The sequence below is a fragment of the Salvelinus namaycush genome, chromosome 4, assembly GCF_016432855.1.
Source record: "Salvelinus namaycush isolate Seneca chromosome 4, SaNama_1.0, whole genome shotgun sequence".
Lineage (NCBI taxonomy): Eukaryota > Metazoa > Chordata > Actinopteri > Salmoniformes > Salmonidae > Salvelinus > Salvelinus namaycush.
Genome location: NC_052310.1, coordinates 19,047,297 through 19,171,569, shown reverse-complemented (window position 1 = coordinate 19,171,569; position 124,273 = coordinate 19,047,297). Strand labels below are relative to the sequence as shown.

The 124,273-nt window shown below is 43.8% G+C and overlaps 3 protein-coding genes and 1 long non-coding RNA gene across 5 annotated transcripts; 2 read left to right on the top strand and 2 right to left on the bottom strand.

Annotated features, from left to right (window-relative positions):
- Positions 1-4,372: 4,372 nt before the first annotated feature.
- On the bottom strand, positions 4,373-108,975 carry si:ch73-103b11.2 (centrosome-associated protein CEP250). Of its 2 annotated transcripts, XM_038991357.1 has the most exons (24): positions 107,962-108,975; positions 99,388-99,465; positions 96,164-96,229; positions 47,329-47,480; positions 42,165-42,249; positions 38,278-38,494; positions 36,333-36,855; positions 34,807-34,954; positions 32,903-33,013; positions 29,758-29,814; positions 29,555-29,623; positions 29,354-29,443; positions 27,136-27,248; positions 24,665-25,472; positions 24,461-24,577; positions 19,471-23,343; positions 18,390-18,537; positions 18,174-18,279; positions 13,075-13,234; positions 8,653-8,760; positions 8,476-8,562; positions 8,058-8,220; positions 7,818-7,903; positions 4,373-5,811 (listed from the first exon to the last, which is right to left on the bottom strand). In XM_038991357.1, exons 1-24 carry the CDS (start codon positions 108,079-108,081, stop codon positions 5,740-5,742), a joined length of 7,557 nt encoding a protein of 2,518 aa, XP_038847285.1. In that variant the 5' UTR covers positions 108,082-108,975; the 3' UTR covers positions 4,373-5,739. The 2 variants fall into 2 exon arrangements, with proteins under 2 accessions (XP_038847285.1, XP_038847286.1); XM_038991358.1 differs by lacking the exon at positions 29,758-29,814.
- On the top strand, positions 46,252-50,026 carry LOC120046276. Its single transcript, XR_005476785.1, has 4 exons — positions 46,252-46,414; positions 47,874-48,031; positions 49,382-49,451; positions 49,688-50,026. It is a non-coding gene; the product is annotated as an uncharacterized LOC120046276 (long non-coding RNA).
- Positions 108,976-112,273: 3,298 nt separating the features above from the next.
- Positions 112,274-118,489, bottom strand: mfsd1l (major facilitator superfamily domain containing 1-like). Its single transcript, XM_038991356.1, has 13 exons — positions 118,296-118,489; positions 117,684-117,784; positions 117,351-117,460; positions 117,215-117,270; positions 116,889-117,032; positions 116,506-116,664; positions 115,989-116,104; positions 115,659-115,759; positions 115,243-115,354; positions 114,777-114,914; positions 113,910-114,049; positions 113,670-113,781; positions 112,274-113,337 (listed from the first exon to the last, which is right to left on the bottom strand). The coding sequence occupies exons 1-13, from the start codon at positions 118,315-118,317 to the stop codon at positions 113,200-113,202; spliced, it is 1,449 nt and encodes a 482-aa protein (XP_038847284.1). The 5' UTR covers positions 118,318-118,489; the 3' UTR covers positions 112,274-113,199.
- Positions 118,490-120,179: 1,690 nt separating this feature from the next.
- LOC120045505 (probable crossover junction endonuclease EME2) lies at positions 120,180-123,777 on the top strand. Its single transcript, XM_038990402.1, has 8 exons — positions 120,180-120,829; positions 121,146-121,267; positions 121,387-121,479; positions 121,564-121,688; positions 121,789-121,861; positions 122,063-122,178; positions 122,579-122,768; positions 123,185-123,777. Exons 1-8 carry the CDS (start codon positions 120,355-120,357, stop codon positions 123,338-123,340), a joined length of 1,350 nt encoding a protein of 449 aa, XP_038846330.1. The 5' UTR covers positions 120,180-120,354; the 3' UTR covers positions 123,341-123,777.
- The last annotated feature ends 496 nt before the right edge of the window (positions 123,778-124,273 follow it).

Genomic DNA, 124,273 nt, shown 5'->3' with positions numbered 1-124,273 from the left:
AATCCTCAACAGTTGCACTTGGAGTATTGTTATATTCTCCTAAAAGAAGAATAGCACCTTTGGGGATAGCTCTAACAACAATTTGATACTCCTCAGGAGTGAATGTAACATTGTGTGTTCTCATAAATTCTGGATAATCATATAGTTGTTCATCATTATTCAATAATTGTTTAACCCAAATAATGTTGTCATACCAGTTCTGGAAAAATAAAGACCTATTATTCCAGATTGTATACCTATGTGGGGAAGAATTGTGTTTGTACATCAGGTTCCAAGTTAGAAGTACTTGTTTATGAAAGTTTGAAAGCTTAATAGGGAATTTACCCATATCAAAGTTGCATTTGAGTAAGAATTCTAGGCTACCAATCTGTTGGAATATTAAATCAGGGATGATATTCCAAATGCGATCCTTATTTCTTAAATAGTTTTGTATCCATTTAATCTTAAATATTATATTAGAGGTTTTAAAATCCAGAGCATTCAACCCTCCCTCACCTTGGGTGCTACATATTACCGCTTTTCTTAAATAATGAGGTTTATTCCTCCATATGACATTAAATAATTTAGTATCAACCATTTTAGTTACTGACAGAGGAACATCCAAGGCAAGGGAGGTATAAACTAATCGGGAAAGACCTTCAGATTTTGATAAAAGTACACGTCCAGATAAAGAAAGATCTCTTAATAACCAGGAGTTAAATCTCTTTCCAATTTTCTCTACAATAAGAGAGACATTTAAGTTGGCCCTTTCTTTCTGATCTTTGCTAACTTTAATACCAAGATATGTGATCATATCTTTTACAGGGATATTACATACTGAGTTTAAGTCACATCTTTTCAACGCAAATATTCACATTTCCTAACATTCAGAGATAAACCTGATACATGTGAGAAGTCATTAATACACTCAATAGCTTTCCTGACTTCATTATCATCTTTCAAAACAACAGTGGTGTCGTCAGCCAATTGTAAACATTTTATCTCTTTGTCTTGTATCTGAATACCCCTAAAACTATCCTTATTTATATGAAGTGCCATAACTTGTGTGACCAATAAAAAATAAGAAAGGAGAAATTGGGCATCCTTGTTTAATTCCACGTCTAATGTCGAATCTCTGTGAAGTACCATGGGATAATTTAACAGAGATGTTACTATTATTGTAAAGTTTCTTAATTACACTTTAAAGAGTCACAAAAAGAAAATAGTGTTCAACTGTATCAAATGCCTTGTAAAAGTCTACAAATAAAATAAAGCTATCTTCCATAATGTGCTCATTGTAGTCTCTCAAGTCCAATACTAGTCGAATATTATTACATATATGTCTGCCCTTCATAAAACCAGACTGGGTATCGTCAATGATTTGGTCAATACCTTTTTTAAGTCTTTCTGCAAAGATAGGTGCAAGTAGCTTTCCATCATTGTTTATTAATGTGATTGGTCTCCAATTTTCTAACATCATAGAATCTTTGTTTGGTTTGGGTATTACAGAAATGAGGCCTTGGGTCATAGAAACAGGCAGGACCCGTAAATCAATTGCCTCCTTAAAAATATGAAATATAAATTCAATAATATCATTGTCACGCCCTGACCTTAGAGCCTTTTTATGTCTCTAGTTGGTTTGGTCAGGGTGTGATTTGGGGTGGGCATTCTATGTTTTGTTTTCTATGTTTCTATGTTTTGGCAGGGTATGGTTCTCAATCAGGGACAGCTGTCTATCGTTGTCTCTGATTGGGAATCAGACTTAGGTAGCCCTTTTTCCTTCCTTTCAGTGTGGGTAGTTATCTTTGTTAGTGGCACTATAGCCCTGTAAGCGTCACGGTTGTGTTTTGTTGGCGACATTTAAAAAAAAAAAAGAGAAATGTACGCTCACCACGCTGCACTTTGGTCTTCTTCCAGCATCGGCCGTGATAATCATCCTGAAAATATTTATAGAATTCCCTAATAATGCCATCATTCCCTGGAGATTTCTTCTCTTTTAACTTGCTGATACATTGTTTTTATTTCAATTATAGAAATAATTTCATCACAAGACTTTTGGAAGTCTTTATCTATGAATTTTGCATAGTCTTTGACAGAGTCTAGAAAGGCAGATATGTCACTAGTAGGACAGGCATTACTGGTATAAAGGTTACCATAGAATTCTGAAACATATTTTGAAATATCTTTGGGGTTTTCATTTTCTTTGCCATCTACAGTGGGGAGAACAAGTATTTGATAACCTGCAAAATCGGCAGTGTTTCCTACTTACAAAGCATGTAGAGGTCTGTAATTTTTATCATAGGTACACTTCAACTGTGAGAGACGGAATCTAAAACAAAAATCCAGAAAATCACATTGTATGATTTTTAAGTAATTAATTTGCATTTTATTTGTATTAAAATGACAGACCTCTACATGCTTTGTAAGTAGGAAAACCTGCAAAATCGGCAGTGTATCAAATACTTGTTCTCCCCACTGTATATTAAGCTGATGAATAGATGTAAATTCAGAATTTTTTCTTTCTAAATTGTAAAAGTATTTTGTATTTTTTTCACCTTCCTCCAACCATCTCCTTCTTGATATTACAAATGCCCCTTTTGCTCTCTCTTCATACATTCGATCCATTTCTAGTTGTAAAGAGAATAACTGACACTTTCCTTCATCAAGGTCCTCCATAGAGATTAGAGAAAGTATTTCCTTAACAAGTTTATCTTCCCTCAATCTTTTAAGTTCAGCCATTTCTTTACCTCTCTTCATGGCTGTTTGTCTAATTTCATACTTCATTAATTTCCAATATTTCCCATAAGACTCCAATTGTCTTGTATAATATATTTGGCATCCATCTTGAAATGATCATCTTCCAACAGTCTACTATTGAGTTTCCAATAACTCAGATACGGTTTAACTTCAGATCCATTACCATTTAAAGATAAGAATATAACTTTATGATCAGTAAGAATTGATGGTTCAATTGATACCTTGACTACAGAATTATCTAATGAACCAGAATGTCTGGACATGTCCTTGTTACTCCAAGTGAAGTCCTTTTTATCAGGATATTTAGATGTCCAAATATCGACTAATCCAAGACCAAGACATAGGTTATTAAACCCAGGATTAACAATGCTGGATCTGTTAGGACTACATGGACTCATATCAAAGTACTTCTTCAGGGATAATCTCAATTGCATACTCCTAGCTTCGTCTCTCCTTCTCAAAACCCATTGAATGAGAAAGATAGAGGTCCAGCCCCTCTGACCCTCACCTCCAATGGGCTTTGAGGCGGCGAGGACTTGACTTCCTACATGCAGGTTTGCTCCATACACCGTGTGAAGATTTCAAACATGGTGGCAAAAAAAAAGGTCAAGACCTCTTACTCCAATGGCTCTGGAGCATCCAAGTGTGGCTTCCCATTCCGTTAATACCTACTCCTGGACTAAAGAACATATTCAATTGTGACTGGATCACCTGCCTTGCTATGTTGTCTTAGGTCTCTTGTGGTGATGTGTTTTGTCCTATATTATTATTTGTTAAATCCCAGCCCCTGTCCCCGCAGGACGCCTTTTGCCTTTTGGTAGGCCGTCATTGTAAATAAGAATTTGTTCTTAACTGACTTGCCTAGTTAAAGGTTAAATAAAATAATGTTATTTACCATTTGGCCAACAGATTTGCCACCAATGCTCCTTATAGGACACATCCCTGATACATACTGCAGCCCTCATCCTCCACATACAACACCCGTTCTGCCAGTCAAATTCTGTTAAAGTTCCCCAAAGCACACACATCCCTGGGTCGCTCGTCTTTTCAGTTCGCTGCAGCTAGAGACTTGAAAGACTCCAACTGGACAGTTTTATCTCAATCTCTTCATTCAAAGACTCAATCATGGACACTCTTACTGACAGTTGTGGCTGCTTTGCGTGATGTATTGTGGCCTCTACCTTCTTGCCTTTGTGCTGTCGTCTGTGCCCAATAATGTCTGTTTTGTGTTGCTACTATGTTTTTGTCGTCATGTGGTGTTGCTACCATGCGGTGTTGTCATGTGTTGCTGCCATGCTGTGTTGTCTTAGGTCTCTATGTAGTGTTGTGGGGTCTCTTGTTGTGATGTGTTTTGTCCCATATTTTTAATCCCAGCCCCCGTCCCTGCAGGTGGCCTTTTGCCTTTCGGTAGGCCATCATTGTAAATAAGAATTTGTTCTTAACCGACTTGCCGAGTTAAATAAAAGTACATAAGAAAATATGGATGTACCTCACCAGATGAGGAACCCCTTGGTTATGCAGTTATACTTCAAAGACATCTGTGGAGAACCTTTACCCTGCAACAGTAAAAAGCATCAAACAAAATGGCAGACATTTGGTGTCAATGGAGTCTAAATGTAATTCAAGAACAATCACACAAGGTTCAGAAACGGTTAATTTATTTGACGTTTTACATTCAAACGAAAATAAAAAATATTCATATATATATTTTCATATGTAAGCATATGTTGCTAGTAAGCAAGGTACAGATTTAAAACGTAACACAAAAAACTTCTGTGTGGCATACAGTATATTTACAAGGCGTGCTTTGAATACTATACAGTGTTTCCATAGCTGCACAGGTTTTGTGAATGTGTTTATCTTTTAACTCAAACGAGCCAGAAAGACAAAGGGGTTTTAAGAGGTCAGGGCATTGGACCAAGTGAAAGGCATGTTCAGTTAAACATTTCACCTCCCAGCGTCAAAATAAAAAAAAGACAGAGCGGTGAAGCAAAGCAAAAGCTTACGGAGGAGAGGTCTGCTCAAACTGAACAATCACTAAAACACAAAAGGAAAAATGATGGGAATTGATAAATTCACCAATTCAAATTAACAGTCATGCAAAGCTCTACAATAGGTCAACTTTCTGGGCTGAAAACCTCACACGAAAGCCAAAACAACCATCGACAACTCCAGTTCCTTGTAGCTGCAAAGAGAAAAGGCGTATGTTATCAGTAGCGAGTTAGGTTATTTGACAGTAGCCTAGCCGTGAAGTTTGGTTGCACGGTATATAGTTGGCTTGAAACCACTACACCAACATTTTAGAAAAAACTAAATCAGTTTCCTCAAGTAAATCAAGTAGTCACCAGATGCCACCACAATCCCTGGTCAACCCTACTCTTACATATCTCTTCCAGTAGTTATTTACAACAAGTGGAACAGCCACTTATTTAAAACACGTACAACATCATAATTAGAAATAGCAATTGTTGTTTGTGGTAACAAAACACTACAGCAGATATTCCAACGGATTCCTATTGGGACAGATTATTATACTGAACCAAACCCCTCTGTTTTGGCATTTCAGTGGATTACGAAACTGAGAAGCCAAAAACAAAATGGAAGATAAATGCTATCCCTAATAAGCCCTCTCGTAACTGCAATGCAGCCCAAAACATATTTAAATTCCCAGGAGAGTGGATATACTTATCACTGTATTACATTTCTAACACGTCAAGGCCATGATTGACAGCTGCAAGAATCGTGAAGCATATTCACAGAATTAAACAGTGTAAATGAGAAATCATAGCATATTAAAAAGCTTTCAAAGAATCAAAACAGGCAACAAAAAAACTTGAATTAAGTCAGAGCACTTTCTATTCCGAACGGGGTGCAGTTAGTCCAGGATCACGGTAGAGAGTTGTACGTGTATGTTAATCTTCCTGGTGGGGGTGTGCTCTTTGCAGTCTGATCGCCATTTTAATTTGAGTGAAGTGTGCAAAAGAAACACAGAATCCACAATATTCAGATCTTTCTGGAATCTTTCGCTTCGAACAGCTTCATGCGCTCCTGCACGGTCAGTCCCTCTTTGAGGCTCTGAGAGAAAGAAAATGTGTCAATTAAATTTAAACCAATATATTGTCTGGCTTCAAGGCCAGAACACTATTCATGTTAAGCATTATTCATATAAATAACCACAAGTGTAACTTTTCGGCCTGGCAAGAGCCCAGGATTCACCGTTAGAGAATATTATCTTATTTAGGGGTGTTATGTTGGTGAATCACAGTAAAGAAACCAGGAGTAGGGTTTAAAGTTAACATCAACTTGGCTGACATGTCATCTAAATGGTGACATTCTGACAGACATTTTAAAAATGGGGACTCGATTACGACCACTCAAGGTGTGTTGGTGACGTTTGGGATGCTAAATGACAAAGTCATGCAAGTCAGACAAAACACACATACCAGACAAAACAAACATACAAGACAACACAAAACCATACCAGACACAACACAAAAACAACCATTGTGACATGTTTATGTGCCGTACAGACAAAATAAAAACAGAAATGTTCACAGACAAAAGTTATTCAACAGAACACCACAGTTAATGTAAGTTCCTTGACTGACCAGGTAAGGGAGAGAAGTTTCCTGGGCTCATTGTGGTACAAACATTAGTTATTTCATGGGTACCTCCTTTGTACTGTACTTCAAAGACATCCAAACCACTGCCCCCATCTCCAGCCCAAACTGCACACCCAAGCAGTGGTTTGACCAAGGGGGATCACCAAGTTGATAACGTTCAAGGATTTAAAAGAAAAATGGCATTCCAGCTTATACTGGGATCATTACATATACTGGGCTACTCTAGTATTCTCCACAGCTACTGCAGGTGACTAGTAATTCCTAGTCCACGCAACACACACACATATATTTGCTGTGCCCCAATAGGCTTACTGTAGTAAGCTTCCTTTCCTCGTTCCCTTTCCTTCATGACCACTGATCTTACAGGACATGACAGGTGAGTCAATATGGACGCTCCTATCCAGCCCTTTCATAAACCAGTGGTGACGAGGGAGAGAAGATGTGGTCAGAAAGACATTTGAGAGTACTGGGAGCAAAGTGTAATAATAATAATTTGGTGGGTGCTTATTTGTCCTATTTCACATGTACAAGTGTGTATTATACGCATGTGTGAATTGGAAATGTGTGTTCGGCATATCCCAAGTTAGGTAGCCTAGTGGTTAGAGCGTGGGCCAGTAACCGAAAAGTTGCTGGATCGAATCCCAGAGCTGACAAGGTAGAAATCTGTCGTTCTGCCCCCGAACAAGGCAGTTAACCCCAGTATGCCGTTATTGTAAATAAGAATTTGTTCTTAACCGACTTGTCTAGTTAAATAAAGGTAAAAAAAAAAGCCTCAAGGTAAAAACTATCATGTTGATCTCATGGATGGTCAGTCCTTGCATCCATAGCCCTGTCTATGAATTTGAAAGTGGTTACATTTCTCCAGCCCCATCCCTCAAGCTTTTTACCAAAACAGTGATGGGGTAGTTGCTGTGTTTTCTGTTTCAACTCATTCTAGGCACTGAAGAACCCATGCTCCTGCAAGGCAGACCTTACCACTCTGTAAGACCTGCATGTCTTACCTTCTGCTGTACTAAATCAAGTGAAAGTTCATTGCACCAGTTTTATTGGGCCCTCATCGATGGAGGGGGCATAGAGGAGGGGCAAGGGTAATAGAGCGCAACATGCTGTGTGGTTGGGGTGGGACATGCTCACTCAAGGACATGCTATACCTACATCTTGGGGTAAGGGGGAGAATCACCCCTCAAGGGGGGTGTCAGCTATCCCAGATGACCTGTTCAGTGACGGACTGATGTGGGAAGACAGGAGGACAAGCTTACCACATATAAAACATGACTGACGGACTGACCCGTAAGCAAACACACACTAACAGCAGTAATCTATATGTGCACACCTACACTCGTTCACATGTGTACACACTCACACGATTCTAAAATGGTGAACAAATATGTTGAATGACAACATTTACAACAAAACCCAGGGGGGATGTCTGCATCAGGAATGTCCACATTAGCGTACCTTTGATCTGACACCTCTTATTTGCTTGGAGAGAGTCGATCGTTCCTTTTTCAAAAAATCTGGATTACTTTTCGATTTCATGATATCTGCAAAAACAAAATTAGGTGAAAAAAAGGCGTGTGGACATAAATTAATCATTGTCATAGCGTTTTTCCCCCCTATCAAGCTGACCCATTTTTAGACATTGCAAGTAACTCTAAAATTAATAGGGGTCCAAGAGGGTTATGGTTTCCCACTAACCATATCCAGGGGTATCCGACCCATCCACGTTCCTCTCCCCCAGTGCTTCCGTGGCGACCAGTAGCTTCTCCGTCAGCTTGGTGATGTCACAGTCAGCCTTGGCCTTCACGATGCTGAGCTCTGTGTAGATGTCCTTGTACTTGTCTGTGGCATATTTCTTATCCTGTTAAAAAAAAGAGGATAAAAAACCCCCGCTGATTTAGCCATCGACTTCAAACTTGGTGTTTTTTTGGTAGCCTGGGATCCAAACTGATTTTCTACGGTTCAGTGAAACACTGAGGAAGCGGAGCATCATATTTTGGATTCCAGGTTATATTGTTGGTGGACATCGAAAGGTTAGTCCTCAAAGAACAGTGTTTAGAATAACTGACATGGTCTTGATAGAAGAGATTGAGGATAAGAGCGTGTTTTTCCATACCCTTAATGCAGACTGAAGTTCATCCTTCAGCGAATGGATTTCCTGTTTGAGATACTGGATTTCGGACTCCTTGATACGCAATAAGACCTAAAATTGAGATGTACAGTAAATAAAGTTAGATATCAAATACAGAACACCAGTGTGGCCAATGTGTGTGTGAGACAGAGAGTACAGTACCTCCAGTTCATAGAGGTCCTTGCCCTGGGTGAAGGGTGACAGGGCCGTTTCTCCGCTGTAGCAGGAGCGCATGCGTGTGATCTCCACGGTCAGACGGTTATTCAGCTCCTATAGGTCGGTCACACAGAGGTCAGAGTTCACATTATTCAACTGGGGCATCCGGACTGTTTCAAGGCCAACAGGATCACACAGCGTATGTGTCAGGGCTTCTGTTAGGCGCCGGACAACATGACTGGGAAGATTGGAATTTTCCGGACCCATCTGCATTTGGGTGCATAACCTATTAGGGCGTCTGCCCACGGTGCTCAGAATTACAGAAATCACGGTAATGTGTCTTAACAGCACATGCAACTCATGTAATGAAGCAGCCAATAAAACGTGATTTTCAAACATTTGCCAAAATGTAATTTGCGGGAAAAAAACATTCTAAACAGTGCACCTGATAGCAGTTCCATACGTGGCAGAGGGGGAATCTAAATACGCAACAACTAGGATGGTGCCTTTGGCTTCTGGACAACGAAAGGAAGTCGATATGAAAACCAATTGAACAGGAAAGAAAATGGCACAGCGGTGCATCCAATAGGGAAGTAAATGGAAATACATGTGCTAACATTATATAAATACTCCTGTATATACAGAAATAAATACAATCATTTAACATACTTCACCAGAAAGCATGACGTAGCCACAGAGGAATCGAGGATCATTAGCTTCTTTAAGAAAAATAGCTGAGGATTGTTTCAAATCACAAGCTCGTAGGCCTATGCCTTTGGGAAGCCTGCAATTTGGGCAGTGCGCGTGGCAATAGGCCTAGCTGATATTTGAGTTGCGGCTGTCAGTGAAAAGCATCTAAAATATGTGCGAGTATAATTTAAAATGTTGAGACAAGAAGGGGATGGGTGTGAGGCGAAGATATAGGCGAGTTTCTCTCCAGCATGGCTCAGCTGTCTCCCGCCAATTCTTGCACATTCATTGTGTGAATTGTTTAGCCTTTCGATTACTGTATTTTTTTACATTCTCCATTACTATTTACCAGTAGTAAATGTACCATTAATCCCCGTCATTTGGTTACATTAATTTCTGTTAATCCTTAAATCTATTGATGAACCCGTGCATAACAAGTAACAAGCACACAATCCTCATCAAAACCCGTCAGTTTAAACTAGAGATCTGATATTTGCATCCGGCTATGTCGGCCTTCCACATCTGCGGTGGAAGGTGACCGAGTCACAGCAGTGTTTGGAAGACCATGAGACATCCCAAAAATCCGTCTTTTCATGAAAACGTCTGCAGCGTCTGAACGATTTTGGCCTACAAACAATGTTCCCTCAAAAAAATGTTTTTGTCACTGAGCAAATTTCAGGTCTGCTAAGCGCAAACTTGAACATTGTGAAAATTCTGCGTAACTCATCTGTGAACACTGAGGCTGTACCCGCTTTAAGTTACAGTTACAGTGGCCAAGTAGGCTACTGTGGCTATTTGATCATAATGTAGGCCATCCAGAGTGGCCTACCATCAAAAACAAATGGAGAAAATGCATCCCATAACATTTTAGCATGGAAATAGCTGTTCTATCATTCAGCCTACAGAAGCAGCAAATGTGTGGTGTTTAATGTAGGCCTACATTCCATTAAACCTGTTTATCCACTTGTCCTTGAGATAAGGTGGCGACTGAACATGTTGCACTGTTTGATGCAAGAAATCACATTACAAAATAAAATGCATTATCATTCCCATGTCATTATTACAGCGAATCAGACAAATCATGCTACACTCTATTGGCTACTTAGCGTAATCAAGAGTCTCAAAATACAACACCACCTCTTTAAGACATAAAAAAACTCACTAACTAGCACTAAATATGAACAAATGTGCACAGGTGGCGACATGCAGCTCTTGCTTTGACCTCAAAACAAGTACATTTACTCGTGACCGCTCATATTATAAACACAGTCCAGTTCAAAGTGAATGGCACAAATCCATATATGGCAATGGATATTTGCATATAGGCCTACTGCAGCTCTGATTGGTTATGGCTCACCTGTCTGTGTAAAGTACGGGCCTGAGTTGTGCATATCAATGCAACAGAATCCTACTCCAATGCGCTCTGCCTTCAAAGAAAATCTCTTGCACAGTTAGTTTTGCATACTAAGTCTTGCATAGTTCATTTTCTTTCGGTATGTTACATTGAAAGTGGCTTATATTGCATTGATTCGAGCACAATTCCCACAGTACACGAAACGTGGATGACGTTGTAAACTAAAAGGTAAACTCTAGAAAGCTGAGTGAAGTTCAATCTCGTGCTTCTCTGCGCGGCAGTCCGAAGGGAACGTAGCCTACATACCAATGAACAGATGACTCACAAACACGAATGTGTTCTCCGTTTTGCTCTACAACCCCCACAGGACTCGTCTGAAGTCGGTACTGCCGATGTGCCAACTTCTGTCTGTAGCGTCCGAACTGCTTAGGCTAAAAACTAACACCACGGTGTTCTCCGATTTGGTCTACAACCCCCACAAGTGTCACGGGACTCGTCTGAATGTAAATGGTACCGGTTTTAAAAAATGAATGGAAGTATGGATGTAGTTTTGTGGCAAAATAAGATTTCTTATATCTCCTAGATACAGGAAAGACACTTCAAAACCTCATCCCTTATGATTTAGTTTTTGACTCTCTGTTTTGCCACTTATTAACGTTTTATTCAATGCGTTTCATGGACTACAGTATAGTAGTAAATGCCAAATTCATTATTTTATCAAGCAACAATAAAAAAATAAACTGATACCTACAGGGGTCCCAAACCCCCCAACAAAACGATACCAACAAGGGTCCTAAAATTCAAAATCAAATAGCTAAATTATCATATTTTTTTACAGTTATACTACACAAAATATAAACGCAACATGTTTCATGAGCTGAAATAAGACCCCAGAAATTTTCCATATACACAAAATGCTTATTTCTCTCAAATCTTGGGCACAAATTTGTTTACATTCCTGTTAGTGACCATTTCTCTGCCAAGATAATCCAGCCACCTTACAGGTGGCCCATATCAAGAGGCTGATTAAACAGCATGCTCATTACACAGGTGCACCTTGTGCTGGGGATATTAAAAGGTCATTCTAAAATGTGCAGTTTTGTCACACAAGACAATGCCACAGATGTCTTAAGTTGAGGGAGTGTGCAATTGGCATGCTGACTGCAGGAATGTTTACCAGAGCTGATGCCAGAGAATTTAATGTTTATTTCTCTACCATAAGCCTCCAACGTTGGCAGTACATCCAACCGGCCTCACAACTGCAGACCATGTGTAACGATGCCAGCCCAGGACCTCTAAATCTGACTTCTTCACCAGCGGGATCGTCTGAGACCAGCCACCAAGACAGCTGATGAAACTATGGGTTGGCACAACCAAATAATTTCTACACAAATTGTCAGAAACCGTCTCAGGGAAGCTCATCTGCGTGCTCTTCATCCTCACCAGGGTCTTGACCTTACTGCAGTTCGGCCTCACTGCAACCGACTTCAGTGGGCAAACGCTCACTTTCGATAGCCACTGGAACGCTGGAGAAGTGTGCTCTTCGCGTATGGATCCCAGTTTCAACTGCACCGGGCAGATGACAGACAGCGTGTATGGAGTTGTGTAGGTGAGCGGTTTGCTGATGTCAACGTTGTGAACAGAGTGCCCCATGGTGGCGGTGGGGATATGGTATGGGCAGGTATAAGCTGCGGACAACAAACAACTTCATTTTATCAATGGCAATTTGAAAGCACAGAGATACCGTGACGAGATCCTGAGGCCCATTGTCGTGTCATTCATCCGCCGCCATCACCTGTTTCAGCATGATAATGCACGGTCCCAGGTCACAAGGATCTGTACACAATTCCTGAAAGCTGAAAATGTCCCAGTTCTTCCATGGCCAACATACTCACCAGACATGTCACCCATTGAGCAGATTTGGGATGCTCTGGATTGACGTGTACGACAGCGTGTTCCAGTTCCCGCAATTATCCAGCAACTTCGCACACAGCCATTGAAGAGGAGTGGGACAACATTTCACAAGCCACAATCAACAGCCTGAGCAACTCTATGTGAAGGAGATGTCGCTCTGCATGAAGCAAATGGTGGTCATACCAGATACGGACTGGTTTTCTGATCCACGTCCCTACCTTTTAAAAAATATATATCTGTGGACCAACTGATGCATATCTGTATTCCCAGTCATGTGAAAATCAATAGATTAGGGCCTAATGAATTTAATTAAATGGACTGATTTCCTTATATGAACTGTAACTCAGTAAAATCTTTACATGACTCATATTTCCATCAATGAAAAAAACATTTTTTCTTTTCTTTTTTCTTCCAGTCATTTTTGGCCGGTTAACAATTGCCGGCTAATGGAAACCGTGTTATGTGTGTACCTGGTTGTGTGCGTTGAGCTCCTGGTTCTCCCTCTGACACTGTCTGAGGGCCTGTCTCTCAGCCTCTAGGGCCTGGGCCAGGTGGGCGTTCTCCAGACACTTCTGAGAGTACTGCTCCGACAACACCTCCAGCTCCCTCTGGATCGACTGCAGCTCCTCCCTGAGACACAGTCACGTGTACATACAGTGCCTTCAGAAAGTATTCATACCCCTTGACTTATTCCACATTTTGCTGTGTTACAACCTGAATTAAAAATGTATTAAAAAATCTACAAACAATATCCCATAATGACAAAGTGAAAACATGTTTAGATATTTTTTAGCAACATAAAAAAATATATATATAGAAAATTAAATACAGACATCAAATTTACATAAGTATTCACACCACTGAGTCAATACATGTTAGAGTTAAATAAAGGTTAAATAAAATAAAATAATAACCTTAGGCAGTGATTACAGCTGGGAGTCTTTCTGGGTAAGTCTCTAAGAGCTTTGCACACCCGTATTGTGCAATATTTGCCCATTATTCTTTTCAAAGTTCTTTAAGCTCTGTCAAGATCGTTGCTAGACAACCATTTTCAAGTCTTGCCATCAATTTTCAAGCAGATTTAAGTCAAAACTGTAACTAGGCAACTCAGGAACATTCATTGTCTTCTTGGTAAGCAACTCGTGTAGATTTGGCCTTGTATTTTAGGATATTGTGCTGCTGCTGAAAGGTGAATTAATCTCCCAGTGTCTGGTGGAAAGCAGACAACCAGGTTTTCCTCTAGGATTTTGCCTGTGCATAGCTCAATTGAGTTTTTTTTTATCCTGAAAAACTCCACAGTCCCTAACAATTACAAGCATTCCCATAACATGATGCAGCCAGCACTATGCTTATATGGAAAGTGGAATATGGAAAGTGGTACCCCGTAATGTTTTGTATTGGATTTGCCCCAAACAATTAAAATCTTATTGGTGACATACACATATTTAGCAGATGTTATTGCGGGTGTAGCGAAATGTTTGTGTTCCTAACGCCAACATTACAGTAGTATATAACAATTCACAACACACACAAAAGTAAAATAATGGAATTAAGAAATATATAAATATTTGGATGAGCTATGTCGGAGTAGCAATGACTAAAATACAGTAGAATAGAATACAGTATATACACATATGAAATGTGTAAAGTAGTATTCAAACATTATTAAAACAGACTAGCGTGCCATTATTAAAGTGACCAGTGACTCCATGTCTATGTACAGTACCAGTCAACTACTACTCATTTTTCTTTATTTTTTTTTATTACTATTTTCTACATTGTAGAACAATAGTGAAGACATCAACACTATGAAATAACACACATGGAATCATATATTTTATATTTGAGATTCTTCAAAGTAGCCACCCTATGCCTTGATGACAGCTTTGCACACTCTTAGGGGCCAAGCACGAGTCTTAGTCAATGAACTTCGGTAGCGTTCTCCTCAAATTTGCTTTGTTAAAACCTCCAGCTACAATAAATGCAGCCTCAGGATATGAGGTTTACAGTTTGCACAAAGTCCAGTGTAGTTCCTTGAGGGTCGTAGTGGTATCGGCTTGAGGGGGAATATACAAGGCTGTGACTATAACCAAAGAGAATTCTCTTGGGAGGTAATGCGGTCAGCATTTGATTGTGAGGTATTCTAGGTCGGGTTTCTGTACGTTATCAAAATCACATCACCGCCTTTCTTCTTCCCGGAGAGTTCTTTATTCCTGTCTGTGCGATGTACTGAGAACCCAGCTGGCTGTATGGACGAGGACAGTATATCCGGAGAGAGCCATGATTCCGTGAAACAGAGTAGGTTACAGTCCCTGATGTCTCTCAGGAAGGAGATCCTCGCCCTGAGCTCATCTACTTTATTGTCCGCATACTGAAGCGAATAACATACCAGGAAGCGGTAGATGGTGTGCACGCATCCTGAGTCTGACTAGAAGTCCACTCCGAATACTTCTTCTCCACCGGCGGCATCTTGGAGCAGCCTCTGGGATCGGTTCAATTGCCCTGGGGGGTACGAAGAAAGGATCTAATTCGGGAAAGTCGTATTCCTGGTCTTAATGCTGGTGAGTTACCGCCGCTCTGATATCCGAAAGTTCTTTCCGGCTCTATGTAATAACACAAAAAACATTCTGGGCTAATAATGTAAGAAATAACACACAAATAAAAACTAAATACTCCAAAGTTGCTTAGGAGCTAGAAGCAGAACTGCCATGTCTGTCGGCACCATCTTTTTGTTCTGAACACAAAGTGTTAATTGCTTTGCCACATTTTTTGCAGTATTACTTTAGTGTCTTTGTTGTACAGGCTTCTTTCTTCTCACACTGTCAACTGGGTTAGTATTCTGGAGTAATTACAATGTTGTTGATGCAGCCACCACCATGCTTGAAAATATGAAGAGTACTCTGTGATGTGTTGTTTTGAATTCGCCCCAAACATAACACTTTGTATTTTTTATTCTGTAAAGGCTTCTTCCTTTTCACTCTGTCATTTAGGTTAGTATTGTGGAGTAACTACAATGTTGTTGATCCATCCTCAGTTTTCTCCTAGTGCAGCCATTAACCACTATAACTGTTTTAAAGTCACCGTTGGCCTCATGGTGAAATCCCTGAGCAGTTTCCTTCCTCTCTCTCCTGTCAACTGAGTTAGGAAGGACGCCTGTATCTTTGTAGTGACTGGGTGTATTGATACACCATCCAAAGTGTTATTAATAACTTCCCCATGCTCAAAGGGATATTCAATGTCTGCTTTAAAACTTATTTTTTTTATCAATCTACCAATAGGTGCCCTATTTTCTGAGGCTACTTTCTGAGGCCGTACTCCCTGGTCTTCGTGGTTGAATCTGAGTTAGAAATTCACTGCTCGACTGAGGGACCTTACAGATAATTGTATGTGGGGTACAGAGATGAGGTGGTCATTCAAAAATCATGTTAAACACTATTATTGCACAAAAAGTGAGTCCAAGCAACTTATTATGTGACTTGTTTAGCAAATGTTTTACTCCTGAACTTATTTAGGTTTGCCATAACAATGGGATTGAATACGTATTGACTCAAGACATTTCAGCTTTTCATTTTTAACACGTTTGTAAAATTTAAAAAAACGTAAATCCACTTTGACATTATTGTGTGTAGACCAGTGACAAACAATTTATATTTATATATTTTTATATATATTTAAATTCAGGCTGTAACACAACACAATGTGGAAAAGGTCAAGGGGGGTGAATACTTTGAAGGCATACACAAAGCATAACAACCCTCTTCCCCGAAGAGACTTCGGGGAGTCTTTTTTACTAGTTGCCACTGTCACCTTGTGGCAAATGCATCAGTAAAAAGGTCTAGCTATACAAGTCAGTTTTGATTGATTGGCTACCTATGGGCCCATATACACTAAACACCACATGTATTTGGAAAGTGAAGCTAACATTTTTTATTTGTCTCTATACAAATGTTTCATGAGTCGACAGTACAGAATGTCACCTTTTATTTGAGGGTATTCTGTTTTACCGTTTATAAAAGAAAGCACTATGCATCTATTCCTTCCATTTGAAGAAGTCATAAGAATTTGGACAAATTCACTTGTAGTGTATTGAAGTGGTTCAAAGTTTCGTATTTGGTCCCATATTCCTAGCACGCAATGACTACATCAAGCTTGTGACTCTACAAACTCATTGAATGCATTTGCTGTTTGTTTTGCGTTATGTTTTGCCCAATAGGAACTGAATGGAGAAAGATGACTGGAGTAATTATAACAAACAATTCAATTCTAAAAGCCATAACGAGAGCAAGGTACAGGTAACTGCCAAAATAAAGGACGTATATGAGGGACACAAAGTATATTGACAGCAGGTGGTTCCACACAAGTGTGGTTCCTGAGTTAATTAAGCAATTAAATCATCCCATCATGCTTTGGGCCATGTATAAAAAATGCCTTCGTTGCCCAGCATTTTGGCTACCATGGCTAGAAGAGATCTTAGTGACTTTGAAAGAGGGGTCTCAAAGGAGCGTAGAGGGTTTAAAGGGTTTGTTTGCACGCGCGTGTGTGTGTGTGTGTGTACGTGTGTGTGTCACCAGATCTCAACCAATCTGAACACTAACGGGAGATTCTGGAGCGGTGCCTGAGACGGCGTTTTCCACCATCATCAACAAAACACCAAATTATGGAATTTCATGTGGAAGAATGGTGTCGAATCCCTCCAATAGAGTTCCGGACATTTGTAGAATCTATGGCAAGGTGCACTGAAGCGGTTCTGGCGGTTCTGGTGGTCCAACGCTTTATATCAGCGTTTCCTTAATTTGAGCAGTTACCTGTATTTTGTTTAATTTGAAAAGAGCATAACATTTTCCAATTATTAATATTTCCAAGAGCTAAGATGTTTTGGAACACTTCTAACGCAATGATGAAGAAAAATCATGAATAAACAATGAATAATGATGAGTGAGAAAAGTACAGAGGTTACAACAAAACATTCTAACCGCTCACCGTTACCAACAACAGGGTGGTCTGATCTGTGTGCGTCTAACTTTCTCACTCATCATTATTCACGATTCATTCATTATTATCCATAATCATGGTAGCATCCACAATAGAAAACATCTTCAGAATCAGAAACATCTTCTATTCAAATCACAGAACATTATTCACCCTTCAGTTCCTATTAGGCAAAACATAATCAGAAACACAACCAAAACATATTGCAAATGCATCCAACACGTTTGTAAAGTCAGTCATTGTGTGCAACGATGTAGTCAATGTCTGTAAGGATATGGGACCAAATACTAAAACAGTTTACTACTTTAATATACGATAAGTGAATTTGACCAAAAAACGTATGACTTCTTCAAATGTAGGGACTAGATATATAAAGTACCTTCATTTCTAAAAGGCAAAACAGATACCGTATGTATGAAAATACCCTCAAATAAAAGGCAACATTCCGCCTCATATGACACATTTGTCCAAATACATATGGTGTTGAGTGTCTCTCTATATGGAGCTCACTACGGTCATTCAAATCTCTGCCATCGTCTGCTACGTACCAGTTGTGTTCCCAACCAAAATAGGGACTTACTGATACTGCTCGTGCAGCTCGTCGATGTCGGTGCTCAGTCCGCTGATTTGGGAGCGCTGGTTCTTCTCCATTTCCTCTCGGTGTGCGTTCTTCATAGCCTCAATAGCTGGAACACAGAAAGCTAGCGGTCAGAGTCATTACAATTGTAGGCGGCAAAAAGAATCGACCAAATCTGGCAAACACTAGGGATTGGCCAATGCAGGTGCTAATCTTTACCAGCGATGGTGGCGGCCGTCTCTTCAGCCAGTAGCCTCTCCCTCTCCTCCAGTAGTTTGGAGACCTCCCTCTGGTGCTGCCTCTGGAGGTCCTCGACGACCTTGTGGTGGGTCTCCTCCATGGCTGTGAAGCCTCGCTCACATGTAGCCTGGGGGAGAAGGGGTTAATATTGTTGGCATTGTTAAAGCTCCCCATGGCGTAGTAGTATGCTATTAAGGGCTTAAATAATTGAGTAAAGAATGCTTCCTTATCCTTACCAGATTTATGATGAAATTTAGTATGCTCAAGCGATCGGAGTAATCTAACTTGGGACGGTCTGTGAGACGTCAGTCCCATTTGTGTTATGTGCTCTTGACTAGTCTTCATGGTGCATTATTTACCAGTGCAAGCAGAATTACATCTGAGAAAGTCATGCAAGCATTTTTTGATCAGAAGCCAAGCAATGTTAGTATGAGGGAGTGTGTTAAAGGCAGCCAATTTTATCAGGGCAAAGAAGAGGACATCGAATAAGATTTTAATCTGTCTTTCTAGAAACATGTGTATCAACATTTCTGCAATTGGTTTCAGATACTAAAACAGCATATATTCATAGTTCAGCGTTTAGTATATTTCTAAACATAATGTTGCTTGTTACAGAGACTGGGCATTGTTGTCTGTGTGGGGGTAATATATTATGGTTAGAGAGTAACCGGGAGAAAGGTATGGTATAGAAGGCATTTGTATTGTATGCTACTATGTGGATAACAATTATGTTGTAGATCAAACTAATATTTAATAGGATAATTCCATATGAAATCATCAAATCATCCTTACCACATTCTACAAAAGTATCCATGAATGTTTGGCCATGGGAGAAATGGATGTAGTGCCATTTCTGGACCAGAGTGCCCCCCCAATCCGGAGATTTTTCAGTTGATTTCATATGTAATGACCCAAGAATATGGCAAATTATTCTAATAATAATGTTTGCAATTCCCATAGTTTGACTGATTGTAACAACCAACTATTCAGTCATGCTCTACTACTGGGCTTACCACATGAAGACTACAATTTACGACGTTAAGAAAGGAAGAACAAAAACCTTTAGACTTTCAAAGTCTCTCTGGTATTTCTCTCTCAGGCTGGCCACATCTCCCTCCAGATGCTTGGTCTCCAGTTCGTCCCTCATGGTGTCCATCTGGGTCTCCAGCTCCTGGATCCTGTCCTTCAGGACTACCATGGGGTCCGTCGCCACCCTAGCCCGACCCTCCTCCCCCTTACCCTGCTCCTCTTCCTCCATGGGCCAAGCCTGCTCAGTGGATGGGGTGACCTCCTCGGGTAGTGGAGACTGAGAGTGGCCCGACTCAGGGCTACTATCGCCCTTGCTTCCGCTATCCTCTTGGTCTTGGATGGAGCGGATGGTCTCAGTGTAGTGGGCGTGCAGCCTCTGGATCTCCTCCTGGTGGACCTGCTGCAGCTCTCGGATCTGCCCCTGGAACTGCTCCTCCAGTCTCCTTAGGTGGCCTTCGTGGCGCTCCTCTATGGTGTCCATGTCCACCAGCAGGACTTCCAGCTTCCGCTGGCTGTCGGCCGTGGTCTCCATCAGGGCCAGCTCGGTGGAGGCCCGGCCCTGCTCCGCCTGACTCAGCTCCAGTTGGTGCCTCTGCCTCAGCTCCTCAGTCTCCCTGTGGAAGCGCTCCTCCAGGAGGGCCAGCCGCTCCTGCTGCTGGGAGAGCTGTTCCACTCGCTGGCCCATTTCCCCTCTCAGGGCCTGGTTCTCATCCTGAAGGGAGGCCATTGTACAGGTGAAGCTCTGGCGCTCCTCCTGTAGGGAGGCCTCGTAGCGCTCCCGAATGGCACCAACAGTGCAGGCGTGCTCCTGGACAAGTACGTCCATGCTATGGCCAGCTTGCCGATATCGGACCAAGTCCCGCTCGTGGTCGGCTCTTAGCCTACAGGCTACGTAGGCCACCTGGGCCTGGATAAGCGCCTCACGCATGCAAAGGGAGCCACCCGTGAGGTTGAGGGTGGATTGGTAACTTGAGTTTGCTTGGATAATATTGGCTAAGCCAGGATGGCTGCCGCTCTCAATCGCTTGGGAAAATCTGTGGAGGATAGCTGCCTGTCTCTCTAGCTCAGCGGCCAAGTTGTCTCGCCCAACTTGCAGAGATTCAACAGAGTCAACGCTACAAGATGGCACGTCTCCCACTAAGTGTCTATCCACTACTTCCTCAGCCAAATCCTGTGCCTCCTCCATTTCAATCTGCTCCATATAGGGAGCCAGTTCACTTATGTCAGCCAAACTCTGCTCCTCACTAAAGCCAAACTCATTACTGCCGTCTTGAAGGACTTTTCTCAAATCAAGTCTTTTGGGAGCTTGGATAATCTCTTTCAAAGCAGATTCCCTTTGTTGTAAGCTCCCATGGGCTTGGGCCAATTCCCTTTTGAGCATTTTGAACTTCTCCTCATAAAAGCTCTTAAGACTCTGAAGAGAGTGCGATAATTCAGCTTTGACACAGGTGTTATAGATAACAGTAACATTAGCCTCAAGGGACATACTAGCCACTGTTGACTTAACATCTGAGCTTTCTCCCTGCATCAATTCACAATGGGATTCCATTTTCTCCACCTCGGCCCAGAAGGCACTCTCTAACATTAGCTTCCTGGTCAAGACGTCTGCATAAACAATTGCCACACAATCGCCATCACTTCTTTTGATGGTCTCAGTCTCTCTACATATGTCGATAAGACGTTGCAAAAGGTCCGAGTCTGGATTCTGTATCAAAAAAGCCATCTTATTCAAAACCATTGCCTCAAAAGACAGTGTTTTGGCAAAGAGTCGTATCGTTTCCTCCTCCGATGCTTTGGTCTTGTGAATCTCTTGGGCTTGACTTTGTGTGACCTCTGACGGGTGCTCATTCCATGTCATCCCGCCCTCTCTAATGTACAACGTTGCACTAACTAATTCATTCTCGATCTCAGACAAAGTGTGGAGCTGCAGCCCTGTATTTCCCTGGCAATGACTACTTAGAATACCCCTGACTTTCTCCCTACTGGACTCTACACAGACTAGGGCCTTGGCATATTGGTGCTTAGCAGCTGTAATCTGACTAACTGGCCCAGAGAGGGCACTGCTGGGTGCCTCTTCTTGTTGGAGTCTAGCATTGAGCTCCTGGAGCTCTGAATCAGTCCCTGCCCAGGAGCCTTGTCCCTCCATCAGACCCTCTGGCTGGTCCACCCGCTGCTCCTCAAGCTTCTGGGTGAGGTCTCTAAGCTTCTCCTCCGTGGCCAGAAGCTTGATCTCCAGGGCAGTTATGATGGAAATAAACTTCTCTGGGTCGCTGCAGTACTGGAATGTAATATCGGAAGAGTTGGTCTCCATGGACGGTTGGAAGTCTTGGCTAATCTCTTCGCTTATGTCTGAGGAAGTGTTGTCTGCATTACTGGTCTCCAGGTCCTCTGATTGGATGTATTTTTGGCACTGAATGCTGGAGAACCGTATCCTCTGCCTTTTCGCTTGAGACTCATCACCGTCTGAGGAGCTCTTCACCTTGGAACCCAAGTCAAAGGTCAGGGAGGAGTCTGTGTTCGTTGGCAAGGAGTTGGAGAACGACTGGCCCCTTTCCTTGGTTGTTTCCCGAGCATGGAGAGCCCCCTCTTGGGCTCGTTGGCGTTCCATCCGAAGGTCAGCATAGCCCAGCTGCAGGGCATTGAGGTGCTGCTCCAGCTCTGCAATGCGGTCCTCTGCCACCACCAGCTTGGTCTGCAGGTCTGTCTCCGCACTGCAGGCTTCGCTCTGGCCCCTTAGGCCCTCGCCCATCTGGCAGAGCAGCGCTTCCCTGGCCTGAAGCCTCTGCTCAGTCTCCTCCAGGCTGCTACCCAGGGCGGCCATCTTGATGAGGGCCTCGTTCAGGTCCTCCTCCTTGCGCTCCACTAGTCTCTCGTACATCTCCTTGGTCTGCCGTATCTCCTCCTCCTTCTCCTGGAGCACACGGCTGATCTTCTGGAACTCCTCCGACGCCCTCTCATAGGAGTGCTCCAGTGTATAGTAGTCGGCCTCCTCTGTTTCCAGCCGGCTACGGAGTTTGGTCACCTCCCGGTCTGCCTCAGAGATCTGGTTGAGGAGCTCCTGGCAGCGGCAGGTCAGCCGGCCCTTCTCCTCCTCCAGCCTGCGGACGCTCTCCCTCAGCGTCTCCGCCACATCCGTTGTCTGGGCCAAATCCTCCTGCAGCCGCATCACTTCCTCCCTGACCTCGTCTCCATCCGAGGCGCGCATCCCCCTCAGAAGAGCCTCCACCTGCTGCTCCGCCTCCAGCAGCCTCTCCTCCAGCTCTGCCCGCCCAGACTCGGCCTCAGCCAGCCTCCGGGCTAGGCTCTGCCTCTCCCTCTCGTGGCTCTCCTGCAGGGAGCGCTGCTCCGTCCTCAGGCGCTCCTCCTTCAGGGCCTGGCCCTGCTCGGTGGCGCTCAGCCGGCCTGTCACCTCCGCCAGCCTCTCCTGGAGCCTGTGCACCTCCCTTAGGTGGTCCCTCTGCAGGGCCTGCTGGCGCTCCAGATGCCTGAGGGCCTGGCTCCTTTCCAGAAGGCTGGCCTCCACCTCCCGGAGCCTGTCCTCGCTGTCCCTTAGCTGGACCCGCAAAGTGGCGTCGCTGCGCACCCACTCCTCCTCCTGCTCCCGGGAGCGCTCCTGCTCCAGCTTGAGTTCGTTTCTCATGCGGGCCACGGCCTGCTCGCTGGCCAGGATCTCAGCCATGGCAGAGCTGAGCTTGGCCTGCAGGGCCTGGATGTCAGCCTCGTGGCGTCCAATGGCGTCCTGGGCCTCGGTGTAGCTCCTCCTCAGAGTCTGCACCTGGTGCTGGGCCAGGTCCTGTTTGCGTCGCTGGGCCTCCAGATCATTCTGCAGGTCTTGGTTGACCTTATGCAGACGTTGCCATGGCGCTCTGTGTGGTGAGGAGGAGGAGGGGGGCGAGGTGCCGCTCTTTAAAAGATTGATGAGACAGTTTGATTAGTGACATCATCTTTTATTTACCCCCACAGTTACGGTGAACCACATCTCTGGGGCTATGAGGAAAAACCCAGGAATTTCATTCCCATCTCAATAGTGATTTGATATATTTTGATATCTTTTGAAAAGCTTTGTCCCAAGCTTCCCACTGTGCTTTTTCAGGGTGACCTCAAGGGTGACCTCAAGGGTGAAAATGGAAAATAACTAAATATAATGAATGGGGAAAAAAATCCAAACTGGTGAATATAAAGTGACTGAACAAGACACATATTCAACTGTGAATAGATGGTGAAACTAAAATGAGTAAAATGGTCTCTATCGCCCCTGATATTTCAACTCACACATAATTATAATACATGTTGAAGGAAAGAAAGGGCGAATGTGATGAGGAAACGATCAAATGTCCAACGTGCCAGTACAGTGTGGCATCACTACACGTGCGAACGTGGGAACATGAACTGTAAATGAATAAAGAAAATGAACGCAACCATGCATACTCCCAAACACCAAAAAGTCATGCACAAAAACAGGCTGAGAGGACAGGATGGCGCGAACGACAAGAAAGAAAAAGCACAGCGGCAAAGCTCCTCTAGGTTCTTACCTTCGGCATCAAACCAATCATTCCCCCCCCCCCCCAGTAGATGTGAGACTCCGTAAAAACAGTTCACGGAAAAACCATGCCGAGAGCACCACAACCATGCACATCCGTTTTTAAGACTAAGACCCCACACCTGTTAGTAGAATCACACACGCACAAGTCAGAGACGCCACACACGCGACATCCTCAACCTCACGCTATCAGTTTGTATTACGATAAGTGCGAACATGGCCTTCGATTGTAAATACCGGATCGCACGCTAAGACGTTCAGTAATGTAATACACAAACTGAATACGAAACCCTGCTGCGAAAACGAGCCAGAATATCAAACGATAAAACCCCTCCAAACATGAAGTCACAGTAAAGCGCATATCATTTAAAATGATTTAAAGCGACATGATTGGTAATCTCTCAAGCTGTAATAATAGCCAACTAACTGGAACTAATATCCTACTAATTAGAAGTGATCAGCTACTGTTGGCGTGTGGTACCTGTAGCACGTAGCCCTCCCTGGCACTGTGCTCTCTGCCCCTGGCATCTTCGAGCTGCTCCTGCAGCATGTTGTTCTGCTCCTGCAGTCTTGCCAGCTCCTTCTGGGTCTGCCCCAGCTGCATCATACACATGCATTAGAATATAGTATGGTTCCTCATAAGTGACACACAGTAGAATATTGAAGCTTTGGCCGAAAAGCCTACCTCTTTGTCCAGCAGGGCAGCTAGCTCCTGTGGGGGCAGTCTCTCAGTGAGGCAGGCGTCAGTGGTGCTGATGGGCACCTGCTTCTCCTCTCGGAGCGGCGTGGTCTCCACCTGATGCCACCGCTGCTCGATCTCCACCTGCACGTCGGGGGCTCTGCCGTCGCTCTCCGCGCTCCCCTCCGCACCAGGCTCAGGGTGGTCGACCTCCATCCTCCCCTGGTCCTGGGACTCCCCGGGGACCCTCGGTTCGGCCCCCACTGCATTTACAGTGGCGGTCATTGTGGTGGTGACCGTGCTGGGTGCGTGGGTGTTCTGCATAAAGCGCTGCTGTCTTTCATCCCGTCGCCGTCCCCGCTCCTGCTCTGCCTCCTCCCTGGTTGCCACGGCGGAGCCCCGGCCGGGTGGAGGGGCCGAAATAGAGGAGGAAGTTGGCGGGGAAGAGGTGGTGGAGACGGGGGAGGACGCCAGGGAAGAAGTGGAGGAGGACGAAGAGGAGGTGGAAGAGGAAGAAGCAGAGCTGAGGTCAACAGTATCTGGTGCTTTGTCCCTCTTGGGGTCCTCCGTCTGTCCGGGCTGGAATTCGGACCAGTCGTAAGTTTTGGAGCGGCCTTCTCGCCTACGCTCTCGGACCCGGCTCTTGCGTGGCTCCGAGGCGGGGGCGGCGACTGTGGCAGGAGCGTGGTCTACAGACCTCTGTGTTTTGACCACCCGGACCTCCACCCGGGGGCTCTCGGGGCTGGGGTCAGGGCCTGGCTGGGGAGACGGATGCATCACCACCCGCCCTCTGGCCTTCTCCTCAGGGAGGGAGCTGAGGACATGGGAGGAGTGAGAGAGAAGGAAATGAATGGAGAGGAAGAGAGAGAAAGAGGCTGGTCAGTGATGGCTTAAGACTCTCAGTACTGGTGTTAAGACAAAACAGCATGTTCGAGAGGATCGGCCTGAGCAAGGATGACCGTGCAGAATCCCTGACCTACAATCATCTTGCGCCCCCAGATAACAACTAATGATGTGACCAACGCCGATACCCTCAAAATGCGCTGAAGAAGCCCATGCAAACTCAGCTACACACACACTGCTACAGAACATCAACTATTCACTTACAACAAAACATATCTGTGCTCACAAAGTAAGCTTTAACCACAACAGCAAATGAGAGGAATACATTGGGACATTTTAGCACGAAAGCAGTCTGGGAGAATTGGGCCAAACTGCAGTGAGTGCATGATGGGCCTCAGGTCAGATTTGGCCCCTCTCTTTCGTAAGACATGTCTGTAATCCGAGACTTGAGCCGAGCGCACTGCAGTTTCTCAACTTTAGCCGTTTGTACAGTAGACGAGCGGGGTATGTGGTCACAGTCATCTGCACACTGCTTGGCATTCACTGAAACCGTGATGGGGAGTGCGCACCTAAAAAAAGTGGGCTGACGGTAAAGTCTATTTCCGGGGGGGGGGGGGGGGGGGGGGGTCAGAGGAATGGGAGAGGGGTACAATCCAAGAGAAGAGATGTCCGCGAGGTGTCTACGCAGGAACGCCAAAAATATCCCACATTCCTGTTTCGAGGGAGTCGCCTCCGAGTCGGACAGCAGCACAGCCATACGTGAGTTCAGTAAACAGGGGTAAAACCCTATACACTAAACCCCCCTATCTTCATCAACTGGAAGTCTATGGGAACAGCTAGGATGTCAATGCGCCAACTCCCCCTCCCCCACTACCGTTGCCACCACTGCTGAAGAAAATCCTAGGGAAAACACTGAACCCAATACAGAGTCCATAGGCATCTGAAGAGCCAAAGTGAAAGACAAGACCTCTGGCCAGAAACACTAGCACAGGGGGCTAAATGATCCGACAACAAAATAGGAATACTTCTGTTGCCGCGATACACATAGGACAGTGGTTGCACTGACACGCGTCTCTCCTCGTGCTCCAACTGCCTTTTCATGGTTCATCAAAGCAAAACACATACTGTAAGTGTTACCATATAAACTATAGGCCTACGTCTCGTTATTTTGTCTCTTCTTCATTATCTCTATACATCATCTTTTATCAATCTACAATAGTTTTCTACGCTGATCGAGCCAGGTAAGGTAGATGATTATTTCAATTGACGGATGGTGCGCGTACTGCAGCAGGCTTCCTGAGCAGTACTACTTGGAGACATTACTCAATGTTCAGGACACAGGGCGGGACGACAAACACGCAGGCAGGCATTACTGAACCATTACATCACGGGGAGGGGGGGGGGACGTGGATCAACACACAAGCGCTCCAACCTGGGCTTCAGAACCGACAGTTTCAGAGAGATGTTTTTCCTGGAAGCAGAGAGGTTGGAAATACCAGAGAAGGAGGAGGAAGAGGAGGATGAGGAGGAGGAGAGAGATTAGTGAGAGTAAATAAAAGTGAGGAAATTGTTATGTCTGTCAGTGGCGGGTTGTGTCGACACACTCCCTCTCACGCTCTGTGTGTTCGTCTTACCGGGTGACATCGGGAGGAGCGATGGTGGGTCGCACGTTCTTCATGATGGCCTGAATCCAGTTGCGGCGGATTCCCGAGGTCATGGCCGACAGGGTGCACGCCCCCTCCTTACTCTGGACAAAGGGAGGGCAGGAGAGAAGGGCATGAGGGGACGACAGGGCAGGAGGGGCACAGTGTTAGAATGGCTAGCGGATGGTGACGACCAGTACTATTTAAGATGCACTCCCATCGACCAGTAGTAGCTAACTAATAAATAAATGTCAGTAACCAAAATGTTAGGGAGCAACCAAAACGCACCCCCACTGACTCCTGGCCCAAATCTTGTGTTCATTCCCCATCTCTAATGCATTCACACCATAACAGGAAACTTCTCCCAATGACAGTACAGTGAATACAATGAATTAATATAATGACTGTACTCTTCAGATGAGATTGTTCATAATTCATACGATGAATTAGGGCTGGGCGATATGACGATACATATCGTGTGACGATAGAAAATCGTTTATCTCGTTGTGTCGCAAATCACTCTTTACGGCAATATTTTTAGTCAATTGGATGACGCTTTGCGTTCTTCCACAAAATTTCCAACACAAACAAACATGGAGGAGAGTGAATGTGACACAGAGCACGGATACACGGAGTTCGTACCTAAGAGGGGCAACTTCGGTCGCATGGACGTGGTTTGGGTATGAAAAGTCTGACACGGACCAGAAAACCGTCCTCCGCAAAATAAGCCGCAGGCCGGTCCCGAAAACAGGCTCAAACACCACTAACCTCTTTTACCACCTACGCAAAAATCATGTGAAACAGTACGGAGAGTCTACGGATGAGACAGTCGAGTGCTCAAAACAAACCCCTGACTTAGACTTTGCAATAATATATTTATTTTAGGCCTATATTTAAGTTGTCCATTTACCTTTTTAGATTTTATACATTCATATTTTATATTTTGTTACATGCTTAATTGAAAATGTGCACAAAAATTCTAAATAAAAGGAGAAATAATCAAATATGAGTAAGTACCTTTTATTTGTTGAGTATAATTCAAAAGGTAATAAGAAATAGGCCTTTACATGTGGTCATTTTATATAAACTATTTATTCATTGAATTTACAGAAAATGTGCTATAACGTGATATGCATCATTAATAGGGATATGAAATTACCTATATCGGGATATGAGATTTTGGCCATATCGCCCAGCCCTACGATGAATGAACAAAAACGAGTGCACTCTCCATCCAGGGCTTCTACTGGATGTTACATTCATTTACATCATTCTGTTTTGGTGGTTCCCCCACTGGGTCAAGCCCCATTCCTGGCCTCTATCCCGGTCTGCCCATGATGCAGAGCGCTAAAAGGTGTTATAAATACTGGAGTTATTCATTTCTTGTCACTAAACCGGTGTTGTTCTCAGCCAAAGAGAGAATGATCTGCTCCCACTGCTCTATTTCTGATCCCCCGAACAGAAAATAACCAGGGAAGCGCCAGGAGAGAGGGCTCCAGCTCTAAGCCAATGTAAACACAACACCCACCCCACAGCAGAAGCGACATGGATGTCTATGGATGTCAAGTGTCCATGGGGCCTCATACTAACTTCAGATCTGGGCATGTCTCCCGCATTGACATCGATGCTTAGAGAAGAACGTTTCGGATGTGGCCCATCGCCAAGGGATCAAGCGTTTGGCCTATAGTCAAGGGAAACGATGCATCGCGAGGTAATCATCCTCACCTTGCTCCTCCTATGGAAGGTCGTCTCACATTCTATCCTGTGTGCCATTAAAGCTTATGGCGAAAGCCTTCAAAACTATTTTTAGAAAAATTGGTTTTCCAAAACACGCAGGCGCCAACATTGAGTAAGCGCCGACGTAAGACCAGGCTGGTCTTTTGAATGAGCGAGGTTAGACAAACATGTTATTCAGGGCCTCCGGGTGTTGGTGGGGGGTGGCAACGTCTGTGGCAGACTTAGATCCAATGATGTCACTCTCTCACAGAGGGATGACAGGTCAAGTGACATCTCTCACGATGGGACAAATAAATGTTTCGGAAGAGAAATGACCAAACCCAATGCCGACGGCAATACCACGTGTTGTCAATGCTGTTTTTAGAGTGCAGGGTCACAGCTGAACAACAATTTGTTAGCGATGTGAAAGGTATGGACCATTTTAGGTTTGATCGATGGTATAGATGAGCAAAGTATAACCACAAACACTCACAAGGATTTGGAAGCCATAGTTCCTCTGTACTGGGAACTCTGTGACATCATAACAGGTGGACAGGTCAATCTCGCCGTCCATATCAGCAGCCTGGAATAAAACAACAAAAAGATTTAAAAAAATGTCAAGGGCGATATTAACATTACACTGCATACATAGTTTTGTTTTGGGGGGGTATAGAAGTAATTCAGTGAGTCTTACCTCCTCAGCTATTGAGTCCCTGTAGTATCGTAGACTCTGGTCTGTGAGAACAAACCAGTGTTTCTTCCACTAGAGGTAAAAAATTATAAGATTTACTAGTTTTGTTAAAGCATACTCTCCTACTTAAATCCATGAGAGATGGCATAAGGCACAGCTAATAATTTAGAAACACAACAATGATTTCGGCTAATAAAGTATATTACCATCCCATCCTCGTATAGCTTGGTCATCCATCCTTTCTTGAAATTCAACAAATCCGGCTACATTGAAAACAAAAATCAACAACAGCTTCAATTCATGACACGCTATTTACAACTAGCTTATGCTCATGGCTATCATTATCAGTGTTCGCTGCTTTATCGGTAGTCATTTACGCATAATACGTAATAGCTCTCAGCTAACAAAGTAGCGAACAGATTTTTGTCCAGAGCCAGACAGCTCACTGCAATGCTCCCAATAAACAGCCAACAGCTCAGCAGCTAACAGCTTTTCAGTCCACGTTGCCACCCAGATTCGACTAACGGGAAGAGTGGCCCACCCAACCGCGACCTTTCATTGAACCCTGAAATACAGTAATCTTGCAAATGCATAAAAACTTTTTTTTTGCTATTACAACAGAACTTTTCAGATGTCCAAAATATCTATAGTGCTATATTTATATTAGACTTAGATTCATTCAACTAAGATAGCAATCACAGTGCAGACAGAGAACCCCTTCTATGGTTTCATCCACATAAAGACTCAATAAATGAGCACTCGATCCACAACAAGTGAGCCCTTCTTCGCCAAACTCTCACTGCTCGACTAAGCAAACCAAGACCGTCTGCTGTTCGACCACCAGAACTAAACCGTCCATTTTGTCAACAAACAGGAAGTGCGCTACGTCCAACCCCTACCTTGTTTCTGTTGACCCTCATCAGGTGTGGCACGGCCACGGTCTGGTGGAGACTCATTAACACACACTCTCTCTTCCACTTGACTCCCTCTCTCCCTCGCTCTCTGTGTGTCTTTGCACAAAGAGCTGGCGCTTTAACACCCTTCACTCCAGCTATTTATAACAGGGGGGGTTTGTGGGGGGGGCTATTTTGGCAGCTGCAGCTCGGCCATACCATCCACACGTTGACAGGAGGACCACTAACACCACCCCGGGACAGTTCCCAGATCAGATCTAAGTAACACTGAGATCCATGCATGTAATCTGTTAGTAAAGTAACCTAGGGTAAGGTTAAGTAACCTAGGGTAAAGTAACATAACCTAGTACAGGCCTGAGCAAAGGCCGGGCCGGGGGCCGTATGCGGCCCGCGACCTGATTCAATACGGCCCGCGGAATCATGCTCAGATCAAAGAATTTGCGATAGTAAAGTTTTGGAAAACGCATTTGTTATTCAGATTAGAAGCCCAATGAATACTCGCCTTTGTGTAATGATTGAACTCCCACCGCTTGTGGGACATTTATTTGAAGGCACGTATAAATAACAACTGCACGAGGACAGACAGTGACTGACAGGCTGACACACACGTCACAGTTACAAATAGTAGCTAGCTAGAAATTGTGCAAAAAAAGAGTTTTTCAAAGAAAAGGAAAGTAGACAATGAATGTAGGGTGTTCCAGCAAGAGTGGACAGCAAAATATTTCTTTATTGAGGTATCAGGGAAAGCTGTGTGCTTAGTGTGCAAAGAGAGCATCGCCGTCTTGAAAGACTACAACTTGCCCCGACACTTCCAGACGAAGCACGCAGAGAAATATAGGAACACGTTTTCTGAGCAGAGGGTAAAGTGCATCGAAAGAGTTGCTTTCTCAGTTGCAAAAGCAGCAAGGACTTTTCACAAAACTGCATTCAGCAAACGACGGAATTGCGAGCGCTAGCTATGTACTGTCCCACAAAATTGCTAAACATAGCAAGCCATTTGCTGAGGGCGAATTCATTAAAGAATGTTTAATTGACTCTGCAGCAACTTTGCCCCGACAAGAAATAGCTGTTTGAAAATGTTTCCCTTGTCAAGACAAACAGTGACAGGACGTGTTGAGGACATCGCAGAGAATATGGAACAACAGTTGAAAGACAAGGTAAAGGATTTCAACTATTTCTCCTTGGCCCTGGATGAGATCAGTGATGCAGTTGTTGATATTCTTACAAGGCATAACCCCAAGACTTTGAAAGTATAGAGGAGCTTGTTTCAGTGCAGTCAATGAAGAGCACAACCACAGGGAAAGATTTATTGGAGGAGGTTAATAAGTGTATGGCAAAGCTAGGAACCGAGTTCTGAAAATTTTTCCAGTGTGCCCACTGATGGGCGCCCAAACATGACAGGAAAAAACATTGGCCCTTTGAAAAGGATACAAGATCAAGTAGCTGAGCTGAACCCAGATCAGAAAATTATTATCCTGCATTGCATTATTCATCAGGAGGTGCTCTGTAAATGTGTTCTGAAAATGAGCCATGTTGTGGATACAGTCACTAAAGTGGTAAACTTCATAAGAGCAAAATCTTTAAACCACATGCAGTTTGTCTCACTGTTGGAAGAGACAGAGTCGGGTCATGCAGATCTCCCCTACCACACAAACGTGAGATGTCTGAGTTTGGGGAAGGTGCTTAAAAAGTGTGTGGGACTTGAAGTCTGAGATTTCTGAGTTTTTGCAAATGAAAGGAAAGTATGTGGATTTCCCTCAACTGCAAACTGCAAGATAAAGAACGGTTGGCTGATTTTGCCTTCACCGTGGACATCATGGCCCTCATGAATGAACTGAATTCCAAACTACAAGGGAAGGGCCTTTTTGCACATCAGATGTACAGCCTTGTCAAAGCCTTCAAGGGAAAATTACTCCTCCTGACCCGCCAAATAGAAGCCGACAATCTCACCCAACTTCCGACACTACTAGTCTGTTCCCTATCAGATGACCAGCGGGAGAAGTATACATCGCTGCTGTGTGCTTTGAACTGTGAGTTTTCTTGTCGCTTTGAGGATTTCAAAGTGTTGGAAAATTACATGGTGTTGGTTTCCTCTCCTTTCACCTTCAATGTGGATAACGCACCCACTGATCTGCAACTTGAGCTTATTGAGCGATGGCAAAAATATATTCTAATGTGGCCCTCCATGGAAAATAATTGCCCAGGCCTGGCCTAGTATAAACTAAAGTGACCTAGTGTTAAGTGAAGTAACCTAGCGCAAAGTAACAAACTAGCACAAAATAAAGTGACCTAATGTAAAGTAACCTAGCATAAAGTAAAGTGGAGTAACCTAGCATAAAGTAAAGTGGAGTAACCTAGCATAAAGTAAAGTGGAGTAACCTAGCATAAAGTAAAGTGGAGTAACCTAGCATAAAGTAAAGCACTGCCCAGCACTCACAGTCATGGAGGACTCGGTCACTCGGCGGTCCAGGGACTTTGCCCTCCGAAAGTTGAAAGAGCAGGACACATCAGGAACGCAACGCTCCTTCTCAGCATCCAATGACATCTCCTGAAAATGCCCAACATATAGGGTCGACATGACATGAATCCATTGGCTATGAAATATTACTTAAACACTCACTACAGCTCATATACAGTGCATTCGGAAAGTATTCAGACCCCTTCACTATCTACATTTTGTCGCTTTATAACCTTATTCCCCTCATCAATCTACACACGATACCCCATAATGACAAAGCGAAAACAGGTTTTTAGAAACGTTTGCAAATTTGAAAAAAATAAAACAAATAACTTATTTACATAAGTATTCAAACCCTTTGCTATGAGACTCAAAATTGAGCTCAGGTGCTTCCTGTTTCCATTAATCATCCTTGAGATGCTTCTACAACTTGATTGGAGTCCACCTGTGGTAAATTGAATTGATTGGACATGATTTGTAAAGGCACACACCTGTCTATATAAAGGTCCCACAGTTGACAGTGCATGTCAGAGCAAAAACCAAGCCATGAGGCCGAAGGGATTGTCCGTAGAGATCCAAGACAGGATTGTGTCGAGGCACAGATCTGGGGAAGAGTTACAAAAAATGTCTGCACCACTGAAGGTGCACAAGAACACAGTGGCCTCCATCATTCTTAAATGGAAGAAGTTTGGAACCACCAAGACTCTTTGTAGGGCTGGCTGCCCGGCCAAACTGAGCAATCAGGGGAGAAGGGCCTTGATCAGGGAGTTGACCAAAAACCCAATGGTCACTCTAACAGAGCTCCAGAGTTCCTCTGTGAAGAAGGGAGAACCTTCCAGAAGGACAACCATCTCTGCAGCACTCTACCACTCATCATTAAAAGGCACATGACAGCCTGCTTGGAGTTTGCCAAAAGGCACCTAAAGGACCGTCAGTGAGAATGAGAAACAACATCCCCTGGCCAATACCATCCCTACGGTGAATCATGGTGGTGGCAGCATCATGCTGTGGAGATGTTTTTCAGTGGCAGGGACTGGGAGACTAGTCAGGATCGAGGCACAGATGAACGGAGCACAGTACAGAGAGATCCTTGATGAAAACCTGCTCCAGACCGCTCTGGACCTCCGACTACGGCAAAGGTTCACCCTCCAACAGGACAATGACCCTAAGCACACAGCCAAGACAACGCAGGAGTGGCTTCAGGACAAGTCTCTGAACGTCCTTGAGTGGCCCAGCCAGAGCCCAGACTTGAACCCGATCTAACATCTCTGGAGACCTGAAAATAGCTGTGCAGCAACACTTTCCATCCAACCTGACAAAGCTTGAGAGGACCTGCAGAGAAGAATTGGAGAAACTCCCCAAATACAGGTGTGCCAAGCTTGTAGCATCATACCCAAGAAGACTTGACGCTGTAATAGCTGCCAAAGGTGCTTCAACAAAGTACTGAGTAAAGGGTCTGAATACTTGTGTAAATGTGATAAAATATATATATACATTTGCAAACATTTCTAAAAACCTGTTTTTGTTTTGTCATTAAGGGGTATTGTGTGTAGATTGATGAGGGGGAAAAAACAATTGAATCCATTCTAGAATAAGGCTGTAAAGTAACGAAACGTGGAAAAAGTCTAGGGGTCTGAATACTTTCCGAATGCACTGTAAACTACTGTACTGTATGTATTCACGTAAATTGTAACACGGTTATCTTCATATTGACGTCAACTGCAACATTAATGAAAGGTTTATGATGAACGAGAGTTCTCCGTAAATTGGATTGTAGGTTTACTAATGTTAACGACAGCTAATGTTAGGTGCCATGTGTGGTTTATGACCCCTAACGAGAGCCTTGTGTCACATTGTGTTAGGGGGGGAGGGGACGACATTACCTGTTTGCAGGCGAGGGAGCGTCTCTCGCTACGCCCCTGCCTCTGGACAGACACGGTATTGGAGGGGGGCTCCGAAGGAGAGGTGGTGTCCATGTGTTCCACGCCCTCCCCTTCCCCTGACTCAAACTTCCCTATCACCTGAGAACGCCTGTGGAAAACATACACATACGCCGTCAGCATCACACACACACACACACACACACACACACACACACACACACACACACACACACACACACACACACACACACACACACACACACACACACACACACACACACACGTTATCATGAACAGTATCACATGAACAGCATGACATAGGGTCTTTGAAACTTCAGCTATGCGTCATCATCTCTTGCTGTACTTAAGTGGCAGCATTTTGTTTCCAATAACTGAAGAGTAACATGACTTCATAAGAAGGCTGCCGACGGTTTTCCAGTAAAACACGAGGCTCTAACCCACTCAAACTGCTGCGACTAAATCCGTCTGCAGCCTTTCCTCTTATAAAGTCGTGTTACTCTTCAGTCGGCCATGCTTCAGGATATAACACACAATCAAATGAGCTACAAAAACAACAACAAAAGAGAAAATCCTCTCAAGGTCCTAGCGTCAATGTGCGTTAACTAAAAGAGCAGAGCAGGACTATGGAGGCTGCTTTGTGCCAAAAATCTATAAATCTATAGTATCAGTCTGGTTTGAATGTAAGAACATTTTGATCAATGACTACATTTGGTTAATCATTTTGGCACAACCACATATTCCATAGAGAGAATGTGTAAGTGCAACTAGAAAAGGAAAATGGTCCACAAAAGACTGATAGAGTATGATGAGTATAGAGTGTTATGTGAAGAGATCAAACTTCAGATGGAGAGGAAGAAGGATCATTGTAGGATTAAGGACCATGTTCCCAGGAGCAGCAGCAATGGCAGCATCAGCAGCGTTAGCCAAGGAGACTGGACCAGGTGTGAGTGAATGTGTGTGCGTGTGCGTGTGCGCGCGCGTGTGTGTGTGTGTGTGTGTGTGTGTATATGTGTGTGTGTGGTGGAATGAGAGAAAGCAGGAGTCAGCGGTAACCAGCAGGGCGCAGCAGGACGGAGGCGGAAGGTTTGGGAGGGCAAATTTTCAGAAGCTCCTGGAAGAGACAAAACAAAAAAACAAAAACAAAATAGCAAAGTAGACAGAGCTGGACAGAGGGGGAAATGTGCATGCAATAAACATACGCTGGTTTTAAATTTGGCTCCAAGAGAGCAATTCAATTATGAAAGAGGCAGAAGAGGATCTCGAGGACTGCTGCCACTAGGTGGTGCCAGATGACCAATAGAGCTCATGAAGATCATAGTAATTGAATTTAGTGGAGGGTAGACGAAACCAAAACACTGAAGATCGCATGCGTGATTACATTCAATATAGTCGGTGGGCTTACAAAGCAATGCTGTGTGTAGTGTGGGTTTGACTGTTTCTAAGTGCCTTTGTGCATAAGTTAAATACATGTGCGTGTGTGTGGTGGGTCATCTCAATATCCTCACCTGCGCTCCAGCCCAAACAGCCTGGCCACCTCCTCCCGTCCGGGGCTGCGTGTGCGCGCTCTCAGCTCCACCCTCTTCTTGTCCGAGCGGAAGGCCTCGCGGTGGCTCAGCCGGCGCGCCCGCGGCACGTTCGACAGCACCACGTAGTCCTTGCCTGGTCGTCCCACTCTTCCCCCACCACCACCTCCAACATTCCCACCTGCCCCGACTCGGCTATCCCAGTTCAGGGCATTGCTGCTGGGCTCCGAGTCAAGGGAGCTCTGGGAGGAGCTGACGGTGGAGTAGCTAGGGGAGAGGAGGGCGCCTGGGGAGGGGAGGGGGTCTGAGGGGTAGTTCAGGGAGGTGTTGGGGTACGAGGGGGAGTCACAGGGGCTGTACCTGTGGTGGAGGACGCCGAGGGAGGTAGAGGTGGTCAGGGGCTGGTGCTGGGGAGGCTGGGGGGGCTCCGGCGACTTTGTCTTCTCCAGGGAGAAGTAGCCACTCTCCACTCGTACCTTGCGTCCGCCGCTCAGGGAGCTACCGTCTTGAACCACACAGAGCAAGCAAAAGATTACAAAAATGTTTGGCAGAAATTAATACATAAGCACGTACACTACGTGGTCAAAAGGATGTGGACACCTTCTCGTCATCTCATTTCAAAATCATGGGTATTAATATGGAGTTGGGTCCACCCTTTGCTGCTATAATAGCCTCCACTCTTCTGGGAAGGCTTTCCACTAATGTTGGAACATTGCTGCGGGGACTTGCTTCCATTCAGCCCCAAGAGCATTAGTGAGGTCGGGCACTGATGTTGGTCCATTAGGCCTGGCATTCCAATTCATCTCAAAGGTGTTTGATTGGGTTGAGGTCAGGGCTCTGTGCAGGCCAGTCAAGATATTCCACACCGATCTCGACAAACCATTTCTGTATGGACCTCACTTTGTGCACAGGGGCATTTGCATGCTGAAACAGGAAAGGGCCTTCCCCAAACTGTTGCCACAAAGTCAGAAGCACAGAATCGTCTAGAATGTCATTGTATGTTGTAGCATTAAGATTTCCCTTCATTGGAACCAATGGGCCTAGCCCGAACCATGAAAAACAGTCCCAGACCATTATTCCTCCTCCACCAAACTTTACAGTTTGCTCTATGCATTCGGGCAGGTAGCGTTCTCCTGGCATCCGCCAAACCCAGATTCGACCATCGGACTGCCAGATGGTGAAGCGTAGTTCATCACTCCAGAAAATGCGTTTCCACTGCTCCAATGGTGGCGAGCTTTGTACCGCTCCAGCCAATGCTTGGCATTGCGCATGGTGATCTTAGGCTTGTGTGCGGCTGCTCGGCCATGGAAACCCATTTCATGAAGCTCCCGATGAACAGTTCTTGTGCTGACTTTGCTTCCAGAGGCAGTTTAGAACTCGATACTGAGTTTAGCATCCAAGGACAGACACATTTTGTTACGCGCTAAGCGCTTCAGCACTCGGCGTTCCCGTTCTATGTTCTTGTGTGGCCTACCACTTCGCGGCTGAGCCGTTGTTGCTCCTAGACGTTTCCATTTCACAATAACAGCACTTACAGTTGACCAGGGCAGCTCTAGCAGGATAGAAATATGACGAGCTGACTTGTTGCAAAGGTGGCATCCTATGACAGTGCCACATTGAAAGTCACTGAGCTCTTCAGTACGGGCAATTCTACTGCCAATGTTTGTCAATGGAGATTGCATAGCGTTGTGTTTGAGTTTATACACTTGTCAGCAACGGATGTGAAATAGCCGAATCCACTAATTTGAATGGTTGTCCACATACTTTTGGCCAGATAGTGTACATGAACACAGAGCGAGGATATCAACATTGGCGTTCAATAACTGCCTTGGATGTTGATTACAAACCAAAATGACTGCTATGCTGACACCCAAAAATGTATTGGCTCAGGTGCTTTGGTGAAAGTGCGTCTCCAGTCTTTCCTCACCCTCTCTGGTGACGCTTGACCCCGGGTGGCTCTGGGTCAGCTGGCTGAGACAGGAGGCGCTGCGGCTGCAGGGGATGGTGGATGCTCTGCTCCACCTCTCCTCCTGCCACAGGGTGGAGCGGCTGGCCGGCACCCGCTCTGCACTGGCTATACTGCTGGGCAGGCAGGGGATACTGCCCCCGCTACTGGTCACTGTCACCTTGGCTGGGCCGGGCTCCTGGGGGTAGAAGTGGGGGGTGGGAGAGGGGGAACGAGAACGGTAAAAGGGAGAGAGAGGGAAAGACAAAAGTGCAAGAGGGTTCAGTGGAGGAGGAAAGAGACAAATGCAATCGTTACACATGTCAACAATGAAGACGAATCATGACCATCTATTGAGTCCATGTGTTTCAGCATCTCTTTCTTTGGGGAGCTTTTTCATGTATTCCGATGACTAAGAGTTCCTTTAGCATTTTCAATAAAAATGTTGCGAAGAGACAGTAGGTACAAAGAGTATTGTTTCATTACAGAACAGCACAGATTGACAGACTTAAGAGGGATGGAGGGAGGGGCAAAGGGAAAGAAAGAGAGGCAGACAGACAGCTCAACAAAGAACAAAGAGCTCCTTCATGGCAGTCACACCTGTTGTTGTTGTAGAGGACAGAACAGACAAGGGAAACATTCTGTGGGATAGAGATGTGACGACTTATGCCTGACTTCATACTTAATGTCTTCAAATGCTTGTTAATAACAAGGCAGTATATTTACTGTAAAGTCCCTGCTCATTTATGGTTTTTACAAATACCTGCATTCAGTACATATAGTACACATACACACAAAACAAATCCGTTTTGGCATGTAATCATGGATAATAAAAAGGTAGACAGCGAGTACATTTCATGACTCTTAGTATTTTGCGATACTGATAATTCTTACTTCCGTCAGCACCGCTCTTTCCTCCTTTCCCTGCGACTATATTCTTGGGATATGTTTTTTTTCTTCCCGGGGGGGTACTTTTTTTTACCCTTTTTCATGATTTCCAATTGGTAGTTACAGTCTTGTCCGTACAGGAGTTGCAGCGATGGGGCTCGGGAGAGGCGAAGGTCGAGAGCCATGCGTCCTCCGAAACGTGACCCCGCCAAGCCGCACTGCTTCTTGACACACTGCTCGCTTAACCCGGAAGCCAGCCGCACCAATGTGTCGGAGGAAACGCCATACAGGCAAGCGTGCATGCGCCCGGCCCACCACTAGAGCGCGATGGGACAAGGACATCCTGGCCAGCCAGAACCTCCCGTAACCTGGACAACGCTGGGCCAATTGTGCACCGCCTCATGGGTCTCCCGGTCGTGGTACAGTGCCTTAGACCGCTGCACCACAAGGGAGGCCCTGGGATATGTTTACGTGTGGCCGGAGATAATGAAATCTGAATAGAACCTTGCCATCTCCGGCCAATCCCCACTCAAACAGCACATATGGAGGCATGCCACTAAACCCTGAACTACTGCCTTTGAAACAAGAAAGATGTATAAGAGTATCCACTTTGATCCCCTTCCACCTAGATTGATTGGAATTGGGATTAAGGTTTGAGATTGGGATTGTGTAGCCATTCAGGATTGAAGTACATCCAGTTTGGCTCAACTCAAAGCATGTCCGTTCATGTCTCTGGTGGGAAAATGACAGCTCGGACTTCGTACACCCTGCAAATCACACAGAGCCTTTGCAGTTAGGGGGTGGATCTATTGGGCGGCAGGTAGCCTAGTGGTTAGAGGGTTGGGGTCAGTAACCGAAAGGTCACTGGTTCTAATACCCGAGCGGACAAAGTGAACAATCTGTTGGTGTGCCCTTGAGCAAGGCCCTTAACCCTACTTTGTTCCAGTACCCTGTAAAACAACACATTTCACTGCACCTATCCACTGTATGTGACAATAACACATTTTTTCCTTAGCAGTAACAGTGAGTCTTCACAGTCAGGTGGGCCTGACAACAGAACCTTATGGGGGTCCATTCCAGAGGTTGGTCTTCTCAACAGGGTTGAAGATTCAAGAAGCCTGGAACAGGACATGGAGCCACTAATGCCCTGCCGGTGGCCCCTTGCCATGGCGGAGCAGATTGTCTTCCCTCTTGCCTCAAAGTCCCTGCTACTCAAGACCATATAGCCAGGAGCAAGGATTTGGAGGAGCAAACATCGCATTTCTGTCCCAAGGGTTTTTTTTCAACTCGAGAGGATCATAGAAAGACCGTTTCTGGCCACTCTCACAAAAAGCCAGCAACACCAGAATGGCCTGTCAAGATACAATGGACTTAACCTCTCCTTGTCAGGTGCTGTTTGCCTTGGAACCACTTCCCAGAAAGCAAACAGATGTTTCTCTGTGCCTACGTATTTACAGAGCAGACAGGAATCTCTGGTGAGACACGTGTAAGTGGGTGGAGAGGTTTCAGGTGGAAATGGCTTCTTAGCACTGTTTTTAGTAAATGGGGAAGTGGAGAAACATTCAGTGTTACATTGAATATGCACCTATGTGACAACCTCTTTCCTATAACTACGCTCTGGTACAGAGATCAATCAAACAGCACTGGTCAGACCTGGATGCGACGATGACGGAAACCGATCTGGAACCTGCAATGAAAGCGACGTCACTCTCTCAAGTAAACAACCTTAATTACATGGCTTGGCCTTGACTCATTGTACCGTATATCTGCAAGTGGATTCCGCCAGAATGTCAATGAGTGTCATTGACTCGACACATACCATACTTGTACGTACATATAAAAGAGAAGTACAGAAAGTCAGGCAGACAGTGTTTTGTAGGAACGAGCAATAACTCTGGCCCCCACTGGCGTTTTTCCTGATCCAGAGCACTGTCAACCCAGTTTTGGCCCCTGCATTTGTTCTGTGGTTTCTGTGCAGAATGCTGCCAGCCAGCACCAGTAATTACTGCTACCGAGTGGGTAAAGGGAGGGCACAGGGAGAGGGGGCAGACAGACAAGCCAATTAGACATAGCAAGACAGACAGACAGACAGACAGACAGAAAGCAGCTACACTCACTGCTGTGCAGAGCAGACTTCAGGAACACAGGACTTGGGAGGCCAACATGGCATAAAAGTGAGGTTCACTCCTCTGTCTGTGTTTTCCCTTAAGCAAATGAGGCTGTTAGTGTCGACTAGACTCAGAGTGTGCAGGGGGGTGGGGGGTAGGGGGGTTGGTCTGTTTCGGTCCACTGCCATTAGAAGACCCAGACAAAGAGCTTCGGAGCCAGTCTCTGCGCCCGCCACAAATCTGGCATCACATCAAAATGAAAGGAAGAAAGGAAAATAACAAACCGCACCGCAAAGTGTGTGGTCTGTAGAGGAGGATATTCAATACCATTACTTCATCTAGTCATTAAAACCTCTTACCTTTACGTTACCCTCGTTTTTTTTTATGCATCTAACTCTCTAACAGAGAGAACCTCTGTAGTGTAAGCATGTACTGACATGGACATTTCATTTAAATTCCCCTCAGGGCAAAAGTGTCTGTCATGTTATCATACAGGCCTCTTAAATTCAATACAATAACATGACTTCATACCAAACCAGTCCATTATACCTAATCGTTATGATTCATCTTAAGCTAGTGTACTGGTTCTATATCCACCATACACCCTGTTACAATAAGACTATTCAGTTTGTTGGAGTACATTATACAATAGGGCAGCGGTTCCCAAACTCGGTCCTGATTCAAATGATCAAAGCTCGATGATTAGTTGATCATTTGAATCAGCTGTGTAGCGCTAGGGCAAAAACACAAATGTGTACCCTTTGGGGTCCCGAGGACCGAGTTTGGGAAACCCTGCAATAGGGAGACCACATATCCAATACATTGTACAGTATACAGTACTTAATTAGAATCTCAGAGTGGAGGGCATGGTACCTGAGGAGTAGGTGGCTCCACTTTGCGCTTCTTCTTCTGGTTCTGCTTGTTGGTCCGGGGATAGACCGTCAGGGCCTCCTGCCATCTGCAGAGACGATCAAAGGGACAAAAATCACTCATTAGTGACAAACATAAAAACAAGACAAAACTCCAGGCTGATGGTTCCCAAACGTTTTTTTTGTGAATTAAGACCCATCAATAGGTTTTGGAGATTTCCCATGAGCCACTGAATTAAAAAAAGCACCGTTCCTAGACGTGACCCAGTCACAACCCGAAAACAAACAGGCTGTGACCTGCCAGCTGGTCCTACCACTTGGAAAACACTGGTTCTGGTCTGTGAAATACAGTACATGTGTGTCTCAGACACTCATTTACCAATTGCCTCAGACCACTCGTAGAACAGCTAAGTCCATCGTTAGATGCTTTTTTGCCCCCCCCCCCCCCGTGTCACTTCATACACAGAAGATCTCTGATAAATATAGAATCTATATATGTTTATCTGTCACCTCTGTGACCACCGCTACAAACAAAAGGTGTCAATGTCTATGCAAAAAAAAAGGCTAAGGATAAAAAGATGATTCAAATGAAAACCGAGATGACCGCTTTAAAATACAAATACAGTAGGCTATACAGCCTAGGCCTATATGAACTCAGCAAAAAAATAAACGTCCCCTTTTCAGGACCCTGTCTTTCAAAGATCATTCTTCACAGATCTTCTTTGTAAAGGGTTTAAACACTGTTTCCCATGCTTGTTCAATGACCTATAAACAATTAATGAACATGCACCTGTGGAACGGTCCATAAGACGCTAACAGCTTACAGACGGTAGGCAATTAAGGTCACAGTTATGAAAACTTAGGACACTAAAGAGGCCTTTCTACTGACTGAAAAACACCAAAAGAAAGATGCCCAGGGTCCCTGCTCATCTGCGTGAACGTGCATTAGGCATGCTGCAAGGAGGCATGAGGACTGCAGATGTGGCCAGGGCAATAAATTGCAATGTCTGTACTGTGACACACCTAAGACAGCGGACAGCTGATCGTCCTTGAAGTGGCAGACCACGTGTAACAACAACTGCACAGGATCGGTACATCCAAACATCACACCTGCGGGACAGGATGGCAACAACTACCCGAGTTACACCAGGAACGCACAATCCCTCCATCAGTGCTCAGACTGTCCGCAATAGGCTGAGAGAGGCTGGACTGAGGGCTTGCAGGCCTGTTGTAAGGCAGGTCCTCACCAGACATCACCGGCAACAACGTCACCTATGGGCACAAAACCCACCGTCGCTGGACCAGACAGGACTGGCAAAAAGTTCTCTTCACTGACGAGTCACGGTTTTGTCTCACCAGGGGTGATGGTCGGATTCGCGTTTATCTTTAAAGGAATGAGCGTTACACCGAGGCCTGTACTCTGAAGCGGGATCGATTTGGAGGTGGAGGGTTCGTCATGGTCTGGGGCGGTGTGTCACAGCATCATCGGACTGAGCTTGTTGTCATTGCAGGCAATCTCAACGTTGTGTGTTACAGGGAAGACATCCTCTTCTCTCATGTGGTACCCTTCCTGCAGGCTCATCCTGACATGACCCTCCAGCATGACAATGCCACCAGCCATACTGCTCGTTCTGTGCGTGAGTTCCTGCAAGACAGGAATGTCAGTGTTCTGCCATGGCCAGCGAAGAGCCTGGATCTCAATCCCATTGAGCACATCTGGGACCTGTTGGATTGGAGAGTGAGGGCTAGGGCCATCCCCCACAGAAATGTCCGGGAACTTGTAGGTGCCTTGGTGGAAGAGTGTGGTAACATCTCACAGCAAGAACTGGCAAATCTGGTGCAGTCCATGAGGAGGAGATGCACTGCAGTACTTAATGCAGCTGGTGGCCACACCAGATACTGACTGTTACTTTTGATTATTCCATTTCTGTTAGTCACATGTCTGTGGAACTTGTTCAGTTTATGGTCTCAGTTGTTGAATCTTGTTATGTTCATACAAATATTTACACATGTTAAGTTTGCTGAAAATAAACGCAGTTGACAGTAAGGACGTTTCTTTGTTTGCTGAGTTTATTTCAATCATATTGAAATACATTTCATCTTCTATTAAATATGTTATATTTTGCTAATTGTAGGCTGTCAAATTTTTGCCTCAATATATTTCATAATGTGTGACAATATGTGCGCAATGATGTGCCAAATCATTGTACTATTAAAGGGTAAGCATTAGAATAAGCCACCTCAATATTTACAGCCATATAGGTCTCTAGGAGCTGATCTGACGTCAGTATTGTGGAATAATTATAATGTTAGCTCAGATTTGAAGGGAGATAGCTAATCCGAAAGTAGCGCTGCCTTTCCTTCGATCCTATCTGCACTTGGTGAATGTTCTCTCTAGGTGTTATTTTGGGAAACACGTGTGACATCTTCGTCAGTTATAGGAACGATGTATGGTTAAACGCCTGTGAATTTAAGTTCCGTCGCTAATCGGGAAACCGTGCCCATGTAAGTACTGTATTTGGGAGACTTAACACCTAGTCCTACACCTTTGATTTGATTTTTATTTAACCTTTATTTAACTGGGCAAGTCTGTAAATAAGAATTTGTTCTTAACTATGACGGACTAGGAACAGTGGGTTAACTGCCTTGTTCAGGGGCAGAACGACAGATTTTTTACCTTGTCAGCTCGTGGATTCGATCTAGCAACCTTTGGGTTACTGGCCCGACGCTCTAACCACTAGGCTACCTGCCACACCTACTGTACTTCTTCTGTCATGGCATTCTCTGATATCCTCAGATATACTGAATTACACATCCACTAATTGGCGGTGAGAATCCCCGCAGTGGACTACTCAAACAAGTCTCATTTACAACCTTTCAAGCCCCCCCCCAAAAAAGACTTCCCACAACAACCAAATACAATAGTCTGTCTGGATACAGAAGAGGGTGTCCAGTGTTTGTCAATATTTGTTCCCCATAAGTCACACACCAATCCAGCTAATGTGCTTCAAGTCGTGACCCGACCAGTCTGTAGGAGTGGGAGTCCACAATACGTCAGTGGGGAAGTATCAATGAATGAATGAATATCTTCATAGGAGTTCAGGTTCAACTTGTGAGGATGCAAACCTATTTGTAGAAATGTGATAACTATTTAACCGTTCAATCACATGAACTATCCCATAAATGAATGAATAACGCTCATAAAAACGGTAGTGGTTGCGATGGCCTAAACAATGCCAGGGTTGTGTTGTGACTAATTAAAGCACTAAGTCCATCACCATGGCACAGAACACAAAGACATATCAATTCCCCCATTGTCCGACCCTCTTGTGAGTGTGAAAGCCTATTCAACGGTTCTGCTCTGTGATATTAAAACACTGTGGCCTGATGAAAGTACTACAGGAACATGGCTGGCTTTTGTCAAGACAACCTTGGTGGGTGGCATTTCAACACCAATCCAACAACAAATTGAATAGCAGAGATCTAATTTCAGTGTACTACTGGCATTCGTCTTTGCCCACTAGTAAAGCACCTCCTAAGCAGCATAGATCTTAGTTTGTGGGACAAGTGAATGTTTTTAGCATGTTAGCGTACAGATTAAATTTGAGAAAATTGTTGAGGAAGTCATTGAGTGTGCCAAGATTGAAATTGACTGAAATTGTAAAATGTTTACGATTAGATTTTTAATTATACTTTTTTTTTACAGCTGTTGTACAGTACAGTATATAATCTGGTAGTTTGAGATTGAAAGTGAGTTTTCGTGCTGTCCCCATTCTGTATGTGTCAGGCCTAATCCCCCTCTATGGAAGACTGGGTAGCGGGGTGGGGGGAAAGCCAGAGGCTTATTCAGACCATGAGAAAAACAGAGATCCTCTTAATCTGGGTGTTTGTCATTGGCCCAGCCCCCCCCCCCCCCCCCAAATCAGATGGCAATAACACTGCCCGGGCCAATATGTTTCCAGGATGGCAGAGAGCCAGGTACAGGGGGTGGGACGGGTCACTGCGAAGTGTGTCAAGAGGTGGGACGTGAAGGACTTTGCAGGGGAGGGCAGTAAGGTTAGTGTATTATAAAATGGGGGGGTTGACGGAGAAAGAGGCATGCGGACTAGGGTGGTTTGTTAACAGTGAGGACAGTGTGTTATAATTGGTACGGGGACATAAAATGGTAGCTAGAAGTGTGTGTGTGTGTTCAGGAGGAAGGGAGATGCTAGCAGAGCAGTGCTATCCCGTTTGTGGACGGACAGGAGGTACAAGGTAGGGCAGTGTATTATTATTTTGGTTTTTATTTAACTAGGCAAGTATTAAGGGTTACGGGTTGGTGAGGGGGCTTAATAAAAGAGAGGTAGTGAGTGAATGAGGGAGATGGGAGGCAGTGAAGGAGGCAGGGGGCAGTGAAAGAATGTGCACTGTCATTGCAGTGCGAATTAGGGAGAGAGCGCCGACTGCACTGCCTGATAGAGACAGCAGGGGGCAGAGCTGTTCAGACAGCAATGGAACAGCAATGGAACAGCACCCACAAGGCTGTGCAACAACACTTTCTCTAGCCATCTTTTCCTTTCCCTCAGACTGCCTTTCTCCCCACAGGTCCAATGACCTCTAGGACAGAACTCCAGTATTTCAAATCATTGGACGCCATGACTTCCTCTCTTATTCTTCCCTTTATAGGTGAAAGCAACATGATGGATGCCTGCTTGTGGCTCAGGTTGATGTTTATTGTCATGAGTCTTGTCCTGGAGGCGGAACGAAGTGATTTCCTCTTAAATAGGCCAGCTGCAAAGTCAAAATTGCTTATTGTAAAAATTCATAAACTTTTTCGTATTCATTTAAGGTTAGGATTAGGCATTAGGGTTAGCAGTGTGGTTAAGGTTTGGGTTAAGGTTGTGTAAAATCCGACTGTGGCTGTGCCAGCTAGATAATACTCTGCAGAGCTGCCTCCAGAACTAGATTCATGATGAAAAACGCTAACCTGTGCTTGTGCATCCACTTGTCAAAAGACATCCACTGAGAACAGTACGTATGTAAATGGGAGAAGGAGAGGCCGCCACAACAAATTAAGTAGGTAGAGGGGCTGTTGTTGTGTGATGTTGCCATCTCCCTACTACCTGAACTTTCCCAATAAGAAGAATTCAGCTTTCTTACATTGTGCCCTAGCCAGATGCATGTCTTACCCGTTGATAATCTCGCGGCACTCGGCCCGGATGAAGTGCTCTCTGTCGGGGGTGAGAACGCACAAGGAGTTCTTCTGGCCCGTCCTGGACTCCCCGTCGATGACATCAGAGCACTGGTTCATGTTGATGGTGCCCTGGGGCAGTGTGCTGGGCTAGAGAACACAGAGAGGGAGACAGGGCAGGGTCAGATAGTGCTAGTGACCCACTACTGCTCTGTTACCCCCCTCCCCCTAAAATCTTTTGAACTTTGTGACGCACCAAATAAACAGTTTCTAGTCACAGCCCAATTTAAAACCGTAGGCCTTCAACCCACCATTTGAGTATCACTGAGTGAGTATAGTTAGTATTACAAAGATGAACACACACACACACACAAATGCAGATGTAAACACTCCATACAGACATAACCCGACACACACCTGGGTAACCAAACTCGCATACAAACTCAAAACATCTACAGCATGCTGTTGTGTTTGATGCCATTGATCTCCAGAATTTCCCCGCACAGTACTGATCGCCGTTCTGCCCCCTTGTAAACATCGCAGGGCCACAGGATCACACAGGGAGAGTGAGAGCGTTTCATTTAATCCACTCAACGATGGCTAGCTGTGCCGTATAAACAGCTATGCGTGGGTACACGGCTCCGCCATCCTTTACTCTGCACAAACAACGGGACCAGTGAACTAGCCGAGCAACAAAACTGGTAAGTGTATGCTCACCCAAACAGTCCATCTTCTATGCAGTTAAACACAAATACACTATGGGTTTGTGTGTGTGGTTATGGCTCGTTGACAGTGAATAGTGGAGCGCCGACACGACCATAAAACGGATAAGGAGCTCCATCTGTAAATATCTTTCACAAAGTCACTTTGTATAAACACACGTTACAGAGAGATGCATCGTCGTCATGCAACTCTTCCCAATCATGCACACATCAAAACAAAAACCCTTGCGGACGCAAATTCTACCTCAAGCATTTTTGGAGAATTTGGCATTTTTGGTCAGTCTGACCTACTCCTGACCTTAGACCGAGCCGGTGGAGAGCCCAGGATGAACTCAAGTGCGCAGCGGGATGTAAAGGACGTGACTGACGAGTTCTACGTGTGTACAACCAAGAGGAACGCAGGCATCAACATGGACAGCCCCAAACCCCAAGCCCTTCTCTACTCTAGTACAAAAAAAAAAAAGTATGAATGTATGTAATTGTAAGTCGCTCTGGATAAGAGCGTCTGCTAAATGACTTAAATGTACTCAAAACCACAAAACAAACAGGCAGAATTACAGGCACCCAAAATGCCACTGCGGTCCTAAGCATCAGCGCAGAAGACCCACAGATGACGATTTACAACCACCATCGATACTGAATTACGACGAGATATAAAGTGGGAGGCCAAATTAAAAAGGTATCAGGGCCAAGTCAGCTAGTGATGGAATAAGCGACAGAAACCAAGATGGGCGGGATAACCATGCCCTGTCAATCATTGAGCAATTTAGCCCTAGAGGCTCTTTGATCTGGTGAAGAAAGTCAATGACTGACAGTTTATGGTTATCCCGCCCAAAAAGCGGTCGAGAGGCCCAGTTTGCCCTATCCCTACAGTCCCTCTCAATTCATAGAAAACTGTGCTAGAAGGGCATGTGTGTTCCAGCTGACTGACTGACGGACACCTGAGTTTTCTCCACAGAAGAGTTAGCCTAAACTTGCAGAGACCTAGAATTAGCCGTTATGATAATCCTATCTTTCTCTTTGCGTCTCGCCTGTGCCTCGGGCCCTATAAAACCCTGTAGTGTGTGGAAGGGCTCTTAAGTCTAGGGTGAGGGGCCAGCGCAACAGCCGGATCTGACAGGCAGGCGGACAGACAGCTGGGAGAGAGGGCCTGTTCCTGCTTCAGAGAGAGACGGCGGCGTCAGCTTGACCTGAGAGTCCTGTCACTCTCAGACATTAGAGAAAAGGAGGAGGGGGGGGTGAAAGAGGAGAAGAGAAACATGGGCTGTTTACAGTATGTCATAGGATACATTGTCGAATCAATCTTTTACAAGGTGCTTCTGTGTACAGTTTCAGCTCCAGCGACATACTAAGAGAAGGAAAGAGAGAGGAAGCGAGAGGAGAGAGAATGCCATTGGAGGTAAGGCCATCTGTCGATGTAAACAAACGTGTGTGTGTGTCCTTGGGAGAGGTCAGGAGAATATAGGCCAAAACAACAATATTACAAATTCTGTGGACAGTTTTCCAAGCCGCTTAAGATCTCAGCTTTAAACTCAGAGTACGAAATTCTCTAGAGACATACATTTTTTTTTTATGTAACAAGAATCCACAACATTGAGTTTGTGATGAAAAATCCCTTTCATAATACTATTACAGCACAGTGGGAGATTTGGAGGACTATTAGAGACACCGAGCAGTCAAGCACGGGACTCCTCTCACATGTGCAGTCTCCCAGCCCTGTCAGCTGAGTACAGTACAGTCTGGCCTTTCCACGGACAAGACCCCTCCCAGCCTCCAGCCCCAAAACGTCCCCCAGTCCCTTAGCCGAGTCCTGGACCCCTCTCCTGGGCAGTCACTCTCCACAATGAGCCCTTTGTAGAGTAGCACTAGCATAAACACAATGTAGGATTGTCAACAAGCACCACCACAGCCGCCCCACTTACCTCCTAACGAGGAAGTGACCAAGATTTGACCAAGACACAGAGACCAAAAACAACCCTGCTTTTATAAGTTAAATAAAGGTTAAATAAAAAAAAGAATTCCTTTACTTTTAGGTTGTGTGTATTGTTGTGAATTGTTAGATACTACTGCACTGCTGGAGCTAGAAACACAAGCATTTCACTACACCCACAATAACATCTGCTAAACATGTGTATGTGGCAAATAACATTTGATTTGATAAACCGGGTAAACAGTTTCCTGTCTCTCAAGATGTTCAGACAATGGTGTGATCAGTGGCTCCACTTCAGGCGTGACTCAAGTGCACACAAAGAGTTGTTTTGTGTGTGTGATTTCATTTAGGCCCTAGGCACAATTACTTTGCACAGTAGCTACGCTAAATTAAGAGTGGGTGCAGGTGTGGTCTTGTTATACTCTGTGCCAGCAGCGTCTGTTTCTTGCCCATCTCTATGCACGGCTAATGTCTACTTGGATTATCCCAACAGTGCTGCCAAGCGAACTCTCCCGGAGTTAGACAACAACAACAGGCTAATCCAGGGCCAGTCTCTTCTCTGGTCTGAGACCAGTGACCTGCTACGCTAAAAACACACACTTTAAAATCAACTTCTCTTTTTTTCCTATCTCTCTCACACGGTCTGCCTCTCCTCTGTAGCCTCCCTCGGTCTCATCGTCCCTCTATTCCCCCGTTCTAGCATTCTGTCTCGCCCTCTTTGTAATCAATCTCAAGATGTTGTCCTGAGTAGGAACTGAACAGTGGTCAATTAGTGGACGGATCATTCTCCGATTATGGGACACCCAACACAAATAGAGGCCATGGCCTGTAGTCTATACCCTAAGACCTGGGAGAGTTAAGCCAAACAGCCTTGTTCTTCCCCTATTGGCATTTTGGAAGAGAGGATGCGTTTACTTTGGCAGCTCGCTGTGTGCTTTACATTTTTTGGGGTTGGAGGCTAATTGTGTTCTTCTGTCGATGCTAGAGTCTGTTTAGCCTGGTTTAACCAGACTGAAAGTTGCGGTCAAGTCAAGCAACGTTGAAATGTAGCAAAGTCCATTTGGATTCCAGGTAGGAGACGGTCTACTTCTGAAAACAGAAATTAGAGTCGGGGGAAACTCACTCAATTAGGAGAACATGGGAGGGATTGACACTATGTTGCATGTCATAGTGTTATTGATTGGTATGGTCCGTTACAAGAGCACTAGCATTGATGCTGTTGTTCACACGTAGGATAAATGGAAGAGGGGTTTCATTTTCAATAGCTGAAATGACAACAATAACACAGGCATGTCATTTCCCCTGATGGTCATTTCCAATTGGATTACAGTATTGGCTGATTTGAATGGATTTCAAGTATATTGTCGATTACTACGATGTATATTGTTTGATTATTAAGCAAGTATATTGTTGAACAGCTTCCACATTCAACTCCTGCATGGATTTCAGATTTAGCCTTCTCCTTCCAACATATCATATTCTTTCTGTGTGCTAACTTTCATTGCGAATAAAATCAACCCCACACCCCCCTCCAAAATACTTCCCCTCCATTCAAACTCATTTAGAAATTGATCATAACAGATGAGTTAAAAGCAATGGGTGTGCTGACAACCTGGCACTACCAGAGAAATCCTGACTGACTCACGAACACGGACTTGTACCGGGTGCATTTGGGGTTCCACTCCTTTCGGGTTGTAACTGATAACGCCAATTGCGCAATCAATTGTTCCTTGGAGACTTAGAACAACAAGGGTAAACACACTCGGTAGACATGGTTGAGCAAGCAAACACCAGCAGCTACTGGGTGCCAAAGAGATGGAGTCATACACTTCTTCATTCCAGAAGAATATGAACACCCAAACATGAAGGAAACAGACCAGGTGACGCAGAGTAGACAGATTGATATATCATCAACCCCCGAGATTACCATCACAATATCTCACTGTCCTGTAGTTTCCACGTCCTATAACTTCACTCCTCCAAAAAGGTGAACCAATACACCAACATATTTCCTTTCTATATATAAATCAACTTCATTCCCTGACCTTGATGCTAACCCTAAACCCACCCTTAATATTAAGCCCAGCCAGACAGAAGCCTCCGTAAATCATGCTATGCCATATGGTGGATATCAGGCGGTGCTGTCAGGGCAAGTATACCCATCCAGACGTTTGCTCACCTCGCCCTACTGGAATGTGTTCAGGAGGTTCAACTGAACTTTATGATTACAGTATAGGACTAACGGTGCTTTCAAGACACCTGGGAACTCGGGGAAGAATATGAGGTCAAATCACGACGTCAGTGATCTTCAGGTCGGAAAGTCGGGAGCTCTAGAGATTATGCCAGAGTTTCCGACTTGGAGTTCAGAGTTGGATGACTCTTCAAAACGATTTGTCCCAGTCGGAGCTAGAGAAATAATAGAAAAGTGAAACATACACAATGAGTAACGATAACTTACCTATATAATTCCTAAAACCAGGTCTCAAGCATGGATTACACTTGAGGCCCACGCGATTTCCACAGAGTTGGGTATGGCTGCCTTTTCCTGTTACGCTCCTTGCCTATGGAATAGCCTGCAGACTAAACTTAAACTTGAGACTCTTGTCCCCCTGTTGCCCATTTTAAACATTTATTGGAGGATTTTTATTTTTGTATTGCTTGTAACTGTTTCGGGTAATGAAAGTTCTTGGGTTGTTAGGGGAATAACCTGTGTGTAAATGTAATAATCAGCTGCTGTATTTTTTTGTGTGTTTTCTGTGATCGTTTTGTTTGTCTTGTGTAGTTTCTTAATCATTGTACCTAAACTGTATGTGTAAACATGTATACGCAGGGCCCAGCTGTAAAAGAGACCTTGGTCTCAGTCTGTGTTCCTTGTTGAAATAAAATATATTATTATTATTATTATTATAATACACTGGGTACCAGTAACGAGTCGATGTGCAGGGGTACGATGTAATTGAGGTAGTTATATACATATAACTAGGAATAAGTGACAGAAAAAACAGTAGCAGCAGCGTATGTGACGAGTCAAAAAAGTTAGTGTAAAAAGGGTCAATGCAAATAGCTACCCGGAATAACTACTTGGCAGTCTTATGGCTGGGGGGGGTAGATGCTGTTCAGGGTCCTTTTGGTTCCAGACTTGGTGCATCAGTACTGCTTGCCGTGCGGTAGCAGAGAGAACAGTCTATGACTAGGGTGGCTGGAGTCTGACAATTTTTAGGGCATTCCTCTGACACCTCCTGGTATAGAGGTCCTGGATGGCAGGGAGCTTGGCCCCTGTTATGTACTGGGCCGTACTCACTACCCTCTGCAGCGCCTTGCGGTCGGATGCTAAGGAGTTGCCATACCAAGCAGTGATGCAGCCAGTCAATATGATCTCAATGGTGCAGCTGTAGAACTTTTTGAGGAACTGAGGGCCCATGCTAAAACTTCTCCACATCCAAAGGCGTTGTCGTGCCCTCTTCACAACTGTGTTGGTGTGTGCGGACCATGATAGATCCTTAGTGATGTGGACACTGAGGAACTTTAAGCTCTCGACCCGCTTCAGTGATCAGGCCTACCACCGTCGTGTCGCCGGCAAACTTAATGCTTGTGTTGGAGTCGTGCCCGGCCACGCAGTCGTGGGTGAACAGGGAGTACAAAAGGGGGGGGGGGGGGGGACTAAGCACTCACTCCAGAGGGGACCCCGTGTTGAGGGTCAGCGTTGCCTACCCTTACCACCTGGGGGCGTCATGTCAGGAAGTCCAGTTGCAGAGGGAGGTGTTCAGTCCCAGGGTTCTAAGCTTATTGATGAGCATGGAGGGCACTATGGTTGATTTTACTAGGATCTCTATTACTCCTCATTTGGACTAACCTTCCGAGATTCCTTGAACATTCAAATACAATTTATAATACAATCACATTTTCACATAGAACACAAATACAAAAACAGACATAACACACTGACATACTGTAGATTAGTTATTTGAGACGACCAGGATAAGCAGTTGCCTAGCTGCACTCCTAGTAGTTTGGTTTCTGACACTTTCTCAATTCGTACTCTCCCCATGCTTAAATCGCATCTCACCTCCTGTTGACCTTTTCCTGGCGGAACAAACCAACAACTTTTTTTTTTTTATAACATTCAAAACAAATTTGTTCGGGCAAACCCACTCCCTGATATTTCCCAGATCTACTTGTAGAGATGGCTGTACCTGTTGATCAGATTCATCTTGCTGTATAAATTGTAGTATCGTCTACAAATATAGTAGCATGAGTTTCAGATAAGGCATAAGGAAGGTTGTCAGTATAAAAAAGGTAAAAAAAAAAAAGCCCAAGGTAGCTGCCCTGCGGTATTCCAGTCTAAAGCATGAGGGGAAGAAAACGACCCATTGACATACAGTACCAGTCAAAAGTTTGAACACTTACTCATTCAAGGGTTTTTCTTTATTTTACTATTTTCCACATTGTAGAATTATAGTGAAGATATCACACCTATGAAATAACATATGGAATCATGTAGTAACCAAAAGTGTTCAACAAATAAAAAATACATTTCAGATTCTTCAAAGTAGCTACCCTTTGCCTTGATAACAGCTTTGCACACTCTTGGCATTCTCTCAAACCAGCTTCATGAGGAATGGTTTTCCAACAGTCTTGAAGGAGTTCCCACATATGCTGAGCACTTGTTGGCTGCTTTTCCTTCACTCTGCGGTCCAACTCATCCCAAACCATCTCAATTGGGTTGAGGTCAGGTGATTGTGGAGGCCAGGTCATCTGATGCATCACTCCATCACTCTCCTTCTTGGTCAAATAGACCTGAGACAGCCTGGAGATGTGTTGGGTTTTTTCCTATTGAAAAACAAATTATAGTCCCACTGAGTGCAAACCAGATGAGATGGCGTATCGCTGCAGAATGCTGTGGTAGCCATGCTGGTCAAGTGTGCCTTGAATTCCAAATAAATAACAACAGTGTCACCAGCAAAGCACCCACACACCATCACACCTCCTCCATGCTTCATGGTGGGAACCACACATGCAGAAACCATCCGTTCACTCTGCATCTCACAAAGACACAAGCGTTTGAAACCACAAATCTCAAATTTGGACTCATCAGACCAAAGGACAGATTTCCACTGGTCTAATGTCCAATACTTGTGTTTCTTGGCCCAAGAAAGTCTCTTCACATTATTAGTGTCCTTAAGTAGTAGTTTCTTTGCAGCAATTCAACCATGAAGGCCTGTTTTACGCAGTCTCCTCTGAACAGTTGATGTTGAGATGTGTCGGTTACTTGAACTCTGTGAAGCATTTATTTTTGGCTGCAATCTGAGGTGTAGTTAACTCTAATGAACTTATCCTCTGCGGCAGAGGTAACTCTGGGTCCTCATGAGAGCCAGTTTCATCATAGCGCTTGATGAAACTTTCAAAGTTCTTGACATTTTCCAGATTGACTGAATTTCATGTCTTAAAGTAATGATGGACTGTCGTTTCTCTTTGCTTATTTGAGCTGTTATTGCCATAATATGGACTTGGTCTTTTACCAAATAGGGCTTTCTTCTGTATACCACCACTACCTTGTCCCAACACAACTGATTGGCTCAAATGCATTAAGAAATTCCACAAAATAAACTTTTAACAAGGCACACCTGTTAGATGAAATGCATTCCAGGTGACTTCCTTATGAAGCTGGGTGAGAGAATGCCAAGAGTGTGCAAAGCTGTCATCAAGGCAAAGGGTGGCTACTTTGAAGAATCTCAAATACAGTTGAAGTCGGAAGTTTACATCAACATAAGTGTGAGTCATTAAAACTAGTTTTTCAACCACTCCACAAATTTCTTGTTAACAAACTATAGTTTTGGCAAGTCGGTATATAAACACCGTGGGACCAAGCAGCCGTCATACCGCTCAGGAAAGAGACGCGTTCTGTCTCCTAGAGATGAACGTACAGGGGTGGCAGCATCATGGTGTGGGGGTGTTTTGCTGCAGGAGGGACTGGTGCACTTCACAAAATAGATGGCATCATGAAGGAAACATGTGGATATATTGAAGCAACATCTCAAGACATCAGTCAGGAAGTTAAAACTTGGTCGCAAATGGGTCTTCCAAATGGACAATGACCCGAAGCATGCTTCCAAAGTTGTGGAAAAATAAAATGGTGATCCTAACTGACCTAAGACAGTGAATTTTTACTCGGATTAAATGTCAGGAATTGTGAAAAACTGAGTTTAAATGTATTTGGTTAAGGTGTATGTAAACTTCCGACTTCAACTGTACATATTTAATTGGTCACTGGAAAAGGGGCAATTTCCAAATGTATGAAAGTAGGCTAAACTGTGTCCAATCCCAAAAGATAGCAAAGAACCAGTTACTCCTGCCAATAGTCGACCAATCAGTCTACTCCCTTCACTCGAAGATATTGGAGGGTATTGTGAGGAAACAAATATGGGAGTACATGGGGGGGAAAATGATCTGATCACAGCCAATCAGCAGCATGCTTATTGCAAAAACCATTCCACTACCAATGCATTGTATGACATGACTGACCAGTGGCTCAGTGCTATGGATAATGGCAAGTTTGTGGGTGTACTATTTTTAGATTTCAGTGCTGCATTTGATTTAGTGGATCATTAAATCATTTTTAACAAAATTACTACATTATGGGTTTAAGGAGGCAGCATTGAATTTGGTACAGTTGTATCTAACTAACAGGAAACATTCCACCAACAGCACCAGTCAAAAGTTTGGACACAAATATTCATTCAAGGGTTTTTCTTTATTTTTACTATTTTCTACATTGTAGAAGAATAGTGAAGACATCAAAACTATGAAATAACACATATGGAATCATGTAGTAACCAAAAAAGTGTTAAACAAAGCAACATATACAGTTGAAGTCGGAAGTTTACATACACCTTAGCCAAATACATTTAAAAACTCAGTTTTTCACAATTCCTGACATTTAATCAGAGTAAAAATTCCCTGTCTTAGGTCAGTTAGGATCACCACTTTATTCTAAGAATGTGAAATGTCAGAATAATAGTAGAGAGAATTATTATTTCAGCTTTTATTTCTTTCATCACATTCCCAGTGGGTCAGAAGTTTACATACACTCAATTAGTATTTGGTAGCATTGCTATTAATTGTTTAACTTGGGTCAAACGTTTTGGGTAGCCTTCCACAAGCTTTCCACAATAAGTTGGGTGAATTTTGGCCCATTCCTCCTGACAGAGCTGGTGTAACTGAGATCAGGTTTCTAGGCCTCCTTGCTCGCACACGCTTTTTCAGTTCTGCCCACAAATTTTATTTTGGATTGAGGTCAGGGCTTTGTGATGGCCACTCGAATACCTTGACTTTGTTGTCCTTAAGCCATTTTGACAGAACTTTGGAAGTATGCCTGGGGTCATTATCCATTTGGAAGACCCATTTGCGACCAAGCTTTAACTTCCTGAGATGTTGCTTCAATATATCCACATAATTTTCCTTCATGATGCCATCTAGTTTGTGAAGTGCACCAGTCCCTCCTGCAGCAAAGCACCCCCTCAACATGATGCTGCCACCCCCATGCTTCACGGATGGGATGGTGTTCTTCGGCTTGCAAGTGTTCCACTTTTTCCTCCAAACATAACGATGGTCATTATGGACAAAGTTCTATTTGTATTTCATCAGACCAGAGCACATTTCTCAAAAAGTACGATCTTTGTCCCCATGTGCAGTTGTAAACCATAGTCTGGCTTTTTTATGGTGGTTTTGGAGCAGTGGCCTCTTCCTTGCTGAGCGGGCTTTCAGGTTATGTCGATATAGGACTCGTTTTACTGTGGATATAGATACTTTTGTACCCATTTCCTCCAGCATCTTCACAAGGTCCTACGCTGTCGTTCTGGGATTGATTTGCACTTTTTGCACCAAAGTACGTTCATCTCTAGGAGACAGAATACGTCTCCTTCCTGAGCGGTATGACGGTTGCATGGTCTCATGGTGTTTATACTTGCGTACTATTGTTTGTACAGATGAACGTGGTACCTTCAGGTGTTTGGAAATTACTCCCATGGATGAACCAGACTTGTGGAGGTCTACAAAAACAATTCTGAGGTCTTGGCTGATTTCTTTTGATTTTACCATGATGTCAAGCAAAGAGGCACTGAGTTTGAAGGTAGGCCTTGAAATACATCCACAGGTAAACTTCCAATTGACTCAAATTGACTCACAGTCAACTTAGTGTATGTAAACTTCTGACCCACTGGAATTGTGATACAGTGAATTATAAGTGAAATAATCTGCCTGTAAACAATTGTTGGAAAAAGTAATTGTGTCATGCACAAAGTAGATGTCCTAACCGACTTGGAAAACTCTAGTTTGTTAATAAGAAATTTGTGGAGTTGTTGAAAAATGAGTTGTAATGACTCCAACCTAAGTGTATGTAAACTTCCGACTTCAACTCTATTTTAGTGGAGCAGCATGGCAAAGTAAAGAAAAAATTGGCCATAAGACGCTAACCCATAGATTTACCATTGGGGAATGACTTCAATAGGTTTAACAACTGCTCTACTGACACCAGTGGTAGACTAAAAGAGCACGTTTTCTGCTCATAATATGATAATCAATCCACTGGACAATAGCTTGCTTGGAAGAATGGGTGTTTACATTATCTCTCGGTAAATTAGTTCTTTGTAAAAAAACAAATCTGCTAAATTATTGTCAATGTCAGCTGGTTGTGTTATTGTTCTCCCGTCAACCTCCACACTAGATGGGCATGATGAGATAGATGTGCCAAATAAGCCCTTAACTGTATTCCATACCTTTTTACAATCCTTTTTACAATCAATAAAAGCTTTTTGTAAAATAGTTATTTTCTTCCGATTTAATTTAACTGCATAATTCCGTAGTGTTCTATGATTCTGTTCATCAATTTCTAGTTTAGATTTGGCTGCTAAGACTTTTTCCCTACTTCTTCGATAAAACGCCTCACCCAGTTCAGCATCAATCCATGGAGAAGGACGTGCCCCAACTGTTTCTTACTGGGGCATGATGGTCCATTACCCCAGTCAGCAATTCAATAAAACATTCTGTAGTGTGATTTAAATCATTGTCTAGTTAAATCAGTGGTTCTTTAGAACTTTGGTGTTCATGGTTATGGTCACAATATTAAGGTCTGTCCAGCCTACTGGCATTGATCTGGCCTTTGAGAATTGCAAATGGTGCATTACAGAAAATCAGATCAATGCACGTGTTCAAACGGAAACACAACTTGGTTGATGATCTAGTAGTGTCATTAAGCATTTGTTTCAAACCACAGCTCTCAGCATCTCAATAAATGTAGTTATATTTGAATTATCCTGATCCTTCCAATTTATATTAAAATCACCCAAAATGAAAAAATCTTGTTTACTATGTGTGGCTTTATCAAACCCAGTGCATAAATCATCCAGATTAAACACATTAGAGCTAGGAGCTCTGTACACACATCCTACCAATATGGGTGCCTGGTAAGGCAGATGTACTTGAGCCCATAATGTATGTCAATTAGAGGCAGAACATTCATCCCTCCAGAAAGTATATGGTTCGGAATGTACAATGCTACACCACCATCCCTATCCCTTCTAAGTAGGCTATATCCATGCATGTTCATTTGTCTGTCATTAACGGATGCATCCAAGTAGAGTTTCAGTTAAAGCTAAAATATGAATATTATTTGTTAAAAACCTAATGTATTTTATTAGGAAAGCTACATACATTAACATGGGGTATATGCAGCCCTTTTCTTGTCAAGTGAAGACCAACAGAGTATGTATGTATTTGTTACAGTTGAAGTCCTCATGATACATTGCAAAACACAAGCTCAGATTGGTGTTGAACGCTGAGCTGTAGAACACTCTCACTCAACGTCAACGAAACAAAAGGAGATGATTGTGGACTTCAGGAAACAACAGAGGGAGCACCCCCCTATCCACATCGACGGGACAGTAGTGGAGAAGGTGGAAAGTTAACATCCTCGGCGTACACATCACGGACAAACTGAAATGGGTCCACCCACACGCCTCTTCAACCTCAGGAGGCTGAACAAATTTGGCTTGTCACCAAAAACCAAACTTTTACAGATGCACAATTGAGAGAATCCTGTCGGGCTGCATCACCGCCTGATATGGCAACTGCACCGCCCACAACCGCGCGACTCTTCAGAGGGTGGTGCGGTCTGCACAACGCATCACCGGGGGCAAACTACCTGCCCTCCAGGACACCTACAGCACCCGATGTCACAAAGGCCAAAAAGATCATCAAGGACAACAGCCACCCGAGCCACTGCCTGTTTACCCCGCTATCATCCAGAAGGCGAGGTCAGTACAGGTGCATCAAAGCTGGGACCGAGACTGAAAAACAGCTTTAGTCTCAAGGCCATCAGACTGTTAAACAGCCATCACTAACACAGAGAGGCTTGCTGCCTAACATACAGACTTGAAATCATTGGCCACTTTAATAAATGGTTCGCTAGTCACTTTAATAATGCCATTTTAATAATAATAACGGGCGGCAGGTAACCTAGTGGTTAGAGCGTTGGGCCAGTACCCGAAAGGTTCCTAGATCGAATCCCCGAGCTGACAAGGGAAAAAATCTGTCTCTGAACAACCCACTGTTCCTAGGCTGTCATTGTAAATAAGAATTTTTTCTTAACTGACTTGACTAGTTAAATAAAATAAAAAAATGTTTACATATCTTGTATTGCTCATTTCTTATGTATATACTGTATTTTTTTATCTACTGCATATTGCCTTTGCCGCTCTGTCATTGCTCATCCATATATTTATATGTACGCTACAGTTCAAAAGTTCGGGGTCACTTAGAAATGTACTTGTTTTGAAAGAAAAGCACATTTTTTGGCCATTAAAATAACATATAATTGATCAGAAATTCAGTATAGACATTGTTAATGTTGTAAATTACTATTGTAGCTGGAAACGGCAGATTGTTTATGGAATATCTACATAGGTGTACAGAGGCCCATTATCATCAACTATCACTCCTGTGTTCCAATGGCACGTTGTGTTAGCTAGATCTTCAGTTTCTTGGCAATATCTCGCATGGAATAGCCTTCCTTTCTCAGAAAAGGAATAGACTGACGAGTTTCAGAAGAAAGTCTTTGTTTCTGGCCATTTTGAGCCTGTAAATCGAACCCACAAATGCTGATGCTCCAGATACTCAACTAGTCTAAAGAAGGCCAGTTCTATTGCTTCTTTAGTCAGGACAACAGTTTTCAGCTGTGCTAACGTAATTGCAAAAAGGTTTTCTAATGGTCAATTAGACTTATAAAATTATAAACTTGGATTAGCTAACACAACGTGCCATTGGAACACAGGAGTGATGGTTGCTGATAATGGGCCTCTGTACGCCTATGTAGATATTCCATTAAATAACTCAGCCGTTTCCAGCTACAATAGTCATTTACAACATTAACAATGTCTACACTGTATTTCTGATCAATTTGATGTTATTTTAGTGGACAAAAATTCTGCTTTTCTTTCAAGAACCAGGACATTTCTAAGTTACCCCAAACTTTTGAACGGTAGTGTATATATTCTTATTCCATTCCTTTACTTAGACGTATGAATTAGGTAGTTGTGGAATTGTTAGATATTGCTGCACTGTCGGAACTAGAAGCACAAGCATTTCGCCACACTCACACAAGATCTGCTAACCATGTGTATGTGACCAATAACATTTTATTTGATTAGAACAGCATTCTCACATAGGTGTTCCTCTTGTCCAGGTGGGAAAAGGCAGTGTGGAGTGAAATAGAGATTGCGTCATCTGTGGATCTGCTGGGGCGGAATGCGAATTGGATTGGGTCCAGGGTGTCTGGGAAGATGTTGTTGATGTGAGCCATGACCAGCCTTTCAACGCATTTCATGGCTACAGCTGTGAGTGCTAATGGGTGATACTCATTTAGACATGTTACCTTGGCGTTCTTGGGCACAGGGACCATGGTGGTCTGCTTGAAATGTAGGTATTACAGACTTGGTCAGGGAGAGGCTGAAAATGTCAGTAAAGACAGAGTACGGGTCCTGGTAATCAATCTGGACCTTCGGCCTTGTGAATGTTAACCTGTTTGAAAGGTCTTGCTCACATCGGCTACATAGAGCGTGATCACACAGTTGTCCGAAACAGCTAAGGCTCTCATGCATGGTTCAGTGTTGCTTGCCTCGAAGCGAGCATAGAAGGCATTTAGCTCGTCTGGTAGGCTTGCGTCACTGGGCAGCTTGCGGCTGTATTTCCCTTTGTAATCCGTGATAGTTTGCAAGCCCTGCCACTTCCGTATGCATCAGAGCCAGTGTAGTAGGATTCGATCATAGTCCTATATTGACGCTTTGCTTGTTTGATGGTTCGTCAGAGGACGTAGCGGAATTTCTTATAAGCATCCGGAATAGTGTCCCGCTCCTTGAAAGTGGTAGCTCTAGCTTTTAGCGCAGTGCGGATGTTGCCTGTAATCCATGGCTTCTGGTTGGGATATGTACAGTGCAATCAGAAAGTATTCACTTTTTCACTTTACTTTTTCCACTTTGTTACGTTACAGCCTTATTCTAAAATGGATCAAATTGATTGATCTACACACACAACACCCCATAATGACAAAGCAAAAACTGTTTTGAAATTGTTGCAAATGTATAAAAAATTAAATACTGAAATATTACATCTATATAACTATTCAGACCCTTAACTCAGTATTTTGTTGAAGCACCTTTGGCATCGATTACAGCCTAGAGTCTTCTTGGGTATGACGTGAAAAGCTTGGCACACCTGTATTTGGGGAGTTTCTCCAATTCGTCTCTGCAGATCCTCACAAGCTCGGTCAGGTTGGATGGGGAGCGTCGCTACACAGCTATTTTCAGGTCTCTCCAAGACATGTTTGATCGAGTTCAAGTCCGGGCTCTGGCTGGGCCACTCAAGGACATTCAGAGACTTGTCCCGAAGCCACTCCTGCGTTGTCTTGGCTGTGTGCTTAGGGTTGTTGTCCTGTTGGAAGTTGAGTCTTCGCGCCAGTCCCAGGTCCTGAGCAGATTTTCATCAAGGATCTTTGTACTTTGCTCCGTCCATCTTTGCCTTGATTCTGACTAGTCTCCCAGTCCCTGCCGTTGAAAAACATCCCGACAGCATGATGCTGCCACCACGCTTCACTGTAGGGATGGTGCCAGGTTTCTTCCAGACATGACACTTGGCATTCAGACCAAAGAGTTCAATCTTGGTTTCCTCAGATGGCCTCCCGAGTGGCGTTGTGGTCTAAATCACTGCATCGCAGTGCTAGCTGTGCCACTAGAGATTCTGGGTTCTGTAGCAGCCGGAGGCTGCGGGAGACCCATGGGGCGGCGCACAATTGGCCCAGCGTCGTCCGGGTTAGGGGAGGGTTTGGCCGGCAGGGCTGTCCTTGTCTCTTGTGGCGGGCCGGGTGCAGTGCACGCTGACACGGTCGCCAGGTGCATGGTATTTCCTCCGACACAATGGTGCGGCTGGCTTTTAGGTTAAGTGGGCATTGTGACAAGAAGCAGTGCGGCTTGGTTGGGTTTCGGAGCATGCACAGCTCTTGACCTTCGCCTCTCCCGAGTCCGTACGAGAGTTGCAGCGATGAGACAAGACTAACTACCAATTGGATACCACGAAATTGGGTAGAAAATGGGTTAAAAAAATACAAATCTTGGCCTCCCGGGTGGTGCAGTGGTCTAAGGCACTGCATCGCAGTTCTAGCTGTGCCACCAGAGACTCTGGGTTCGAGCCCAGGCTCTGTCGCAGCCAGCCGCGACCGGGAGGCCCATGGGGCGGTGCACAGTTGGCCTAGCGTCATCCGGGTTAGGGAGGGTTTGGCTGGCAGGGATATCCTTGTCTCATCGCGCACTAGCGACTCCTGTGGCGGGCCGGGCGCAGTGCATGCTGACCAGGTCTCTAGGTGTACGGTGTTTCCTCAGACACATTCCGGGTTGGATGCACGCTGTGTTAAGAAGCAGTGCGGCTTGGTTGGGTTGTGTTTCGGAGGACGCATGGCTTTCGACCTTCGCCTCTCCCGAGTCCGTGCGGGAGTTATAGCGATGAGACAAGACAGTAACGACTAACAATTAGATACCACGAAATTGGGGAGAAAAAAAAGAAAGGAAAAAAAGACAAGAGTATCTTGTTTCTCAGGGTCTGAGAGTCTTTAGGTAAACTCCAAGCGGGCTGTCATGTGCCTTTTACTGAGGAGTGGCTTTCAACTGGCCACTACCATAAAGGCCTGATTGGTGGAGTGCTGCAGAGATGGTTGTCCTTCTGGAAGGGTCTCCCATCTCCACAGAGGAACTCTAGAGTGACCATCAGGTTCTTGCTCACTTTGCAGACCAAGGCCCTTCTCCCCTGATTGCTCAGTTTGGCCGGGCGGCCAGCTCTAGGAACAGTCTTGGTGGTTCCAAACTTCTTCAATTGAAGAATGGAGGCCGCCACTGTGTTCTTTGGGACCTTCAATGCTGCAAAACATTTTTAATAGCCTACCCCAGATCGGTGGCTCGACACAATCCTGTCTCGGAGCTCTACCGACAATTCCTTCGACCTCATAGCGTGTTTTGTTTTTATAGGTAAAACAGATTTCAGGTTTCCTGAATTAAAACCACCGGCCACGAGGACCACCGCTTCTGGATGAGCGTTTTCTTGTTTGCCTATGGACCTATAGAGCTCGTTGAGTGAGGTCTTCGTGCCAGCATCAGTTTGTGGTTTTAAATAGACGGTAAATAGTATGGTCTACAGGCTCATCATGAGGTATTTTAACTCAGGCGAGCAGGACCTTGAGACTTTGCTAATATTGGAAGTTGTGCACCAGCTATTTCGTCACGCATACAAGATGCTGATGCTCACTTTTGGAACAACTACTAAAAGTCTAATAAATCGATTTAATATACACCATCACAATAAATCCATTATTTATTTTAGTCGGGTGTAAAAGAAACATTATGATATGAAGAAAATGTATTTCAGAAGAGAGTATTAAGTTGGCTTATTGTATGTTAGTTATCTGGCTATGCTCCATGCCATAGGCTCTAGGCTTGTTCAAGCTCACAAGATACGTGTATAAGTCTCGTACCATTATTTTACAGCAAGAATATAATTGAACTGAATAAAATAGAAATGATATTTTTCCCCATTATGGAACGAGTGTGCTATGTTGAGCGTAACAATGATCATTTGAAACAGGTCCTTTATGCTAGATTTAGTTATTTGGCAGCTTTAGTTGTGAATGATATAAACCTTAGAATGTCTTGGAAATCCAAAGATATAATGGGCTGCATGGTATGACTACAGGCTATTGATGATTTGAGAGTAGCAAAACAATCTTGTGCTCTGTTCCTTGCCTCAGGCTACACAGCTGTTGTCTCACCAAGTGATCATATTTTCACCCATCAGACTATTCTCAATTTGATCTAGTCTTTACTAATATGTAAAATTATACTGAACAAAAATATAAATGCAACATGCAACAATTTCAAAGATTTTACTGAGTTACAGTTCATATAAGGAAATCATTCAATTGAAATATATTCATTAGACCCAGTATATGGATTTCACATGACTGGGTAAGAGCAGGCCTGGCTCCCAAATGGGTGGGCCTATGCCCTCCCAGGCCCAACCATGGCTACGAGACAACAGCCAATCAGAATCTGTTTTTCCCCACCAAAGGGCTTTATTACTGACAGAGAGCATAAGGTGACAATTCCATCCAGTATGTATAATACAGTCCACACTCAAAGATGTTTCCTCAAATTTGTCATTTTGGGGGATTTATTTTTTGTACTTTTTACCCCTTTTTCTCCCCAATTTCATGACAGCCTATTGGTAGACAGTCTAGTCCGTACAGGAGTTGCAGCGATGGGACTCGGGAGAGGCAAAGGTTGAGAGCCATGCGTCCTTCAAACTCACTGATTCTTGACCCACTGCTTGCTTAACCCGGAAGCCAGCCGTACCAATGTGTCGGGTGGAAACACCGTCCAGCTGGCGACCGAAGTCAGCTTTCAGGCACCCGGCCCGCCACAAGGAGTTTCTAGAGCGCGATGGGACAAGGAAATCCCGGCCGGCCAAACCCTCCCCTAACCCGGACGACGCTGGGCCAATTGTGCGACGCCTCATGGGTCTCCCGGTCACATCCGGCTGTGACACAGCCTGGGATTGAACCCGGGTCTGTAGTGACGCCTCAAGCACTGCGATGCAGAGCCTTAGACCGCTGCGCCACTCGGTATGCCCTAATTTGTAAATTTTTATTCAGGTTTATTATTTATTTATAGTCGGGCTAGGGCTCATAAGCCTATGCATATGCGCTAATGTGCGTATGGGCGTTTTGAATTAATCATCACCTTTGAAAATGCTGTTCATTTTGTTGTTATGCTTTGAAACATCCACATTTAACACTGCGTCAACCTGCTGTTGAACTTCTTTCCTCAAATTGACCATCACAGTGAGGTGAGTTTTAAAAAGTACAATAGGCTTACTGTTTTTCATCATAAGGGAAAAATGTGATTTCCAATTGCATTTGCATTGTTGTCTGTGGTTAGAGGGACAATACAGCCCTGAGTACCAGGCCATTAGGACCTGGTGGTCTTCAGCAAGTTGGGTACTACCAAAGCATGTCCAGAGTGTATAAAAGGAGATTGCCGTGACTCAACGGTCACATGGAATTTTACTGCGGTCATGACGGCCAGTGACGGCCATGACGACCGGTAACACGGTCACCGCAACAGCTCTAGTCATAGGAAACGATGGCAGAAAAATGTGTCCAAAAAAATGTTAACAGGGAAAAACCATACAAAATAGCAGAATTGGTCAGGAGCATGTAAAACGTCTGCTTTCCATTGCAGCTCCATTCCTCTCCATTGAGAGTGGTGTGGGCGGTATAATGTTACGTTTGCAGGACTGGATAGTGCCAGAGCTCAGAATGCAGAGGAGGAGGAAGAGGAGGAGAGTGAGTTGGAGGATGAAGATTATTATTTGAGCTAGTAGAAAAGCTAGATATGAAATACCTGTGTTGTCATGCCATCTTTTTCCATTCGTTCACATAACTGCTACAGCTCTGGTGTGTATGTGTGCGTGCGTGACAGAGAAAGAGAGAAAAGAGATTGACAGAGTACGAGTGTATGGGTGAATCTTTATAACTGTCAAATTGTACCCATTCATCTGATTTTGTGTTGCTAAGCATAAATAGTAATGCCTGTCAGTGTGTGTGTGTATATATATATATCTCAGAATTCTGTGTGTGTGTGTGTGTATATACACACACACACACACACACACACATACACACACACACACATACATACATACATACATACATACATACATACATACATACGTATGTATGTATATATATATATATATACACACACACGTCAGTCTCACGGCCCTGCTACATTGTAGCCATCGGGCGTATGGGATTGCCATCAGCCTTTGAGGAATTGCTTCCTTTGAAATCAGTGAAAGCTGCTTCACTGCCCGTGTTGCGCTCGCGTTGCGTCACATCCAATGGGCAGCGTCCAAGCTCAAGAATCGCAGAGGTTCAATTCTCGATGGCTGACGTGCGTTCGTGCCATCTTGTGAATTGAAATAATGAAAAATAAGTGAATTTTGGTTGCATATGGCCTCGACTACACACCACTACCACGCGGTATACCGCATTTTACTATATAACGGTATTGATACACAGACCAGTTTGAGTTTTTACTTGACCTTTTATAACGGTATTTCAATGTTTGGTTTGTTAAATGTGATACGCAACTCCAGCGTGTGGAATGTCCATTTTTATAGTTTACTCTGTTTGCTTCTCGAGTCATCGCGCTCCCCCTCCTGCTGCTGTATGCCGCTAGCCACACAAAGCCCTGCCCCCTGTCACTCAAGGAGAGAGCAGTTGCTTGACCACGGAGTCACGAGCACTTTCTTCGATCCGCATGGTCAGGTGGATGCAACAATGTTGGTGGCATGCTGCTTTCCACAAGTGTTCTATAGTTACACTATTCGTTTGCGTATCTTACTGTCTCGCAAACTACTGTTTGCTAGTTTGTCTTTTCTTAGCAAGGTGTTGCTGAAATAATTTGTGTTAGTACTAACTAGCGATTAGCGGTTAAGTGTCGCAATGTCAACTAACGTAAACTCGTACATCGCCTTGGTCTGTACAATTGCCCTTATTTTAGCGCCCCAAAAACGTAATACTTCCAGATCAACTGTAATGTCAATACCATTGTAAACCACAATTTCTCCCCTTTCCAACAGAATCAATTACATGACCTAAACGCTGCCCGTTTCTGCATAATTCAAGCAGGCAATGAGCCCCGTCGGGTCTTTTTAAAAATGGTGGGTGGGGAAGCGAAACTAATGCGTGATAGTGAGAAGGAGAGATGGTGTGTGGGAAAATTGCTTTTTATCACTCGAACTGTCCAACTTACCACCTTATCGCCTCTAAAATGTAAATAAAACATTATAAAGAGTTTATATAATATGTCATTACATACCTATGTGTCGAATTTGAATCGAGTTTTTAGGGCGGTGCTAAAGTGATCTTAGAAGTAAACAGCGGCTTTGAGAAAGATGATCGCATGCAAAGATGACGCAAAAAATTACTAGGTAATTACTGTCCATTTCACTGTCCATTTCTTGTTTTTAAACAATGAGAGAAGTGCTCCACCTGGTGGAGAGAGATTGTAAGACAGAAATAGTTGCTTTATGCATGCTGTACGTTACGACATGACACGTCACGATGTAACGGAGGGTCAGTTTTTTCAACTTTTCTCCAATACTAGAGCCATTCCATGTCGATCAATGCTTGAATAGAAACCTAGTTGACACCCCCGATTTTGAAGTCCCATTTGTTTTCTTTGTAGCCTCGTTTGAATGTTGCGGTTGCGCACATTTGTACGGAATGGAGTGAGTTTACGTTAGCTAGCTAATACTGCCTGGTACCAGTGCTGGTGTAAGCCTAGATAAGCATGTTTGTGAAACGGTATCTTATCAGAGAGGAATAGGCGAAGCATGAATATGTTGGCTGGCTAGATACATTCACGTTTTCACTCTTCATGAAACATCTAATTAGGGTCATCTTGAAACAGACAAAAACTTTGGTTCCTATCCTGTCAATAATTCCTCACTGGCTTATTCATTTGTCGTCATGTCAAACAATGTATTCAAGATGCCGCCCACTAAATTCCAACTATAGACTTAGAATAATCGTTATTTCCATGATTCCGACAGTTCAATTAACTAGGCCTATATTTTTTGCCCATATCATGCTGCGTGGCACAGTGTGGAAATTATTATAAAAGTGCAGGAAATGCAGAAATTGAAATTCCTGAAAATAATTTTTATTTGGATTTGGGCTGAACAGTATAAATGGAGAAAGCCCCATTGAAATACCTTATAATAATTGATGTGTTGCCACCCTAGGGTCATGAACTACTCAGAAAACATATTTAGAACTTGTATTATTCAAAAACATCAAATATCGTCAAAAATATTGTGATATATTTTGGCCATATCGCCCATCCCTACGAGCTAGGTTCACAATGTAAACAAAAGCAACTTGTGAAATTAGAGGATCATTTAGTACAACCACTAGAAACAATTTAATGAGTACTTGTCCAGGTTTTGGCCAAAGCTATTGTACTTATGCATAAATCGATGAATATGGTACAGTACAGCAGGCAAAATAGAATAAAGACACTCTTCCCTCTACTACTCTCTACTCTCAAAACACCCTGTGTAGCAGGTAGAACATCACTTTGACGCGACACTATTGACAACACATTGTGTATAGTGGAGCTGATGAGTCAGTCTGGTGCTGTGTCGCGGTAAGAGACAGCACCTATTTCTGCTTCCTGGCTATGGGGTGGATAGAGTCATTTTTTGCTAGACTACTGGGCATGAACTCTGTGTGAGTGTGTGGGGGGGGGGGGGGGGGTGGTTCTTTACGTTTGTTCAGACCTGTCCGAGACAGAGGTGCCTCACTTTCCCCATTTCACTTGCTCTCATCTCTTAACCTCTTATTTTGCTTCCTCTGCATGTCTGGGATAAATCAGTACATATAGAAATCGTTCCATCTCTACTGCTATCTACAAGCCTTCAGAAAGTATTCACACCTCTTGATTCCCCCCCCCCCCCCCCCCCCCCACCCACACAGTGTCACTGGTCTACACAGAATACCCCATAATGTCAAAGTGGAATTATGTTTTTAGAAAGGTTTACAAATTACTTTTAAAAAATCTAAAAGGTTAAATGTCTTGAGTCAGTAAGTATTCAACCACTTTGTCATGGCAAGCCTAAATAAATTCAGGAGTAAAAATGTGCTTAACAAGTCACAATCATTTGCATAGACTGTATGCAATAATAGTATTTAACATGATTTGAATGCCTACCTCAACTCTACCCCACATACAATTAGGTCCCTCAGTCATGCAGTGAATTTCAACCACAGATTCAACCACAAAGACCAGGGAGGTTTTCCAATCCCTCGGAAAGGTAGAGGGTTAAAAAAAAGCCGACACTAAATTTCCCTTTGAGCATCGAGAAGTTACTAATTACACTTTGGATGATGTATCAATACACCCAGGCACTGCAAAGATACAGGCGTCCTTCCTAACTCAGTTGCCAGAGAGGACGGACACCGCTCTGGAATTTCACCATGAGGCCAATGGTGAATTTAAAACAGTTAGTTTTCTCCTATCAGAGCATTAAACTCTAAGTGGGATCGACATTGAAGTTACTCCACAATACTAACCTAAATGACAGAGTGAAAAGAAGGAAACATGTACAAAATCCAAAATATTCCATTACATGCATCCTGTTTGTAATAACGCACTAAAGTAAAACTGCAAAACATTGTGGAAAATAATAAATGTTATGTCCTGAACACAAAGCATTATGTTTGGGGCAAATCCAACACAACACCACCTTGAATACCACTCTTCATATTTTCAAGCATGGTGATGGCTGCATCATGTTATGGGTATGCTTGTCATCGGCAAGGACTAGGGGGTTATTTTTAGGCTAAAAAGAAACAGAAGCGCTAAGCTCAGGTAAAATCCTAGAGCAGAACCTGGTTCAGTCTGCTTTCCAACAGACAGAGTAATTCACCTTTCAGCAGGACTATAACCTAAAACAAAGACAGCATTGAATGTTCCTGAGTGGCCTAGTTACAAGCTTTGACTTAAATCTGCTTGAAAATCTATGGCAAGAATTGAAAATGGCTGTCTAGCAATGATCAACAGCCAACTTGACAGAGCTTGAATAATTTTTTTAATAAAATGTACAAATGTTGTACAATCCAGGTGTGCAAAGCTTTGTGACTTACCCAGAAAGACTCACAGCTCTAGTCGCTGCCAAAGGTGATTCTAACATGTATTGACTCAAATTAGCAAAGATTCCTAAAAACATATTTTTACTTTGTCAGTATGGGTGGGGTATTGTGTGTAGTTGGGTGAGAGTTCCAAAAAATGTTATACATTTTGAATTCAGGCTGTTACACAACAAAATGTGGAATAAGTCAAGGGGTATGAATACTTTCTGAAGGCACTGCATCTCTGTCTGTATGGTTTCCCTCTGCCTCTCACCATCCTACTGTTCTGACGCCCACCTACTTCGACGCATCTGCTGTGTCCGTCTGCTCTCATCATTCAGCCCCCACTTTTCACACTTTGCTGCTGATTTTATAGTCTAAGCAATTCATTCATATAACAAGATGTGTACATTTGGTGTCCAATGGTCCATGTTCCTTTTTTTGTATTATGTAATATGGCAGATGGATGAAAAGGGAGTAGAGAGAGCGAAAGACTTGCAACAGCGAGAGAGCCCGTTTTGATTTTATTGACTGCCTAGGTCAGGGCCGTTGATCCTGTTTCCATGGTAACAGGAAGGGATGGCTTATCTAAACCCACTAGGTGGCTTGGCTTTAGTTTATGGAATATTCAGTGAGTAAACACATAACCAGCGTGAAGCCTTTGACACTTGACCCCTCTCCACAACACGGGCCAATCAAAATGTATGACACTACCTGCTGTGTCACCAGGGCAACCTATCCAAGAACAACTATGATCCAATAACAATGGTAGTGCCAGTTTGATGGAAAACTCTTTTTTGAAAAGTTCCAACAAAAATGTATGTCCACTTTCAATTTAAATCAGTTTAATTTCTAATCGAAAACAATTTTGCAAAGAGTGGATTCCTCAGTACATGGAGCAACAGATCCAGGATCAGATGGTAGGAGCCAAGCAGCAGTGTCTGGAGCTCTGCAGTGTCCTCTGACACAGCACTTGGGTTGACCGGCTTTATTGTGAATGTACCGCCTCGCTGGCAACAACTGGGCACTTCACCACCACCATTGTAATCATCATACAAATAACCAAGTCGACTGAAAAGACAAAGACCCTACATCTTGAATGATAAACATTTGGTCTGCTTTCTGACACCACATGAATGCCAAGTGGGTGCTTAATTTCATGGACACCACCAACTACAGAGTCCATGAACCGCAGTAGCTGAGCTCAAACCTTATCTGAGTCCTATTATGGAGAAGCCACACAGACGGCAGGGACGGCGAGCCACCTTGATTCAAAGACCATCTTTGCTTGCTATCCCCCTTTGACCGCCTTCCTCTGATGACCACTCAAGCAATGGACGTTCCCGACCTTCTCATTAGGCCCCCCGTTAACATCGAAGTGGCTGTAGTTGATCGGGTCGAGAGTTTCATGTTCCTTGGTGTCCACATCACCAACAAACTATCGTGGTCCAAACACACCAAGACAGTCTCGAAGAGGGCACGACAACACCTTTTCCCCCTTAGGAGACTGAAAAGATTTGGCATGGGTCCCCAGATCTTCAAAAAGTTCTGCAGCTGCACCATCAAGAGCATCCTGACTGGTTGCATCACCGCCTGGTATGGCAACTGCTCGGCATCTGACTGTAAGGCACTATAGAGGGTAGAGGTCGACCGATTAAAATTGGCATGGCCGATTAATTAGGGCCGATTTCACGTTTTCATAACAATCGGTAATCTGCATTTTTGTACGCCGATTATGGCAAATTACATTGCAATCCACGAGGAGACTGCGTGGCAGGCTGACCACCTGTTTCGCGAGTGCAGCAAGGCGCCAAGGTAAATTGCTAGCTAGCATTAAACTTATATTAAAAACAATCAATCAATCTTAACATAATCATTAGTTAACTACTGTCATGACGTTGGCCTGGGGGTAGGTTTATGACAGTCCTAAATACCTCTTTCCCCCTTTTTCCCTCTCCCTACTATACTGATGTGACATAAGAAAACCCTTTGGTTAACATAGAGATTCTGGGAACATCAGAAGTTGGGGGGAAATGAACTATATTCTGGTAATCCGACCAACTGAACATATGCGGTGGTACTTAAGGTATATTATGTCAGTTCGGTTGTCATCGGAGACATTCTCATCAATGATAAGATGACAAACTCTACTGTGGAAAGTCTAAACATCAGAGGTATCGGATTCACATGGAATTGTTGTTTAATTCAAATGTTTGAATATGAAATTATTTGTGAAGAGATGAAATGTAATTTTAGCTTCCAAATGAGAGATTTGGGTTTTCATAAGTTTGGGCCTCTGCTCAACCAGTGGCCCGCCCCTGTGAAGAGACATGGGTAATAAACTTTTCAGACACACCCCTCTCCCTCCACCTATATAAGCCATTGACAAAAATATAACTTCCTGTTCCGAGGAGAGGAGGGTGACGATCCCATGTCAGAATGGTTCAGATAATAACTACAGAACTAAGCCAACATCAGCATGAACTTTGGCTGTGAATGGTATGAACTTTGAACTCGTATTCACTACAGAAGTGATACCTCCTAGCCGTTGAGTTACAAACGCAGGTTAGGAAGGACAGTCAGAGTATCCCGTCTACTACACAACGACGTTACTACAACGTATCCAGTGACCACCAGAGACATTCTTCAAAGGACAGAGGACTCGGTTTGGCAACACGGTCTTCCATCTACCACCAACCTACTGAAGCGCAGCTCAGAGTAAATATTTATTGCATTTTCCTTTTTCAAATGGGCGGTAATTTAGAATGCATAAGATACTGTATTTACGATAGCACAGCTTCGCCTCTGTTCCAGTCTCCCGCTCTTTTACTAAAACCCAGCCCCCTTTCCTTTGTGTAACAAGCTGTCATATCTGTTCCGCCCGCTAGGGACGTTTTCCTTTATGACTGCAATTTGTAATCAAGTTATGATTTAAATTGTGTATGTGTGATTCTGTGTGATTAGTTAGGTATTTAGTAAATAAATAATTAAACCCAATTTTGTATTGCTGATTCAACTTGTTAGCCAGGATTCTTGCAGATAACCAAGGATTTACAACTTTCAGATGAGACTGAATAAGATGACGATTAATGTTGACTGCTATTGATGTAAAATATTACTAAATCTTTAAGAGTTTATTCGGAAGATAACAGCTCTATAAATATTCTTTCGTGGTGTCCCTCTCTAGTTAATTACATTTACATGATTAGAAATTATTTTATAGAATAGCATGTCATAGCAATTAATCCAGCATAGCCAAAGACACGACACTACACATGGTTGATGATATTACTAGTTTAACTAGCTTGTCCTGCGTTGCATATAATCAATGCGGTGCCTGTTAATTTATCATTTAAAATCACAGCCTACTTCGCCAAACGGGTGATGATTTAACAAGAGCGCATTCGCGAAAAAAAGCACAATCGTTGCACCAATGAACCTAACCATAAACATCAATGCCTTTCTTAAAATCAATACACACATTTTTTAAACCTGCATATTTAGTTAAGAAATTCATGTTAGCAGGCAATATTAACTAGGGAAATTGTGTCACTTCTCTTGCGTTCAATGCAAGCAGAGTCCGGGTATGTGCAACAGTTTGGGACGCCTGGCTCGTTGCGAACTGTGTGAAGACCATTTCTTCCTAACAAAGACCGTAATTAATTTGCCAGAATTTTACATAATTATGACATAACATTGAAGGTTGTGCAATGTAACAGCAATATTTAGACTTAGGGTTGCCACCCGTTCGATAAGATACATAACGGTTCCAAATTTCAGAGAGAATAAACTTTGTTTTCGAAATGATAGTTTCCGGATTTGACCATATTTATGACCTAAGGCTCATATTTCTGTGTGTTTATTATAATTAAGTTTATGATTTGATAGAGCAGTCTGACTGAGCGGTAGTAGGCAGCAGCAGGCTCGTAAGCATTCATTCAAAACAGCACTTTCCTACGTTTGCCCGCAGCTCTTCGCAATGCTTGAAGCACAGCGCTGTTTATGACTTCAAGCCTATCAACTCCCGAGATTAGGCTGGCAATACTATAGTGCCTATAAGAACATCCAATAGTCAAAGTTATATGAAATACAAATGGTAGAGAGAAATAGTCCTATAATTCCTATAATAACTACAACCTAAAACTTCTTAACTGGGAATATTGAAGACTCATGTTAAAAGGAACCACCAGCTTTCATATGTTCTCATGTTCTGAGCAAGGAACACTTTAGCTTTTTTACATGGCACATATTGCACTTTACATTCTTCTCCAACACTGTATTTTTGCATAATTTAGATCAAATTGAACATGTTTCATTATTTATTTGAGACTAAATTGATTTTATTTATGTATTATATTAAGTTAAAATAAAGTGTTCATTAAGTATTGTTGTAATTGTCATTATTACAAATAAATATATATTTTTTTTAAATTATCGGCATCGGCTTTTTTTGGTCCTCCAATAATCGGTATCGGTGTTGAAAAAAATCATAAATCGCTCGACCTCTAATAGGGGGTAATGCGTACAGCCCAATACATTACTGGAACCAAGCTTCCTGCCATCCAGGACCTATATACTAGGCAGTGTGAGAGGAAGGCCCAAAAAATTGACAAAGACTCCAGTCCCACAAGTCAGACTGTTCTCTCTGCCACCGCACGGCAAGCGGTACTAGGTCCAAAAGGCTCCTTAACAGCTTCTACCCCCAAGCTATAAGACTGCTGTACAATTAAATCAAATGGCCACCCGGACTATTCACATTGACACACACCCCCCCTTGTTTTTACACTGCTGCTACTCGCTGTTTATTATCTATGCATATTCACTTTACCCCTACCTACATGTACAAATGACCTCGACTAACCTGTACCCCCGCACATTGACTCGGTACCGGTACCCCCTGTATATAGCCTCGTTATTGTTATGTCATTTTATTGTGCTACTTTTTAATTACATTTACTCTTTTTAGTTCGTATTTTTTTAACTCTTTCTTGAACTGCATTGTTGGTTAAGGGCTTGTAAGTAACTATTTCACGGTAAGGTCTACCTACACCTGTTGTATTCGGCGTATGTGACAAATACAATTTGATTTGATTACCTTCCATCTCATGAATGTTTTTCAAAATTGCTTGGTCTTTTTTTGTTGCTTTATTAATGCGCTTTGAGATTCTTTAGGTAATGAATAGCGCCTTAAAAGTTGAAATTATTATTATTATTATTATTAGGTTAAGAGGGCCATACGTTGATTTCCATGCTCTCATTTCCACTGCTTAAAACAGAGGACACACTGCTACTACACGTGAGTTTCATGTTCGTACAACATCCCAATCTTCATAGTTCCCCTGCTAGCTCACGTCTACCATTTTACACCCAGTCAAGCAATAACAAGTGCAGTCAGGCCTCAAATAATGAGTCTTTAGTGGAAATCTCTGGGCAAATGTCCAACTATTGACTCAAATCACCACCAGAGCTGATAAAGTAATTAAGACAAGCCAGGCTAGTGAACACATTCACCCACATGTGCTCTTCTAGGAACTCTATGATCTCTGTTTGACACCCTGGTACTAGGGCAAAACATTCCTCAACAGTGCTGTAACAGTGCTAGGCACAAGCTAGGCTCGCCTTTACTTTAGACTGTTTTTACGCGGCCCTGTACGTTGCAGTAAGCCATTAGCCTGCTGTAACAGTTGTTCTTTTTTCAGGTCTGTGCCTAGCTGTTAGCCTGTTGTAACAGTGTTCTGCAGTGCCTAGCCATTAGCCTGCTGTTCCCAGTGCACTACCCTTGGGAGAGAGTGTGCTGTTGGGGGGGGGGGGTAATGATGGAGTTTGAAAAACAAAATAACAGAGGAGGGAGTGGAGCAGAGGGAGGGGGGGGAGGTAGCGGTAAGCTGATTAGGTGGTGCCCTGGAGAGGTGCCAAGCCGTGGCCGTCGGCAGTGGGAATGCTGGGCTAGGTCCTGAGGAAGCTGGAGTGGGTTATTAAAGAGCGAGTGGCTCACCCAACAACAATGAGACTGTCGGGTTGGCCAAGGAACCACCGTATGGGGTCGTGTGGCTTTTTACTACTTGGCACTATGCATAAAAATGGGGTGAAAGAATATAAACAATAACAATAAAAAGACGTTTAATGTCTGAAAGCTGTGGTTGGGGAACTTGGTCTTAAAAAAATGCCTCAATCCATGTCAAAAAGTAACACATCGTTATCTAGGCTATCAATTCTAACGTAGGATAACCTTTAGTAGGCATAGGCCTATATTTTATCAGCCAATTCAATTCAAACTACTGTACTCCAGCAGTCTTATTAATATCTATATGACCTGCCCTGGTCAAACCAAACTCATTTCGAAGACTTCAGAGTCCACCCTGGGCTCTGCAGTGACTTGACCTTAACAGCTGACCGGGTTAGCAGCCCGTTAAAGCCAAGGTGAGAGGTCAAGAGGTCAGACAACACACCTGCACCCGTCACTCTCGGAGACGCAACCCGTAAACTACCTTGGGTAGTACGGCTGGGCTATATATCGTCGATACCAGTCTACAATATTGTCTATAAAGATATGCTGATACAGTGCTAAAGAAATGAAAAGTTCTACAAATTGGAATACTTCCCTCCCAGTTTTGTTTGGTTGAATATAAAATAAATCAGCCTCTTAAAACTACTTAGAATTAAGTTGTTGCCATCGAGGGTCATGCACTACTCATAAAACATTTAGAATTTGTATTATTCAGTAGGGCTGGGAATTGCCAGGAACCTCGCGATACGATATCGCGATACTTACGCGCTGATACAATATGTATTGCGATTCTTATGATTCTATAGGTACTACGATTCGATACTGCGAATTTAATGTGAGCGTCAAAACATATTGCTCACAGAAAGACGAGAGAGAGATCATGAGAAAATGAGTATTGATCAGTCATGGTTATAAAAAAAAAAAAGTGTTGAAAACATATTGGCTTACTATTTAAAAAGAAGATTGAGAACAAGCTGAAGGATGAATCATGCCATAGTTCTGGTGCAGGTACGGCTGAGCTGACAAGCATTTGCTAAGGCTATCTAACAACAAAATGTTTATTTTTAACAAATCAATAGTTGGAGTCAAAGTAACAATATAAAATTGTCCAAAATAAGAGTACAATATGGAACTGTATAGATTTTCCCCCATCACTATTATATTCAGAAGCATAAAATACAGACAAATACAACCATACCGTCAAAAAAGATGGTAGAACCCTCAATCACCAGGTTGCCATGTATGCTATTTCTGTATGCGTGAACGTGCTACTGCCTTGTAGCTAAATCAACACACATGTTGGAAAGTAGCTTCCTCGTATGGCGACTTAAGTTGTGAAGCATTTTGTGGCCAAATAGAGGCAGCGCTAGAAGCAGTCATTCCCAACAGGCCACTGGCAGCGCTGGGCTATGACCTCTAGACAAACAGACTCGGGACTGAGATACAGTATCGTGTGTGTGTGTGTGTGTGTGTGTGTGTGTGTCACTCATGAACGCCGCCACACAAGTCCTGAGGGGAAATGTCCCGTCCCCTCTCATTCCAGCTAGCCCCTCCCTCAGTCTTTCGCTTTATTAGACGCTTGTCTCAGAGTTGGCTAAACTCTTCGCCCCGAGGCTTCAAATGAAACCTTTTGTCGGTGTCCTGGTCTAGTGTTTGGAGCAAACTGAGCGAGCAGTCAGTCAGACCATTTTTGTCTTTATAGGGGTCGGACGAGGGGGTTCAGGGGAGAAAGAAGTTAAACAATGCTGTTGGCTCCCATCTCAAACTCAAATGATTTATTGGCACAGAGGAGAGGGAGTGAATGACAGACAGACAGACACAGACAGACAGAGAAAGAGTGAAAGTCAGTGAGCGAGGGAGGGTAGGGGACAGAGCGAGAGAGAGTGAGCGTATAATGGGAAAGTAAAAAATTAAGTGAGAGAGTATACGTGAGAGAGAGAGTATACACTCATCTAGCCAAAGCCTCCCAGAGACAGGCTTTCTCTGCACCATGAATGGTTGGAAATCGTTAAAAGAAAGAGTGAGAGAAAGGAAGAGGGTGAAAAAAAAAAGTGCTGTATAAAGGAACCTGTTCAAGATTTGTTCCTCTTATGGTGTTATGACCAGGATGGCACTCGTCAAATGAAATGTCATTTGTCACATGCTTCGTAAACAACAGGTGTAGACTAACAGTGAAATGCTTACTTAAGGGTCCCTTCCCAACAATGCAGAGAGAAAAATAAAAAATAACACAAGGAATAAATACACAATGAGTAACTTTAACTTGGCTATATACACAGAGTACCAGTACTGAGTTGATGCAGGAGTACAAGGTAATTGGGGTAGATATGTACATGCAGTGCATTCGGAAAGTATTCAGACCCCTTCCCTTTTTCCACATTTTGTTAGGTTACAGCATTATTCTAAAATTGATTCAATTGCTTTTGTTCTCATCAATCTACACACAACACCCCAAAATGGCAAAGCAAAAACAGGTTTAGATATGTGCAAATTTATAAAAAATTAAAAAGTATTCACACCCTTTACTTAGTACTTTATTAAAGCACTTTTGGCAGCGATTACAGCCTAGAGTATTCTTGGGTATGACGCTACAAGCTTGACACACCTGTATTTGATGAGTTTCTCACATTCTTCTCTGCAGATTCTCTCAAGCTCTGTCAGATTGGATGGGGAGCGTCGCTGCACAGCTATTTTCAGGTCTCTCAAGAGATGTTCGATTGGGTTCAAGTCCGGGCTCTGGCTGGGCCACTCAAGAACATTCAGAGACTTGTCCCGAAGCCACTCCTGCATTGTCTTGGCTGTGTGCTTAGGTTCATTCTCCTGTTGGAAGGTGAACCTTCGCCCCAATCTGAAGTCCTGAGCAGATTTTCATCAAGGATCTCTCTGTACTTTGCTCCGTTCATCTTTCCCTTGATCCTGACTGGTCTCCCAGTCCCTGCCGCTGAAAAACATCCCCACAGCATGATGCTGCCACCACCATGCTTCACCGTAGGGATGGTATTGGCCAGGGGATGAGTGGTGCCTGGTTTCCTCCAAACGTGACGCTTGGCATTCAGGCCAAAGAGTTCAATCTTGGTTTCATCAGACCAGAGTATCTTGTTTCTCATGGTCAGAGTCCTTTTTCCTTTTGGCAAACTCCAAGCGGGCTGTCAAGTGCCTTTCACTGAGAAATGGCTTCCATCTTGCCAGCTCTAGGAAGAGTCTTGGTGGTTCTAAACTTCTTCCATTTAAGAATGGATGGAGGCCACTGTGTTCTTGGGGACCTTCAATGCTGCAGAAATATTTTGGTACACTACCCCAGATCTGTGCCTCGACACAATACTGTCTGAGCTCTAAGGACAATTCCTTCGACCTCACGGCTTGGTTTTTGCTCTGACATGCACTGTCAACTGTGGGACCCTATATATATATACACTGCTCAAAAAAATAAAGCGAACACTTAAACAACACAATGTAACTCCAAGTCAATCACACTTCTGTGAAATCAAACTGTCCACTTAGGAAGCAACACTGATTGACAATAAATTTCACATGCTGTTGGAAATGGAATAGACAACAGGTGGAAATTATAGGCAATTAGCAAGACACCCCCAATAAAGGAGTGGTTCTGCAGGTGGTGACCACAGACCACTTCTCAGTTCCTATGCTTCCTGGCTGATGTTTTGGTCACTTTTGAATGCTGGCGGTGCTTTCCCTCTAGTGGTAGCATGAGACGGAGTCTACAACCCACACAAGTAGCTCAGGTAGTGCAGCTCATCCAGGATGGCACATCAATGCGAGCTGTGGCAAGAAGGTTTGCTGTGTGTCAGCGTAGTGTCCAGAGCATGGAGGCGCTACCAGGAGACAGGCCAGTACATCAGGAGACGTGGAGGAGGCCGTAGGAGGGCAACAACCCAGCAGCAGGACCGCTACCTCCGCCTTTGTGCAAGGAGGAGCAGGAGGAGCACTGCCAGAGCCATGCAAAATGACCTCCAGCAGGCCACAAATGTGCATGTGTCTGCTCAAATGGTCAGAAACAGACTCCATGAGGGTGGTATGAGGGCCCGACGTCCACAGGTGGGGGTTGTGCTTACAGCCCAACACCGTGCAGGACGTTTGGCATTTGCCAGAGAACACCAAGATTGGCAAATTCGCCACTGGCGCCCTGTGCTCTTCACAGATGAAAGCAGGTTCACACTGAGCACGTGACAGACGTGACAGTCTGGAGACGCCGTGGAGAACGTTCTGCTGCCTGCAACATCCTCCAGCATGACCGGTTTGGCGGTGGGTCAGTCATGGTGTGGGGTGGCATTTCTTTGGGGGGCCGCACAGCCCTCCATGTGCTCGCCAGAGGTAGCCTGACTGCCATTAGGTACCGAGATGAGATCCTCAGACCCCTTGTGAGACCATATGCTGGTGCGGTTGGCCCTGGGTTCCTCCTAATGCAAGACAATGCTAGACCTCATGTGGCTGGAGTGTGTCAGCAGTTCCTGCAAGAGGAAGGCATTGATGCTATGGACTGGCCCGCCCGTTCCACAGACCTGAATCCAATTGAGCACATCTGGGACATCATGTCTCGCTCCATCCACCAACGCCACGTTGCACCACAGACTGTCCAGGAGTTGGCGGATGCTTTAGTCCAGGTCTGGGAGGAGATCCCTCAGGAGACCATCCGCCACCTCATCAGGAGCATGCCCAGGCGTTGTAGGGAGGTCATACAGGCACGTGGAGGCCACACACACTACTGAGCCTCATTTTGACTTGTTTTAAGGACATTACAGCAAAGTTGGATCAGCCTGTAGTGTGGTTTTCCACTTTAATTTTGAGTGTGACTCCAAATCCAGACCTCCATGGGTTGATGAATTTGATTTCCATTGATAATTTTTGTGTGATTTTGTTGTCAGCACATTCAACTATGTAAAGACAAAAGTATTTAATAAGAATATTTCATTCATTCAGATCTAGGATGTGTTATTTTAGTGTTCCCTTTATTTTTTGAGCAGTGTATATAGACAGGTGTGTGCCTTTCCAAATCATGTCCAATCAATTGAATTTACCACAAGTGGACTCTAAATCAAGTTGTAGAAACATCTCAAGGATGATCAATGGAAACAGGATGCACCTGAGCTCAATTTCAAGTCTCATAGCAAAAGGGGCTGAATACTTAGTGAACACTATAATTCATTTGACAGTGACCATTTTTTTTGTTATTTTGGTTCTGTACTCTAGCACTGAGTTTGAAAGGATACAATGACAATGAGGGTGAAGTGCGGACTATCAGCTTTCATTTGAGGGCATTTTCATACATATCGGATTAACCGTTTAGAAATTATAGAAGCTTTTGTACATGGTCCCCCCCCATTTTCGGGCATCAAAAAACATTGGACAGTTTAACATAATGTAGAATAAAGTAATCATTGTTCATATTTGGTCGCATATCCTTTGCATGCAATGACTGCTTGAAGTCTGCGATGCATCGACATCACCAGACGCTGGGTATCTTCCCTGGTGATGCTCTGCCAGAGGCAGGGGACTTATTGCCTTCAGTCTCCTCTTCAGCATGTAAATGCATGTTCAATTGGATTCAGATCTGGTGATTGACTCGGCCAGTCAAGGATTTTCCACTTTTTGGCCATCAAAAACCCCTTCGTTGCTCTAGCAGTATGTTAAGGGTTATTGTCTTGTTGCATGATAAAGTGCCGTCCAATGAGTTGAGGCATTTGGTTTAATCTGAGCAGATAAAATATTTCTGTAGACTTCAGAATTAATTATTCTACTTCTGTCTGCAGTCACATCATCGATGAAGACAAGTGAGCCTGTTCCACTGGCAGCCATACAGGCTCAAGCCATAACACCCCCTCCACCATGTTTCACGGATGAGGTGGTATGCTTTGGATCATGGGCATGTGTTTTTTTTCTCCACACTTTCCTTTTTCCATCACTCTGGTGCATGTTAATCTTCGTCTCATCTGTTCACAATACTTTTTTCCAGAACTCTTGGGGCTCTTTTAGGTGCTTTTTAGCAAACTGTAATCTCTCCTTTCTGTTCTTCAGGCTCATCAGTGGTTTGCATCTTGTAGTGTACCCACTGTAGTCCTGCTGGTGTAGTCTTCTACGTATGGTAGACTGACACATCTACACCTGCATCCAGGAGAGTGTTTTTTATCTGTTGGGCTGTTGTCAGGAGGGTTTTCTTCACCATAGAGAGTATTCTCCGGTCATCCACTACAGTGGTCTTCCTCAGTCTACCGGGTCTTTTGACATAATTGAGTTCACCGGTTGTTTTTTTCTTGTTAATGATGAAACAAACTGTTGACTTAGGCATGCCCATGGTTTTTGCAATGTTCCTGATTGATTGATTTTCATTTCTGAGCCTTATGACAGCCAGCTTCATTTGCATCGACACTGCTGTCTTCCTCATGTTGTCACACCCAACAACAACCTCTAAAGGCAATAGCAAAGTCTAGAATCAATACTATTCATCAACAGCTCTGCTGCATTTACTAACGACACAATTGAATACACCTGCCTAACGACACACATCTGTGAAGCCAATTCAACAAATACTTGTAGTACCTTAAAATGGGGGGGGACCATGTACAAAAGATGCTGTCATTTCTAAACGGTTCATCCGATATGTATGAAAATACCCTAAAATTAAAGCTGACAGTCTGCACTTCACCCTCATTGTCAAACTCAAAGTGCTAGAGTACAGAACCAAAATAACAAAAAAATGGTCACTGTCCAATGAATTATGGTGCTCACTGTATGTAAATAAGGTATCCGTTTTTTAGTTTGAATAAATTTGCAAACATTTCTAAAAACCTGTTGTTTTCTCTTTGTCGTTATGGGATATTGATGAGGAAAACATTTTATTTAATCCATTTTAGAATAAGGCTGTAACATAACAACAACCATCAGACTATTCTCAATTTAATCTTGACTTTACTAAGATGTCAAATTAGTTTCAATTTAGAATGGCCCATTATGAAATGGGCAAGAACAGGGGCAAGACTAAAAATACATGTCATCCGTATACACTGGAATAGCAAATGGAGGCCACTTTCCCGCCGGTAGTTTTTCACTCATGTCAGGTGTCTACTCCGGTAATTTAGCTGCGCGACAGGTGATATTCCGCCCAAACTCTACCATGGGCTCTCCAAGGGCTGTTGCGGTGACTATTACCGCCATACCGGCGGTCACGAGTAATGAAGGCAGTCAAATTCCACATGACCATTTAGTCACGGTAATTAGGCTTCTCCAAGTTCTGATGCTGCTGCTGGTCATTAATAGCCTACCAAACTTGCTAATTGCCTGGTATGCCGCACCCTATTGTCCCTCTAATCACTCTGACATCAATGCAAATGTATTTGAAAATCTAAATCAAACACTTCATGAGAGCCCATGATCTCATGTTGCGCAACATTTCTATAGGCTATTTAATTGCGGGAGAAAATAGAGTGATGGCTGCTATAAAAAGAGGAGGATCCCATCAGCTTTCTATAGGCTAGGCCTACTATATTTATTTGTCAACGTTCCTAATATTGAGCACATAGCTTATATTTACAACAGAAGTATAGCCTACCTGGCTGGCATGAAAATAAACCATGGGGAAAAATCGTCCTCTATTCGCTATTTAAAGTGCATAGATGACATGTACTGTATTTGTTCCTGCTGCCCCGGTTGATACAGGTGCATGATAATAGTCTATTGTAAATCCTAACAAATGTCACACATATATATTATCTGTAAAGACAAGATTAAATCAAGAATAGGCTGATGGGTGACAATATTAGCCTATCACTCGTGAATGATGACCAGCATAAGAAACAATGCCTTTTTTTGCTACTTTTTCTAATCATAGTTGCACACCTCATTTAGCCTAGCCCATAGGCCTATATGTTTTAATAATGTTTGTATCACAACTAAAGTGGCCAAATAACTTCTTCAAATTAAGCACATCAATCCACTTTACAAGAGGTGTAGAGCCTAACTGGTGTATATACGCAGTGCGTTAAGTTCAAGTTTGGGGAAGATCATTTTAACCATAAAAATGCACCTTTATAATAAAAGCATTACATGCATAATCACATTTGCAGTCACTATTGATAATGGTGTTTTCCGCTAATGGAACATTCGCGCTTATAGCCTACTACCATGTGCGCATTAATGCGCTTATAACGTGAAGAAATAGCCTAATAGTTTATCAACATTTTAAGCTAAACATTCTGCTCTGTTGCGTCAGCCACATTGCATAAAAAAGGTTTTGATGCTAGTACTTGTATTAAATTTGGGATCCATCACATCCCACAACTGTTCGGAATATTTATTTCTTGCACAGAATAGGTCGACTTTTGTCCTATGGGGGAATAGTAGATTGATATAGGCTAGTGCGCTCGCTGTTCGTTAGGCCTACTCATCTTGTTGGCTGACGAAAAGTAAATGTGGGCAGTTCTTCCATTATCTTCAATATGCACCTCGGAATTGGATAAGGACGCGGACAGTTAATAATCATTAGTCTCATGCAGCCTTACAATGTATTAAAAATCAAAACATATAGCCCAAAGTTTACAGAACTAAAGTTACCTTAATACCTCTAAATTAGGCATATAGGAATACCTATTTCTTTGTTAACCGCTCACAGAATAGCCGCATGTGCGCACTCCCTCAAATTGTTGAGAAAATATTTAAATTCAGCTTTTTGTTCAATTGTATTCTTCATACTATAAAATAATGCCACGGATAGATAAGCAAATCCTGTCTGCTAAATGAACTAGTGTAGCCTACAGCCATTTGGCATAGCCATTTTCTTCATATCATGCTTCTTTAGACCTGTCTAAAATAATGGATTTATTGTGAAGGTGTAGGGTATATTACATGGATTTATTCAACTTTTTAAAATGGCTTGTAGGCTGTGTGTGGAAGCCAGGAGATGCTAAATGTGTTTATGTTAATTAACGGTGAATTACCATGAGACTGACTGTTATTTGCTTGACAATCACCGGCTGACAAAATGTTGTGCCCGCCACAGCCCGAGGCTCTCCAACCCTGTTCCTGCAGCTACCCAGTGCTTCATTTGGGAAAGCAAGTGAAATCTGTTCAGGAACGTCGATAGTAACATGTTCTCACAACAAAACAAATTTCATTAAACTGTTGACAGCCCCTCTCAATGCGCGCTGGAGACAGGACTGAAGGAGAGAGGGGAGGGGATGGGATGGAAACTTGTGCTGGTGAGATATTCTTTATAAAAAGGTAATAGTCGGCCTATTAATTATGAAAATATAAAACGTATCCTATTACTAGGCTATTCAAAATCAAATCCACCATAATTTTAGGATAAATATGAATTTGTTCATTTAGGCTAGACCAATTATGTGCCAAAGATATCTTAAAATCAGTATTTTTAAAAATGTTTTTCTGCCTTGTGTAATATGCAGTAGGTTGTATTGTATAGCAGCACAATCATTATTTTAAATCAGGTTATGAAGCATCCACAATGATCATGTTTTTCATTCAACCTGTTGAATTTATTTTATTCAAATTGATCAATCAGAGTGAGATGAGTTTTAAAAGCACATACTATTTTGATAAGTGTTTGTGATTTTCGATTTAATTTGCATTGATGTCTGTGGTTAGAGGGACAATAGGGCCCTGAGAACCAGGCCATTAGCGACCTGATGATCATTGGCGAGTTGGGTACTACTAATGCCTGTCCAGAGTGCATAAAAAGAGATTACCGTAACTCAACGGTCACTTAGAATTTTCATGAGTCATGACTCATGACTGCTGGTGTGGCAATGATACGGTCACTGCAACAGCCCTAGTCCTGGTAATCAGTCTGTTAACCTGTTTAAAAGGTCTTACATCGGCTACAGAGAGAAAGGTACGGAACAGCTGGTGCTCTTATGCATGGTTCAGTGTTGCTTGCCTCGAAGCAAGCATAGAAAGCATTTAACTCGTCTGGTAGGCTTATGTAAGTGGGCAGCTCGCCGCTGGGGTTCCCTTTGTAGTCCGTGATAGTTTGCAAGACCTGACACATTCAATGATTGTCAGAGCCAGTTTAGTAGGATTCCATCTTAGTTCTGTATTGACGCTTTCCCTGTTTGATGGCTCGTCGAATGCCGTAGCGGGATTTCTTATGAGCGTCCAGATTAATGTCCCGCTCCTTGAAAGAAGCAGGCCTTTAGTTCAGTGCGGATGTTGCATGTAATCCATGGCTTCTCGTTATGATATATACGTATTGTCACTGTGGGGATGGGGGGGGAAACGTAGCTCTTCTGATGTCCAGAAGCTGTATTCGTTCATAGGAAATTATGGCAGAGACATTATGTACAAAGATCAGCGTAAAAAAAAAAACACAAAATTGTCAAATTGGTCAGGAGCATGTAAAACGGCTGCTATCCACTGCAGCGCCATCTTACAACTCATACAAAAACACCAGAGGTGCTGAGAGATATACTGCCCCAACCTTAAGTGATTCTGTCCAGTGCCTGACAGCTTGCCTAACTGGAGGTAAAGACTGAGGAACCTTGCAAGAGAATACAATACTGTGGAAACAATGAACCACTTAACAAGACATCTACAATATTGCCTCCATAGGTTCTCTCACATGAAGTAGAAGGAAGAGATCACACACATCCCAACAGTTTAGGCACCACACACAGTTTGTTTGGAGGAGGAAGTGACTAACGCTGAGGGTGGGTAACAGGCTGACCACAAAATAAATTTAGAAATCCATGTTATTCAATTATTGCACCCACACTGCTCACGCGCGCCAATGAGCATCTGCGTTGCCAAGGGCTAAAATAGAAGTCACTCCCATTTCTGACGCAGATCGCACTGCAAGTCCTGCCTCTCCCATCTCCTCATTGGTTATACCCACGTGGGTGATTGAAAGACGAACTGTTTTGCCGGTCGTCGTGGTAATACTATGAAAGTTTAGATGCCAATCACCATAAGTTCAAAGATGAAAAAGCCTGGAAGGAGGAGAGATGACTAGAAACGATTCTGTTGACCGTTTTATGTGTGGATTAATTGTCGGAGTAGAGGAACTTGTGCATTTCAGGTAAAATAACAACTCAATGTTTATATCCCAGGACAAATTAGCTAGCAACAGCAAGCTAGCTAAATAGGACAGATTAACATTAGCTAGCAAGTGCAAGCTAACTAGCTAATTTGCCAGAAATGTTTAATGCTTTTCGACCTGTCCTCAAATTAATGTAATTGGTTCAGAGTTTGTTTTGATATTTTAACCTGCATGTCGTGATCGCGTTTGGTGCAGCTGGTTTGGGTTCCGTGTAACTATGTTGGGCAAATCTGTAAACTGGGAGGACTGTGTGTGGATTTGAGTTTGGCCACTGGAAATGTTGTTTAGCCACTGTCATTTGGGATGTCGTTATTTTTAGGAGGTAGGGTATCAATTTATTTTAGTAACTACTCTCTTCAAAGCGTCTGGTAGAAATAGTCTCTGTATGAGCCACAGCATTAGCATAGCAACTTTTAGCATGTAGCAACATTAGCATATTTGCATTGCGTTAGCATAACAACGCCACATTACAAGCTACTCTAAACCTCTGCTGGGGTCATTGAGATATAGGGTGAACAGTAATTTCTCCATTAGGGGCTAAAAGACGGGCGGCAAGAACATTAGCATTGTTATTTAGCAGACAGCCAGTGTTAGCCTAGCCGACAGACAGTAGGCCTACAGTGCGGTACAGTCTAGAAAGCACGGCTGGACCGCGCTGCTTTGACTAAAGTGATGAAAGTATCCAAACAGTTAACCACTGGGACAGATTAGATCTTTATCTGTGTCATATCCGGGATGTCTGTTGACTAAAGCCAGGCCAGAAAGACTGGATAGCAGAGGTTTAAACAGATGGAAAAAGAGACAGACAGGAAGAGGGTAGTGGAGTGACAAATAGTGTGAAAGCACCCACAGGAAGTAGGTCCGTGTGTGTGTGTGTGTGTGTGTGTGTGGCAGTATATAGGACTATACTGTGTTGTGCACTAGAACTAGCAGCATACGTTATGACTCTCTTCAAGGCTGGTCTCTTTACCCACCCATTTCCCAGTTTCTATCTGCACAGATAGCAGACAGGGCACAATAGGCCTCTTTAGCGCATTGGTTTGCTGAGTAACTCTTGAATAACTCACTTTTTAAGTTATCAAAATAACTTCTGGATAACGTTCAAAACACACAACCTTTATCACAAGAAAACAGACGGCAAGCTTCGTTTTGGTTTTATTTTTGCATATTATGTCACTGATTTGGCTTTCCACTAATGGCTGAGCTTAACACATGGGAGCATTCAAACGGAAAATATGGCATGTTTACAAAACATAACTTGCCATTGTATGAGACAATAGCTTTCTGCCTCGGGATCTGTGGCAGGGCTGTGTGGTTGTTCGGGAGCAAACTGTATGGACCTAGGCGATTAGAAGCCCAGTGAATGGGTATTCCCATGGTTTTGCGGCTTTGTACGTCGGGAACAGTGACCCCACTGTAAGCCGCGGCTGTTTACATTCCAGAAGATCAGTTCCTACTGGAGCCAGGGGAAGGAAGGGCAGGGGTTAAAAAGCACTCTCACGCACCCAATCTTCCCAGTCCAAAACAAGCCTTGACGCGGTCTGTAAACAAACTAGCAGAGAACACCACTTGGGTTTAGACTTACACGGTCTTATAGACGGTCTGACTTGTAATCCACTTCCCAACTCCTCTTTTTCGGTCGCTTTTCCTCCCTTCTATTTCTAAATCCCTCCTTTCTCTCCCACACACCCACCCACCCCTCCTTCGATCTCTGTGAATTCTCTCTTTCCAACATCCCTAACTACCCAAATCCCTCTCAATCTACTCCCATTCCTACACCATCACCACCTCTTTCACTCCATCCCGCGCTCTCTCCTATAAACCTAGCCCCCCTCCCTCCCTACTCCGCCTCTCCCCTCTTTTCCCATGGCTGGCTGCAGTGCTTCGAAAGCCTTCTGGGAGCGAGCAGCTCTAATTGAGGCCCCCCCTGGGGGGAGTGGGCTTCCAGTTATGTCCCGCCACAGATCGCCTGGAGGCAACAACACTGCAGCACTCCCTGTCCCCTGTATCCACATGACCAGGCAAAAGACAAAAGGCTTTTTGGAGCCAGTTAAAAATAGCTTTCAGTTTAATGTTGGGGTTGGGGGGGGGGGGGGGGGGGGGGGGTGCCTCGCACGTTCCAGTGTCACAATCTCGTCTCACGTGTGGCAAGCAGACAAATCTTTAGCCAAATCTTTGGCCAAGGCAAACTCAGACTGGGGTCTTACACAAAACCTGTAGCGGTGCGTTCAAGCAAACAAGCTGTAAATAGAGGGAAAGAAGGCCAAATACCAGCAATTAAAAAGTAAGTACAGTTCGGTTTGTCCAATGAGACTGAACAGCATTTAGTTGTGCCTCTATGGCCTTCGTGTAGAATCAGATCTGCCTCGGCTGACCAACCCCACAATCCCTTATCCTTCGACAACCACGTCAGGCAGAAACGGGTCAAACCAAACTTTATGTTCCCGTAACACGATAGGTAAGGAGGTTTCACCCGCGGGTGTCAACACACTTACATAATTCACACTAGAAGAATTACATAAGACTACTAGCCTCGGGATGCTACGGGCAACGCTTTTAAAAGAGCTGCCGTGATAGAACCAGTGAGAACAAGGGAAAGGTGATCCGATAATTGATCAAAGTTACTTAGGCTAACACGCCAATATAACATGCCCAATAGACAGCATGTAATATTAACTTAAAGGCACTGCCAAAGCAGAAACAACGATTGCAAAATCAACATAAATCAATCCTAGCTCTAATTCATGGTTTTCAATACAGCAACAGAATCTGGCCTACCCTAACAGGATACAAAAGCTGAAACACAGTCAGGAAACAAGTAACCTAATATGATAACATTCATAGATGTAATTCTACAGCGTCTGGAGAGAAAAAACAAAACAGCAGCAGCAGCAAGACAAAACGATATCTCCACCCGATTCGGATTCTCTACCTCATGCCAACGAGTTAGTGGGTGTGTTGAGCACGAATACTAGATTAAAAACATGAGCTGGCGCACACCCAGAAAAATGTGTTTGTGTGGAGGTGCTGACTAACGACGAATAAACTCAAAAAAATAAAAGAAAGTCACACACTCCATATATAAACTCCCAGCAATTTAATGGGTATTGACCAACGTTTCGGCATCCCTGCGCCTTCCCCGGCACCCTGCGCCTTCCTCGGCCGAAACGTTGGTAAACACCCATTAAATTGCTGGGAGTTTATAGATGGAGTGTGCGACTTTCTTTAGCATGAATACCAACATGAACACCAAACCTATTTTAAGCCACGTCACACAGTGGCTGTTGGAGTGTAGGTGTTGAGCTGTGCGTTTGAACCAAGTCAACGAAGTGGTCAATAGGAGCTAGGTGTGGCCGTGTCCATTTTAGACCGCGTCGCAGGAGGGCCATTAGAGAGTGGGTGTTGAGCTGTGTGCTGGTGATGTTGTCAAGAGTCTCCCGCTGAGGCGAAAAATCTCCACGCAGCACCTGCTTTGTCCGAGGTGTGATAAGGGATTGCGGTGCGTGTGTCTGTGATACGTGTTCCTATCACGCAGTCTAAGCATAATACACATCACAACATGTTCCATGCAAAAGTAAAAGCCATATTTGTGGAAATAATTTCAGCAATGACATTATGTTCCTCTAGAACTGCTTACTCGTCTCTTGACTCCTTCAGGTGACCGTGACTCCTGTCTGAGGCCTTGAGACACTTCTGACCCAGCAACACTTGTTCCTGACACACTCTGCAGTCAAGCACTCGTTGTCCTACACAAGTGCTCACACACACACTCACGGCTCGCACACCACATTCTTGAGCCGCTTTAGGATTGCAAAAACAGCTAGTTCTTTTAACAAAAGATAACAAAACAGTCAACTCTGGTAGCCTACAATTCACCCACGCCATGGTCAAACATCCATTTAACGCGCTGTTGAACAAAGGAACAGAAAGGCGTTACCAAGGCAACGCGACTTAACTTCAGACAGCCCTGGCAAAACTGGTCAATACCGTATGTTCCACGATTGGTGCTTTCATTCATATGTCAATCGAATTCATATCTTTCAAAATCAGTGATAAGGATGAAATCTTTAACATAAAGCTCCAAGTTTACCGATTCCTTTTGGAAATGTACTTAGCATAGGCCCCGAAACAACTAACATTTTCTAAGACAAACACAGCACTAAAGCTCAAAGCCCATTGTACCATACACTAGGACGGATGCACATGTTTGATATAGGCAGACACGTTCCGCTCACTCTCCCTCCATCTCTTTCTTCCCATCTACTGCTACTGGAAAGTAACTCTTCCTACTCTCCATCCACCCACCCACACTTTCTCTCTCTCTGCTATCTCCTCCCACACACACACTCTCTCTTTGGTATATCTTCCCCCTCTCCTTCCACACACACACAGTCTCCCTCTGATAACCTCTCTTCAAAGCCACTCTTGCCCTCCTTGGTCTAAAATGGTGGTGGAGTCTCACTGGGTGTTCACTGTTCACCCCTGGAGGAGTGGAGGGCGACCCCAAAAACGCCCAGTGGGAGCGTGTGATCTCTCCCCCCCCCCCCCCCCCCCCAGGGCGATGCCACATCCTGCGGGTTGGGACCACAGCCCATCTGGGCCTGTTTAGAGCCATGCAGGACACCAAAGCCATAAAAACTAGAGGCCCCGGAAAAAATACACACACACACACACACAGGGGCAACCTTCTCATCTCCTAAACCCAACCCTGTGCTCTCTGGTGGGCCTCTGATGTGGCTACAGGCCCTGGGTTCCATGGTTTTGAGGAGACGTCATGCTTTTTATCGTTCCCATTTCTGAAAAGTCTAAAGGTGTGTGTGTGTGTGTATTTCCTTGTGTTAAAGTGCGTTACTGTACATGTCATTGTCCTATGTTTGGAGTGAATTCATGCTGCATGATATTATTGCCCATGCCCTTGTGTTGTGGTTAGACGTGTATGCCTTGTGTTGTGGTTAGACGTGTATGCCCTTGTGTTGTGGTTAGACGTGTATGCCTTGTGTTGTGGTTAGACGTGTATGCCCTTGTGTTGTGGTTAGACGTGTATGCCTTGTGTTGTGGTTAGACGTGTATGCCTTGTGTTGTGGTTAGACGTGTATGCCTTGTGTTGTGGTTAGACGTGTATGCCTTGTGTTGTGGTTAGACGTGTATGCCTTGTGTTGTGGTTAGACGTGTATGCCCTTGTGTTGTGGTTAGACGTGTATGCCCTTGTGTTGTGGTTAGACGTGTATGCCCTTGTGTTGTGGTTAGACGTGTATGCCCTGTGTTGTGGTTAGACGTGTATGCCCTTGTGTTGTGGTTAGACGTGTATGCCCTTGTGTTGTGGTTAGACGTGTATGCCCTTGTGTTGTGGTTAGACGTGTATGCCCTTGTGTTGTGGTTAGACGTGTATGCCCTTGTGTTGTGGTTAGACGTGTATGCCCTTGTGTTGTGGTTAGACGTGTATGCCCTTGTGTTGTGGTTAGACGTGTATGCCCTTGTGTTGTGGTTAGACGTGTATGCCTTGTGTTGTGTAGTCGTGCGCAGTGCTGCTTGTTTTTCTAACGTAGTGCATGTATGTTGTTGAGTGTTTGTGGAGGCTGGGTGACGGACGGTATATTTGATCTGGAGAGGAAGAGAAGAGGAGGAGTGTGGTCTCAGCAGCCCCACGAGGCCTTCATCCATCCCTGCCCTCTCATTATGTCCTGGGGATACAGCACTCTCCATCAGGGGGGGAAACACACATGCGAAACACACACACACACACACCTTATTCTACACAGTGCAATAATTCTTAGGGACAGTACACAACTCGCCTCTACCACATACGTAATATGCTTTAGGCCAGTGGTTCTCAACCTTTTTGGTTCCTGTACCCTGAAATCACATTTTGCTCTGCCTGGAGTACCACGGAAGAACCCCCTCGTGCATTTTACCAGTAGGCCTTTGTTCTTATGAGTCTTCCCAAATACCCCGAAGATAAGCCAAGCACCCCTGAAGGTACACACACCCCAAGATCAGAAGCACTGCTAGGTAGCCTAGTGGTTAAAGCGTTGGGCCCGTAACCGAAAGGTTGCTGATCGAATCCCAGAGCAGACAAGGTAAAGTAAATCTGTCGTTCTGCCCCTGAACAAGGCAGTTAACCCACTGTTTCCCGGTAGGCCGTCATTGTAAATAAGAATTTGTTCTTAATTGACTTGCCTAGTTAAATAAAGGTTACAATCCAACAAGAGAGTATAATATAGGATATTTGAGCAACTCGCGCTCTGTTTCACCAAAGGCCTAGCTTCTGGTGCCAGATATAGGCACTATTTAGCTCAATTTGCAGCCGCTTATTAAAAATGGCCCAACAATTATTCAAACATGATGTATTCATCATCGCTTGTTCTACACTTCACATATCTATATTTAGAGCACTCCAGCTCTCCACCTCCGTTGCGGACCTATTTTGATCCTCCTTTCAGACGGCAGATGAAAAGATGAAGTGACACGAACCGAGGAGGAAGGGAAAGGGAGGGCGAGTGGGAGACATCCTCTCTTTTTCCTTTCCTCCTCCCCCTCTCCTCCTTACGTATTCTTTATTTGTCCCGTCGCTCGAATCCAAATCGCTATCTTTTCATTTCACTGACTCTCAGGTATGCTTCACCTGGTGAGAGGATGATCAATGTGACATGTACTGTTCCTTTCCTACACACTGATAAATGCGTGCATTGGTATGTACGTAACAGGTTTCTACAGATCATCAATTCTTTTCTGATGACCCCTTTGAGTTGAGGGATGCGTTTTCCACCCACATACCAATAGCTTCACCGCCAATGTGCACGGACACACACACACACCAGAAAAGGCCTCTTCCCACTGCCTCGCTTACATAAGGACACTCAGCATCTCTCACCAACGAACACCGCAGAGAGAATGAGTCAACAGCAATGAACCAAGAGCTCTTTCATCCCGATGCGGTTTTCACCTCTCGTTAAAAAAAAGAAAGAAAAAAAGAGCCTCTCTTTCCAAGCAGTTGGATAAGAGGAATACGGGCCAATCAATACACTGCCTGCCCACTCTCTCCACTCCTCATATGAATTGCTAAACTGCTGGCACTAAGAGGGCATTGTTGAATATGTGTACCTCAACTTTATTTACTTTAGAGAAACAATTACAATTTTGTGGCAACTTCGTCACAACGCTGGCACCTGGTAATGGCATCACGACCAACCTTCTTAACAACATGTAACGTTGTCACAAGTTCTCAGAACATCATGTGTTGGTAGGGAAGGTAGTAAGTCCATACAGAGTATCCAACAGTGACACTGATAAACAGAAAGGCCTCAAAATGGATTAAAAATTGCCGTTTTTATGCCTCAGGTGGAAAGTTGCCACGGTCAGTTGCACAGGTGTTTGCACCTTAAAAAACAACAACTGTGCACCTGACTTATCTGTGACACCTGGTGTCTTCGCATTCCTTTCAACCTCACTGAGCTAGTTCTCTATAAATTAGCATGTTAGCGTGACGCTATGCTAGCCCCAGAGGGACGGTGTGCTCGGAGTGTTGACAACCCAGCCCTGTGGCACCGGGCCCACCTCAGACACACAGGTACGCCTCAGGAGTGTCAGAATCCCAACACTCCGCTTACACATGCCGGAAAACATCAAAAGGCATGTGTCCAACTTGACTGACAACACACGCACAACATGTAGACTGTTTTCATGTCTAAACTGGGCGTAAACGTCTCCGGTTCTGTAAAAAAATGTAAATAAAGACGGCCTTCGTGCAGAAGGAACTCGCTAATAAACTACGGACATCATAAAACATAATTTAGTGCTTAACGGGGAAGTTGACTCACCATCTCGTCCAGGGCGTAGCGGAGTAATCCATGTTCGTATAGGATGAAGAACCTCCTCTGCCATTTCTGTAGAGAGAGAGAGAGATGCTAGTTATAGTGACATCTGATAGGGAAACTTACGCTACATAATATGCATGCTATTATAGGACTTAAACTGTCCCGTTGATTTGGGTAAAAGCAATGTAGCTCAAATGCTAAACGCAACGCAGTTTATGAAAGTGGTGGTATACAGGCACGGTTGGATTTCCAATGACCACAGAACACATACTGTATGTGTAGGGAGTTAGCCTATGAATGTATGAACCTATAGTGGCTATGCTATAAAGCAGGGATCACTCAGAAGAATCCCCAAGCCCAACAACACCGAAAATTCCCCAGCATGCGTTGCGGTTTCATAGCTCTTTTTTTCGGGGGCATGGCTGCAGATGACTTCGTGAGTCAGTGTGCCCATGATCCCAAAGCCAGGACTGAGTCAACACCATTACCCCAACACGCAGACACGCGCCGCGCACACACACACGGGTAAAGTTTACCATTCGGTATCCACTGTGTTGGCTTGGCAACATTTGAAAATGACAGACTGTTGTGCTGCATACTGGACATATGTGTCACTTAAATACAAAGAGAGAGACAGACCGATAGAGAGACCGAGAGAGAGAAACGAAGTGAGAGAGAGAGAATGCCTTCAACTCTGTAACAGAGGAGAGGTTGACTTAAGCCAACCACCGAGACATGATCGCCGAGCGATCACTGTTCACCAGGATACATTCCTGGCGCTAACAGGAACCTCCGCAAGCATCTGATGAAAACATGCCACAGCCAAAACAGAAACATCCAGCGTTCTAGCGTACACTCTATGCACTGTAGCTAATCCCTCCAACACCAAAGTGTCCTCCAAGTGTAAATTCTACAACCAGGGTAGTCCATGTTTGTTTGAGGAGAAGATTGGATCATCACAAGACAAAAAAAAAAAATCATCCCTTTAACCCAGGCTGTTACATCTCTTTCCCTCTTTTTCCCCTTGAAGGCACCAGTGGACTTCCAGGTATTAGAAAGTATGCAAAGAAGCCTTAGGGCGAAACTAGCGCTAAATGACTTTCTCTTTTTAGTGAATATGATAAATGGTAGGCTATATGTTTTCCACACTCTATATTAGCCCTTTATCACCAACCCCTCCTTTCTTAATGCCCAGTTTTGTCCGGGTGTTTAAGTTTCTGGCCTCGGTTTTCTGCCGAGATCCATCAATAAAAGATGGGGAAGTGCTTTGTGATCTACGGGGCGTCGGGGGCCCCCGAATAGGGCTGCCGATAGGCGTCCTCAGCAAAGCCCGAGTTACAGGAACATCATACTAATTCAGAGGCCATTAAAACTGTAATATAAGGCTCAGAGGGGACCACTGAATGCAGGGTTTGGCTTTCGCCGGGCATAACGGGACCCATGTCTGACAAAAAGTCGACTCAAGTTTGCCACAACAAACAAAAAAAGCACCTGGAAGATTGTGAAGCCTCTTGGAAGAAGATTCTATGAACAGATTAGTCAAAATGGAACTTTTTGGACAACGGGACTGGTGAAAACCAAACACCGCATTCCACAGTAACAACCGCATGGTGGTGGTAGTGTGATGGTTTGGGGATGCTTTGCTGCCTCAGGACCTGGATGACCTGCCATCATTGAAGGAACCATGAATTCTGCTCTGTATCAGAGAATGTCAGGCACATCCATCCGTGAGCTGAAGCGCAGCTGGGTCATGCAAACAAGACAACGATCCAAAACACACAAGCAACGCTACATCAGAATGGCTCAAAAACAACACATTTAAAAGTTCTGGAATGGCCTCGTCAAAGTGCAGACCTAAACCCGATTGAGATGTTGTGGCAGGTCCTGAAACGATCAGTTCATAGTCGAAAACCCACAAATGTCACCGAGTTAAACCAGTTCTGCATGGAAGAGCGGGCCAAAATTCCTCCACAGGGATGTGAGAGACTGATCAACAACTACAGGAAGTGTTTGGATGTAGTCATTGCAGTTAAAAAGGTGGAACAACCAGTTATTGAGTGTGAGGTGGCAATTACTTTTTCCACACAGGTACATAACTTTGTTAATTAAATACATTTTTAAAAAGTAGCAATATTATGTTTTTGTTGAGCTGACAACATTCAGTGTCCATAATATGCAAAAATAGAGAAAACGGCACTGTAATAGCGATTTTTCCCCCCCCATCCCTACCCAATACGGGACCGACCGTACCTACAGTTGAGTCCTCTGCCAACTTGAAATTAACAGGGATCCATACATCCATCATCAACCTTTCATACGGGCCAACCATTTCAACCCCCAATTCAGCATGTGTGTTTATTTACACTCCTGAGAAAAAAAAAGTGCCTGTGAGTGATATCACGAGGTGGGAACTGTTGACAGGGCTGAGGCCGATGGCTCCAGAGATGCTCTCCCTCCATATGGAAGCCATCAGGGGCTGTGAGAACCGGGACTTTTCCCACTCCCCCTCAATCCTCCTCTTTTAGGACGCTCCAACATCATATCGGAGCGAACACGGAAAGCAAGTCTTACAAACTACCCCAGGGCACCGGCAGCAGAGAGACGGAGTCAATATTATGCTCATTAGCCCCTGAGAAAGAGCTGGTCGGGGGATTCTTTTTTAGAAGGCGCACCATGCCACCCACAGGGAGCTGCCCACTCACTGTGTTCTTACTCGCACAGCCAAGTCAAAAGGGTGGCAAATTGTGACTAAATGGTCACACTCTGGCTCCAAACCTCAGTCTAGGGTAGCCTTAAAGAGGTAACTTGGTCAAGCTCATACAAGACGTGTAGGCGAGTCAAAACATCCCGATTCAAGACTATTGCAGTTATTGTCATCTGCTAAGCTACCAATTGTTAACTTTCTGCAAACCTCAACCCCAGTTTTATTCATTTCTGTTTGTTTGTGGCAGAACAGAGACAAGACTACAAAGACCGACGTCGCAAGAATAGCTTAATGTGAACTCGTAACTTTAGAGGTGACATAAAAATCAATTGCTGTAGGCCTGTGCTTTGACAAAGTGTGAACTTTCTTCTTCTGCATAACAGTACCAAATGATTGAGTGACCGGAATCTAGAAGGACTTATCTACAATACATTTTGAAATCTCAAATGAACGCACTTGACAACAAGGTTACAACTGGGTTAGAATATATTTGTCAAAACCAACCAGAGGTTAACTAACTTACCCGAGATCTGTGCAAGGGATTGCCAAAATTGGTTCCTTCTGGAGCCAGGAGCAGCCATCCTCCATATATAGGTTTTGCCTAATGGGAAAGAAAAAAAATTAAGATGGATTAAAGAAAGCATTAACAAAATAATTAATTGGCGAGATAATGATTTACTAAGACTCACCAAGCAGATGCTCTTATCTAGGGACTCTTGCGGAGCCTCCAGTAAGAGTAATGTCAGACCGCATAACAACATTGAAATAGCCTTGCGTTACAGCTGTTTATTACCAATGTACACTACATGACCAAAAGTATGTGGACACCTGCTTGTCAAACACCTCATTCCAAAATCATGGGCATTAATATGGAGTTGGTGCCCTCTTTGCTGCTATAACAGGCTACAATCTTCTGGGAAGGCTTTCCACTAGATGTTGGAACAATGCTGCGGGTACTTGCTTCCATTCAGCCACAAGAGCATTAGTGAGGTTGGGCACTGATGTTGGTCCATTAGGCCTGGCTCATAGTGAGCGTTCCAATTCATACCAAGTGTTCGCTTGGGTTGAGGTCAGGGCTCTGTGCAGGCCAGTCAAGATCTCCCACACCGATCAACAAAACATTTCTGTATGGACCTCGCTTTGTGCACAGGGGCATTGTCATGCTGAAATAGGAAAGGGCCTTCCCCAAACTGTTGCCACAAAGTTGGAAGCACAGAATGTCAATGTATGCTGTAGCGTTAAGATTTCCATTCACTGGAACTAAGGGGCCTAGCACGAACCATGAAAAACAGCCACAGACCATTATTCCTCCTCCACCAAACTTTACAGTTGGCACTATTGGGGCAGGTAGTGTTCTCCTGGCATCCGTTAAACCCAGATTCGTTCATCAGACTGCCAGAGGGTGAAGCGTGATTCGTCACTCCAGAGAACGCATTTCCACTGCTTCAGATTCCAAAGGCGGCGAGCTTTACACCACTCCAATCAATGCTTGGCTGCTCGGCCAGGGAAGCCCATTTCATGAAGCTCCCGATGAACAGTCCTTGTGCTGACGTTGCTACCAGAGGCAGTTTGGAACTCGGTGGGGAGTGCTGCAACCCGAGGGCAGACTATTTTTAAGTGCTACGCGCTTCAGCACTCAGCGGTCCCGTTCCGTGAGCATGTGTGGCTTACCACTTCGCGGCTGAGCCATGTTGCTCCTAGATATTGTCACTTCACAATAACACCACTTACAGTTGACCGGGGCAGCTCTGGCAGGGCAGACATTTTTAAAAACTGACTTGTTGGAAAGGTGGCATCCCATGACGGGTGCCACGTTGAAAGTCACTGAGCTCTTCAAGTAAGGCCATTCTACTGCCAATGTTTGTCTATGGAGATTGCATGGCCGGGTGCTCGATTTTATACACCTGTCAGCAACGCATGTGGCTGAACTAGCCGAACACACTAACTTGAAGGGGTGTCCACATACTTTTGTATATATACACACACACACACACACACACACACATACATACATACATACATTAGGGCTGGCGTAATTACCGTATAACCGATGGTTGTGGATGAACACCACTATAAAATAACCGTCATAACCGTAAAATATATACATTTAATTTTTTTGTGGAACAAAACAGCTGACTGAAGACGGGACGGCCGGGCCTTTGTGCGGTTGAGTCCGTTTCTGCTGCAACATGGACTCTACGTCACGAAACTGCCGCTCCTTGCTGAAACAAGCAAGACGTTGTAGCAAATGAGAGTCTTCGGTTGCTTAGCCAAGACCCCCATTCCCTGCAGCAGCACATGCAGTAAGGAGCAGAGGGGAGAAAATGTGTATCTAAAAAAAAAAAAAAAAGATATGTTTTTTTTGCTATTCGGTTATTATGGTGACCGGAGTCATTTAGCTGACCAATAACCATCATCCAAAATTCCATGACCATCACAGCCAATTAGATAAATATACACACACACACACACACACACACACACACTAAATGACTGACAAGGGGTTTTGAAGCACCTCCATCTTGGCACTCCCTCACCTTTGTAAAAAAAAATAATAATAATACATTTTTTTTAAATACACAAATTCTACACATTTTGTAATTACCTATGCCATCATAATATGATACGAGTGAGAATGACTAACAAAATCAAATGTGGGCCCCCTGGAGGACAGGGGCCTGGTTGGTATTCGGCCGTGATTACGAGCCCTGGATGATTACTCAAGTATATCCCAGAATAATCTGACTACACACTGGCTGTCTGTTTCAATAGATTGTGTACAAGTTGCACACTGGCTGTTTGGACCAGCTGTGTGAGCGGTGTTCAGGCTGCACACACTAACTGGCTGCATTCCAGAGCACCAGTACTGCCTTTTTTTTTTTTTTTAAAGGGGGAAATAGCTTCTAACACGTGATTTTCCCTGTGATCCCCCTAAGTGGGCGGGCAAGAAAGTGAGGAGCGAAGCAGAGGAGGAAGGGAGAAGCGGTGTGACAAAAATCTGTTCTCTTCACACAAAAAAAGACTCAGGATTCTCATTCACTGCGTTAAAAAAAAAAATGCAGTTAACTCGTACACAGGCAGCAGTTAGCCTAGTGAAAACAGATTTTGGCTATGTACGCAACAACACTACTAAAGCCTGTTGAGCTCCAACTTGATCTGAAGGGATTGGATTGGTCTCGCTGTGTATATAGCCATTGCTGGAGTTTTGTTGAGCATGTTTAAAAGGATTTATGCTTACCTACTCCCATTAACCCTAAACAATCAAATTGGCTTATGGAAAGTGCTCAGTTATAACTCCATAAATCCATCATGTCGCTATGGAAAAGTATAAAAAGGGGACAGAGTTGAGTGTGACAACGAGAGAGCTAAATGTCCCACTTTAATATACTCTGATCAAGGTCAAAAGTTCCCCCCGCTAAATGTTATTTCTAATCCAATGTAAAGCTCCTTTATCTTTGATTACAATGTTGGGTGTTTCTCTGCTTGGCGCGATGAAAGGCAAGATAATGTCAAAACAGTGATAGCTACAGGTAACTGCCAAATTAAAGGAAACACCCACATAAACTCTCTTAATATAGGGTTGGACCACCATGAGCCAGAACAGCTTCAATGCACCTTAGCATAGATTCTACACGTGTCTGGAACTCTATTGGAGGGATGCGACAACATTCTCCCACGAGAAATTCCATAATTTGGTGTTTTGTTGATGGTGGTATCAAACAATGTCGCAGGCACCGCTCTATTCTCCCATAAGTGCTCAATTGGGTTGAGATCTGGTGACAGAATATGTTTTATAGTTTTCAATCTTCATGGTCAATCTTTGTGTAAAAACAACATTGAAGACAATCATGGTACCAATAATTGCTTCTAATACACCAGATGTATGTCCTTGAACAGATTATACAAAATAAAAATCACACAGAAGAAGCTCAGTGTTCAACACCATAGCGCCCACAAAGCTCATCACGGAGCTAAGGACCCTGGGACTAAACACCTCCCTCTGCAACTGGATCCTGGACTTCCTGTCACCCCCCCCCCCCCCAGGTGGTAAGGGTAGGCAACTACATCTGCCACGCTGATCCTCAACACCGGGGCTCCTCAGAGGTGCGTGCTCAGTCCCCTTCTGTACTCCCTGTTCACCCACGACTGCGTGGCCAAGCACGACTCCAACTCCATCATTAAGTTTGCTGACGACACAACAGTGGTAGGCCTGATCACTGACAATGACGAGACAGCCTATAGGGAGGAGGTCAGAGACCTGGCAGTGTGGTGCCAGGACAACAACCTCTCCCTCAATGTGAGCAAGACAAAGGAGATGATCGTGGACTACAGGAAAAGGAGGGCCGAACAGGCCCCCATTAACATCGACGTGGCTGTAGTGGAGCGGTTCCAGAGTTTCAAGTTCCTTGGTGTCCACATCACCAACAAACTATCATGGTCCAAGCACACCAAGACAGTCGTGAAGAGGGCACAACACCTTTTCCCCCTCGGGAGACTGAAAAGATTTGGCATTGGTCCCCAGATCCTCAAAATGTTTTACAGCTTGCATATTGAGAGCATCCTGAACGGTTGCATCACCGCCTGGTATGGCAACTTCTCGGTATCTGACCGTAAGGCGCTACAGAGGGTAGTGTGTATGGCCCAATACATCACTGGGTCCAAGCTTCCTGCCATCCAGGACATTTATACTAGGCAGTGTCAGAGGAAGGCCCAAAAAATTGCCAAAGACTCCAGTCATAGACTGTTCTCTCTGCTACCACACAGCAAGTGCTACCGGAGCGCCAAGTCTAGGTCCAAAAGGCTCCTTAACAGCTTCTACCCCCAAACTATAAGACAGCTGAACAAATAATCAAATGGCCACCTGTACTTTTTACATTATCACGAAAAAGGGGTACAAATAAAAGTGTGTGTCAAGAAGCAGTGCAGCGTGGCAGGGTTGTGTTCCGGAGGATGCATGGCTCTCGACCTTCGCCTCTCCCGAGTCCGTACGGGAGTTGCAGCGATGGGACAAGACTGTAACTACCAATTGGATATCACAAAAAAAGGGTAAAAAATGTCAAATGAATGGTGTCACGTGATCAATGGCTTTGTCCATTTATATATACACAGTCATTGGTGTGGAAGTGCCAGCTTTCAATATACTTTGCATCCCTCACTTACTCAAGTGTTTCCATTATTTTGGCAGTTACCTGTATAGTACAGGTCAAGCATTCAAAAAGGAACTTATGAGTCTCTTTACACTAACAACATCTGTTCAGATAGCCACTTAAGTGTGTGGTCTATATGCTTAAAATATTGACAAAGTCACCATCTTGGGGCTGAGCAGGGAATCCATAGTGGCATTTCTGGGATAATGTCTGTTCATTCCGATTAAGCCGATATCTGACTATATTACAGATGAAAGAAGACAATGTAGAAATGTTACAGAATGTTACCCCCCTGCCCCTAGAAAATGAGAAGAGGTAAAAACAAGAGAAAAAGAGAGAGCAGTGCTTTAGAGAGAGAAAAAGAGCAATCTCTCTTCACATGACCAGACGGGGGGCCTATGCTGAATCCCCCTGAGAAGGGACGGGCAAGACGGATTTAGGTCAGCCTTTACCCTTCAATGGTTAAACGCAGTCATTTGTGGTGCGTTCATCTCACAGCCCCCCCCCCCCCCCCCCCCCCCCCATCGTAATGACTATGTAATACCGCACTGAGAGAATGTGGGCTAGATGGGATGAGTGGGAGGGGGGGGGTTAAATACTAAAGGAATGACCAAAGCTCTTGCTGATAATATGTTTGGAATGAGATTTACAGAGACAAAGTATCTCGTATGTAATGTGTGCTGGGCCTTTGGTGTTGATGATGATGAGACGCCTGACTAACGAGACTAGAGTTTGCAAGTTAGTAGCACAATGAGGTCTTTTGATAGCCTTTTGGGTCAGGAATTCCACTAGGTAAGAGTCAGCCACAGAGCTATTTTCATCCATGCAAGGAGGACAGTCGGTTGTGAATATCATGGAATAGATGTAATGTTGTGTCTAGCTAAAGGTGTCCGTCTCTAGTGTCAATATCGTGGAATAGATGTGGTGCTGTGTACAGTTGAAGGTGTATGTCCAGTCAAAAGAGACAAACTACTCCTAAAGTCAAGCAGACCTGGACAGAGTGAGAGTGTGTGTGTGTGTGTGTGTGTGTGTGTGTGTGTGTGTGTGTGTGTGTGTGGATGCAACTTGTGCGAGTCAATCACATATTTAGTCATAATGACGTGTTTCAGTGTTGAGTCAGGACCACCTGCTTCTAAGAGCTTACCAAAAGCCATGGCTATACATGCTGTAAGGCTAATATCTAGATTTTACCTAACAACCTCTCACATGTCTAGAACGAATGGTGTACAGGGTGGAGGAAAATCAGCACTGTCACTGCGCAGCTATTCCTGTAGTCTTCTGATCAAAATTATATGGCTTTTTGGGTGTCTCCCCTGTTAAAGAGCAGGCTCTTCTCACCAATATAACAACTTAATTCTATACCAAGGCCATCCTTAGCCAGCTCTCTTATGTCAAGGTGATGGCAACAATGTAAAATGTGCAAGGTAAGCAATGATTCTATTCTCACCATAGGAAAAGTACTAAGTTGGGGTTTCTACATCTGCATTGCTTGCTGTTTGGGGTTTTAGGCTGGGTTTCTGTATAGCACTTTGTGACATCTGCTGATGTAAAAAGGGCTTTATAAATACATGTGATTTGATTCAATACGCTTTTCATTCAACCACAATGTGTTTGACAAGCCTAACAAAATGTATCCTGCATGCATCTCCTCGTTGACTTCTTTAAAAACTGTCAGTGCCATTTCATGCATTGTGCTCTTTCATGTCAGGGAGCTAATTCGTGCACAGATTAGTATTAGGATGATAGCCTATACCCTGGGGCTAACAACTAATTACATCCAATTAACCTAAACCTTTGTACTATGCCTATTTGACAGATGGCTAACTCACAGGAAACTCTACTGCACAATGTACACTTTCTGTATTGGGAAACTGGAACTTTGCTGAAATGTCCAATTGCCAATCAAAATCATAAACACCTTATTTACGTAAGTATTCAGACCCTTTGGTCTGAGACTCGAAATTGAGCTCAGGTGCATCCTGTTTCCAATGATCATCCTTGAGCTTTTTCTACTTGATTGGAGTCCACCTGCGGTAAATTAAATTGATTGAACATGTGGAAAGGCACACACCTGTCTATATATAGGGTCCCACAGTTAACAGTGCATGTCAGAGCAAAAACCAAGCCATGAGGTTGAAGGAATTGTCCATAGAACTCTTCGAGATAGGATTGAGTTGAGGCATAGATCTGGGGATGGGTACCAACAAATTTCTGCAGCATTGAAGGTCCACAAGAACACAGCGGCCTCCATCATTCTGAAATGGAAGATGTTTGAAACCACCAAGACTCTTCCTAGAGCTGGCCGCCCGGCCAAACTAAGCAATCGGAGAATGGCCTTGGTCAGGGAGGTGACCAAGAACCTGATGGTCACTGACAGAGCTCTAGAGTTCCACTGTGGAGATGGGAGAACATTCCAGAAGGACCATCATATCTGCAGCACTCCACCAATCAGGCCTTTATGGTAGTGGCCAGTTGGAAGCCACTCCTCAGTAAAAGGCACATGACTGCCTGCTTGGAGTTTGCCAAAAGGCACCTAAAGACTCTCAGACCATGAGAAACAAGATTCTCTGGTCTGATGAAACCAAAATTGAACTCTTTGGCCCGAATGCCAAGCGTCACATTTGGAGGAAACCAGGCACCATCCCTACAGTGAAGCATGGTGGCAGCATCATGCTGTGGGGATGTTTTTCAGTGGCAGGGACTGGGAGATTAGTCGGGATCGAGGCAAAGATGAATGGAGCAAAGTACAGAGAGATCCTTGATGAAAACCTGCTCCAGAGAGCTCAGGCCCTCAGACTGGGGCAAGGGTTCACCTTCCAACAGGACAACGACCCTAAGAACACAGCCAAGAGTGGCTTTGGGACAAGTTTCTGAATGTGGCCCAGCCAGAGCCCGGACTTGAACCCAATCGAACATCTCTGGAGAGACCTGAAAATCGCTGTGCAGCAATGCTCCCCATGCAACCTGACAAAGCTTGAGAAGAATGTGAGAAAATCCCCAAATACAGGTGTGCCAAGCTTGTAGCGTCATACCAAAGGAGACTCGAGGCCGTAATCGATGCCAAAGGTGCTTCAACAAAGTACTGAGTAAAAGGTCTGAATACTTATGTCAATGTGATTTCAGTTTATTACATTTGCAAAACTTTCTAAACCTCATCATTATGGGGTATTGTGTTTAGATTGAGAGAACCTATTTAAATCAATTTTAGAATAAGGATGTAACAAAATGTGGAACAGGTCAAGCAGTCTGAATTCTTTCCGAAGGCACCGTATGTTACGAATTCTAGCTAGGTGGCTAACATTAGCTAGGCTAGAGTTTAGGGGATAGGGTTACGTTTAGGATTTAGGTTAAAGGGTTGAGGTTAGGGTTAGCTAACGTGCAAAGTAGCAAAAAAGTTAAGTAGTTAAAGTTGCTAAAATGTTGTCAGTGATGAGTTTCGAACTCGCAACCCTACTTTCGTTTATTCCTTAAGTAACCATACCAAAGGTAACATGTACTAATGTGTCCCGAATTTACATTTACTGTAGTTAGTCTAGTCTGAGACCAGGCTGTAATATTCAATAATATTTCAAGTACTTTCAAAAAAAGTCAAATATATTCCCTTGTAAAATTCTGCTAAAGGTAAATTAAGGCAGAATAAAACAATATTTTTTGCTAGTATGAAAATAGTTTTCCTGCTGGACACGGATCGTCCCGACTTTCAAGAATCCCTGAACTAATTTCCTGTGATTCTACAGATTTTGCTATGAGAAAATGTTGCAGCTTTAAAGCCAATTTCCTGTTTTTCTAAATTGTTTGTTCATGGCTTCTGACGTGTTCATATGCTATCTGGGGGGGGCCGACCTCCGTGAGTACCCCCAAAGCTTGTGGCCCCCCACGCCTAGCGGGAGCTGCGCTACGCCAATGAGCATGACCCCATGACTGTGAAACATATGGCAACACTTGCTTACCTGATTTAAATCTTCGTCGGTCAATAAATGAGATTCTCTTGGTTTAAAGCAATTCTGGCATTTACTTTTGTTGAAAATGTTGGCTTGGAATTTCCGACATGGATTGTCTTTCGAGGACATGGTTGAAATACCCAGCTGAGCTTAGATGGGTGCCAATTGAAAGCGTAAAGACTACACAAACAAAAACCTGAAACTGCGCAATTCTTCCTGTGTAGCCTACTATCCCGAGTGGGTTGCAGTCAATAGCGTTGGAGCTCTAAACGTTGGTCCAAGGTGTGTGCGGCAATGACAAAGTCATTCCAAATTCCACAACACGATATGAGAGTTCATTCAAAATTCTGAAAACTACTTCATGAAAAACTGTCTGAATGTCTTAGTAGCCTAGTTAGATAAAGAAGCTAGTCCAGCACATAATTGAAGGTGCTTTGAAACCACAGCGACGTCCACCTATTACTTTGATACCTACAAGCTCATTATGATCGACTAATGCTTACTAAACGGGATAAAGGATTAGGTAATATCAATGATCTTATCATCTTGTTGCTCGCGAGGTACCTCCCACAGCGCAGCTGCTGTCGTGATAACTTTTTTGCTCACATTTGAACAGGCCAATTTATAAATTGACAACGACGCAGAATATGGGGATCCAGGCTTTTGTACTCCGCACTCTCGTCTTGGTAAATACTTTACTACAGGGTATACAACACTACTACACAGGTGACATTTCGCCGGTCCTCTCGCTCACTGAAATGGTCCCGTGAGCCTCCATAAACACCACAACAGGAGTTGCAGTTTTTCCTATTTCTCAAATAAGTAGCCAACGGAATGCATTGCAGCTATATCCATGTGACTAACGCTTGTTGTTTCCCTCAAATTGATTCTCCATGATCAAAATTATCCAACTTTCGTCAGGAATTGTAGTTTGTAGCCATGTCCAACGCATTTTGGTCTGTGGTCGTGGTAGCAACATAGAAACGTAGCTTGCGCTGAAAACTGTAAACGCACTCTCTAGCAAAGTCACCAGGAGCCAGTCAGCGGAGAGAAGAGGAGGTGCTGAAAACGAATGAACTGTTGACTGTCAGCAATACGTACCAATGAGAAAAAGAAACACGCCCACTACTAAGACTACAATTGATGTGTGTCCAATAGAAAATATTAGGAACACTTGCCAATTTTATGGAACAACACCGATCAAGATAGGTGGGCTCTCAAGGTCTTTGGCTTCAGTTGGAGTATTCTAAGTTTGTAGTATTGTGTTTTTTTTAACAGTGTTCTGTAGCAGGAAATTGTCAATTGGATATTACACATTACCCTACATTTTCTGAGTTGGGAATTAAATGAAAGCAGGCACTGTATTCCACTTTGAATCAATTAAGACTGAATTTACCTGGAATGTGCAATCATATGTAGCTATGTAACGCCCTCCTGTGGTATTAAATGAGTTAAATAAAAGTGTATCACAATCAAAAGGAGCTTGAGAATACATGGTATTATTCATCATATAGATGTAATTATATTCTAATTCTATGGAATTCATCTTTATTGAGAAATGTATAGTGCATTGTTTGAATACATTTTCATCGTTAACAGCTCTAGGTATGACCTCTGGAAAGCACACTGTGTCCACCTGAGACCTTCTCCTGCCAACATCTGCTTAAACAAATTATCTTTAACATTGTCATATTTTCAAGTGACAATAGCTTAGAAAAGCATTTTTAGTGACTTTACCAGCACTGAAGGAAGGTAGCCTAGTGGTTAGAGCGTTGAGCCAGTAACCGAAAGGTTGCTGGATAGAATCCCCAAGCGGACAAGGTAAAAATCTATAATTCTGCCCTTGAACAAAGCAGTAAACCCACTGTTCCTTGATAGGTCGTCATTGTAAATAAGAATTTGCTCTTAACTGACCTGCCTAGTTAAAAAAAGAAAGTACCCCATTTTGAGGTTCTCCCTCTGTTTGGCTTTGCGGAGATGCTCCACTTTCCCAGACAGCGCCTCCATGTGTTTGGTCAGTGCATTCTACCAGGTCACTAAAATTACCCAACTACAACATAACAATTGAGAAAATACAATAGTGTATTATTGGTCATGGAACATGAAATCATTGATTGTGATTGGTCAAATGTAATTTGGCTGTCAACTATCTTTGCACCTGACCTCCTTTTGACTGCTGTATGACTTCTGAGCATCCCTGGTTGGTGGAGAGACCCTCAACGAGAGCTTCAGCAAGTGCTCCATCCAGCTTCTTCTGCTGATGGTCGATGACAGTTATGATGGTCAATGACAGTGTCATGAGGAACTCGTCTGCTTGGACCTAAAATATAAACGCACTTTACACTCCACAGAACAACTGTGACTCTAACCTGATAGTGACAGTGAACCATTGAGTTTGTGTTCACACAACATAGAGAACCATTCCCAGCCAAACATAAGATCCCTGTTATAAAATATATGTTTATCTTAATGAGACAAACCAGTATAGATATAGGTTAAATGACACAATTAACAATAATACACACTGGTGTCTGAATCTCGCTGCTGCAGAACATCGCTGTGTCTGCAGGTGCAGCATCTGTTATCTGCCCACAGAGTGCGCTGTGGTCTTCAGCCAGTACCACAGAGTAGAGGTCTGCCCAGGGATTTTCACTAGCAGTGGCCTGGCTGGTAGAGCTATCTACATTGCCCTGGGCAACATATTGAGAACTTTTTCCCCTCACGGATCCGTCAGTGCCACTTGGAGCTTAGAAGAGTTTAGCTTCTCTTTGGAGATCTGCTCCTCTGCTGTAGACAGATCCTTCTCAGCCTTTCACTGATGGTTCAGGTTCTCTATTTTCCTAGTGTATTCAGCCAGGGTGTCCTCCGTGGTTGTGTTGTGCTGTTTCTGCTCCTCTAGCTCCTTGAGCACTCCCTGAGTCTGCTACATGGCATTGGCCATGTCCTGTGTAGGTAGAAAAGTGGAAACTCTCAATAATAGCTGAAAAGTCAGTGGTTTTGTAAAAACAGGTCATGTAAACTACCAACAAATGTCCCAACACACCTCATATATACCATAATAACCCCAAACTCTGATGCAAACTACCCCCCCCCCCAAAAAAAAATAATAATATATGTATATAAATGTATGTACTTAGATGTGATGCTCTTTGGTCCAGATGCAGGCCTGCAGTTCATCTCTGTGTGCGCTGTGGTCAGACACCACCTGGACCACTGTGTAGTCCTCCTTCAGCATGTCCATCAAGGTTACGTTCAGCATCATGTTCCTCTGGCTCCCTGGCCAATGCTTGAGACTGCTCCAGCATGGTAGGCTATACAGAGAATAACTACTGTACACCGTAAATTGATCATTTATTTTCTTAATTAATTTTAAATGTACACTACCGTTCAAAAGTTTGGGATCACTTAGAACTGTCCTTGTTTTTTGAAGAAAAGCAAAACATTTTGTCCATTAAAATAACATCAAATTGATCAGAAATACAGTGTAGACATTGTTAATGTTGTAAATGACTTGTAGCTGGAAATGGCTGATTTTGAATGGAATATCTACACAGGCGTACAGAGGCCCAGTATCAGCAACCATATTCAGTTTCTTGTCAATTTCTCACATGGCATAGCCTTCATTTCTCAGAACAAGAATAGACTGACGAGTTTCAGAAGAAAGTCTTTGTTTCTTGCCATTTTGAGCCTGTAATCGAACCCACAAATGCTGATGCTCCAGATACTCAACTAGTCTAAAGAAGGCCAGTTGTATTGCTTCTTTAATCAGAACACTTTTCAGCTGTGCTAACATAATTGCAAAACGATTTTCTAATGATCAATTAGCCTTTTAAAATGATAAACTTGGATTAGCTAACACAATGTGCCATTGGAACACAGGAGTGATGGTTGCTGATAATGGGCCTCAGTACACCTATGTAGACATTCCATAAAAAATCTGCCGTTTCCAGCTACGATAACCATTTACAACAATAACAATGTCTACACTGTAATTCTGATCAATTTGACGTTATTTTAAATGGACAAAAAAATAAAACAAGGACATTTAAGTGACCCCAAACTTTTGAACGGTCGCATATGTGATTTAAATGTCTGGTGTCAACATCTTTAATGCCATCATATAACCCTCAGTTAATCTGCTGAAGGCCTACTAGAATAGTTTTATTGTTCTTCCACTAATCATTATGCGAGATGTGCTAATTTGGTGTACAGTAAATGACAGAAACCACTATGCAACAGCTGAATGTTTCTTTTCGTCAGCCAGTTGTACAAAAAGCCTTTGAAATTTGCGAAAATACAGCTATGACAACAACACCAGTCGTTACTGTAGCAACACCTTTTTATTTGTGCTAGCTTGTCAGTATAAAGCAAATCAGTCCCATTCCCTTATAGAAGGTTCACACTGGCGAACCTTGAACCGCTGCATGCATAGTCATTATTGACTGAAACCTGTAGTAAAAGCAGCTCAAACGCACTAATTTCAATAGTGTGTTTGACTAAAAAGGCAGTAATTGCCAGAACAAATTGCTGCATGTTACATCAACTTGAGCATTTTGGACCACTGCTAACACCAAACGTCACAATCATATTAAAAAAACATTAAAAAAGAGAGCTCATGTAAACCGAAGCGATGTTGTTGCCATCTGAAATTAAAAGATGTCATTATTGGCATCACAGAAACATATGCAGAAATATCACTGAAACAATTATATAAACAGTTATACAACAGGTTATTGTTGACTCATTATTAATAGTGGTTAAATTAGTAACCAACTTACATGTTTAACCTTATAAAAGGAGAACTTTTGGATTACTGAAATAAGGACCAAAACCAAAAACATGCATTAGTTAGCTTCCGATTGTTTTAGTGTGAAGACATGATTTTGCTGACTTCAATACTGTTCACAGTTTGTTGCCGTAGCACTCAATAACATGAGCCTTGTACTTGGGCAAAGGCTCCGTTGACACAAACCATGGTTTAAAAAAAGGCAATATTTAGTGTCTGTCTGATAAGTGTAGTATAATCTACAAGATTAGTGAACCATGAGGGGAGGGAATCCGACCACCTCCATTTTCAGATTATAGGCAGAGTCCTGAGGTGTTTTCCCTTGACAAATCCTGTTAAAAAAATCCCCCCAAAAAGGCTCAAGAGATATAGATAGAGAAAGAAAACAATTCCATCTGATTGTATACAAATTTCAGTTCAACTATCTGGAGGCAGACTCTTCTAAGAGAAGAGTGAGGTGATTAGGAACTGTTGGAGGGAGAGCGAACAGCCCCTTCCTCATTCTGCCCCTCCTCTCCCTCCACGAGAGGTTCTCTGTCTGAAGGTCCGCTGGGGGCCGGGGAGCCAGATCTCTTGGTTGTCTTATTCAGAATCCCACCCTGAGGATACAAGACAAGAGAAGATTTACTGATGTAACACAATATAACAAATGTAGAAAATTATAGAACTTCACTGTTACATTGACTAAAGGATCTCCTCAGAGGTGACACACACACACACAAACAGTTGATGTTGCTCTAGGTATCTAATCATTTGACATGAAAGCAAACCATTTCAGCTCAATGAGCTGATTTCAAGTGCTAGAGTTACTTCGGGCAATCGGAACACATTATTTTAGACGGGTCGAGTTTCATTATAGAACGGACACGTGTCGTGGCAGTGAAACGGGAAATGGAGGAGGGAGACAGAAAGAAAGTGAGTCTGGTCTGACCTGGCGGTGGTCCACGATGTTGAGCACCACAGAGGTGACGATGCAGGCGATGGTGTTGGCCAACATGAAGATCATCATCTGTTGCCAGCGCCACAGTGGGATCTTAGCGTCACTACCCGCACAGGAGACACGCACAGTTTACATACAGACATGCCATAACACTAAACCGAAAAGAAGAAGAAGAAAAGAACACGGCAATTTGTTGCCATCACATCATCATTGTGCTGCAGTGAGCTCTACCTTGACTTGGTTCCCAAGATCTGGCCAACGACAAGGTTGGATATGCCAATTCCTACCATCTGTACTGAGGTGGCAAGACCCATAGCTGTCCCCAGAGTTGCCTGAGGGACCACCAGGGGAATAGAGGGCCACATGCTTGCCTGAAAAACAACACACATACATCTAAGAAAGAGCACGTGTGTCATTGCAAGTGTATTTTCAATGTGCTTCAATGAAAATGCACAAGACAATCCCTTTCCTACTCTTCAATGGGGACTGCCAATAGACCAATTGAGTCACCTACTGTATGTGAATCCTCTCCAACCTGTATACAATATGCAACTTAACAGTAAATGTGCACTCGAAAGAGCAGTTTTACACACTACCGAACAGAACAGGGGAAGATCAATTGCATACTCCTCCCGTCCCCTCTCCTCGTCTCCTTCCCAAATTCCCATTGAATAAGAAAGCCAGAGGTCCCTTCCCACTGACCTTCTCCTCCAATGGGTTTTGAGACAGAGACGAGGAGAGAGGACGCGAGGAGTATGCAACTGAGATCTTCCCAGGGTGTTTACCCTAAATCAGAAGGATACTAGCTGAAGTGTACAAAAATAGGTGGAATCTGCAATGGGTTACAGAGCTACTTGAGAGCAGGCTTAGTATAGTGAAAGTATAGGGCTCACACATGTATATATTTACATTTTAGTCATTTAGCAGACACTCTTATCCAGAGAGACTTACAGTAGTGAGTTTAAACATTTTCATACCAGTCCCCCTGTGGGAATCGAACCCACAATCCTGCCGTCGCAAGCACAATACTCAACCAACTGAGCCACACCGGACAGTACATTACAATATTCAATTTAACTCTTTGATAGGGCTACTCACAGCAGCGAAGGAGTAGGTGACCCCCAGCCAAATGGTGGATACCAGAGGGGGGACGAAAGTGAAGGCCAGGAGGCCAAAGACAGGCAGCGTGAGGACAGCACAGGCCAGAGCAAAGACCCCACGCAACCCCACGTTGTCCTGCAACACAAACACACAAGTGTCAACAATTACAACAACAGAGACACAGGCACACCAATGAGAGAGAGTCAGATATATACAGTACATCAGATCTGGTGGTCAAAGGTTAGTTTTTCCTGGCCACTGTGCTGCTTCTAACTTCTGCTTGCTGTTTAGGGTCTAAGCTAATTACTGAAAAGCACTTTGTCACAGTTTAGAATTTGACGGTTGTTGTGACTACCTCAGATACCAGAAAGCAGGATTTATGAATGAGGTTCTCACTGGTTCAGGTAAGGTTGCCATAATACAGCTGTTGTACGCAGCATAAGGTATAGTAATGGTGGCTTACGATGAGAATTCCAACAGTGGCAGAGAGGACTAGGGAGCTGTCATATACTGCACCAGCGATGTAGGCTGCCTCTTTCTGGCTGTAGTCACTGTACTTGTCTTGTATGAACTTACTGGAAAGGGAGACGAGAGGAATCACATACTGTTTAAATATTCAACTGTGGGAGTTATAGGGTTGCAAAATGCTGCTAACTTTCCCAAAAATCTCAGGTTGTCCAGATGTCCCGGTTGAAAGATTCCTGGAGTCAGGAAGGAATAAGATCCAGAATAGTCCAACCAGGATTTCTGGAAAAAACTGGGAATTTTAGGAAAGTTACTGGAATTTTGCAACCCTAGTCTCTGAGAGTAAAGTATGAAAATGTAGGCTGTGTGTGTGCATGCCTGTGTGTGTGTGTGTGTGCATATGTAAATCAATACCTGGCGTCAGCTATGAAGGGAAAGATGCCGTTGTAGAAGAACATGATGGTGAGAACCAACAGCCAGTATCTGAGAGAGAGCAGCTTCACATCCTGAAACCTCTACACAGATACATAGACATATCTATCCTGTCAATAGGTACAAAGGCAAGTCAACAGGATTGTAAAATTCATTTGAGCATACAATGGAAAATGTTTTTAAATGTTTTGCAACCCCGAAGGATATCTTTAGCATTTCTTATTGGACAAGTTCAGGTAGTCCCTCCCTGTTTCAGTCTGTTTTCTTCCCGTTTGGCGTCTTATGAATACCACCCAAGCCCATTCAACTCACCACTTTGCGTGACTCTTCCTGAATGGCCCCATCCAGTCCCAGCTGCTTCATGCCCACCTTGTCCAGGGCACTGACCGTGATGGCAGACATGAAGCCCAGCACACACAGGAAGGCACCTGCGCGCGCACACACACACACACACCTTAGCTGTGAACAATTCAGGATTGATCACAGCCTCTTCTGGCTTTACTGCTTTATTATAGTTATATTTGAGTACTTTTCATTTACTGTACTTTTCCCACTAGTATATTTACCTGGTATTCCAGTAGTACTACTGTTTCCACTAGTATTTACTAAGAAATTGTGGTATCAATGGGTACTCTCTCGTACCCATTTCAACACAATTTCCAAATACTTTATACCAAAAACTGCCTTGCGTTGCCTGTTTGAATGGATCCTTAGGAATCAAAGTCTCATAGGTTATTATTGTGCCATTACCGTTTTATCATGTAATTTCGACATAAATACCAGGTCCTTTATGTGCCGTAAAATATAGGGCAGCCGCTGTATGTCCTACCTCCCCATAGGGTCCACTGCATGCCGTACTGGGCCTGGAACCTCTGGGTGAGGAAGAAGTTGAGGACGGAGCCCAGGCGGGAGAAGGCCAGGGTCAGGCCAAACGCCAGGGCCAGCTCCTTCCCCCGGAACCAGAACGCTGTAATCCGGTTCTGGACAACTGAGGGGGAGGGATAGGGTGCTTAGTTCTCAAATGCAGGAAGGATGACTTTGAAAGTATTGGAACTCGGCCCGTAGTACTATATTGCCTCATTCCGTACTGTGCTTGGCCTGGGTCGTACATTTTCTTTTCACATTGTTCTTTCCAGCACGGTTCCAGAAACTATGGTGGATGCGTAACCAGGACAGCCTATCGTGTGAATCAGATATTAAAGGTGGCCTTACTGGTGAGTGATCCATTGCCAGAGCCAAACAGCAAACGGCCGGTGAGCATGAGAGGGAGCAGGTAGGCTGTTCCTTTGAAGTGAGAACCCAGAGCAAAGATGGCTGACCCCAGCACACACAGGAAGGAGAAGAGGAAGACACCAACTACACACAGAGAGACAGAGACAGAGAGAGCATTAGGAGAACCAACAGAACATTCCGCACCATACACCAGAGAATAAAAACATGGGTTGATCCAGTATATCAATCAACATGAGTTCAATGATTCAAAATGTCCGAGTTTTGAATCTCAGTTTAGTGCAGTAGAGTAGGCAATATCAACTTACAGCGGTTGCCTAGTTTGTCAATAAGGAACCCAGCCATTATAACCACCACTGCATTACTGTTGACAGAGAGAAAAGAGTTAGATAGAGGGCCTATAGTTAATCATTTCATGAATATATAGGGGTTGTTTACACTTACGTCCAGGCATAGATGGCATAGAGCAGATTATACTCCTGAGGCGTCATCCCCAGTCCCTCCACACAGTCCACTGTCCCATTGATCACTGTTGTATTGGCACACGTCAAATTCTTTGTGCAGGGGGAAAATGAACATTTGTTATCAACCCGATTCTGCCTCGTGCGTTAGACGCGGTGTAATTCATGATTCCATCACAAAGCGTGTAATTAATTAGGGTCAATGTGTAGAATTATTAGTTAAGCTCTGTGGTGAAATGAGTGCATTCAGTGTGAGTGACAAGGCTACTTTACTCTCATTGTGTAAAGGCCTATATAGGCTACTCCTGCGACTCACCCCTTGGAACTGGTCCTGGAGGACACTAGGGATGTCGAAGCAGAAGTAGGAGCCAAACGTGAGCAGACAGTTGAAGAACAATACCAGAAAGCGGTAGTATGCTGTGAGGAGACAGTGTGATGCATGACATGTGACTAACAGCCATGTCACAAAACGTTGCTGCTAAATGCCAGTGGTCAGCAACCCTGGTCCTGGAAACCTACAGGGTGTGTAGGCTTTTGTTCCAGCCCAGCACTATCACACTTCAGTCAGTTAATGAGGGTTTTGATGAGCAGTTAATTTGTTGAATCATTTGAGTTAATGCTGGGCTGGAAACAAAAGCTTGTACAACGTGTGAGCTATTGGACCAACAACACGACCACTGCACTTTATAGATTTGGCCAACATAGTGAATATTCAATAACTAATTAAATGTTATAAATAACCATAATAAATATAAACAGTAGACATTTGTGGAGTTTGCAGTGAGCCAAGTTTGCCAACTAAGCAATTACAAGAATAATTTGTGATCTTGCACAATTCAAGAGGGGTTTCTTGGCAATGGATCTCTGAATTTGATGATCTCTCTTTATCCACATAAAAACATTTAACAGAATACCTTGGGCCCCATACCTTTCTCTGCCGGCTGCGCCATAGTAAGCTAAAACGAGGTCCACAATACTAAAGTAGCCTAAACGTAAATACCCATTTGTTTTCTGTTTATGTCGGTCGGGAGAACCGAACGGTTATTCAATAAATCGCCGTATTCCAAGCTGCAACTACGCCGATTGCGCGCTCTTTAAAGTATATGGATAGATTATGAGACACTTTTCGAATACACGGATGCTTTACAAGTCGCTGAACGCTCGCAAGGGCTCGAGGTGTAATGGCAAGAACTTCCACTGCCCTCGTGCGCCATCGTCACTTCCTTGCTGACACAGTTCCTCGTCTGGATTGGTTCCCCAGCTCCTGTCAAATAAGTAGGGATAGTATCTTATGCCGCGTTCAAAACAACTGGGAACTCGGAAAAATACGAGGTAAAATCATGGCGTCGGTGAATTTCAGATCGGAAAGTCGGAGCTCTAGAAAGATGCCCAAGTTCCCAAGTTTGGGGGTTTTATAATTGTGTTATTCTAATGTTGTATTTAAGCAATAATGCCCAATCAAGAGGTTATATAGTTTTGTGTTATTATAATGTTGTATTTAAGCAATAAGGCCCGCGGAGGTGTGATATATGGCTAATATACCACGACCAAGGGCTGTTCTTAGCATGACGCAACGCAGAGTGCCTAGTGGACATCAGTTCTTGGTCCATTAACGCCGAGGTCATACAAGCCACTGTATTAAGTCCTGTTGTCCTTCTGAGAGGACATTCTGGGCTTTTCAATGATATCACATTCTTTAAAAAATGTGTGTGTAATTATTCATTATAATTTTTGTAAGTTTGATATTCAAATTGTTTCTAGAAAGTGAATAGCTCAGGAATAGTTAAGTGAGTTATCAGAACTGTGTAATAATTTGTTCACATTAAATAATAGGCAAAAGTAGAGCTTATCAAGAAATGTCCTCTGTAGTGGACACCCGGATGCCACAACTATGTTTTTCACCTACTGTAATGTAAATCTTTTCATATTTACTTCCTAATGACCACTACAGAGGGCAATTTTGCACTTACAGATAAATAACAATAATAAAACATCTTGGTAACATGTTTTTTTTCAACCCAAACACTTTTCAGGAGGATATACCACAAACACCCGAAGTGCTTTATTGCTATTATAAACTGGTAACCAAAGTAATTAGAGCAGTACAAATAAATGTTTTGTCATACCTGTGGTAGACGGTCTGATATAACACGACTTTCAGCCAATCAGCATTCAGGGCTCGAACCACCCAGTTTATAATGCTATTTATACAGTGTGTGTGTGTGAGAGAGATGTGGTTTTGAGACATCATTCATACAATCCAATCAGGAAATACCTGTGAGAGACAGTTGGTCTATGAACAACATGCCTCAAGTGTACTGTTCTGTACAAGCTAAGGCAAGGATCATGACAGTTGACGTGTCTCTGCCAGCCTGTCCACCATCTGCTGTTCCATTTAAAGAATTCTAATCCAATGATGGTTCAGGTCTCGCACACGCACACCTACACACACGTGCAGTATAGCTGTAGGATTAACCATTAGAAATAGAATGTTAAATACTGACAGCAGAGGAGGCTGGTTGGAAGAGCTATAGGAGGACGGGTTCATTGTAATGGTTAGGATGGAATAAATAAATGGTATCAAATACATCAAACATATGGAAAACACATGTTTGACTCCAACCCTTCCATTATTCCATTCTAGCCGTTACAATGAGTCCGTTCTCCTGTAGCTCTGCCCACCAGCCTCCTCTGACTGACAGTCAGTTGGCCATCATGATTTGAGATATTACGGCTGACTACAAATGAGGGCATTGAATTACGAAGAACGATTTGATGTTTGTCCCTCGTATCACTCCGTCCAGAAGGTGATACATCGTTGCCAGAAGCTGCATTATAAATATAACCAGTTTGAAAACGGTGAAGTTCAAACTGCGGCTGGTGTAATTCCGTTATTGCTAGGTTTATTCTGCTGTCTTAGGTTTGGTTTGTGTAATATTGCATTCCGTTATGAAAAGGCATTCCATTATTTTGTCTTGGGTAGAAATATGTCTGTATTGAAAAGAGCCAAAACATGGGAGATATCTGAATCTGAGGGCGAAAGCGATGCTGAAACTAAACCTTCAATCAAATGCGTTGCATTTACCGATCAGGGTGACGATAACAATGAAACAGCGACGGCCAATAGTCCTACTGACAGTCTCGAACAGGGCAACAAAGACTACAACACAGATTGCAAGTCAACAGCCATAACCGAACCAAGTGACACATTGGTGGCTCCACGACCCGCTAGGTCCGGTACCGCAAGTCCGGGGAAAAAACGCCGAACAAAAGAGGAGATACAGACAGACAGACAGAGAGTTGAGGAGAGGAAGGAGGCCAGAGAGAAACTCAAGAGGGTGAGGGCTGAAGAGAAAAAGGAGAGACGAGAAGATCAACAGAGGAGAAAAGAAGCTGCAGAGCGTCAAAAGAGCCTCAGACCTGAGAACTGTTTGAAGTGTCTGACTGTCTGTATTGATCCAGGTAATTGGTTCTTTGTGAATGTAGATGGAAGGGGTTCAGATGGTGTTGAAGCAGAGGCGGCTGGTGGGCGGCACTATAGGAGGACAGGTCATTGTAACGGCTGGAATGGAACGAGTGGAATTGAGTCAAACGTGGTTTCCATATGTTTGATACCGATCCATGTATGTAATTCCAGCCATTACAATGAGCCTGTCCTCCTATAGCTCCTCCCACCAGCCTCCTCCGTGTCAAAGGCACACTGTAAATAAGATGTGACATCAGAGGACCACCAACACAACTATGGTGGACATTTTTAATGTGTGTTTCCACTCCCCAGCTCTACTGCAGGATGATGGATCGGATGTGTTGCTGGGAACTCTGTCTGCAGTTGAGTGGAGGAGTAGCATTGAGACACAGCAGCTCCCTCACAGCATCACTTGGACCAGAGATCTTCCGCCGGTAACGTACCATCACCACAGACAATGCTAGCGCCACAACACTGGGCTTGTTGTGTCGGTCCCCACTGCATGACCCTCTCGGCCCCTCAGGTTAACTAGATAATGTCTTGGTGTTGTCAGGAGAAAGACAGCAGTGGACCACTGGAGGAGGAGCAGGTTCTGCTGGTGTTGGGTCTGACTGACTTCATGGGCATGGTGGTCTCAGTCAAACAGGTGAGAGCCCTTTAAACCTCAACAAATTCCCTGGTGTCTCCACCAGTGTGCAAAGCGAACGTTCATATTTTTCTGTTCACCCAGACACTGCATGGCAATGGGGAGGAATCGGAAGTGGAGTCTTTCTTCAAGCTTTTGTCAGAGTGCCTCAACCGAGATGCCAAGATGGTGGTTACTGTTTTAGTGATGGGATCCAACGCAAATAGCTGGTTAGTATAAGATCTGTTTTAAGAATGTGTCTCTGAACCTTGGTCCTTTGAGACACCCTGTATGAGAAGAGGCTGGATGTATATGTTGGTCTGTCACCAGGACTGGGACATGGGATGTACATGAGTTGAGCCAAAGATCTCAGTTGGGAATGGAGGATCTGGACATTGAGGAGGTAAGGTCTCTTTCTGATATACTATACAATCTCTCTTCTCTCCTCAATACATACATCTGCAGCGGCTGGTTTTTCCATTTCCAGTGTAGTGCAAAAATGAACCATTTTAAGCTGCTTTTTGAACTAAGCTCCTCGAACGGTTCCTACCCATCGTGTCATGGAGCGCGATGGTTTTCCTAACTTGTCTTCATCTGTCCTCAGGTATTGGTTTTTCTGCAACTGTACCGGAACATTACTGTGGTGTTCCTAGACAGCTGGCAGGATGTCACAGACCACGTGTGTGCCGTCACCAAGGCCCTGTCCAAACGGCCCTACAAGTATGAACCCAGTGAACTCTTAATATTCCACATCATTAAGAATTATTCAACTTAGGAATCTTATCAGTTGGAATTAATTTACTGCCATGCCATGAGGATAGGCTTTGAGCACCGCTAGCTTACTTTCTTTACTGTGATTAAACACTAAGTCTGGTAACCAACTTTTGTGCTGGATACAGTGGGAAACTACAAAGCATGCAGGCTTTTTCTCCTGCCCAGCAGTACCAAACCTGAGATACCGATCGACTTCATGATTTAGATTCTAATGTGTGTTTGAGCTAGGCTGAAACTTAATCCTGCAAACCCTGTAGCTGTCCGGGGTTGATGAGGCTTGGTGAGCAGTCCATTGCTGTAGAGCACAATCTTTAAACTATGGTCACGCCTGTCCACGCCACTGCAGACTGCTGACGGAGCGGTGCGAGTTGCCATTCTGTGTGGATGGCTCATGGGCCAGTGGGGTGCGTGTGGAGCGGGATGGGGCAGGGCTGGGCGAGGTGTGGAGCAGGCAGATCACACAGCTCAACAGGGTCAGCCCCGCAGTGGCCTCCACTTTGACCACAGCCTACCCCTCACCACAGATACTACTGCAGGTAGGAGTCGATCTACGTGTCTGTTTAGTCAGGATCATTATGACATACATTAAGACATTGTGTGGTGGTCATAAATGCTTACGTTAAGTCCTACAATTCATTATAAATGTACCACAATGACCTATACCTGCAGGCTTTGTTTAGCGTTACCAATCATTTATATGACTCTTATATAATGGGTTGACTTTCATTGCATATAAGGGCAAAAAAATATATATAGGAGGTTGGTACAGTAGATGACCAGAAGTTATGGGTTTTCTTTGTGGTCAGGTTGAAATTTGTTTGGCGTATGACATGGCCACATCACTGACATGATTTCAACAAACTGCATAGATTAAATACACACTTTTATACTGTATGTCAATCTATATTTGACACAGGTCTGATAGTTTACTTGTTTAATGTTGTACCTTCAGGCCTACAGTTGCTTAGAGTCTGAGGAAGAGAAGAGGGGGCTGTTGGCAGGCCTACTAGTGAAGACTGGAGGGAAGGAGAGACGCATCGGACCTGAAATCTCAGCCAGAGTCTACCGTTCCCTCACAGCTCAAAACCCCCAGCTGGTCCTGGACTAGTTGACCATTCTGGCGTCACTGTAACTAATTGATACCTAATGAATTCCTAATTGTCCCTTTGGCATGTTGTGTAGGTCTAGGTATCACCATATTAGTAATATCTCTTGCACTTTGATGGGCCGGATGGAGCATATCAGAACAATAATGGCCCAAGGACCAAACCCTGTGGAACTCCATCTGTAACCTTAGGTAGACCTGAGAGAATTGATCATTCTAAGTGCCTCAGGCCTGGGGTCAGTTTGGGTTTGGGTGTACAACTTTTCTAAGCACTTGGATACATGGAGAACATTTACGTTTACATAAGTTAAAGTTATGGCATTGGTTGCACATGGGGTGATCATCAAAATGAGTGAAGTATAGTACTGTAGCACTTTGTATATTTAAGAGAGAATGGCAATAGATAACTGTACATGAAAAATTAATAAATTATGATTAAATGTTTAATACACAAGATGTTTGTTTTACATTTATTTTTTACTATTCATTTGCGTTCAGCAAGAAAGGTTATACAAATTGGCAAGAAAATAAAAACATCTTACTGCAGGACACGTCACATGGTGACTATCCCAGAAAAATACATTCAAATCTAGCTACTATAAGTAAAGCATGAATCAGATAAATTGATAAACTGCAAAATATCAGAAACATGGAGAGCAAAGCCCTATTAGAGAACACAAGAACATGACCACCATGGCGTATTCTAAAAACATTTAGATAATGTTAATTGCACGTAGGAAATTTAATCCTATGCATTGTTCTTCCGAAGGCCAAACCCACCATTGGTGTGTGTGGCCAAATACCTATTTCCATGTCATCTGACCATAGCACCTCCTGGATTTAGCTAAATGGCATTGGCACGTGGATTGGAACCGGTGCTATATGGTCAGCTGACACAAAAAATAGAGGTCTTTGGCCACGCACAATAGCAGTGGG

Bases quoted from the DNA above. Each gene is read 5' to 3' on its own strand.
- si:ch73-103b11.2 (XM_038991357.1), bottom strand. From the start codon at position 108,081: ATGTCCTCGAAAGACAATCCATGTCGGAAATTCCAAGCCAACATTTTC. The intron at 18,538-19,470 runs GTTTTTGTTCTT...CTTCTCCCCCAG, and splicing joins GAGACTTTGAAAGTCTAAAG to GCTACATGTGAGCGAGGCTT. The intron at 18,280-18,389 runs GTAAAGATTAGC...TCTGTGTTCCAG, and splicing joins GACGGCCGCCACCATCGCTG to CTATTGAGGCTATGAAGAAC.
- mfsd1l (XM_038991356.1), bottom strand. From the start codon at position 118,317: ATGGCGCAGCCGGCAGAGAAAG. The intron at 116,665-116,888 runs GTAAGGCCACCT...CCTCCCCCTCAG, and splicing joins TGGCAATGGATCACTCACCA to TTGTCCAGAACCGGATTACA. The intron at 116,105-116,505 runs GTAGGACATACA...GTGCGCGCGCAG, and splicing joins GCAGTGGACCCTATGGGGAG to GTGCCTTCCTGTGTGTGCTG.
- LOC120045505 (XM_038990402.1), top strand. From the start codon at position 120,355: ATGTCTGTATTGAAAAGAGCCAAAACATGGGAGATATCTGAATCTGAG. The intron at 121,268-121,386 runs GTAACGTACCAT...TGGTGTTGTCAG, and splicing joins GGACCAGAGATCTTCCGCCG to GAGAAAGACAGCAGTGGACC. The intron at 122,769-123,184 runs GTAGGAGTCGAT...TTGTACCTTCAG, and splicing joins CACCACAGATACTACTGCAG to GCCTACAGTTGCTTAGAGTC.